At 42.3% G+C, this 144,179-nt stretch overlaps 1 protein-coding gene across 3 annotated transcripts; it reads left to right on the top strand.

The window, feature by feature from the left end:
* The first annotated feature begins 83,294 nt into the window (after nt 1–83,294).
* CPEB4 (cytoplasmic polyadenylation element binding protein 4) lies at nt 83,295–142,610 on the top strand. Of its 3 annotated transcripts, XM_080804081.1 has the most exons (10): nt 83,295–84,978; nt 101,485–101,566; nt 120,669–120,719; nt 131,470–131,643; nt 134,966–135,055; nt 135,423–135,541; nt 137,180–137,294; nt 138,556–138,737; nt 141,183–141,413; nt 142,260–142,610. In XM_080804081.1, exons 1-9 carry the CDS (start codon nt 83,854–83,856, stop codon nt 141,408–141,410), a joined length of 2,166 nt encoding a protein of 721 aa, XP_080660207.1. In that variant the 5' UTR covers nt 83,295–83,853; the 3' UTR covers nt 141,411–141,413; nt 142,260–142,610. The 3 variants fall into 3 exon arrangements, with proteins under 3 accessions (XP_080660207.1, XP_080660206.1, XP_080660208.1); XM_080804080.1 differs by having other exon boundaries at nt 141,183–142,610; XM_080804082.1 differs by lacking the exon at nt 120,669–120,719 and having other exon boundaries at nt 141,183–142,610.
* The last annotated feature ends 1,569 nt before the right edge of the window (nt 142,611–144,179 follow it).

Genomic DNA, 144,179 nt, shown 5'->3' with positions numbered 1-144,179 from the left:
GGGGAGGAGAGGGCAAGGGGGGAGGGGCACAGGAGGAGGAAGGGAATCCATTTTTAACATTTAGCGAGTTTTACCACCAACCTGGCAAGTGACCTGTGCCAAAACTTTTACATACATTTTTTTCAATAATTTAAGGATTTCAGAGACCAGTGAATCCCCTCCTTTCCCATGCCCAATTTTGGGAGCTGAAAATGAGTGAGTTTCTGGCTTTTTGTGTTGTTGTTGTTTGGCCAAGGAAGGGCATTAAAAAACAAATATCCATTCCATTGTTTATTCATTTGACAGATATTTATTGAGAGCTTGCTATGTGCCAAGCATTATTTCAGGTCCTGGAGTAGAGCTGTGAATCAGACAGACAAAGATTCCCGCCGTCCTGGGCAAATTCAGACAATGGACCCAAACAGGAAATAAGTAACAGGTCTGCCGGTGGTAAGTGCTAGGAGGGAGAAACAGGTCAGGGAAGGTGGGAAGGATGGGGCCCAGGGGAGGTGGATTGTATTTTAAAACAGGATGCTCAGGGAAGGGATCCTTGAGAAAGACCCACCTGGTGAGGGAGTGAGACTCAGGTCGGTGGGTGGGTGAAGGATTCAAGGCAGTGGAGGCTGTATGTAGAAACGCCTGTCGCCCTTTCACTTGCCAAATAAAAATGGAGTGAGGATTAAAATCTCAGAATGAAGGCCAATGCTTCTTCCAGGAGTATGACTTGTAACCCATTCTGCTGGTGTATATGTGTTTTTTCCATATCTAGCTGGCTAGCTATCGTGATATAGGTACACATGTACATATCCCTGTGTTCTTTGTCAGGATTTTTCTTATTATGCCATAAAAGGGTAAGAACATGTCTCAAGTCAGTATTTGTCTATAGATTAACTTGTGGTCATGGATGGTTACTGCATTTTACAGGGGAGGCCTCCAAGAGAGGGAGTGGCCTTGCCTACGGTCATAACCACTGGTACCCACCATATCAGTATTCAAACCCGGGTCCAGGTCCTCTGCTCTTTTTTTTTTTTTTAAAGATTTTATTTTTTTATTTGACAGAGAGAGATCATAAGTAGGCAGAGAGGCAGGCAGAGAGAGAGAGGAGGAAGCAGGCTCCCTGCTGAGCAGAGAGTCTGATGCGGGGCTCGATCCCAGGACGCTGGGATCAAGACCTGAGCCGAACGCAGAGGCTTTAACCCACTGAGCCACCCAGGCGCCCCCAGGTCATCTGCTCTTAACCATAAGCTGCCCTGGGCTGCTTTGCTGCCACATCTCTGCCTGACCCCAGCCCCAGGGCTCCCCAGGTACTGAGGCAAAGAACAGCTTAGCCATCTGGTTAAACCTGATTTCCCCTCCTTTTTTGTCTTCCCGGGAGGCTGGGGCAGTGTGAGTGAGAGCAGGCAGGACTGAGGATGGGTGGGTGGGGCCACAGACTTTGCTCCTCTCTGGAGATCAGTGGGCAGCTCCCTGGCGCCGGGCCTGCTGGGGCCTCTGTGCTGGCATTTGCCCCATCAGGAAGCCTATCTCAGCGGGCTGGGTCTGGCCTAGGAGACTGCATTGCTTCAAACCAGTCCATGCCCTCGAGCATGCCCCAGGCAGCTGCCCCGGGCCTGTCTCTGTCCTGGGAACTCTGTGGGTCACTGTGGTAAGATGAACTCTGTCAGCCACCATGAAGGGCAGGCAAGAGGGCTGTCTTCTGTTTGTTCAGTCACTCTTCCCTCCCTCCCACCAGAATTTGCTGAACACCGGATCTTTTCAGAGAATGTGGTCTGAGCTTCCGAGATGTGCCAAGGCTGGGCGCTTGTGTTCTTATTTAAAGAGGTATTAAATTGGCATAGGATGTAGGGAGAGGTGCTTTGGGGTAGGTGGAGGGATTTATTTAGACTAGAGGAGAACTGGAGAAGTTTTGAAAGGAAGTGAGATCTGGGCTGGGCCTTGCAAAGCCAGGGGGCTTGGAAAGTGTAGGGCTGGGAAAGGGCATTTAGGCAGTGGGACAGCCTGCATGAAGGCCGGGCAGTCCAGTAAAAGAGGGTGTGTTTGCGATCCAAGAGCTCTGGAGCAGAGTTTCCCTGCAGGATAGTGGAAAGAGAGGTGGTTAGGTTAGTCAGAGAGGAGGCTGAGAAACAAAGTTTGGCAACTAGTGTCTGAGTGACCCCAGGCCAGTCATCTACATCTCTGACTCTCAGTGTCCCATCCTGTAAATCGGCTTTAAGGAGCCTCGTCCCACCTGTCTCATAGGGAAGTCCAAAGGTCACAGGAACCAGAGACCTGGCTATGTAGAGAGGGTTCACTTACTTCCTTACATTTAGGGGCACTCCTTTATGCTCCCATGGCCCCGTTAAGCCTCTCTCATGGTGAGCCCATAGCATCTGGGTTTCAGTGGTTTCCGTGGGGCTCACCTTCAGCCACAGCCCTCCAGGCTCACGAGGTGCCCCCGGAAGTCAGGGGTGTGATCTGCTCATTTGCATCCCGGGGGGCCCCCCTTGCCCATGGCCTTCGCATGAGGTAGGTCATCTGAGCATAAGCCGTGGGGTTGGCCTCACCCCAGTCTGACTCCCCAGTCAGGGGCAGATCACCCATGTGGCCCCCAGCAAGTCAATTCATCTCTGAGCCTCAGTTTTCTTGTTGATGAAATGGGAATGATAACAGGGTTGTTGTGAGACTTCAGAAACACAATGGGCCGGGGGACCTTCCAGCTTGACCTACTCTCCAGTGCATCCTCCATGATGGGCTGCAGTCACTGGCCCCAGCTGGGGGCCCCTCAGCACCTGTCCCAGGAATCAGGGACCAGCAAGGCCGCTGCTGGTCCAGCTCACAGGATTCTGAGGGCAGGGAGCCCACTGACAGTCACACCCATCGTTCCTTGTTTGCTCACTCACTCATGCCTTCAACAAATGTTTACTGAGCACCACCAAACACCCGGCACAACACTGAGTGCTTTGTTGAGGCAAACTGCTTCAGACCAAGTTTGTAAACCTCGAGAGAGAATATATGAGAGAATTAAAATTAGCAGGTAGTCTGGAACCATGTGCCCCCTGGATGGGGCAGGCCGTGGTCTATTGACTTCAGAGAGAGGAAAAGACCCAGAAATTAGGAGGTAGGGGTGGGATAGGGATATGTGTTAGGGAAGACTTCCAGGAGGCAGTGGCCTGCAGCAGGGTCTGTGGAACTCAGACGGGCAGGGAGGGGAACATTCCAGGTAAAGGGAGCTGCTCCCTGAGCCAAGGTGCAGAGGAAGGAATATGTTTGGCAATCAGACCTGCTTCGCTGGATGGAATGGGTGGCATCTGGCTGTACAGTTGGCTGGGCTTGGGTGGCAGAAGGCTAGAAGGCTGAGCATTTCCTGCAGCCTGGGATTCCAGGCTGTTGATGGGCGAAGCTATGACTCCATTGAACTCACAGGCTTGGAGGAAGAACCTGACAGGTGATGCGGTGGCAGGGTCAGCGAAGGCTCCCCTCCATGACTGCCAGGCTGCCTGCCCCATTGGACAGAACCCAGGGCAGGGAGAGAACTGTGTTCTGCAGTAGACTCTGCCTCCAGGTCCCTATGTGACTTCCGGTAGGTCAATGTGTCTCTTGGAGCCTTGGTTTCCAAAGGTTGGGGTGACCGGTCCAGATCATCTCAATGGCCTTTTTAGCGCTGGATTCTAAATCCCCTCCCTGTTGGTTCCAGGCATGTGTGTCATTGCAAATCCACCCCATCCAGTTTCTTGGCAATCACATTCCCCACCAGCCAGCCACACGGTCGGATGAGGTGATGAGGTGGCTGCCTTTATGCCATGTGACCCCTCTCCCCTGGCTGAACTAATCGGACCAGATTCCAGAATATTCCAGAAAAGATCCAGGCCCTGGATCAATTAGATAGTGTGAGTCTCTAGTTGCAACATTGTAGGAAGGATAACAAATATTTGTTGAACATTTATTCTCCTGTGTACTTTATTTCATTTGTACATGCAGAGTACAGAGTACTCTAGTAGTACATGCAGAGTACTCTAGTAGAGTACTACTACTCTAGTAGTACTCTGCTTCCCCATTTTACAGATGGGGAAGCAGACTTTCAGGGAAGCGTCCTATTTGTCAGCTTATATAGCCTGCTGCTGGTTGAGATACATCCCAATGTTCTAAGAAAAAGAATTAGAAAAAAATTTCCCATCCTCCATATATTGAAAACAACTGTTAAGATATTTGTAGAAGAAACCATATTATTTCACTCATGCAAATACAAAAGACTGTGGACTGGAATTCCAGTAGGAAATTCCAAATAATTTCTACCGATTCTGAAACAGTGCTTCTTGGAGCCAGCACAAAAGATTCAGGGTTTGAGAAAAGACTTGAAGGTGGGTTTTATATAGTGGGAAGGCCCCTTCATTGAGATCATATGTGTGTAGAACTGCCATTAAGCCGATCCATTATTTTAAGTTTTTATGATGGCTGGTCATTGATAACACAGACACATCGGATATATTTATCAGGTCGGGGGGAAGGAGGGATGTGGGTGTAGACTCCGTCTATAATGTCACTCCATCAGCAAATACAATGACAAAGTTCCACAGATAGGCTGTGACTTGGACCTTATCGTTTTGAGGTCCTGCCTCCCCAGCAGGTGGTGGCGAGCTAAAGTGGAGCTCGAAACAGAAACGGAAAACCTGTGGATGTTGTGGGTCTGCAGAGAGAGGGCGGGGCCTGCGATCAGAGACGAGCAGGTGTTGGTTAAGACTGCTCTGCATCTTGATGGCCAGACCTCTTTTACGTGAACTTTTCAGTGTTAAAGTCTGTTCCTAGCAACCGCACAATTCCTGATGAAGACCTCGGTCTTCTGATCAATCAGCCCTCGTGTCCTATGAGTAAATGTCGTCGGGTATGAAGCCCACTCCATAAACGAGCCCGTGCAATCAATAAATGTTCCATTATTTTGTTTCCTCCAATTCTGAGTCTGACCCTCAATTCACATTTATTTCAATATCAGCTGTTAGTGAGGTAAGAGGACCCCTCTTCTTTAGAGCAGAGCCCGCCATCTGGGAGGCTCCCATCTGAAATGGGTCTTCAGCCCAGCCTTCCAGCCATGGGTACTACTGATGTCCTCCTGGTCCCCGGAAGGCAGGCATTACCACCACTGCTATGCTGAGGTCTGGCCTTCCTAAGTTAAATGTGCCACCGAGCCACTCCTGCAGACATTGCCAGCTCCCCCCAGCCCCCTGCCTCGGTGTTGAAGAATCTGCCATCTCACGGCACTCAGAGGAACCTGGCTTTTTCTCTCTTGCCTGCAGCATAAGAACCTCAAGTTCAGGCTTTTAACATAGAAAACCAGGGAGGCAGCCCACGAGGGTCATGTGACCCATTTGCCCTGGAGGAAGGCAGAGTGAGTAGAGGAGCACGGAACCGCAGGGGACGCCCCAATCAGTTTTCCTGACATTTTGCTAATGGTCATGGCACCCACGGCTCCTGGGGACCTCCCTTCTCCAGGAGGACCCAGGGGCCACCTTACTTAGACCATCCACTGACATCTATGTGGGTTTCCGGAATTCCCACCTGCAGACCAAAATGCACTGGCTCTGAGTGGTGAAAGATGGGGAAATGGTCATTGGGTCCCAGTGCCCCCCGCTCCACCTCCTAGAGAAGGGGTGCTTTGGCACTCTTGGTCAGCGTGAGGACCCAGCAGCCTTCCTCAGACACACTTCCCAAAGACACCCTTCCCAGCCTGGGCCACTGCCGTTTCTCCTGGATTCTTCCCCCGAGCAGCTCTGGCTTTATTTATTGGATGTGCAAAAGTCACTCTGTTGGAGCTCTGTGCTGGCTTTCTCATTCCCTTGTTTAAAACCCCAGCCTTGGGAGAAATCCCTCACTCTTCAGTGTGGCTTTCAAGGCCTCGTGCTAGCTGGACCTCACTTGCTTTTCTAGCTTCAGTCCTTGGCCTCACCCTCTTCACATTCACCGTGCTCCGGAACCACATGCGTACTCGCTCTGTCTTCCTGGGCCTTCGGGGGTACTGTGCCCTCTGCCTGGGACAGACATCCCCGAAGCCTCAGGTGCTGACTCTGCAGCTGCCCTTCAGGGTCAGGGAGTGCGGGGAACGATGGTCCTCAAGTGCCAGGGCCTGGGTCCGGATGCCAGCTCCACTCCTGGCTGGATGTATGACCTTTCTCTTCTCTGAGCCTCATGGGTCTCATCTGTAAACTGGGTATCATTAAACCAACTCACGGGGCTGAGGTGATGATTCAGTGAGGACATGGAAATAAGCACAGGATAGCCAGGGAATGTGCCCCCTTGCTATGTGCTTGGGACGGAAGACTTTCATCCTTATGGCTGACAGCCCGTCTTTGCACTCTGCGGCTGTCTGGGTGATAGCAGAGTGTGGCGGACTGAGCTGCAGAGCTGACTGACAGTGAACATCTTGGTCAGGAGTTTGAGGAATAAAGCAAAAAGAATGGGAGCATCAGCCATAATTTATTCACCCTTACCATGAACATGTGCCATGTGGAGTGCTGGAAGACCTTTAGTTCGTTTTTTATTCACCAGTGCCCCATTTCTATTTAGTTATCTGTTTTTACTGGCAACAAAACAGAGGCTCAGAGCGTTGATCCAATGATAAGTGAGTTACTCACTGTCCTACGGCTTATAAATGGCATAGCCCAATTGGAATTGCATCCAGATCTGAGCCCAAAGATCGTGCAATTAAACACACCCACACATGGATACTGATGGGGTTCAGGAGGAACCACCCCAAAATACACTACTTTGGCATATTGATTATTTTGAATTAAAGTTACCTAAGAAACAACCGGTGCAGAAAGGACACAATGAGTCTCCTTTGTCCCCTGGAAAGCAGGAAATAAATTTCCCGTGTGAAGGGTACCCTCCCTGTACCAGAAGAGAGGTTCTTACCACTAGAGATAGGGAATTTAGGGTAAGAAGGCTGTATAAACAAATCTTGTTACTTCTTTATTCACTTACTACCCCAAACCCAAACTTATATGTCTTGTTAATTCTTCGCAAATGTGTTGTTTCTTTGTCTAAACGCTGCCTGCTTTGGTCACGTCTTTGAGTCTCATATTTTTGTGAGCTCCCATACATGTGAAATTAAATTTGTTTTTCTCTTGTTAATCTCTCTTACGTCCATTTAATCATTAATCATTTTATTAATTAATTATTTGTTAGACCAGCCAAAGAACCTAGAAGGGAAGAAAGGAAAATCTTTCCTCCCCTACAGTATACATAGTCACACATATACAAGCTTTCACACCACACCCATACACATATGTACACATGTGCACACACACACATACATTCTATTGTGCCTTTCCTGATACCACTAGGCAGTTAACTCATTCCTCAGTGGACACTGACTGGGGTGTCCTACAATTTAACTCAGTTCATTTTTTTTTTTTAAGATTTTATTTTCTTCTTTGACAGAGATCGTAAGTCGGCAGAGCGGCAGGCAGAGAGAGAGGGGGGCAAGCAGGCTCCCCACTGAGCAGAGAGCCCCATGCAGAGCTCGATCCCAGGACTCCGAGATCATGACCTGAGCTGAAGGCAGAGGCTTAACCCACTGAGCCACCCAGGCACCCCAATTTAACTCAGTTCTGAGTTTCCTACCTGGAGTCACATGGGCTAAGCGCTCAGTCCCACAAGACTGTCTCAGATGTCTCAGATGTCTTCAGATGTCATTTGCGAGTCTAGGTTGCCACTGGGTTTTTTGTGGGCAGGCTATAAATCGGAGGTTTCCTAACCCCCCTCCTCGGGTCTGGTTAATTTTCTGGAGTGGCTCACAGAACTCAGAAGAACTATGTACTTACTAGTGTAAGGGCCTATTTAGCCAGAGCGGCCCCACCCCGGTTGAACTGCCATTTTGTTGTAAAACTTAAATTGACCTTGCCCCCCCCCCCCCGCCCCGGAACTTACTTAAAAGCAAGTCTGGGAAACCAGTCCCAGGTAACAGCCCAAATACAAGGGTGGGTCAGGTCAGGTGGAGACATTCAATCAGTGGGGGCGCATACTGTCTCCTAGCTACTAAGGAGTATGGGCCCTTCCCTTTGGGCACCTTTTGGGTGCCAATTCTGAACAAGGTGATAGGCTGGTTCAAATGTCTACTAGGGTAAATTGTAATTCAGTTGGTCACCTAGCATGACTGTGCAGCTTTCTCTGTGTGTTACAATTTCATTGGCCACCTGTGTGTGGCCAGGCTCAACCACATGGCCTTTGCTCTATGAAAGTTAGTCTGGAAAGCAGGGAGGGGTCGTCCTCTCTGTAAGGGGCGGCCCCGACCGGTCTGTTTGATGGTCGGTCTGATTCTTGATGCTTGGCGTGAAATAAAGCTTTGCTTGACCTTTGCTTTGTATCAGTCTCGCTCCTTTGACCATGGACCCATTATTGGGGGACCCAACACTGGGGACCCAACACTAGGTTACCAGTTCATTGCGAAAGGATCTAACTCAAGAACAACCAGATAGAAGAGATGCACAGGGCAAGGTGTGTGGGAAGGAGTGAGGAGCTTCCGTGCTCCCTGGAGCACAGCAATCTCTCTGGCTCTCCGTGTGTTCACCAGCCTGGAAGCTCTTCGGGGCTCTGACCTTTGGGGTTTTAGGGAGGCTTCCTTACATAGGCACAATGGATTAAATCATGGGCCATTCATGATTGATTCAACCTCCCTCCAATCCTTCTCCCCTCCCAGGAAGCCAGGTATTGGGACTGGAAGTTCCAATCCTATAATCATGGTGAGTTCCCAGATCACCAGGCAGCCAGCTCCCATCCTTAGGGTCTTTCCAGAAGTTACCTCATTAACAAACTTAGGTGTAGCTGAAAGGGACTTGTTATGAATAACAAAAACCTCTATCACTCCTTTCACTTAGGAAATTTCAAACATTTTAGGACCTCTGTGCCAGAAACAGGGGTGAAGATGGGGATATATATTTGTTATTATAAATCACAGTATCATAGACATACGTACTCATAAGCACATATACATCCAGCTACACACACACACACACACACACACGCATGCACATGCATGTGCAAGGAGAGAGCCCAAGGACAGGATGTACAGGAGATTGGACCTATGGCTGGCCTGAAAAGAGGAAGAAGACATGAATATAGCCAAGGGAACAGGTGACATTGTTTGAGTCCCAAGTAGGGAGGGGAGTAGGCTTAATGCAGGAGTCTTGGTCTCTGGGCCAACCTTGATGTGCTGATGCTGTTGCTTTACTGAAACTTAAAGGGCTGTTTTCCCTCCTGAAATACTCTCCCCTTCACAACAGGGCTTGGTAATCAGGGCTTGCCAAGAGCACATATTGCAACCGCAATAGTTAGGGCTCCCTGGGGGGATGGAGAGTCTGGGTCCTTGTCCTGGAACATCCCAAACCCTCCCCGTGTCAGACTTCAGCAGAGTGGACACACTGACAGATCAGGGGACACTTTTCCTGATTTCTCTCTCTACTGGACCTCAGTCTCTACCTTCCTGAAGCTTTGTTGATTGTGCCGACACTTTCATTTCCAAGGACTGCGGTGTACACGTTACTCTTCTAAATTCTGTATTAAATTTTGATTTAAAAAAATAGAGAAAATGAAAAAAAATAACATCTTTAAATGGCTGTCAGCATTTTAGTGTTTCAAACATGTCCTCATTTTAGAAGTGACTAGTCTTGTGCCCAGCGGGCTGGCCCACCTGCAGGGATATTCACTCATTCATTTTAAAATGCTGATGGGGCACTTGCCATAAGCTGGGCTGTTATAGTCACTATGATAACAATCATGAACCCAACAGACAAGATTCCTGTATCCAAGGAGACTGCTGGAGAAAGGTGGCAAGTTAGCAAACCAATAAATAAGCAACAATAAAGAATGTCCTTAAAGCCACTGAAACATACACTGAAAATAGTTAAAATGGTCATTTTTATGTTACCATTTTATGTTAAATTCTGCCAAAGTAAAAAACCAGTGATTTCTTTTTAATCAGGGAAGAGGTGGGCTAATTTCCCTGAGGTGGTTGGGGAAGACCTCTCTGGAGGAAGGACCTCGGATCAGAGAGTGGACAGAGAGGAGAGTGGATGGGATCCAGCCGGCTTGGCTGCACCCAGATCCTGGGCCAGGTGGGCAGGGGGAGGCTAGGGGAGGAAGGGTGAGCAGAGGGAAATGAGGGAAAAACTGTAGCTGTGGGAGTGACCTGATCTGGCTTCCAGGTTGGAAAGACCACTCAGGCTGCCCTGTGGCACAGAGCTGGCCCAGGAGACACAGAGGCAGCCTTGGGAGGCGAAGTGGCATTCCGGGGCGAGAGAGATGGGAGGTCTCTCCCCATAAGCATCAAAGCCCCCTTTCCCTCTTTCCCTGACCGTCCCCGCATCATGGGGCCGGCAGGTCACATGTTGGAAAGGAAGATGAGGAAATCAGTGTTGAAATCTTCTGGTGTCTGTGTCAGTGGCAAGGCTCCACTTCTGGGGATGGGGCGTGGCCTCCGCAGCCCCTCCCCTAGCCTGCTTTACCCACTGGCAGGAGGAGGAGGAGGAGGAGGAGGAGGAGGAGGAGGAGGAGGAGAGGGACAAGGGAGGGAAGGGAGTGGCTTACAAGAGCCTGGGCCTGAGTTTGGCAAGTGAGCTCACCTCCTGGGCCTTGGTTTCCTCATCTGAGAAATCAGGATAATAACAATATTCACACTGCAAGCTCGTTGCAAAGGCTCAATAAGGTAATAGATGTCAAGCTTGCCCCATAGCTTTTAGCACAGGGTAAGCACTCAGTCAAAGCCACCATCACCACTGTTGCTTTGGAAATGTAGCACATTTATTCAGTCTGCTCTGGGTACATTAAGACCACGAGACTTCCCCATCTGAAGGCTTATACATTGAGTTTAAATCCCTTTGATTAATAAGGTTAGCTACTTTTTTATACTCCTTGTGCATCTCAGGGTCAGGGTCTCGAACTTCATCTTTTTTCCCCCTTGGGGTCACAAAGGAGGCTGTGGTATCTATGTCCCTTAACACCCTGATTGTTATATGCTCACAGCACCCAGAGTTAGGTGTTCAGTGTCCGTGTTTCCTGCTAGACATGCTCCATTAAGAAAGGACCACCCCTCCCCCAGGCATCGCTGTGTTAATAGGGCACTGGTTAAGGATCTGGACTTCTTGTATATATCCAAAATAATTGAAAGCAGGATCCTGGGGGCATATTTGCACATTCATGTTCATAGCTACATTAGTTGCAATAGCCAAGAGGTGGAAGCAACCAATGTCCATTAACAGATGAATGGAGAAGTAAAACGTGGTGTATGCAAACAGTGAATATTATTCTGCCTAAAAGGGAAGGAAATTCTGACAGATTGCTACGACATGGATGGACCTTGAAGACATTATGCTAATAAATCAGGTACAGGATAAATACTGTAGGATTCCATTTGAGGTATATGAGGTATCCAAAGTAGTCAAATTCATCGAAACAGAAAGTAGAATGATGGTTGCCACAAGCTCAGGAAAGGGGAAGCGGGGGATTGTTTAATAGGTACAAAGTTTCAGTTTTACAGGATGAAAAAGTTCTGGATTTCTATTGCATAGCCATGTGAATACACTTACCACCACTGAACCTTATACTTGGTTAAGTTTTCTGTTATGTGTTTTTTATCACAATTTAAAAATAAAAAAAAGACTCCAGGCTCCTGGGAGGAGAGAACTAAGTTACCAAGTGGACTCCAACATTAACTGTACCAATCGCTTACTCTGGAAGTGAGCATTGCATGAGATATTGAGATATTCAGGTAAAACTCAGTGTTTGGCACATGGTAGGTGCTTAATAAATGTTATCTTTGCTTTTATTATCATAAGTGCTTGATCAATATCTGCTGGAATGAATGAATGAAGCCAATATTTGAAGACTAAATAATGCTCACTCATCACATGGGGACTTGTGTTTGGAGCTATTGCTGGTCTCCCCTGCCTATTGTTGAAGTTCCCTGCCTAACCTGGGATGGCCTCTCCCATTGTTAAAACCAGTGGTCCCATGTTGAGGGTCAGTGGTGATTGTCATAGTTGTTCATTCTTTTCCTTCCTGGAAACATTTTCTTCACCTGGCTTCAGGGACATAAATTAGTCCCCTTTGCTGGTTTCCTCTTATCTCCCTGACCTCTCAATGCTAATGTACCCAGAACACAGTGGTGGCTTCTCTTCTCTCTTCCATCCCTCCCCTCCCCTCCCCTCCCCACCTTTTCCCTCCCCTCCCTTCCTCCTTTCTCTTCTCCTCTCTTCCTTCCTCTCCTCTCCTCTCCTCTTTTCCTCCCCTCTCCTCTCCTCCTCTCTCCTCCCCTCTCCTCTCCTCCCCCCTCCTCCCCTCTCTTCTCCTCTCCTCTCCTTTTTCTCTTCTCTTATCTCTACATTCACTCTCTAGAGAACCTCAGCCAAACCTGTGGCTTCACATACCATTAACACATCGATGACTCCTAATTTATGTCTCCACTCTGGACCTTTCCCCTGAAATCCAGACTCATATTCCCTCCCTATTCGATGTCTCCATATAGATATCTGAAGCAACAATTTGGTCAACAAGTAGGAGAAGTCCAATTTCATATAATCTAAAATAAACTTCCTACCTCCATAAATGGCAAGTCCACTTCCCATTCTTCAGGCCAAAAACCTTGAAGTCATCCTTAACTTTTCTCTTTCTTTCATGTTTCACATTCAGTCTATCAGTAAATCCCATCTGTTCAGCCTTCAGAATATATCTAAAAACTACCCACTTTCTTCCACTGCTACCATCTTGCTTCTAGCTCCAACACTCCATGCCTGGATTATTGCTATAGCTCGTGAGTTGTCTCCTGGCTTCTATCTTGAGCCCCTCTCTCTCAATAACTTTATCCCAAAACAGCAACCAGAGTGATTTAAAAATGTAAGGAAGAAAATATGAAAAGCCAAAAGTGAATATCATACTCAATGGTAGAAGCCTGAAAGCTTTTCCTCTAAGATCAAGAACAAGGCAAAGATGCCTGCCTTTGCTATCTCTAGAAATGTAGTACTGGAAGCTCTGTCCTGAGTAATTATGCAAGAAGAAGAAATAAAAGATATCTAAATTAGAAAGAAAAATTATCTGCTTGCAAATGATAGAGCTGACATATAAATTATAAAGTTTCCCCCAAAAGAACTGTTAAAACTAATAAATGAATTCGGCAAAGTAGCAGGGCACAAAGTCAACACACAAAAATCAGAAACATTTTTATATGCTAACAATGCTGAAGAAGAAATTACAAACACAACTTCATTTACAGTAGCGTCATATAGAATAGACTACTTGGAATTAATTTAACCAGGGACGTAGAAGACTTGTACAGTAAAAACTACCAGTCATTGCTAAAAGAAATTAAAGAAGACATAAACAAATGGAAACACTTCCCCTTTTTATAGATTAGAAGGCTAAATATTGTTTAAATGTTAATACAGCCAAAAATGATTTACAGATTCAATTCAATTGCTATGAAAATCCCCATGACCCTTTATCTCCCTCCCTTTTTTTCAGAAAGAGAAAAATCCATCCTAAAATTCATATGGAATCTCTAAGGACCCCGAATAGCACACATAATGTTGAAATAGAAGAAAAAAGCTGAAGGTCACACTTACTGATCTCAAAATTTACTACAAAGCTATAGTAATCAAAACAGTGTGGTACTGGCACAAAGACAGACATAGAGACCAATGGACTAGAATAGAGATCTCAGAAATAAACCCTTACCTATATGGTCAAATGACGTTTGACAAGGGTGCCCAGATTATTCAATGGTAAAAGGACAGTCTTTTCAACAAATGGTGCCGGGGAAACTGGATATCCACATGTGAAAGAGTGAAGTTGGATGCTATCCACACCTAACACCATACATAAAATTAACTCAAAATGGAACAAAGACCCAAATGTGAGACTCAAAACAATAAAACTCTGAGAAGAAAGCAGAGGACAAAAGCTTCCCAACATTGGACCCAGCAATAACTTCTTGGCTATGTCACCAAAAGCACAGGTAACACATGGAAAAATGGACAGAGTGAATTTCATGAAAATTTTACAATTGTGTGCATCCAAAAACACTATTAACAGAGTAAAAAGGCAACCCACAGAATAGAACGTCTTTGCAAATCAAACATCTGATAAGGGAGTCCTATCAAAAATACATACAAAACTCCTACAACTTGGCAAAAAACAAAAAATAGCCCGGTTCAAAAATGAGCAACGACTTAAGTAGCCATTTCTCCAACCCAAAGAAGATGTAAAAATGGTCAACGCGCCCATGAAAAGATGCTCAGCCTCACTAACACCACGATCTGAATGGGAGGTCATGAGGCCGAAGTCCCGTGGGTGGGATTAGTGGAGAGAGCGGCTCCTTTGGCCATGTGAGGGCCCAGCGAGAAAACCGCGGCATGGAAAGGAGCCCTCACCACACCAGCGGGCAGCCTGGTGTCTGACTTCCAGCCTCCAGAACGTGAGAAATAAATTCCTGTTTATAAAATGCCCACTCTGAGGTAGTTTCTTACAGCAGCCTGAAGTAACCAAGACACTGATCGTTAGGGAAACGCAAATCAGAAGTACAATTAGATACCACCTCGAGTTCAGTAGGATGACTACTATTTTTAAAAACCCCTCTGAACAAAAAACAAAAACCGCAGAAAACAAGTGTTGGTGAGGAAGTAGAGACATTGGAACCTTTGCACACTGTTGGTGGAAATGTAAAGTGGGACAGCCGCTGTGGAAAACAGTATGGCGGTTCCTCAAAAAATTAAAAATAGAATTACCATATGATCTGACAATTCCACTTCTGGGTACATACCCAGAAGAACTGAAAACAGGGTCTTAAAGAGATATTTGTATACCCATGTTCATAGCGGCATTCTTTACAAAAGCTAAAATGTGGAAGCAATCTAAGGGTTCATCGAGAGATGAATAGATAAACAAAATGTGGTCAATACATACAGTGGAATATGACTCAATTCTAGAAAGGAAGGAAATTCTGTAATGTGCTCTAATGTGGGTGAAACTTGAGGACATTATGCTGAGTGAAATAAGCCAGTCACAGAAAGACAAATACCGTATGATCTCACTTATATGAGGTACTTAAAGTTGTCAAAATTCTGGTGACAGAAAGTAGGAGGCTGGTTGCCCAGGGGTGGGAGGAATAGGGAGTTGTTGATTGTATATAGAGTTTCAGTTTTTATAAATGAAAAGAATTGTGGAGATGGATGGCAGAGATAGTTGTACAACATCAGCAATGCGTTTAATATACTTAAAATGGCTAAGAGGGTAAATTTAAACTAAATTCTATTTTTAATTTAAATTTAATAAATTCTTTTTTTTATGACTTTATTTATTTATTTGAGAGAGAGAGATAGCAAGAAAGAGCACGAGCAGGAGGGTAGAGAGAGCAGCTGGCTCCCAATGTGGGACTCAATCCCAGGACCTCGGGATCACAACCTGAGCCAAAGGCAGATGCCTAACTGACTGAGCAACCCAGGTGCCCCAATAAATTCTATTTTTTTATTATGTTCAATTAGGCAACATATAATACATCATTAGTTTTTGATGTAGTGTTCAATGATTTATTAGTTGCATATAACACCCAGTGCTTATCACGTGTGCCCTCCTTAATACCATCACCCATTTACCCCAGCCCCCCACCCACCTCCCTTCTGCAACCCTCAGTTTAGTTCCTGGATTCCAGAGTGTCTCAAGGTTTGTCTCCATCAATTCTATTCTTAATTTAAATTTAATATTGTGTGCATTTTACCACATTAAACATTTTTGGAAAAAAAAGTACAAGTGAGATCATGTCTCTTCTGTGATCAGAACACCCAACGACCTCTCCTTTCACTCAGGATAAAAGCAAAGTCCTTAGAGAGGCTTTCAGGGCACTGTGATCTCCGTGACCTTAACTCCTACAACCCTCCCACTAGTTCACTCTGCTCCAGCCTCTCTGGGCTTGCTGTAGTTCTTTGAATACACTTAGTGGACCTCTGCTCCAGGACCTTTGCACTTACGCTCTTTCTGCCTGGATCCCTCTTCCTGTTGACATCTCTATGGTGTGCTCCCTCCATTTTCTCAGATCTCTACTCATGGGTCGTCTTATCCACGAGGACTTCCTGCCTCCTTTCCAAGGAGTAACACCCCTCCACCAATTGCCCACATCCCTCTATGCCCTTTATCATGTTATATTTTTCTCCATAGCATCTACCACCATTTGTCATGTTCTATATCTCACTCACTAATCTTGTTCATTGTTAATACTCCCCCTGAAAGTTGAGCTCGATGAAGGCAGGGATCCTACCTGACTCTTGCATTGCTGTCTTCCCAGGGCCCATCTCAAGCACACCCAGGTCTGTAGTAAATATGTGCCCAATGAATGAATAAACGGCTTCTGTGTACGCATCTGTAAAGAGGCAGGGATCTGCAGGGGTTCTTGAGCTGTAGGAGTCTATGAATGGCTGAGATTCGCTGTGCTGTGGCTTTCCTAGAAGAAAGAGCATCACTGTCTTAATCACCTCAAAACCAACCCCTTTGGATGACCTTACTAGGTAGTCCCATGGCCCCAGTCCATACTGGAGAATGAGACTTACTGGATCTTTCCCCCATTGCTGCGTTGACTGACTCAAGTCCCTGTCTCATAGTCAGCCGCTCCAGTTGGTGCCTTTACTAACAAGGATGCTGTTTGCCCCTGGTACCAGGGTGGACTCCTGGATCCTCTGGGAAAAGGTCAGTAGAAATGCAAACACTCATCCCCGGGAGGCTGGCTTTGCTGGTCACACGCAGCAGAACGAACAGCAAATTCTTTCCCAGGTTTGCAGAGCGCAAACCTCCCTACCCCTCCACACTTGGGCTGGGACTCTTCCTTCCTGCGCGCTGTGGCACCGTGGCCCTCACCATGTCATCGGGCAGCATTTCCCTGATTCCCTGGCTTTCTCTCTCCGTTGCCATGGAAATGGGCCCCTGGCACTGCAGAAAGACATACTCCTGTGGTGTTCATTCGCACGTCCAGCCACCCTCACAGAAGCTGAACATACACACTCACACACACACATGCCTACACAGACACTGACCTCCACGCAACTGCGCTCCACCGCCCCGTGACACCACAGGCATGAGAATGACTGTCACATGGCAGGTACTTAAGACTCACGTGGGCTGCTCATGGGGCTCATGTGCCAAGATGAAGGGGATATAACCTCGATTCTCAAGTGTGATAATCTTTTCAAGAATCTTTCCCCCCTCACCCCCTTGACTTCAGCTAAGAGGCACGACCAGGGGGAGGGGCCTTTTGCTTTAAAGCAAATCAAATCATTGTTCTGAGTCTCCTTGGTGGGAAGAAGGAGGACCAACACCTTGCTCTACTTAAGGGCGGCTGTGATCACTTTTCCCTCACAGCGTGCCTGCTACTCTGGTCTTGTGGCTGTAAGAAGTGTGTGTCATGCTTCCCAGGCTGCTGGGGGCCACCCTGGACTAGGGCTCTTTTTGCCTCCCTTGACTTACCAGGGGGCCTTCAAAGTTCTGGAAGGAGTCTTATGAGCAAGCGGAGCCATGGAAAAAACAGATGGTTTGGTACTTAGAGATGAGATCTGTACATGTACATACAGCCCACATACATGCATCACATATATGCACACAAGCCCCTGTATGCACAACCCATGCACGTATCTACAGAGATCATTTCCACATATCACCACATATACATGTATATGTGTGCACATGTCCATATTTATGTGTATATCCATATATGTACATCCCAGCCCCGCAGACAATCTGCAGGCACAAATGGACCCATATACGAGTATCTTCTTCCATGAAACTTACCAAGCACACACCTGTATATGTAGCACGTTTATCTTAACAACATAGCAAAATGGGACCCTTTCTGTGATAATTTTACAGATATTCCAAGAAACTGAAAATAAACAATAGGTGACACATTCCCTATCCATTGCAAAGTAAGGAGCCACTTACCAAGGTGGTGGGGGTGACCCTAGCTTATCAACCCTGAGCCCCACACCATTTGAGGATTTAAAGGTGTCGAGGTGGAAGAGACTTGGGGGAAAGACATCCCTAGGAAAAATTGCTGGAATGCTCTGGCATTTTCTCTTGACCTCACTTTCAGTCAGGAGATGGGAGTGCTTCCTTGTCATCTCAAGCCTTTGGCTTGGGACCTGAGGAGAGCTTGGCCTATCCCTGGAGTTTAGGGGAACCCATGGGGCTGGTGTTTGTCCTCCGTTGGAGCGGTCTACAGTCAAGAGGAGGCTGGGGAGGAAGGTGCTGAGCTGGGAATGGCCAGCACTCCAGGCTTTGCCAGGGCAGAGAGTGCATGAGTATTCTTTGTGGATATGTGGACCATGCAGGAGAGCTGGCTTTATCCAAAAAGGCCACATCAATCACCCCAATGATGAGTGTCCAATGGATGAGGGGGCTGGTAAACCAGCCAGCAAAGATAGTCCCTGCCTTATAGGAATCACAGTTGGGAAGGCCCCCCACCCCAAAGATAAGTGTTTCCAAGAACCTACAGAGTATCCCAGAGAGAATGAGTCAGGTTTAAACCTCTGCCAAAGCCAGAGGAAACCAAAGTCAAGTTCCATGGGTGCCGGGGAGATCAGCTCTCCCCTGCCCCGCTCTCTGTTTCACCTGAAGGAGCAAGAAGAAACCTAGGCAGTGGCCTCCCCATCCCTCAGGAGGCCCTGATTGGGTGAGGAGACATGCCTTCACTTTAAATAAAATTTGGAGTTTCTTCAATTACCCAGACTGGAAATTTTAATTATGGAAATGAGAGTATTCTTGGGACTATAAGTGTCTGGGGAGGATCTGTTATTATGTAAGATAAGTGACCAAAGAAATTATGGCTGAGTTTCTACCCCTCGAAGCTTTCATCCAAAGTGGCAGAGAGAAAGGAGTCAAGCCAGCTTACAAGGGCAGTCATAAGAAAAATTGAGCTTCCTTGGCTGGTGTCTGGAACCTAAGGAATTGTGCTTTTCTACCAAGGGCTATGCTTGCTACAGAGTCAGCCTGATGAGAGGATCCAGTAATGAGCCTTCTCTCCCAACCCACACTCCCATTAAAAAGCATACCATGTCTGTTTGTGACTCTGGGCAATAAACTCATTTGATTTGTTTACCTAAATCACAAACACACACACACACACACACACACACACACACACACACACACACACCCTCACCATTAACACTATGGATTTGCTGCAAGTCGACCATGGCCAAACTAGGAAAGAGGGCTTCAGCAACCCCTACAAAAATACATATTCTTTTTCCTTTTAGATTCATGGATAGCATGTGAAAAAATGGCACCTCTGAGACCCCCGGTGATAGTGTCTTATTTTTCAACATTTTTTAATCTTCGGCTAAAAACATTGTAGTGTGACCCTAGACCATACGTTGCATCACACCATGGAAATTGCAATGACCTACAAAACTATTTCATAGGTTTGGACCTAATACCATATCTTTTTGAGATTCTGAATGTAAAATGAGGATAGTAATTGATACCAAGCAGGACCATTGTGAAGATTAAATGAGGAACAATTACCAGGACCTAACCTGGTAGCCAAATCCACCAGTTACCAGATGTATCTCGACCACAGGTTGGCAGGAATAAGGTATCCTGCTGCCTATTGCTCGTTGCTTGGTTTCCAGGGTGCTACCCTCCCTAGACTCTGGGGGCTGGGGGCACAGCCTTTTGAGCCCCGTGATCCGTTCTCACTTTTCACAAGGGCTGTTTCTTATTCTCTGAACTTCCGTTTTGATAGCCTCAATCTTTGAGATGTAACTCCTCTCTTTCTGAGAAAATCATTACTATTGTTTTTCTTGTTGTTCCTTGGCAAACAATGCTCTGATATCGTCTCTGTCATCCTTGGGTCCCCTCTTTTCTATCTGGTTTATTCCAGAGGCTTGGTTTGCCTGTCTATAGCTTTGGCCGGGTTCCTCTTTAGTAGCTGGAAAGCTTTTTGGTAGCTCACCATTGAGATTTGTTCTTGGTGAGTTTCACTATTATGTAAAGGACTAGTGAGTTGGTTTTTTTCTTAAGCTCATTAGCTTCCCTAGAATGGGGTCCTTCAATCTCCTGGTTGGGGATTATTACCCGGGTCTCCACTACAGATCTCTGGATTCAGTATGGAGACTTTTCGTTTGCTATCCTTGTAAAATAAAGTCTTTTGGCCTATTCTTAGCTGTTTTAGTGTCTCTCCAGCTCCAACCCAAACCAACCCAAAAAAGTATTCAGGCTTTGTTGTGTTAGAGGAGAGACATTTGTCTGGATTTTGAAGTTGAGGGAGAGAGTGGTGGTAGTGATGGTGTTATCGGTGATGACTGTGATGGCGGCTGTGCTGATGTTGATAATGGTTAGGACGTTGGTGCTGGTGGTGATGGAGATGGTGGTGTTGAAGTAATGGCAGTGATGGTGTATTGATGGCTCTTGCTGTCTCCTGCTTCTTCAACCAGCCCTACTATTTTCATCTCTACTCTTCATCCAACTTCCAAACTACCCCATGTCTCCAATTCCTGAGATGTTCTGAGGGCCTCTGGCTTTTCTCTTGTGAGCTTAGGTTAAAGCTTTCTCTAGTTGGCAAAGCCACCCATCTGCTTTCATAAAATTAATTGACATATCTAAGCTTCTATTCTTTTTGTTTTTCTAAGCTTATATTTTGTACACGCCTTTGTCATGTTAGTGGTGTTTGAAAAAGAAGCAAGTATAGAGGGATGTGATCTCCACTGCCTTTTTAAAAACCTAGATTTTGCCTTTTTTCATCTTCTTTTCTGCTTTTTCCCCATTTTTCTTAAATTTTCAACATGAAGAATTGAAAGCACACGGAGCACTTGAAAATAGCTAAGAGCTATGAGCTTATCTCTGTTCCATATAAGCTCAGACACCAGGGGCCCAGATTTCTCAGGGAATAAAAGGGACCTGAACCATTTCCTTTTTTTTTTTTTTTTTTTTTTTTTGGTATTTCTGAACATATTTTTAAAAATGAAGACATACTGAAACAAGAGTTTGGAAAATTGAGATATTTTTAAAAACAATTACATTGATCCAACGCACGGTTTCAACACTGAAAAAAATTACCAAGCAATATAATTATGCCATTCCCAAGATAATTACAGGATTTATTAAAAATACTAATTTATAACACAGAGGCAGAGTGGTAGACTAATGAGATGCAAGCTTAAAGCAGCACGATGAATATCTTCTTTGAATTCTACCTCAACTCGGTTAGAGAGAACATCAGCCTACCATGGGCCCACCATAGGGCCTCCATGGATATGGTGGCTGCGCAGATGCTTCTACTCTCCCTGTGCCCCTGCTTCTGCCCAGAACACACCCTCAGCCCCGTGATGCGATGTACCCCAGAACGCCAACCGTGTAGCTTCCATGGGAGGCAGAGAGCAGAGAGGCAGAGGTGGTCCCGTACAGCGGGCCAGGTGGGCCAGGCATGGGCAGCAACGCCACGTCAAGGCGGACACTTGGCTCCAGGCATTGAGCACAAGCTTAGGACTTTACCCTGAATGTTCCTTGGGCCTGGGTGGGTGACCAGAAAAGGAGGTAAGTGACCAGAATGGCTTGTCTCCCTTTAAGATATTCAGGCTACGGGGACGCAGCTCTAGAAGACCTTGGAACCTGGGTGAATTCTTCTCTTTTCCGCCCACCCTAACAGTTAAACAGATGCATACTGAGCAAGAGAAAAATCATCCACCATCTTACTAGTCACCAGCCAAGCGGATCATCCATTTTCATTTTTCTGTGTTTTCTTCCCATTATCTACCTACACATGGGTCGTTGCACACACACATGCCCACATACCCTGAACACTGGTCTGAAAGTCGGGCAGAGCTGGATCCAAACGCTTTCTCCCCCCTTCACCAAATGCATGGCCTTGGGCGTGTGACTACTTCCCTGAACTCATTTCTCATCTGTACAAATGGAATAACAACAGTATCAACATCACAAGGTTATTTCAGTATAAAATCCCGTGAAATAATAGATGGGAAAGGCCAGTCACAATGCCTGCTACATGTCAGGTGCTCAAAAAACGGAAGCCAGAATTATTGTCATTGATTCTTTAATTCAACAAACATTCATTAAGCATTGACTAAGTGCCAGGCAGCAGGGAGAGCACAGAGAAACTGTCCCCCAAAATTGCATCACCCAGAGCTAGACACGAACACGCAGACAGACAGTGAGCGTCTCTGTGCATGTGTGCAAAGGAGGCGGAAGCCTGAACAGAGCCAGACCGCGGGACCAGGAGGTGGGAAGGAGACACCGTCAGGATTTGGTTAATGCAGTCTATTGGGGGGATGGTGCGTGCTGGCAGGGAGAACCTGCAAAGACACAGGCCAGGGTTCTGCGTTTTTATACCAAACATCAAATCACAAGCACTTTGGATGTTGTGACATAATCTTCCCACCATTTGTCATGATTGCATAATATTACACCACTTCATGGGTACTGTGCTTTCCTTTACCTCTCCCCTCACTTGAGGTTAAGGTCACCAATTTGGAGCTATTAGTGATAGCACCACAATGATGTGCCTTTGACAGTTTTTCCTTTTTGAAATTACTTCCGTGGGATAAATTCAAGGTCGAAGTGTATGAACAATTTTTAATAGCTTCCCCTGCAACTCACTGCCGAGCCGTTGTCAAAGGGTCCACACACTGGATATAGGTGTAATTTCATGCGTTTTGTCAGAATAGACAAGATTGGGGCTTCAACGTTGTTTCAATTTCCACTTCTTTGCTGAGTTTTTAATGGAGGCGATTGAATTAGAATGAATACCTCTTGTAGTTATAAGAGAAGGGGAGTGCCTGGGAACTGTGACTACAGGTCCAGGTTTGGGACTCAGATCTGGGGACTGGGATTTCTGTGAAGGCCCAGCCTTGGGGAGGTGCTGGAGGAATGGGAGGCTTCCCGCTGACACAACTGCATTTCTTAATTGCATTGTTTGTATTTCCCCTCTCCTCCATGGCTGACTAAATGAATAATTAACATCATAATAATCACCACTGAATGTATGCAACAGGGAAAAAATGTGTCACTTCTAATCCTTTTCGGGAGGGTGGTAACTGTTAAAAGGGGACCCCTTATTCTTCTGAGAGCTTTGGAAGGTTTGGAAAAGCAATCGAAACCAGGATCCTCTGTGTGGATCTTCTGTTACTGGTAGGCAAGGTGTTGGGTTGCTGTTGTGGTCTGCCTGGCCCTGTCTATCCCCGGCTCAGGGAAGGGCAAGGTGAAGGTCATCCCACGACAGAGGAGAGGATTAGACTTTCACGAAGAGGTGAGGAAGGGGAGGCCAGTTCCTTGTGATTGTTCTGCCAGGAAGATAGATGGTGGTGGGAGCAAGAGGCCAAAAGGACCCCGTGTCTGGTTTTCCTAGATCAAAGAGGATCCCTAAAAGAGGGTCTGGGGGAGGCATCCAGATAGGACAGAGGATCCTGAGAATATGGGCTGGGCGGGGGAGAAGGGGTGCTTGTGGCATGCTTCCCTGGTCCCTCGGGCTGTGCGGCTGGAGTGGGCACTGTGCAAGTCCATGTCCGACTGTGCAGGGACAACTGTGCAGCCCGTGCAGGCGTGAGTGGCCGGAAAAATTCGCCTGAGGCAGCAGGAGAAGTGCAAAGTTTCTGAGAGTTCCCAGGGTCCTCAGCAAGGAATGCTGAGACACCAAGAAGGGCTAGTGTGGGTGGAATTTGGAATCGGAGGTGAATGGCCAGGACCATGACTTCAGTTCAAGGTAGGCACACAGTGCCCCAAAGGCCAGTGGAAGGCTGTCACCCACACCAGGCCGCGGCCGAGGGAGCAGACTAAACCATCAGACAGCCCGGGCTCCTACAAGAGGATACCACTGACTGGGCGGCTTAAACAGCAAACATTTGTTTTCCCCATTTCTGGAGGCTGACGCATCCAAGATCAGGATGCCAGTGAGGTTGGGGTCTGTTACACGTTTTTCCCCTGGTTTCCTGTCTTCTTGCTGTGTCCTATGGGGGAGAGCAGGGAGAAAGAGCGAGCCAGTTCTCTTCCCCTGCTTGTAACGACACTGATCCCATCATGGGACTCCACCCTCCTGACTGATCCACCGTCCAACCCCACCTGCTAATACCATTCCCTTGGGAGTAAGGGTTTCCACCCATGAATTTGGGGAAGGGGACATAAGCCCACAAGCCATAACAGAAGAGAAGAGACAGCTTGAGAACCAGCAAGGTGTCAGAGGGTTGTGTGCTTTGAGGTGATCCTCCTTCCTTTGACCTTCCAATGTCCCAATATCTACTCACCTAACTTGTAAGTTGAAGTTTTGTGAAAACCAATAACAATGCTCAGTTTCCAGTCCAGGTGGATGTGAAGTGGGCAGGATGCTGGCATGTAGGAGCAGGAGTCCCTAAGGGCCGTGAAGGTGTGGCCACACAGAAATGTCAAAAATGAATGGAGAGGGGCTGTGGGTTTTCAAGCCTGTGACAGGCCCAGTTGCACAGGCTGTGCATAGAACAAGTGCACTTGGCTTCAGCTTCAAGGGCAAATAGGGCTGAAACTCCCAGACAAGCTGCCTTTTCCTAATACGTTTGTGGTCCAGCCCTTAGGGGGCTGGGCAGGGTGGGGGAAACTGGAATATCTGGCCTGTTGCCTCTGGTCTCGATGAGGCTCAACTATTTACCCCCAAGATATCATACAAATGTGATCATTTCCTATGTGTGCTGTGACTCAAAAATCTTTGGGAAGTCCTACTCTAAAGCTGCAGGGCTCATTTTCGTAGAAATGTGTTGTCTAGTACAAATGGAGATGTGCTTTAAGTGTAAAACACATCCCAGATTTCAAAAACTTAAAAACAAAAAACTCACTAATAAGTCGCTTTATATTGATTACGTGCTGCAATGTTAATATTTTGAATATATTGAGATGCTTGGGTGGCTCAGTCAGTTAAGGGTCTGCCTGGGGCTCCATCATGACCCTGGAGTCTTGGGATCGAGTCCCACATCGGGCTCCTTGCTCCGTGGAGAGCCTGCTTCTCCCTCTCCCTCTGCTCTTCCCCCTGTCCCTTTTCTCTCTCTTGCTCACTCTCTCTCAAATAAATAAAATCTTTAAAAATATATTTTGAGTCTATTAAACATGCTGCTAAATAATTTGCATTACTTTCTTTTTACTTTTTCAAAACAGCTACTACAGAATTTAAAAAATGATCCGTATGGCTCCCGCTACATGTATGGACAGTGCTGCCCTAGAAAGAAAGTTAACATTCTGCAGGAAGAGTAAATGGTTTTGTCTGTCTGCAAGGGTAGTGTGTGTGTGTGTGTGTGTGTGTGTGTGTGTCCATGAGTCCATGTGTGTTTACATGTATGTGAGTGAGGGTGAGTGTAGGTGAGTATGCGTGTGTGCCTATCTACGTGTGAGGCAGGAGTGTGAGTGTGAGTATATGCGTGTTTGTGTATACGTGTATCTGTGTGAGGGTGAGTGTCTATGAGTGTGAGAGCCTGAGTGTATGGGTATGTATGTGTGTGTGTCTGAGGAAGTGTGTGTGCACATGTGTTGGTGTATGTGTGCGAGCGTGTCTGTAAGCGTGTGCGTGAGTGCGTGTGTGGGGCTGGGCCACTGAACAGAGGCAGGGGAGGCCCCGCGGTGGGCCCGGAGATGGCAGTTCAGCAGCTGGGCAAGGCCACCTGACCCGATGAGACGGTTCGGGACAGCATCAGGAAGCAGAGTGAAGGCAACACCGGAGCTCTCACGAGTCCCCGGAGCCCCGAGAAGCAGCACAGTGGAACTGAAAAGGAGACGGCCGACAGTTGTGTGGCCCACACTCACACCACGGGTTTCCAGGCACAGGCTAGCCTAGTGGACAAGGGGACGGGCTCTGGAGCCAGACGGCTCAGTTCACATCCTGACTTCCTGGCTAGCTACCCCGTGTGAACTGGAGTAAGCTATTTAACATCGCTGGGTCTCAGTTTATTCATCTGTAAAGAGGGCATCTCTTTAGGATTTGTAACTATGAATTTGGGCACTTAGGAGGTGTGACTGTGTTCGGAGCTGTGAAGTGCTCCAAGCAGTATCTGGTGGGTCGTGCTTGGTCACAAGCTCTTGGCTCCCTTTGCCCGGAGAGTACGGTCGTATGATTAGATTAGCCTGGGTCTCGTGCCCGGCTCAGGTGGACAGGCAGGGAGCTGGGCCTGTTACCCCAATGAAAGGGGAGAGGCAAGGAAGTGTGCCGGCAGCTGCCTGGTCTACCCCACCCTCTTGGCTCTGTGACCTTGGGCAAGCGGCTCCATGAATCCGAAGCCCCGCTTCCGCATCTGCAAAACCCTCCTAGAGAAATCAGAAGGATTACAGCATCTCGGCCCCACTGAAGGTGACCAGCAAATAAATAACTTAAGGCGGTGTTGCTGTCACTGGCAGTAAAGAGGTGACTTTCGGTTTGGGCTAGACCATGACCCAAACTTGGGAGCTGTCCTTCCTGGGGATCATATCACACCTCAAACTCTCAAGTCAGTGTCAACAGAAAGGTCAGCTGGGACTTTGGGGCTGAGATCTGCTGGGTGGGTCTTGGCCTGTGTCTGTTTAATAAACATCCTCTAGCCTCCTGAAAGTCTTCCTTCACTTGCTATGTAGTTTTGGTCCAACCTGTTCTCCTTTCGTAGCTGGGGTTTTGTAAGAGGCCAAATTCCAGGCTGGGGCAGGATAAACAAGATTGCATGGCTAATGATTGGTGAGTTGGCCTGGAATGCAATTTACCACAGGTTCCTGTGGAGGGGAGTTGGCCACCCCCTGGACAGTTTACAGGGAGGTTGTTAAAACAGGAAGCAGAGTCCATGCTCTGCAGGATGGCTGCTTGGCATTTTTCTCTACCCTTTTTTTTTTAAGGAATGGAGACACCTGCTACCGATTGGGAGTTTTCTGCCTCAACCTGATTTACAAAGAAGTGAAAGCCTCTCCATCAGGGACTTACATTTGTCTGACATTTTGTAGCTTCCTCAATTAGACCACCACTCCGGTTTTGCAGGTAGGGAAATTGGAGATCAGAGAGGGGAAGTAATTTGCACAAGAACACACAGCCTGGAAAGAACAGGACCAGAATTCTAAAATTTTCCATAAGCCAAATGAGGCAAAAATAGTGTTTGCGCTCAGTCTTCTGGATCCAAAGCTAACCTTTCCCTCTGGGTAGGCACACTTGAATTGAAAGAAATCTGAGAGTGAGGGGAATGGGATGGTCTAACGTGGCTATCATTAGGATGGGGAAAGATGTTTCTTTTTTCCTCGTTCAGAATTTTAGAAATCTGCTTTCTTGACCTTGCACTGCTCCTCTCTGTTCACATGAAGCCCCAGTCTCTCCAACCCAACTCTGGTACCTGCCCCATGTCTAAAGGGATTGCATGGTGCCCTGGCGGAAGGAAGAGATCCCAGTTTAGTTCCTGCTGCCTGACCTGAGGCAAATCACTCCCTTGCTCTGGACCTCAGTTTTCTTATCTGAAAAAGGGGCATGTAAAGTTGAGATGAGCTCTGGAATCCCACCCATGCTTCTAAAGTTTCATGGCCCCCTGCCTGCAGCTCTGCCACAGAAGAGCCAGGGCCCAGGGCAACGTCTGGCCCTTCCCTGCACCTCAGTGCTCTGTCCTGCTGGGGACACATGCAACTCTCCCTGGGCCTCCATGGATGGCCCCAGCTGCCCTCTCTGGTGAGCTCAGCACGGCATTCGTGAGAACTGATGGTGGAGATAAAGATAGACATGCTGAAATGAGGCACACACTCTCTCTCTCTGCCCCACGCAGCCTTCCTCCCTCAAGGCAGCTGCAGACTGGCCTGGGGGAGGACCGGTTGCCATTCCAGAAGGAGCAAAGCTTGGGGTGGGCAGGTTCCATTAGCTCATTCTTCTAATTGTTCTGGCTGCTTATTGTTTCTCCTGATTTATTTCCAATTAGCACTAGGGAGCCCAGCTTGGGTTTGATTCTGCCCGGTTCCCGGAGCCAGTTCTCAGCTATTTCTGGCTTGGCCAGACCCAAAGCCTTCCTGCTTCCATGCTAGCTGCCACTCGGGGAGGGCCCTCTGAGCACTTAACACCCCGTTGCCGCCCTCACGACAGTACTTGTAAAATTGGTCTTGTCACCATTTTACAAAAGTGGAAACTGAGGCTCAGTGAAGCCGAGGGACCGGCCCAGGTTCCCGCCGGCGGTGTGCGGTGAAGGCGCTTGCTGTCTTACAGATTGCCAAAGGCCGCGCTCTTCATTTATTGCACTGAATGCGCTGACCTGCCATGGCATTTCTTGAACTATTTAGAAACAATTAATCCCCAAATAAACCCCAGGCCTGGTATTCCAATCGGAAAACCCAGATTCTGTGACATTCCAGCCGTTTCTGAGCTAGTCGGGAAATCTCCTAGTCATATTAGGAATAAGCAAAGCCATTTGGGTTTTAATAACAGGGTGAGAAAATGGTGTGACTTTAAAGTCTTTATTAGCCCTGGAATGCATTTTCCAAAGCAGGAATTAGCTGACACAGGCAGAGTGTCAGCTGGAAAAACAAGGTCTGGGTTAGGTGGCCCAGAAAAAAAACCTGCTTTGGTGCCCAGAGCCTCCCATTGATTTGAATTGCTGGTTAGCACAGGCGAGCAGAATAATTGTCCCATCGGTGAATGTGCCATTAGAAATGACCGCACACAGCTAATGGGGGTTTAATACTGGCTTGCTTAGTCCTTGGTATGGTTCCTGTTCTCATTTTTAGTAAGAAAATTACCTGTCTGTCACTCTCTTTAAACTTGGACAGTAATAATTAGCCAGGCCCCAAAGAGAAGCTGGTTGCCCTTGACCTTGGCTGGATGAAGGCTCAGTGACCCATTAAAGTCTGTGAAGTCATTTGACTCCGGCTGGCTAGGGAGGTCATGTAGGAGTTATTTGATAGAAAATGGTTATAATAATGCACATTTGTTCATCATTTCACAGTCTTCAGAGCTCAGGGTAACCTTGGGATCATGGGCAAGAATTCTCACCAAGTGGTCAGCAAACCTTGGCCCACCGGCCAATCCGGCCCACCTCAGATTTTTGCAAATAAAGTGTTATTGGAATGGACACCTCTGTGCCTATTCATTTACATTGTCTGAGGCTGCTTCTGCTTCAGAGACCGTATGGCCTGCAAAGCCTAAAATATTCACTATCTGACCCTTGACAGAAAGAGTTTACTGACCTCTGCTCTAATTCACAAAAGCCAAGTTTGAATCCTGGATCAAGGTCTCACCAGCTGTGTGATCTTGGGCACACTGCTCTATCTCCGCTCTCTCTGCTTCAGTTTCTTTGTCCATTAATTAAAGGTAATAATAGTATCCATGTGGTAGATGCTACCAGCCCTCCCTGACTCCTTCAGTTGCACCCACTCCCTTAAACTTGGGCATGACCAGGAGACTTGCCTGGAGCAATGAGATGCAAGTGTGTCATTTCTAGACAGAACCATTTAAAGTCGGGATGGGCTTCCCAAGCCCTTTCTCTGCCACACTGACGAAGGCGACCATGTGGCCTAGGTTCCTAAGTATAGGATGGTCAGTTGGTTTCTTGAATGATTGAAATGGCTAGACATCCCCTCCCCCACCACTCACAAAGGATGTTTTTTGAGTGAGAAATAAATCCTTGGTGTTTCAACCACTGAGATTTGAACATGGTCACTTCAACAAAACCTAGCTTATGGTGACTGACCCACTTCACAGTGTTTTGTTAAAATTAAATGAATGAGGTGTGTAAGATCTTTAGAAGAGTGGCCGGCATATGGTAAGTACTCAATGAATGTTAGCCGAAATTGCTAATATCATGATGCCAATCATTATTAATAAAAATGTATACTACTTTTCATAAACTATCTCATTTTCAAGCTCACAATGACTATGAGGTAGTGACTATTATCTTCATTTATCTGTCTGGTAGACATCTAATGGGCACCTAGTTTATGGTAGGTAATATGCTAGACTCTAGGGTATAGAAATAAATCAGAGAAGCTTTTGGCTCCTAGAAGGAAGATCTGTCTAACTCAGATTTCAGAGTGGAAGTGATATTGTAAGAAGGCATCACAGAATTGAATCTTGGAAGGTAGGTGGGGGTTTACCAGATGGAGAAGGGAAGGAAAGGCATTCCAGACAGAGGGAACCAACATATGCAATGACATAGAAGCTGAAATTATATGCTCTTTTGGGGAAACATTGAATGGCTTTGGTGTGTTAGACAAAATTTTGATTAAGAATATAGCAGACAATGCTGTTTGGCCACTCAACAGACATTTGCAATCCACCCCTCACTCAACTCTACCACACAGAGAGAAGCACAATATATACTTTACCAGAATTCGCCTTACTAGAGATGACCGTGTAACATTGTCTCACCCAAAAAGATGTCAAGGGAAGTCTCCTGGAGGAGCTTCAGTTTAAAGCAAAGAAGCCAATGAAGAGATTTCCTCACTGTTATGTAGGGGTGTCGTGCCTGGAGCTATGGCAGCCATCTTGTGACAAGAGGAAGGACAGAAGAACTGGAGAGGGATGGACCCAAAATCTGGACCTTGAAGTGCTGCTAAAGCAACCTTGGAAGCATGTACCCGCAGACTTCCTGACAAGTAAACAATTTACGTCTTTGTGATTTCAGCTCATCTGTTATTCAAAGTCCAAAGGGAATTGTGAGAAATGAGGCTGGAAAGGTTAGCAGGGCCTAGATTGGGCAGGATCCCTAAAGGCAATTGGGGCATATGAAGGATTTTGCATAGGGAAAGGAAATTCGGGTTTACAAAGGGTAAGTTACTACTCAGGATCCCACTGTTAGTAGGTGTCAGACCTGGGATTTGCACAAAGATCTTCCAAGATCTTTGAGGCCATAGACCAAGGCTTTTCCCACTGCTGTGTAGGACATTTTACTTCTCAACTTGCTCATGGCTTGTTCTGGCCCATGGGTTATTTCTAAGTGCATGCTGGATGAATTGAGATTTTGCCAAAGCTTCTTCCTAATTTGAGACTAGATCTGTGAATTTCATAAATAATGACACTTTAGGAGGTGGGGGAAGAAATTTCAGAAGATGAGAAGGTGAAGCAACTAAGAGCCAAATTGGCTTGGGGGAAAGGTTCACAAAGACCAGGCCATGGGGGAAACTGGAAACAGGAAGGATGATGCCAATCCTTCTACCATCTTGGTTTCATTGGCCAAGAAGCAAGGTACAGCTACAGCATCCTCTCCTGACTCTCTGTGGTTTGCATCTCCCCAACACAAATTGCTCTGACAAGCATCTATGAGACCCTGAGCTCCTCAGGGCCATGACAGTGCCTGACCCATCTCTGTCTCTCAGAGCTTGGCTTCGTATATGACCCTGAGTGGGCACTTACCGGAATTTGCCCCTTGTAAACTACAACTTAGGATGAGGTGAAATTAGGGGTTCCTCATCTCTAGGGTGGCCCCCTTTTTGAAAGATATTGTCACAGGTCATCCCCATTTCTTCTCCCCCAGTCTCCTGAGTCAGGTGGACCCAATTCACATACCAGATCCCTCCCCCAAACCCCACCAGAATCCAGGACCAAAGACCAGCTGATAGTCAATCTAGTGTAAGAATTAAGAAGGCCAGGGCGCCTGGGGCACCTGGGTGGCTCAGTGGGTTAAGCCTCTGCCTTCGGCTCAGGTCATGATCCCAGGGTCCTGGGATCGAGCCCCGCATCAGGTTCTCTGCTCGGCGGGGAGCCTGCTCCCCCCCACCCCCCGTCTGCCTCTCTGCCTACTTGTGATCTCTCTGTCAAATAAATAAAATCTTTAAAAAAAAAAAAAAGAAGAAGAAGAAGGCCAGGGCGCCTGCATGGCTCAGTCATTAAGCATCTGCCTTCGGCTCAGGTCATGATCCCCGGGTCCGAAGAACGAGCACCGCATTGGGCTCCCTGCTCTGCAGGAAGCTTATTCTCCTTCTCCCACTCCCCCTGCTTGTGTTCTCTCTCTCACTGTGTCTCTCTCTGTCAAAAAAAAATAAAATCTTAAAAAAAAAAAGTTAAGAAGGCCAGTTCCAAGACCCAAATGGCCTGTTCCTGCCACTTATGAGCGTGACTGTGGGCAAATAATTTACCACCTTTAAGTCTCCATTCTCTCATCTGTATTAAGCTAGGATTGATTTTATATAACTGTGAGGATGGAGTGAATTAATACTAGGAAATGCTGACACATGCTAAACACTTGACGCATGTTATTATTGTTATATTGTGATTTTATCAGTTGTTACTGGCATTATGCTTCAAGTCAGCCCTCAGGACACTGACCCTTACTTAGACTTCACTCCAGCTTATGGTACACAAATCAAGTCTTGGCCAGGGTAATCTTAGCTGCTGGCACCGATCCTGCCATTACCAGCTCTGGATTTGATATCAATGCTCTTGCCCCAGGGCTTGGAGACCAGCATTCCCTTCCAGATCCTGGCTTACCCAGCCCCTCAGGCCCAGTGTCCCCTGTTGCCCCTGGTAGGACCAGCCCCAACCCCATTCCTTGTTACCCTGACCACCCTACCCTAGGCTTGTCCCCTCCCACCAGTTCTGCATTCTAATGGGGCGGGGTGGGGGGGCGGGGAGTGCTCCCCAGTGGCCCAGCTACGCTGAGCCTTGTCTGTGTATTCCCACCTTCATGCTTCAGTCGCTGTTGCCCTGACTCATCAGTTAGTTAACAAGCTCCAGAACCATTCCTCTTCCCTGTGGCACCTCATCAAACAGCCCATCTCACCTCCGAGAGTGCGGGCTCTGTGGGGAGAGATCTGTGGGAGAACTTTGCCTGTCTGTTTTTCTAGGCGTCCGTCCTCCCTTTCTCATTGCTCGGAGAGCATCTCAAGGACACAGGCTCTGCCTCTTCTTTCTTTTGCAGTTTGTATGTATGGAGAATTTTGCTTTCCACAGTGGGGAGTCGTGGGCCATCTGGCTGGCTGATCAGGAAGGTTATTAGTTTTAACAATAATAATAGTGGCTCACATTTACTGAGCACTTACTATAAGCCAGGCAGTCTAAAAAGCACTTCATATGAATTAACTTGGAGAATGTTTGCAATAACCTTGGGAGGGCAGATGGGTTTTTTGGTTTTGTGTTTTGTTTTGTTTTTTAATCACTATTTTCCAGATAAACACTCTGCAGCTTAGAGAATTACTTGCCCAAGTCAGGCAACTAGTAAGTGACAAAGGTAGGTTCTGACACCAGTCTACCTGCCTGACTCCAAGCCTGTGTCCTAAATTTGAGCTTCTCAGGCTTTTGGGGGACATACACATCACTTGGAGACCTTGTTAAAGTGCAGATTTGAGTTAGGACTCAAGATTCAGCATTTCTAAGAAGCTTTCACATGACGATACAGCTGATTGGAGCACACGCTTTACTTAATGAAGATCTAGATTGAATTGTATTTTATCCTGCTTTGCTCGGGTTGACTACAGGATGTTCATTTAACTTTTTCCTGGAAGGAATTTCCTGAATAAGTCATGGAAAAGGTTTGTGGCTAAGAGTCCTGGGTGTGAATTCTAGTTGTGACTTCATTATCATGTCCTTGGGCAACTTACACTCAGAAACTCTCTTTACTCGTCTGTTGGATGAGGCTAAGTACCACTTGAAGGATGATTATGAAGGATCAGATGTGATAATGCCCCTGAAAAAAGGGCTCTGTAGACGTCACAGAAAGTATGGGTGTTAAAGTAGCTTGCTATTAAAGTACTAAAAACCAAAAAAATAGTATTACTATCACAACTCCCAAATGAGTGGACCATCATAGTGTCCTATGTCATAGTCACTCAAGTTGTCGCTCATTCCTTAAACTCTGTTTTTTGTTTGTTTGGTTTTTTTTTTTTTTTCAGTCTGACCATCAGGGATGAAGGGATTCAGTGTTTTATTGCACTAATTAGGGAATTTCATTACCTCAGCATGTGAGTCTTACAGAACCTCCTGTGAAGTGTTTTATACCCATAAACCTATCCCCCCCAAGCTCCCCCCATCTTTGGCATTATGGATGAAACAGGAAGAAAAGCCTTCATCCAAAAAAAAAAAATGAGGTCACAAGGAAGGCATGACTGAACAGGAACGTGGAGCAAAGCTGACACCCACCCCTGAACTCCCGGCCATGGAGGTCCAGCATGGAAAGCAATAGATGGCTGCCGTAGGCATTGCTAACGTGACCAACCAATAGATTAGCAGGACGATAGGTATTTCTCATTAGGTCCCTTAACGTGTGCTCTGTAATAAACTAGAGATGGTGGGTTAATGATAGCTACAAATTCTCTGCTGCTTCTCCTATTAAGAGGTGAAATCTAGCTTCTATCGCCTTGAATCTAAGCTGGGCTCGAGACTTGGTTTTTACCAATAGAATGTGACAAAGTGATATTCTGGGGCTTCCAAGGCCTTATAAGGAAAACAGACAGCTTCTGTGTTCTCCCTCTTGGAAGCCATCTGCTTCCAAGAAGCTTAGGCCAGACTACTGAGGGGTGAGGAGCCATGGCATGGGAAGGGGCCTTAAGGGTGAGAGACCATCTTGGGTGTCATGATGGTTCCAACCCTCAGCTCCACCATGTGGAGCAAAAGAACCATCCAGCTGAGCCCAGTTAACCTCTAGAATTGTGAGAAGTAATAGATTATTGTTGTTTTAAGATTTACTTATATTAGAGAGAGAGGGACAGAGAGAGATAGCTCACGAGCAATGGGAGGGGTGGATAGAGAGGGAGAAGGAGACAAGTAGACTCTCTGCTGAGCGTGGAGCCCTGCTCTGGGCTCTCATGATCCTGACATCAGGACCTGAGGCGAAATCAAGAGTCGGTCACTTAGCCAACTGAGCCACCCAGGCGCCCTACTTTATTGTTTTAAACCCCTACATTTGGGGATGACAAGTTACACAATTGATCACTAAAACCATAGACATTTCTTGAATCTATTTTTTTTTCTAATTTTCCTTCAGTTTATTCCTTCAAGTATTTCCCATGTGTGAAGCCAGTAGCCCTTCGTGAGGTCCTTACACCAGCAACACTGCCGTCACTCAGAAACTTGTTAGAAATGCAGATTCTGAGCCCCACCTCAGAACTACTGCCTCAAGAATGCTGAGGTGGGACCCAACAACCTGGATTAGCAAACCCTTTGAGTTATTCTGACACAACACTCAAGTTACAGAACCACTGGGCTAAGCCCATGGTTCTCTACCCTAACTGTGCCTCTGAATCACCTGGGAACTTAATATACCCTGGCTTCCGAGAGTGCCCCGGACCTCCTAAAGGAAGTGACACTCAGAGGTATGTGACCCAAAGAGTTTCAGGCTGGCTCTGCTGCACAACCTTGTCCCATGGAAGAGTTAAAAACATCCCTCATGAAGTTGGGCCCTCTAGACCAGGGCTTAATACATACAGGGCCAAATGATGTACCTCAAGCTTTGGTAAAAAGGCAGATGTTCATTCAGTAGATGTGGGGTTGGGTGTGAGATACTTTTCTCCTCACAAATACCCAGTTGACATGGATGCTAGAGCAGCAAAGCTCTGGGGAGTCATCGTCACTGTCTCCTCCAAAGGGTAAATGGTTTAAAAGTCAGTTTTATGTTATACAACCACACACGGAAACCCACACACACGCTTCTATGAAAGCTTCAGTCCGAAATAGCTCTCCCACTGCTGTGGGGGCAGTCCACCGCACAGACCGCGGGCCCCTGCAGGTGACGCCATTTGAGCTTCACCCCGAAAGATGATGGATGAAAAGGGCTTTGTCCAACAGACCTGGAGAAGAACATTCTTCTTTTTTTCCAATTCTTTTTTTTTATCGTGATAAGTACATATAAGAAAAAATGTAACATCTGAACCATTTCTAAGTGTACAGTTCAGTGTCATTGAATACATTCACAATGTTGTGCAACCATCACACCATTCATCTCCGTAATTCTTTCATTTTTTTAAAGCTGAAACTCTATGCCCATTAAACAATAACTCTCCATTCCTCTATCCGCACTGCCAGGCCCTGGCAACCGCTATTCTGCTTCCTGTGTCTATGATTTTGACTACCCGAAGTACCTCAGAGAGGTACAGTCTATTTCCTCCTGTGAGTGGCTTATCTCACTTACCATAATGTCCTCAAGTTTCCTCCCCATGGTAGCACGTGTCAGAATGTCCTGCTGCTTGGATAACACTCCACCGTGGGTCTACACCACATTCTGTCTATGCATTCATCCGTCGATTGGACACTTGGGGCGCTGCCATGTTTTTGCTGCTGTTAATAATTCTCCTGTGAACATGGTGTACGGGTATCTCTTTGAGACCCTGCTTTGAATTCTTTTGGGTAAATATCCAGAAGTGGAATTGTTGGATCATATGGTAATTCTATTTTTAATTTTTGGAGGAACTTCCACAGCGTTTTCCACAGCAGCTGTCCCATTTTACGATCCCACCAATGGTGCGCAAGGCTTCCAATTTCTTCACATCCTCACCAACACTTGTTATTTTTCTGGTTTTTTGATAGTAGCCATCCTCATGGGCGTGAGGCTGGAGAAGGGCATTCTAAGGCCACAGGAAGAGCCTTGTTAAGGAGGCCCCAAATAACCACTCAGGGTAGCCAGGTAGCATGGGGACAGGGAAATAAAGCCAGCCATGGTTTGTGGCTGGATTATGAATGACCTTGAAAGTTAGGCTGAAAAAGTCTGAATTGTATCCCAGGGGCCATGGGGGAGCCATGGACGTTTCTTTAGCAGGAATGTGACATCTCTGCGATCACAGCCTGGTTCCCACAGAACGTGGAAAGGGCTGCCCTGAATGCCATCACACCTGCGAGATTCGTATGAGAAGACAGGGAGACACCAGTAAGTCTTGAGGGCTTGCTGTCAAATGCAACAGACCAATCTTTGGAAACTGTGGTGGCTTCCCTTCCTTTAAAGGGAACACTTCTCCAGTCAGTTTGAGGAATTGTCTTAAGGGCGAGGAACAGCAAGGTTTCCACTCGCAGAGAGCATAGCTCTGCTCACATGTTCCAGTAAGTAATGTTCTCCTTGCCACGACGAACAGAAAAATGTGCCTGATGGAATGAAAATCCCCACTGCCCGGCTACCCGTGGGCAGCCTCAGTTACTATGGTAAATTCCCGATTAAAGTCAGCAGACGAGTTTCTTAGCTAGCGACTATTATTAATAGGAGCTTCAGCCTTGTTCTGACATTCCAGATGGGGTTCTTTAATATGTCATTTCACAGCCCAGGTGATTAAACCCCTATGTTTTTTAAAAGCGAAGAGAATGCACCCACCTTCGCCAGACTGACTACCCTCTTTAATAACCCACGCGTTCCTGCTCAGTTAGCATGAGAACAAAACTACAACCATGAAATTATTTTAACAAGACCATAAAAAAAACAATTTGCTTGAGTGATGTTTAGGGAGGTGGGGGGGAATCCCACCCTCTCTCTAAACTAATTAAACTGTACTATATGTCCTTGTGTAGTTCCTGACATTTTTCTGGTTCACTCAGTTTGAATGGTTGCACAAGGATCGGCGCCAAGCTCCCAAATGGCTAACTCAAAACAAAAGCAGGGTCTCCAGAGTATTCTTGAGCATCCAGCAAATTGAGGGAAAGTTATTTTGGGTTAATAAATGTACTTCGGTTGCAATCACATCTTGCCTCATAGAAAAGACCGAAACAAAGCGTCACTGTTTGAAGTCCAATTCAGGACGAACTGGAAAGTGACATTGACCTTACTGCATTCATTTTATTTTTTCTATTTTATGTTATGTTATATTTAATTTTCTCTTCTATTCTATTCTGTGCTATGCTATGCTATGCTCTTCTATTCTATGCTCTGCTCTGCTGTGCTATTCTTAAAATCACAACCTTGCTTTGGATGAAACTATTGACAATGGTCCCTCATTTCCTGTCCACCCCCCATGATAATTTATGTCTTTCCCACTCACACTAGTTATTACCGGAAGCCACTGGCAGTTTCCTTGAACATCTTTATAGGCAAGTGGTCTATTCTCAGCCTGGTAGGGACTAGACATTGATTAATGGCTGGGAACTTTGGTTTCTGGCAAGGCAAGCCTCAGTTTAAGCTGGAGAGGCCTTTGGGTGTTGGTCAGGCTCTCGTCAGAGTCAAACTGAAAAGCATAATAACTGGCTTGGATGCAACACAATCGCGCATGTGTTAGATATGAGACCTTCTTCTGCGAAATGAGCCCAAATATCATGCCCTTATGCTCTTTCAAACTGAAGTTTGCCAACCACTCTGGAGTTTAAAGAAAATGTCCCCCTTTGAAAAGCTCTTTGACATTGACAAGGCAATGAAATTTCAGGTTCCTTTAAATTCCAAAGAACCGTGAAGCACAGATAAAACACGTGATTCAATTCATTTCCGGTTAAGCAACATACAGCAAGCACCTGGCATGTGTGAGATACTGATGGGGACTATCCTTTGGGTGAGCAGGATGAAACTGATGGAGATGTTTCCTCACTTCAAGGAAATTAGACTGTCCAAATTTAAGAGGAGAATTGGGATGATAAATGGTAGAGCTGCTCAGTGATAAGCCGTGACATTTCCATAACCCTCTACAATATGCAAAGTACATGCATATATGTGTATGTGTACACCTAGCTATAAGGCTGTTTATCTTCTGGTAGTAGATGCTGATGGTCTCCAACTGCTCTCCTACTGGTTTCTCCGAATCAGGGGAGAAAAAATCAGCGGGAATCACAGGGTCACTCTAGAGGTAAAAATGACCAAGTGATGGGTGAGAGAGTAAGGACATTTGGAGTCCAACAGCGATGTGAGTTCTGGCCGTGCCACTTACCAACTCAGAGCTTGTGTGAGAGACACAATGACCACCTCTCTGAGTTGATGAGAGGCATCCCCAAGACAAAATATCTTAACCCAATGCGTGACACATGGCTGGCTCAGAATGCCTGCCATGTCCCTTCCCCTCTTGCGAGAGTCTTGGTTTTTCAGTCCCCAGTGGGCCTTGGGCAAGGTGATGGGCCATGTTGAAGCTCTTCCATGCTGACCTTTCCCAGGGTCCCCTAATCAGGGCCATTGTACACTCTGTCTTCCGCCCCAGAGTGCCATAAAGGGTGTTGTTTCACCCTGTGGAGTAGCTGCCTCGCCTATTTTTCTGAAGGAGGGGCAGCCGGGAAGGGAAGCTGCCAGGAAGAACAGCAACCCACATCAGGCTACTTCCTGTTTTGAAACCCAAGGACCCGCTTGCAATCAAGGAAGAGTAGTAGAGGCTGGGGACAGACAGTACCAGTACCACAGGCATAAAGGGCTGCCTGTCACCTGGGGCTAGCATGACTGGTAGTGTGCTCTTGAGCCTGCTTCTGGCTTCACCACACACCTTCCTCTATGGCATGCATTTTCTTGGGGATCCAAGATCCAAGAAGGGCGTTACTTGGTGGCCTGACCTGGTGTGAGAAAGATAGCCCACTGTTTGGTTTCTAGATGAATCCGTGGCATGTATGTTACTCGGCCTTTGCTCCTCTGGTACTCTCCTTCCCTGTCCACAGGGATGAGAAGCAGTAGAGCTACTAGTACGGTTGAGAGCCCTCAGTACTCAAGGCCCACAGCTTCCAGAAGCGCAATGCCTAACCCTCGGTTCTACCTCCAAAGGCACCATCCTCTGGTCAACCGCCGTCATCTCTTCTCAGATACCTGCAATGGTCTCCTAATCACCGCTCCCCGGGCTTCCACCCTTGCCTTCTCCAAACCCCTAGTCCACGCAGGAGTCAGTATTAACCCTCAAGTCAGAACTCTGACATAGGCTGGCCAAATGGAGTACAACATACCCCTAGCCAGCGTGCTTAGTTCAGGGATGGGCTGTAATCCCAGCCAATGAGTAATTAAAACTTTCATCTATTAAGCACTCGCTGTGTGCCCAACGTGGGACAAAACCCTTAACCAGGAGCATCTTACTTCTTCACCCTCACAATAATCTTGCGGGGCTCAGAGCTATCATTATTAGAGTGAGTGAGGAACTTGCCAAAAGAACCCGGTGAGGGCACGGCCAAAGAACTGAGCTCAATTCTTCCCAACTCCAGAAGCCACCTTTGCACTTGAGTGTGTGCATGGACACGAAGCACTCTGGATGTTTTCTCCAAACAATAGGATTTGTAATTTTAAAACTCTGTCTTCTAGTGAGGCCAGCATTAGGGAGCAATACAAACAAAATGAAGGAGAATGGGGTCCTGCAGCACAATCTGGCTGCCTGGGCTCTGCCCCTCTCTCCTTCCTACCAGCAATGTGAGGGCAACATGTTTTCCGTCTGATGATATGGGCATTTTATTTTTTCTCTGGATAAAACGCCACCACGTTATAGCAATCTGGTGGATTTTGCTACATCTTGGTGGTTTGATCAGTTTCTCCCTCCGAAACTGATGTGGACATTTTTGTGCATTCATCCCGGGGTGAAATCTCCTGCAAGATTCTTCCTTTTGGGTTCAATATGAAACGAAATTGGTGCTGTGACCGTTACTCACACCGTCTATGCATTTAACAGACTCCCCGGAGAGGAAGAGTCTCGTGCTTCAGGGCTGGAGTCTGAGGTCAGAAGGACCAGAGTTAGGAGCTCTCCGATCTCCAGCAAGGAACAGGAACTAGCTAAACCCATCCGTCGATGGAATGATGATAATCCTCCCGCTCAGGTCTGGTGGAGAACTGAGCTCATTTAGGTACCTGCTTAGCATAGTGCCTGGCATGTAAAAAAGACTCAGTAAATTGTAGCTCTTTTTATTCATTTTTCTACTGAGAGGAAGAGTTGATTTTTTCAATTTAGGATGACTTGATTAATTTATAACCCCAAGTCCAAACACATGTTGCTGAGGCACAAACAGCCCCATCCTTCTTCCTCTTTATGTCTCCCTTTCTTAATCAAAAAATATTTCTCAGGCACCTGGGTGGCTCAGTCAATTAAGCATCCAGCTCTCGATTTCAGCTCGGGTCTTGATCACGGGGTGGTGAGATGGAGCCCTGCGTCAGGCTCCGTGCTGGGTGTGGATCTTGCTTAAGATTCTCTCTCTCCCTCACCCTCCTCCCTAAAACAAAATAAAAAAAAAATAAGTATTTCTCTCATAAAATGATTACTAATACAATTGATGTCTATATTTTTAATTGGAAACATGCACATGACATCACTTACTTGTCTCTCTATAAAAAAAATCCATGTGAGACATTTCTCTCCAAGTTTGTTGCCAAGGAAATTTTTTTCTCCTGAGATATTAGTATAACTCATTTCTTATATAATGCAAATAATGTAGCTGGTCATGTTTTCTTTTTATTCTGGCCACTAGGAAACTCAAAGCCAAATTTGTGGTTCAATTTTGATAAAGGCCTAGAATCCTCTGTTTGCTTGTTTATGTTGTAATTGCCTTCTGGTCTTGATCTATTAAATCTACCTTTCCCTAATCTTGACCTGGTCTCTATTTATAGTATTCTACTATTTACTGTATTATTTTGTTGTATTATATTATCATACATATATAATATTTAATGTATTATTATAAGCTGCCATTAGAACAAGGTCAATTTTGTATAGTCATTGGGATGATAACTTATCAAAATATTAAATATTTTTTTAATCTGCCATAATCCCACAATCTGGCAAACCCAGATGATAACAAAGCAGTTTGTGGGAGGGGAAGGTGCATGTGTGTCTAAGTGTGTGTGTGTTTGCGAGACAAAGAGAAGCTTCAACCCCAGCACTTACAGCTCTAAAGTGGGCTTGAGTCCCTGGTGTGTTTGTCACCTAGGACAGTTGGTGAGCTTTATCTGCTATCTTCTGATAAACCCGGGTGACTCATTTCTGTCTGGTTTGTACACTTGTCCCAGTCCTCTGGCCCCTCCCTAGACTCCAGAACCCGCACATTTAATCCACTTTCTACTGGATCCCTGCATAGTTTTCTTTTTGTTTTTAATGCAGATATGAGCATGTGACTCTCCTTTCAGTATTACCCACAAAGTAAACCTTAAAACTTCCTAATCCAGTGCAATCCCCTTCTCGATGATTTGATAATTAAGAGGAATGAGAGCCAGAGAGGCAAAGGGACTTTCTTAAGGTCACACAGCAAGTGCATAGCAGCATGGGGATGAGAACTGAGGTTTCATTCCTCTGTTCATTCATTCCTATGTGCATGCATCTATTTTTTCAAAAAAAATCTCTGAAGATGAAGAAGCATCAGGCATACCGCAGGCTACAGACACACAGCCGTGGGCGAGACTGACGCAGTGCCTGCTGTCTTCGGGCTCACGTGCGAGAGGGGCAGGTTCGCACAGAAATGGACAGGTTGTGCTAAGTGCTGGACAGACAACGGGTGGGGGACATCAAGCTAGAGAGCGAGTGGGTGGGTGTGGGGAGGTGGCGGAGGCCACACTGGCAAGGGGGTCGGTGAGTGTCGCTTTGGTAGGGACATTTGAGCCAGCAGCCGGCCCTGGGAAGATCTGGCTCTGGGCGTGTGCATGAGGTCCTGGGGAGGACACTGGCTGGGCCGGATGGAAACATGCTCGGCCCAGCTGGACGGAGCGCAGGGAGAGGGCCCAAAGAAGGCGGCTGGAGGATGGGGAAGAGGCTGAAGAGGACTCAGGACCCTGGCATAGGCCTCATGCGGTTCTGCCATCACAGCCCTGGTCTCGGAAGCTCATCACAGGCCCAGATGCGCGTTCAGACTGAAGGCCTTTGACAAATCGCAACGGGGCAGGAGAGGGGCCTTTCCTTCCCTACCCACCCCAACCACAGCTCACCCCTTCTCCCTGGATCAGATTTACACCCGGCGGTATTTTTAGCCTTCTTTCTCGACTCAGTGAACGCACCCCACATGAAAGAGGAGACAAATTTATCTCTGTGGTTGAGAAATACTCACATGTGAGAGGCGCGTGAGAGCAGAAAAGAGCGCGGGCTTTGGAATGAAGGGAAACTGGGTTTGAACCTCAGCTCTGTCAGGAGAGAAGGTGCTGTCCTTCAGCAAGATCCCGTCCCTCCCCAGGGCCTCCCTGTCCCACCTGTGAACAGCATTAGTAAGAACGAGCATTTGCATAACACTTAGGCTGAGCCAGGCATTGTTCCGGGTCCTTTCGAAATCGTGATCTCAATTCAACTTCCTATGAACCCTCTTCTTGCACTGTTATCATCAAGCCCATTACACCAATGGGGAGACAGAGACCCAGAGAGGATGACCCGGTGTTCAAATTCAAGCATTCCTGTGTCTTACATGTGACTGGGAATCATATAAGAGCGAGAGCCCAGCCCAGGGCCTCCCAGTATTTAATCAATTTCTGTTTACCCCAAGGAAGCAGGTGGATAGTGTCACAACTAGATGCTCAATGGTTGCAGATGGGAGGCATGGCATGGAGAGGGGCACAGCTGGCTGGTTGTGTTGCTCACCAGCATCCCGGACCCAACAGCTAAATGCCCAGAATATTCCTTCTGCCTTTCTGCCATGGAAGAATAGATGGGTTTGACCTCTTCCCACTCACCTAGCGGTCCCTCGGCAATGACATTTTCCTCTGGATTACAATATTATTCAAAGAGCACGGGTCCCTGCTCTACGCTCCCACGGCCCCATGTACATCCCATATCAGAGCGCTTATACAACCGCACAGTAATTACCTTACTTGCCCAGGGCAAGTGCACAAGTAGAGGCTCACATATCACATGTCTAAATATTAAAAGTTATAAATCAAGCTAACAAACTGTTAAATAAAATATGTTCTATCCACATACTTTGACACATATACATGCCTAGCAATCTGGAAAGCCAGGATGGAATTAGGGCTCTCAGATGCCTCAGGATTTTGTGACTCAAATCTGGTGACATCAGAAGGCTGTTTCCAGCCCCAGGTCTGGCTCCTACCCCTAGCCTTGGTCTCTGTCTTGTGTTGAGATGGGCCTTGGGCAGGCCAACACCCGAGGCTACTCCAGCCTCACGCTCAATCCCTCTGCCCTCTGACAGCTGCCCTTGGGCTTCCACTAGGTTTCCGGGTTTGCATAAAGGAGGCTAGTGCTCCGCCTTTGGGAGGACGGACCTGGGAAAGGAACCTCTTCAGTTCCCAGAAATAGGCTCTTGGCCGTTGAGCACAACATCCATGGTCCCCACTATGTATGCATGCAGCATGACCCAGAACAGTGTTATCTAACAGAAATACAGCATGAGCCACAAATGCTAGTCGTGTGCGGACTTTCAATCCTACTCTTAGCTCATATCCGAAAACAAAAAAGTAAAAAGAAACAGGTAATATGACTTTTAGCAAGGGAGTCTCCTAATATTTCTCAAAATGCCATCCTTTTAACATACAATCAATTATAAACAATTATTTATGAGAAATCTGACATCATTGTACCATTTTGCTTGGACGGCACATCCCCGTTGGGTCTCGCCGCATTTCAGGAGCTTTGCAGCTACTGACCAACTAGTGGCTGCCTCCTCTTGTCACTCAGATGAGCAGCTCTGCCTTCTCAGTGTCCTCCATGGAGCAGTGGCATCTAGCCCGCCTGTAAAACCACAGTGCTCCCTCCACCTGCCCACGCCCAACCTCCCGCCCACTGCCCCAGACCGAACCAGCATTTTAGCCGGATCCTCAAGTGAAGGAGATGGACATGAAAACTTAGCAGGCTGGCTTCTATAGAAGGCTCCCTGACCTGCTGACTATAACCAGAGAGGGCCAGAGTGGGACTGGGAGCTGTGCAGGGCCCCTTCCTAAGGGTGGTTTTGCCAGACCCTTTCTGTTGATCCACACTGCCTCCCCCAAGTCCCTTCCAGTTGGGCAGAAAGGCAGCACAGTGTGAAAAAGGAAAATGTGGGGGGCTTGAAGAGTAAGAAAAGGACATATAGGAAGTAGGAGGGGAGACATCTGTGTAAAGGAAAAAAGCTGAGAAAGAGCGTGGTCACAGGGGGACAGCAAGAAGGTCTGGGGAAGGATGCTGTAAGGAGACAGTTTCTGCTGGGAGCGAGTGGGAAATAAATAGTCTGTACTGGTGAGCATGATTATAGGGGTGAGAACTAGCATTTGTATGACTTTTAGGCTGAGCCAGGCATTGTTCCAAGTCCTCCCTAAATAGGATCTCAATTCATCTTCCTATGAATCCTTTTCTTGTACTTTTATCATCAAGCCCATTATACTGATAGGGAAATTGAGACCCAGAAGGCATGACCTGATGTTGACTATAGGAGTGTCTATAGGGGTGTCTAGTCAATGAGAGTGGTCCAAGGTCACCACATGGGGAGCTTCCAAAAGGACTTGTATAGGGAAATTTTTTTCTTTTTGAGAGAGAGAGAGAGTGCATGCAGGGGAAGGGGCAGAGGGAGGGAGAGAAAGAGAATCTCAACCAGACTCCCCGTTAAGTGTGGAGCCCGACAGGACATGAGGCTTGATCCCAGGACACTGAGATCATGACCTTAGCCAAAGTCAAGAGTCAGACACTTAACCAACTGAGCCACCCAGGTGCCCCTGTGCAAGGAAATTCTGGATCACAAGCCCTTACACTGTGAAATCAGGGCTATGTCTCAACAGGTTAAAATTGCCAATGGTTTGAATTGACATTTTGTCCTGAAGGTAGAAGCCAGTCCCATCATGTACTTTTCATGGAGGTTTCTCAAACGTGCTGGAAGTGAGAGGTTCCATTAGAAGTTACGTAGTAGAAATTTCATTGTCTTTGCTCTTACCATAATGGATATTTTTTTGAGAAATGCATCCTGGGTGCATTTTCAGACTGTTAGTTCAAGCTGGACCTGTATCAGGTTGGCGTGGGAGGAGAACACGTGGAATGAAAATGAAAGACAATGAAAGAAACGAAAGTCTATCAGCACTATGGCTTTGTTGGCCACATATGGGGTCCTCATGAATGGCCAAATGCTTCTCTCAAGTAAGTGTCATTTTATCTGTTGGGGGTTTTCATAGCAACTAATAGGATATGCAGTTAACAGGGGCTTTAAGAGTTGCTCTCAAGATGTGGTTCACCAGCATCATCAGTGTCACAGGAACTTGCCAGAAATGCACATTCTTGGGCCCACGGCAGACCTACTGAATCAGAAACTCAGGGATAAGGCCAGCAATCTGTGTTTTAATATGGCCTCCATGTGATTCCAATGCATGCTCAAGTTTGGAAAAAAATAGCTTAAGCCATAAGGACATTTATTATTTCTTAATGAAATGTCTGGAAGCAGATGCCACACTGCCAGGACTATGGAGCAGCATTTCTGACATTCTCTTAACCTTTCCCCTCATGGTCACAAAATGGCTGCCATAGCTTTAAGCATCACGTACTGTACTCACCTTGCAGTGTCCCAAACAAGGACAAGGTGATGGCAGAAAGGGGGCTCCTCTTCCTTAACACCTTCTCTTTATCAGGGAGGGAAACACATCTCAGGAACCTCCTTAGCAGACTTCCCTTCTCAATGTGTTACCCAGACCTGGATCTCATGCCTGTCCCCAGGCAAATCATTGACAAACTGGGATAGAGTCTCACAAAGACTTAAACTAGCACAGCTCATCCCTTGAGTTCACTGCTGCTCCTCCAGTGCCTGAATAAAATCATTCTCTATTTTCAAGAATGAATCAGGGGTTGGGGGTAGGGGAATACTGCATGCAGGTAACAGTGTCTGTCACAATTATTGTCCCCATTTTATAGATGTGTAAAAGCTCAGAGAACACCACAAACCTAGGAAATAGTGGAGCTGGGATTCAAACTCACTTTTTTCTGACTCCCCAGGTGTTTCCATTGCCTCGTTCCACATATGGATTTATAATTACCCAGAACTGGTGAGGCAGAAAAGATTGATTCTGTGATTTTCTGCAGTGGCAAACATTCAGATATGGATTATCATTTGGAACACAGGATGTTAGTAGAAGAGAAGTCACAGCTGGACACCTGTGGGCCTGTGTGTTATTTGGCAAGAATTTTTTTTTTAATTTTAAAAATTCACATTCAATATTTAACACTAGGAAAATTCACGTTCAAATTCCAGCTCCTAGGAAGCTCTTGCCACTGACCCAACATCCCCTCGTGGCAAGAATCGGTAGGAGCTGAGTGGCCTAGTTTTTCTCATCCTTCACTATTCTCTACCACCTTGCCCTTGACCCAGTTCACCTATTTGTATCACTGGATGACTTATCCCACTTGGCATTTTGCACGCTCCCCACCCAGGCCTGCCCCCACAGAGCAATGCCTACAACACTGATGGTAGGATCCGACAACATCTCTTTTTCACCAAAGCTCCCAAAATCTGCAGCCAAGAGTCCTTGGGGAAGGGTAGGGATGGGATGCTGGAAGCATTTGGAGGGAAATCTGAGTATTCCCATGGGACCGCCATCACCGGAACTCCATAGGACTTTTCTGTGGTCCCTGCTCTTCGGGCTGAGACATGACCCTGGGAGGGAGACTCTCCCCTACCCCCAGGTGTATGGCATGGGAGTAGACCCCCTAGGCTGCAAGCAGTTTGGGCAAGGGGTCTGAAATCAAGGCAGTAGGGACTAGCTGGACTGCTTTACCTCCCAGAAGCTGGTTTCCACTAAAGCTCCCCAATGTTCCTGTACAATGTCCTACTCCTCAGGGTCACCGATATGTCCTCTAGGACTTGTTTTGGTTGTAAACACTACCTGGGGACTAATTGTTCTCTCGCTTAAACCACTGCCAGAGGAGATTGTATATAAACTTTGGGCCTATTTCTTTATTTTGTTTTTCAATTCTGAAATACTGTTTGTTTGCTTTTTTCTTCAATACACTTAGGGCTTTTTTTGGACAGTGTTGTCCCAGGAGCACTCTGTTACAAAAGGAGAAGCCACAGCAATAATAAAAATGCTGATGATAATAGTGTAGCTAAGAAATGAGGTAATGCATGGGGAAAGCCCTAGCTCAGCTCTGTTCCAGCCCTGAGGACACAAATACTCAGGGAATTCTCCGTCTGTCCAGTGGGAGAGCCAGACGCATAAACAGGCCATTACAATGGAATCTGATCAGGGCGGCTCCGGAAGTAAACAGAGGGTGTTCTCAGATCCGGGAGGATCAGTACCTACCCTGAGATGGGAAAGCTTCTGGAGGAGGCGACAATTGAATCTTAACACAAGAATCAGCCAAGGGAAGAAGAGGAGAAGGATGATCAGGCAAAAGGAAGTGTGGGAGAAAAGGCCTAGAAATACGTAAGAACATGGTGCATTGTGGCACCTGCATGTTCCTGGAACTTACAGGGAAAGGTTAGGAAAGGAGGCGGGGGAGGCTAGTGGAGTCATTAGCAAGTCATGAGGTCCGTGGATTTCTCCCAGGAGACTGGAGATGTCATGAAGGGTCTTAAGTAGAGACATGACCAATCGTGCTTGTTGGAACGGTCGCCCAGGCTTCAGATTTCCTGAGAGTAGAAGACAGAGGGCAGTGGATTTGAACCCAGCAACTGCTGGGTTCTATTTCCCAAAAGAGGGTGTTGGTATTTGCTCTGTATCTCCAAGGTTCTCCATCTCCGTATTCCAGAGGTGTGAAAGTGGAAGTTGCAGATGTCCTAAGGCCCAGCCTTGGGTTCCACAGCTCACTTCTGCTGGTTCTATTCATCAAAGTGAAACACAGACCAACCCAAGTTCTAAATAGACTCTACCTCTTTATGGGAGAAGAGGCAAACATTAGCAGCCATCTTTGTATGCACCATCCCTTACTTGCTTATCCTTTGAAATCATCTGCTATGGAATAGGATGCGAAATATTTGTTACGGATTGATTGATCAACTGGTCAAGTCATTTACTTATTAATTTAGGTGGGAATCACTGACCATAAAATATATCAGTAGTCTTGGAATAAGGGAGAAGGCAGATGTACGAAGAGAGTAGCCAGACCCATGGTCAGACCTTGTTTGTCCCACGACCTCAGGGAAAGTCACTTGTCTTTCTGGAACTCAGTTTGCTCATCAGTGAAATGAGGATAAGTATACCTACAGAGGACTGTCACAGCACCCATCTCACAAGGTATGTCTGGGTTTCATTGGTCATGCATCTTAGCCCTCCTGGTTAGCCTTAAGGTAGTAGGACTGAGTAGAAGAAAAGAGTAGCTGGTCCCTAGAATAACAAATTTTATTTTGAGGAGGAAAAAAATTTCTTGAATTACTTTAGAGCACTTTCATTTGGACTAAATAGTTAGAACACTACCAGCAAAGAAGACATTGACCTTTTGATTTACAAAGATAATTGAAAAAAACCCATAACAGAGGTTGCCTCTGGGAGGACCAAGAATTAGAAATGGAAGGGAAATACATGTTTTACTGTTTACTTTTTGGCATCATCTGAATATTTTTCTCCCATACATGTATTCTTTTTTCTAGGGAAGTAATTCAACTATGAGAAATTCAAACACCATTGAAACAATGTCTTCCCATCACAAGGACTTTGATGAGCACAGAGTTGGTCATTAATGTAATTCACAGCTTTAGAAAGTGTCAATTCCATTTTCCCTATAACGGGAAGTCTTGAAAAGGGCAGGGAAACACTCCCAGGGTCTTTCTTCTTGCTCCCCTGACTCAGTTTCCTTCCGGATGCTCTACCCTTGGAATACTCCTGCATTTGTTCATTAAATGCCTGCTCAGGCTGGAGATGGCTCAGGCGATGTCCTGTCTTCACCGCACGTGACACGCTACACACTCACGGCCTCTTCCTCGCCATGCACCTGCCTCAGCCGCCCCTGCTGCTACTTGGCTTAATCGTTTGATATGTGATTTCCAGGCGGCCTCGTGTCTGTGCTTCTTTTTAAAGCAAGATCATGATATGGGAGCCAGTCAAGGAGGAGAGAGGAAGCCTGAAAGAGGAAGAGACAGAAGAAAGGGAGGAAAGAAGAAAGGGAGGAAGGATGGACGGAAGGAAAGGAGGGAGGGAGAAGTGCTGATTCTTGCAGCTGTGTAGAATGCCTCTCCAAAGCCTTTCTTCCTCCTGACCCGTCCCTACTTGTCCCAAGTTTCTCGTATTCCTCTACTCTGGCCGTCTCCTGCTCTTGTATATTGCAATAGACTAGCACAGATCAATAAATATTACTGTGAAAGACAAAAATAAGGGCTTTTAAGTCTTCCTCCAGTCACTGCACACATACGGACATGCTGAACGCACCTGCGGGAGCTGTCAGGTCTGTGAGAATGGCGATGAGTCCCACCATCCACTTCTCTAAGTCCCTACCACTGCCGTCCTTGTCAGTCCAAATGGGACCATGAATTGATGTGAGCTGCTATGTGAAAATATCACCAGTGGTCATTTAAAAAGAAAGAAGGGAAGTAAGGAAGAAAGGAAGGGAGGAAGAAATGAAAGAAGGGGGGGGGGGCAGGATGACCTGCCCTTCAGTGTTTGCCGCAGCTCTTGATCTTTTCCTTTTATTAGATGTTTTTGCTAAGCCCATCTCCAAGTGGGATCCCTACCAGATGGAACCCCAGACTTCAGTGAGAGCTCTGCTGTTGGTCAACCTGTGTCCCTCCAGAAGATATGTTGAAGTCCTGACCCCTAGGACCTTGGAAAGTGACCTTATTTGGAAATAGGGCTGTTGACAGTGTAATCAGCTGAGGTCAGACTGGAGGTGGGTGGCTCTTGCTCCACTAGGACTCGGTGCCTTACAAGGAGAGGAGACACACAGACACATGGGGTGAACGCCAGGTGCGTACAGAGGCACCTGGAGCCATGGAGCAATGGAGCGGCAAGCCAAGGAAGGCAGAGATTACCGCCGGCCCCCAAAGCTGGGAAGAGGCACAGACAGATCCAACCCAGAGTCTCAGAGGGAACACAGCCCTGCTGACCCTGTGACTTCAGACTTGTGACTTTCAGGACTGGGGGAGAACCCCAATCTGCTGTTTTAAGTACCCAGGGTAAGAGCAGGCTTGGGCTCCCCACAGCTGTCTTTGAATCTTCAGTAGGACAAGGTCTCAAAAGAAACCAGATGACTGATTACAACTGGGTCAACTGGAATAGAATTTTGGAAGTGAAACACACACACTCTCACTGGGTTCTAAAAAAGGCCCTCTCCCTTCTGTTAAAAATGCAGAGACACTTGAAGATACAATGTGGCTCCCTTTTTCTTTTCCCAAACAAACAAACGAACAAACAAGCAAACAAAGGAACAAGTTCTCAGGGTAACAGGGAGTGGGAGGGCAGAATGACAGAGTGGACAGAGGGAGAACATGGACTCTCAGAGCTGCCACTTCATTATCAGCTGTAGGCTGCTGCCCAGGTGGGTCCATTAGGGTCCCGGGGGAAGGCCATGCCCTGCACGTGGTTCTGATGAGGACATCTGCAGGGAAGAGCTACATAGAGAGCGAGGGGACAAACCAGGGATGATGAGACAACAGAGGGGAGCTGGGACCAGCCATCAGGCCCAGGGGACAGAGGGAGGAAACCGTGTTATTGGGAACTGCAGTCATGGAGGATAGACATGTGTCCAAGCAGGTAGGGGTGAGAATGAAAGCCTTCTGTTTGTTTGTTTGTTTGTTTGTTTTTCCCATCCTCCTCTTCTTTCTGAACTTAGTTTTTTGTTTTGTTTTTTTTTCTATACCAAATGGCAACAAGACCACTGACCTGATAGGCTTGTGAGAAGTCAACCTGAATTATAAGGGACCCAGTGCAATGCTTTGGCACAGAGGTGTGTCCTCAATAAACATTTTGTGAGTAAACAATGGCGGACGGAATGAATACTTTTATAAGGCACACACAATAATTTTCTTTTTGCCAAAAAAAAAAAAAGCCTCAAATGATAGACTTGGATAAATTATGCCTCCACTCCATGTCATAAAAGGTACAGAGGGAATTGTAGAGCATATTAGAGATAATTAACTCCAAGTTGAATCAGGGCTGCCTGAATTCAGGAAGGATTCCTCTAGTCAGTCTTGCCCTAAAAAGGCGCCGAGGCACATGCACAGGAAGGAAAATAGAAGCCAATTAATTCAAAACATTTGGTACCTTGTAGCCTCAAGAGGTTTAGTCGGGAGCACTTAGTGACCGTGACTGAAAGAGCAAAGTGCTTGGGCCACATGTCAGGGTGGACCGAGCTGTTTCAGCCGCCATCTGGACCAGTCCACTTCTAGGGATGGTTGACTTGAAGGCAAAAGGCAAGACGGGGTTTCCTTAGGGCCATTGGGTTGGGAAGAGGATTTGAAACCAAAGGAAGCTATGTTCAAGTTTTTCCCCAGTGGCCAGAGAGAAACAAGGGCACTGCTGGGCCCTTCCTGACGTGGTAAGTGGTGGGCTAGAAGGTTCCTGCCCATGGCCTCTGCGGAGCCTCCCAGCACCTGGGACAGGCAGATGAGGAGGCAGACGCAGGGAGGGCAGGGGTCTCGTCCAAGGTCCCATCACCGCTGAGTGGCCCAAAAACGTACGCGAACTTAGGTTGTTTTCACTCTAAACCGTATGTTTCAAACATGTCCACTCTGCTTTTAAGGACAGACAGCAGTGACCCATGAAAGGACCCTGGGCCCTGATGACACGGTTGAGCCCTGCCTTGTCCTCCCCGACGTGAGAGTCCCTTCTATTTGAGAACTCCCAGCTCAGGGAGGACTGAAATGTTCTTATCATCTTAGCCACCTTGCGTTTGGGTTTTCGGTTACTTTTAGCTGAGGTTATCCTACCGTGTGCACACAGCCTTTTATTCTTGCTGACCTTCTCCTCCCAGCTCGTTCCATCTCATCCTCAGGTCCTGCTCTGAGGTCACTCCCAGTCACCTCCCTGCTGGACGTGCCTCCTGCCAGTCCCTCCATTCCACCCTGTTCAATTTCCCGCAGAACCCTCGGGATTCCTTAAACTGCTCTTTTTTAGGGATAGCACGTCCCTCCCCCACTAGGACGTAGGCCTGGAGAGGGCCGTGTCTGTCTTGCTCACCTCATGTTCCCAGGACCTTGCTCAGTGCCTGGCATATAGTAGGCATGCACTGAATCACTGCTGGACAAGTGGGAAGTGTAGAGCTGGCGTTCTAAACTGAACCACCTCCCACCTGGCTGGACCCCACCTTTCAGAACCATTCCCTCACTCTTTTTGGATTCAAGTTCCTGTTTCCCTAGCAGCACAGACCACATGGCCCACAGAGGCACCATCCAGATGATTGGCCTCCCAGGCTTCTCCCCCTAACCATCAGCATTCTCTCTTTGCATTTGAACTCTTAAAAAACAGCCAATTCGCTGAGCCAACAGCACCTCAGAGGCTCAATCCCTTGAACGTCTGCTTTGGTTCAGGTCATGATCCCAGGGTCCTGGGATAGAGTCCCCCATCGGGTTCCCTGCTTCTCCCTCTGCCTGCTGCTCCCCCTGCTTGTGCTCTCTCTCAAATAAATAAATAAAGACTTTAAAAAGAAAAAAAAAAAACAGCAACAACAACGACAACAACAAAACAAAAAAACAGCCAACACACAAGCAGCTTCCTGGTGGGCAGTTCATTTCTCTGCCCAAGACTGACGACTGCGTTCTCTGGGTGGGGATCTCAGGCACAGAATTAGAATGGCCTTCCCATCTCCTGGTCCCCTCCCTGCCTTCTCTGCCATAGCTCCTACCTAACCTGCTGTTGGGGAAAAAGCCATATTAACGATGACATCACAGAGCCCAAGAATTCCTCATTTGATGGAAATTGCAGCTCAGAGCGGGGAAGCAATCTGGTCATAGGCAAGTGTGTGGAAAACATGGCAACAGAACCTAGGTTTCTTTTCTTTCTCCATGTCCCAAGACCTCTTGCATGGTTAGTCACTTCTCTTAGATGGAGTCAGAGAGAACTGAGATCAGATCCCAGAGTTGCCATTACCTCCGGGGTAACCCAGAGCACGTCATTTAAATTCTGGGAGCTGTGGTTTGCCCATCTGCATAGTGGGGTGCTCAACCAGCCTTCTCTAGGGTGTGTGTGTGTTTCAGGGCTGATATAAAGGTTATAAAAAATGTTAAAGCAGCTTGTCCTCTAAGTCCAGGTTTGAGGGACCCCCTAAATTGGGCATTTAAAAATTTGACCTCTTACAAACTTGCAGCCCTGTGCTTAGCGATGCTTAACTCGAAGCATCGTCATTTGGTTGCCTTCTCTGATGGGCCATCTATCCTTGCCCCTGGACACCTGGGGCTTGTGGCTGATCCATTAGCAGCCTCACCTGCCCCCAGAGCCGAGCGATCTCTCCTCTACCACCACCCAGGTCACCATGAAATATTCAAGCATCCCTGAGAGCAGAGAACTTACTTTGGGTCGTAGGTTGGGTTACAGATGAGAAGTCTCACCAACTACAAGAAGTCAGAGGTCTGGAGCTGGGCTGCTTGCCAAATGAGGAATGAACCCTCATACATAAATCACAAGTCAGGATGCTCCTTTTTGAACCCATGCAAACTTGGCAAACTAAAACTTGCTGCAGGCTCCTAAAGAAGTAGCCGGGACCTGAGAACCAATTCCAGACAGTGGATGACAGCAGTCTTCAGAGTCATAAAGATCTAGGTTCAAATCCAACATGGCTGTTTTCTAGCTCTAGTCCTTTGGTAAGTTCCTGAATTGTATTTTGGCTTGGTTTTTCTATACCTAAGTGGAGGAAAAATAAGTCCTGTCTGCCTTGAATATGACAAGGTATTTGGAGGGACCTGGTAGATATCTTCATTATGCCAGTTTCCTCCTCTTTTCCAAGCAGGGGCTTCTTTTTTATCTAGGTCAGCTTTGGGAGTGAGAGACAGCCAGGCATCCTCTGATGGTGCTAAGGTGACTGCATTAAGGGTCATCCGACACCGGAACAAAATTCACTCTATCCTGGCACTTAGAACGTACTCCCCCGTTCCCAGAATTTCTTCACCCTCCACCTCATTCTCCCAAAAAAGGATCTGAGGTTGTTGACTATGAAGTGTGTTTATATGTTCTCCTGCTAATAAAATGGGAGTAGGAATGATAACAGCCAATGTTTACAGAGTGTGTGCTGTATACCAGGTGCTGAGTTCAGTGACTTACCCACGTTAATGTTTTTTTAAAGATACAGTAAAAAAAAGCAACACCCCGGCAAACAGGTGGGAGTGAATCTGCTAAGCCTTGATGGCCCTTTCTGGCTTTAACACCAGCCCAACCCCGAGTTCTGGGTCATAATTGCGAAAGAAATGGTTTCAGTGGGAGCCAAAACAAAAAAAAGTGGGGGGGGGGGCGCTTCGGACTAGAGATCTTTAGAGTCACAATAATAAAAATCTTTTCTCCTACAGGAGTCCCAGTAGTCAAGCTGTTTCTATAGCTGGGAATTCACGCTGTAAAATTTAAATGTCAGTTGCTCTAGGACCCTTGGAGGAAGGGCCATCCCCCTTAGGCCAGCAGCGCTCACTTCAGTGCAAAGCATCTTACATATTTTTTTTTTTTTTTACCTTGTCGATCCTTTTTTCCAGCCAATGATAAAATCTCAAAGCAAATGTGACCCCTTCAGAGCCGTTCACCCATGTCGGTTCCCCCGGGGGACCCTCTGAAGTTGGTAAATAATCCTCTGGGTTAAAGCTGATTTGTATCATGGACACTCACAGTGCAGGAGAACAGCCTGTGGTTGAGGGTCTGAGGTGTCTCTGAGCTCCCTGGCAGCCCCTTCCTGAAGGGAAATTTAGTGAAATCGGGAGGGAACGCTCCTTCCCTAAAGGGAGGAAGCACACATGGTGGGGCCGGGGGTGGGGGGGGATATGGGTGGGGGAGGGGGGGCTGTTGTTTTGGCTTGGTTCCTTGCAAGTGGGATGCCATCTAAGAGGATTTAGTTTGTAAGGTTGCCTCTTGCTTCTCCAGCTGTGGCTTCTGTAGGGTAAATGCAGGGTCTGTCTTTCCCGCTCAGTGCAGAATTCTCATAGGATCCGGCAGGCCCGAGGTTCCCCCCACCTCACCCACAGAACGTGCCAGACTCTCTCTCCATGCATGGATTCCACACACCCCATCTCCACAACCTCCATTCACACATTCCACTGACAACCTTCCTGTGAGGTACACAGTACCACCCTCATTTGACAGCAGAAGAAACAGAGACCCCGAGGGATAAGGTGAGCTGCCTGAGCTCACACAGTCCTCAAGCGGCAGAGCCCCCGCTAGACCACAGGGTTTCTGACTGCAGCTGCAGCTTCGGGGGTGTAAGGATGTGCTTGATCACACACGGTGAGCAGGTCACAGAGCTGGGACTCAAACTCAGAACTCTACACTCCAAGTCCAGTGCTCCCTCTGCAACACTCCACGACCTCCCAGCTTCCAGCCATCCATTTAATAAATAGTTACTGCCCACCTCCCAGGCATCAGGAGCTATTGGATACAGCTGTGAGAAAGACAGACAGGATCTGTGTCCACGTGGGCTCCCCTCGTGGTGGGGGAGACAGACTACTAAGAAGGAAGCCAACAGGTTGACAGAATCATTCTGGTTGAGATGAGTCTCATGGTAGAAATGTTCAGGGGCTGAAGAGGGAAGAAGGGCTGGGGTGTGGGGTCACTGACTTAGACAAGGAGGTCAGGAGAGGCTTCTCTGAGGAGGTGACGTTATCTGAGGGCTAAGTAGGAGGCAGACACAGAAGAAGAACAGACGGGAGCTGTGAAGTTTTTGTGACAGGGACTGATATGGGGGTGTAGTGGGAAGGTCATGGAGGAAGATGCAAAGAGCTTCTGGTGAAGCTGGACAGAGGCTCACCACAGGCCTTGAGGACATGTGGAGGGTTGATATTTTCCTAAGAGCATCACAGAAGCACTGAAAGTTTTAGGCATGGAAGTGACAGGACCCAAATTTGCATTTTAGAAAGATTACTCTTAGCTGTTGTGTGCACGTATGCGTGCGCGTCTGTGTGTGTGTGTGTGTGTCTGTGCGCAAGGGCGCATGCACCCTGGGGGTGGGGGTGGGGTTGTAGTGGGAGTCAGGTAAGCTGGCAAGAAGCTGCTGTGGGGGCCCCAGCAGGCCTGGACCAGGATAGTGGTGATGAGAGTGGAGGAAGGGAGCCGATTTGGGTCCTGTTTAAAAACAAAGTCATCAGGGCCTGTGGATGGCTTGGAAGTGAGCAGTGGTGGGGGTTGGTGTTCAGAATGACTTCCAGGTCCCAGGATCCCTCGAGCATACCAGGACCATCTCTTTGGGGCTGCTGGAACAGGACTGTGAGAGCAAGACCCGGGGGCAAATGGAGGGCCCTGCGACCACCCCTGAATCTCAAGCCCCATCCTGTAGCAGGAGCCCTTCCAGCAGCAAGCAGACCCCTCTGCCTGCAAAGCAGGCAGATAACAATCCCCACTGTGCCCAGAACCTTCCAGGAGCCCCAGCCAGCCAGTCCCCACTGCAGCCAGGGCACTGCACTCTCTAGATTGGGTTCCTGGAAAAACTGTTCAATTATTGATAAGGAACCCTCCTGACATCACTAAAGACGACGAGACTCCCTCGTCGCTTAAGTAATGGCTCTCTGCCCTGCAGATCTGGTCCTCCAGCTCAGCGGCGGGGATACAGGGGAGGTGAAGAAGCGGATGCAACAGTTGGAATGCAGCCATAAGGAAAACACTCAGCACGTAATAATGAAGACGCTAATGCTATAATAATGAACGTTTTCTGAACATTTGCTCTGTGCCAGGCAAGGTTCCCAGGGACCATACCCTTCTTGAGATGTCTAAGAGGGAAGTCCTATAATTATGCCCACTTTACAGGTGAGAAAACTGAGGCAAAAGGAGGTTAAGTTAGTTGCCCCAGGTCATCCAGCTTAGCCATGGCAAAGCCACGTTTAAATGCCAACAGCCTGGCCCCAGACTCCATGGAAACCCAGGCTACTCTGAGCTGTCTCCACATGTTATCGCGGGCAGGGGTATTGGAGCTGGTAGCAGAGGAGGCTGCTTTCCTTTCCCTCATTTGAAGTGAATCAAATCACATAGAACAATGCAGGAAACACTTCACTAAATCCCTGTTAGGGGCTTCTATTTGCTACTTTACTTAGATTTACTAACCCCTTGTGAAATGAGGACTCTGGTCAAGCGTATTTTCCAGATGAGAAAACCAAGGTTAAGAGAGAGAAGACTTTTTTACCTAAGGCTGGGTGGCTAGGGAAGGACAGACCTAGAATGGGAATGTTGGTCATTTAACTCCAAGGGCAATGACCTCTCTAACTGCACTGTGTGTATTCATATATGTAAACCATATGTATGAATTGCTCAAGTTCACTGAAAAGAACATTACCGTTTCAACGTGGAGCACACGTGCTATGCTGTTCGTCCTGATATGACAGAGCGCTGCCACACCCCTAGAACGCCTGGTGAAAGATCCATATGAAGCCAAAATTCCAGCTGCTTCTGTGTTTCTTTCCCTAATCTTGGCCGTGTGCCTTTTTCTTTTCTTTTTTTCATGACCTCAGAAGAAAGGAAGTTAGACCTAGGCTCGTTTCTTTAATCTTCCACCAATTTACCGCTTTGAGACAGTCTTTTGTTTCTCTTTTTTTTTTTGCTGTCTTTGCATTTTTTTCAATATTCCTCCTTCTTCCCCTCCCTCCCTTCCTTCATTCAGGCAACATCTATTGAGCACTTGCTGGCTGCGATGCTGTGGGAAGATCGCCGGTAGTGGGGCAAAACTGGCCAGTGCTCACTGCTCCTGACTGACTAGTCTGGCTTTGGATTAGTTCTTTCGCCCCTCCGGCCTCAGCATCCCCATCTGTAAAATGGGCTAATCCTACAATGTACTCCACATGGGTGGTCACTAGAAAGAAGCAGTCGCAGCTGTGAAAGTGTCTGATAGGGAACTTGGCATGGGATGGGTGCTTGGTACGTGTTGATGGACGCTGAGACTTTGGGTGTGAGAGGAGGCTGAGGACGGGCTGCAGACCTTACCCTTGGAGAGGCCCCTGCCTAGAGAGGGAGATAGGGCAGAGACGACGCAGGCTGTGACAGAGCCAGAGGAAGGGGAAGATAAAGTGTCCTGAGGATTAGCGGGAAGGAGAAAGGCTTGTCATGAAAATGCCTTCGCTCCTACAGAACAGCCTAGAAACACATTCCTCTCTCTTTCTCTATCTCTCTCTGTCTTCCTCTGAGGGGTCAGAATGATGTTTTTCTAGGCCAGATCCGAATCTGCCCTGAATCCTCAGTAAAATAGGGCAGAAGGTAATGAGAAGGAATCGAGGTGATCCTACCTGTGATTGAGGCCAGCGGGCTTAGACACTCGAGAAAGCTCCCTCAGGCTGGTCACGTCCACAGCCAAGAGCCAGAAGTCCAAGTCTGCCCTGCACCTGGCTCTGCCATTCCTAACTGTGTGACTTTGGACAAATGCCCCATCATCCCAAAGCCTCAGGCCCATCACCTACAAAGTATGACAAACAACAATTCCTGTATTTAGGGATGTTATGAAGACAGAGAGAACTATATGCCAATTCAGGGCATATGGAATTTGTATAAGAACCAGCTTTTAACTTTCTTTCTCTTCCTGGTAAGTGGGGGCATGTTGGGGGCTCTTCTGAGACAGGTGGATTTTACTGGTTGATTAGAATTGTGGCAGCTCTACAACACCTAAAGGGTAAGCACTTGGCAATGTTATGTTTTCTATGTTCAACAGAGGAACTCTCAGAAATAGGTGTCTTTTGAATCAACGGGAGCAAGCTACTTAGGAGAGGGTCAGGCTCCTGACTCCAAAAGCCAAGTTTAAGGGCAGCACCCATCTGACTTGCTGTTGAGCTCACCTTGCAGGGTGGGTTTAAGGTAGACATGAAGGGGATGATATCCAGGGGCACTTTTTTGGGCTGCAACCATCAAAATGGGGTGAACCCGGTGTGAAGGCCAGCACCATCGATGATGTTCAGAGCTTCACAAAGCACACACACACACACACACACACACACACACACAGGCTCCACTGGGCTCATTCATGCAGTCAGCTCATGCATATGCATGAAGTAACTGTCCAATGACCAATCGGGAAACATCTTCTGAGCAGGAAAGGAAAGGGTATTCAACCAGGGAAGCCGAACTCTGTTCAAATCCAGGCTCTACCTCTTTCATTTCTCTGAGCCTCAGTTTCCTCATTTGTAAAGATGGGGATAATAGCAAGGGCTGTTTGGGACTATTACGTTAGAGAATTGAGATGAAAATGACCTGACACAGTGCTTGGAAAGTAGGGGCTTAATAAACGCTGGTTAAATTAGAATCTGTCGAGGACTACAGGGACAATCAGACTGAATGAATATTTTTTAGGATTCTAAGGTAGCCTCGTGTCAGGTTCTGGGCATACGGAGATGACTAAAACATGCCATCGTGGGGTTTTTATTTTAGACAATGAGAGGGACATACACAAACATCAGGAAAGAAGTCACAGAAGTAGTCAGATTTATGCCAGTTCTAAAGGACATGAATAGGTTTGCAGTCAGAGATGGTCCTGAACTTGCAAAGTCCTCTTTGGCCATTTCTGACTTGGAAGAGCATAATCATAAAGAAAAATGGAATTCAATACTTTGTTCAGTTTGAATTGGTAGAGACCCCATCCAAGGCGTAAGGGACTGAGGGGGATGTCAAGCTAATGGCTCAGCCTGCACAAGTCTGCCAAGCATGTGAGCACACCAGCCCATATATAATCCCAGAAACAGGCCACCACCACTGCGGTCCCAAACTTCCTCTTTGCCTGCGAATCTCCAGTCCCAGGGAGACAGTGGCCTCTCTATGGCTCCATTTGAGAAGCAGTGTTCCAGAAATCTTCCCTTTGTCCATGCAGTCCCACACTCCATCCTCTTCCACCACGCTCTGTGCCCTGGGAAGGCTGATCTGGGTGGATCGAATCAATGGAGCCCCTTGCCCTCTGGTTCCTGTTTGGGCTCAAACAATGGGAAATCTCAAACAGAGGGAGCCGGCAATGGGAAGGAGGCAGGAGAGCAAGGTTTTTATTTATTTATTCCCCTGCCTCCGTCTTGCTGGGCCACTGTGGGTTGGCTGGGTCCCTCTACCAAAAGGCACAGCTCCTGCCAGGTGGGCCTCTCCATACAGTACTGCCTCAGGGTTCAGGTCATTGCTCTGTCCCCTCTCTCTTCAGGCCTCGGGGAGGTGACAGCACTCAGTTATTACCGGCCCCAGGGAACTGCACTATTCCCATGGTTTCCCCACATCTTTGTAAATAGCTCCTTTATGAAACTCTTCTCGAATCACTAATTTAAGTGTGGCATCTGTTTCCTGCCAGCCGCTTACTGACCCCTCCAGCTTCTCAGCCTGGATAGTGCTTTGCTCTGTGCATATATTTTTCCAGACCAGTGGAAAATAAGGCTGGAAATTTGGCCACAACAAGGTTGTCCTTCCAAATCTTTGCCCATCCTGTTTGCTGCTCGATTTGGGTCAGTCGCAAGAGTCATTTTCCCTCCGAGTTGTAAGAAAAAATGGTTCTTCAGACCTAATCTGAGATCAGGAATGTCAGATGTATACGGGGACAGAATTCACATGAACCACTGAGGCACACTCCCGTACCATACAGGGAACTTCTCAGGATTAATATTCAATTATACATACCAAGCCCTCAGGAGGACCCCGACACACATGGTGCGTACCCTTAACCTTACTTGGTTCTGTCATTGGCTTGATTTTATTCCCTAATGATTCACATAGACAGTGTCCCTAACATCCTCTGTAGTCTTGTCATTTATAGATCTGCAGCGTGGAGAAAGTTCACATTTCTTTGAACTCCTACAGGCTGCCAGGCACTTCGGGGCCTGTGGTAGGGAGTGGGACTGACACAGCCAACGGACATGTTTCCCTACCCACTTGCTGCCTTAACCACTGATCAGCTTCTAACCCTGAGCCAAAGGACCCCACTAATGCTTCAGCCTCCCCATGTGTAAAACCCATGTAATAATTGTCCGTACCTCCTAGAGTTGCTGTGAGGATTAAAATAGTAGATGTATAAAGCACTCACACATGTTTATTATGATTATGGCCATGAGCTCCTCTACTCTTCACGACAACCCTAGAGCGTATGTGATTGTCTCAATGTTGCAGGTCTGTCTGACCTTCTTCTAGCACACTGTGTCCGTGGAGATGAGGTGGGGGAACAGAGATGGGGAAGAGATGTAAGGAATACATTAACAATGGCCGCCAGTGTGTTGGGTCGCTACCATGTGCCAGGAACCCTGCTAAGCTCCTGACAGACCCCAAGACATTATCCCAATTCAAACTTAAACTTAAAATTTAAAATTATGCAAGGAGGAAGCTATTATCAACCTTATTTTACACAAGGAAACCAGGGCATCAAGGGTTAAGTCACATTCGTGACTCTGGCTGGATGGAATTCTGATGCCCCCCCACCTAGACATTCATGTCCGTAACCATGAGGAGAAGACAATGTGCCACACTTTTCAACCGACAAAACTTGGAGATCCCACAGAAACCTGTCTGGGGGAGGGGATCTGCGCCGTGAGCTCCATCCCAGTATAAACCAGGTAGGTGTCCTGGGCTGCAGCAGTGAGAAGCCAGCTTAGCGCTGAGGCTGGCAAACGCAGGATCTGATGTAATCTATTCCATTACTGAGTGCGCAGTAGCTCATGTTTGAAAAAAAAAAAAAAAAAGGAAAAGGAAAGAAAGAAGGAAAATGGCTGTAGAAATGGTCGGAAGGGGGGAGGCCCAGAAGCCGGCCAATTGAAAAGCAGCAGCTGGCAGTACCGAAGCCCATCCCAGCGGCCATCAAACAGGAAGCAGGGGAGGACCCTAACCGTCCAGGTCATCATGATCCCCCACCTGCAGGACAATGAAAGAGATGAGGCCACTTTGACAAGCCCCCCCCCCCTTCCCCCGTTCAGACAGGCTCCCACACAGCCAGGCTCGGTTGTACAAAGCAGTGTCACTGCCTCAGAGGAGACAGTGTGGGGGCACGAGAGCCCCAGGATAGAGTTCCTCCTCGGGGTGTGCTGTCCTCTCCAGCTCTGCCTCTGCTTGCCGCCTGCATGAGCGCAGGGGGAGACTGCCCAATTTCCCCACGACAGGCATTCACTCAGGCAGGAGAAAGAAGAACAAAAAGCAATGGGGAAATAAGATCCGGCTTCGTCCACCACAAAAAGGGGTGGGATAAGGGACAATGTGTGTCAAACTTGCCATGACAGAGATTGAGGACGAGGCTGATGAGGTGGGGACTCTCCTGAGAGAGACGGTCAGTGGGACCTAACAGTCGACAGTTGTCACTATGTAGGGCTGAAACCTTGCTAGAACTAGCTCAACGGTAGGTTGAAATCTGGCTCAGCTCAGATGGCCTCACAGACAGGGAGCCCTGGATTCCACACCTAGCTCAGTCTCCTCTCTGGGCTTCCAGCCACCAGCCTGTACTCTGTGGCCCCGCCTCCGGACACGTTTGATTGGGCCAAGGGAAGAGGTCAGCTGACCCCCCAGATAGACCAATCAGAATCTCACAAGAAGGGGACCCCCTCCTTCTTCCCCTCCCCCTCCCCCGGTTTGTTTTGATGTGTTTTGTTTCTTTTTTCCCCCTATTTTGTGCACTGCTATATCCCAAATGCCTACGATAATGCCTGGCCATGTAGTAGGTACTGCGTGTATATTTAACTGAAACTGCCTCCTCACTTCGAATCAGGATTCGGCCGACTGGTCTCTGCAGAGCTGGCACTGAGGTGCCTGTCCTAACTTGGGATCTGAGGCAGCCTAATTCTGCAAAATGGATTGAAGAATGTGCAGAGGGAAAGGAGGAGTAAGAAGCAGAAACCAGGGGGATGGAGGCAGGGAGAGTCCGGACGGGCGACAGGAACATGGGCCTGTATCTTCTTGATGTTTCCTTTTCGCCCTAAGCTAGCTTGAGTGGGTCTTGATATTTAAAACCAAATCATTCTAACCAAAACAGCATGTCTCCTTGGAGTCCCTCCCTAAAGGAATTGCTGAGAATTCCTATGCACTCTTGAAGTATTTTTAGCGAGTGCACTTGGAGGCATGAAGGACAACTCTAACCATTCACCAAATACCTTGTCTGATCTGCCTACTGAGACGGTGAGGTGGGAAGGTGGTAGGGTAATTCTAGAGCACGACTACCTGGCTCCCAGTACTGGCTCCCTCCCATCCTGCAACCTATGGCAGGTGATCTAACTTTTCTGAGCCTTGGTTTCCTCCTTTGCAAAATGGACATATTAATAGCATTTACCTCCATGGGTTATTAAAAAAAAAATCTAAAGTGCTTTGTATGATGCTTAGCACATGGTTAGTGCTAGATAAGTAATAATAATTCATCCAATACATTGGACAAGCAGGATTCCTATAAAAGCAATTTTATTTTGGCCTATCATTTCCCTTTATACCTATTCATTGTGTGCAATCTGTTCCTTGCTCTGGAATGAGAATATGGTCAATCCCATGAGTTTCCTAACCACTGTTAGGTAATAAAAGGTCCTGTGGTCACTTTAACTCATGGACACTGCACGAGTTCAGTACTTACATCTTCTCCTCTCTTCCCCATAGGGCCTGCTGGCAGCATTTCTGCTCCCCCACTAGCTTGCTAACCTATATTCTGGATCCTCCAAGGATCCTGTGGGGCTAGAGAAGGAAGGTAATGGGGATAGGGAAGTTCTCAATTGTTTGTATACTGTCAAAGGCAGCCTTTGCCCTTTCTAAGTGTGACAGATGTTTTAGGTTGACAGTTTCACACAGATTTTCTGGAGATGTCCCTGCCTGACCACCTATGATGACAGCCTGTCACCTACCCATCGTAGGGTCATGTCACTACCTTCCCTCCTCTGCCGCCATCAGCCACTGTGGCTTCCCCAAGCATGCATCCCACCCAGGCCCACCACATCCCTCACTGCAAAACAAGCTCTCTGAGCGTCCCTGAATGACGAAGGAGGAAGACTGAAGCACAAACTCTTTTTCCAAAGAAATTTTCACAAAACCTTCCCTAAATCTCAACCCCCCAACCCCATTCTATCCTCCAAAGTGGTGAAGAGCTTCGAGGAGTGAAGCACTGGTTTGGGGATTTTTCTTTTGTAAATTCTTTACTTGGCAGTCCCTGCCCTGCCTACAGAATGCAGCAGTGTTGTACCTCGGTGCTTCTGTTAAAAGTCCTATTTGTATCGCTTGTGAATAATAAACCCACGTGTGCATTTAACCTTTCCGTTCACAAAACGTGATTAGGGGCATCGTCTCAGTTCCTCAGAGCAACTCTGTCAGGGTGACAATTCTGCTCTCCCCATTTTATGGATAAGGACCTGGGAGGCACAGAGAGGTGGAAAAGCCTAACCAAGATCACACAGCAGAAGATCTGGAAGCAGATGTGCGCCGTCTGCCTGACTCCTTTCCATAACAGCTTGTAGCTTCCCGAATGAGGAAGGCATGGAAGGGCTCTGTGCCCTTGCTCTGGGCTGCCTGGCGCTTAAGCTGTGAGCCTTCCATGGCCCAAGGCACTCCTGACTCACACACGGGATGCCCTAGAGGCCAGCTCGGCTAGGCAGCAGCCTCCTCAGTACAGAACTCAAACACAGACCGAGACTTCCTTGATGCGGATGGACGCAGCCAGCCCTGTGACTGGCAGCTGGGTTCAGAGAACCAGCCAAAGAAAAGCCTTGCTTCCTTTGCACATAAAGCGCCCATTCTCAGCCACAAACACTGGCACAGGCACTCACAGACCAGAGCCTCAAAGGGCTGGACAATAAAACAGACACAGGCGAGAGCAAGAGATTTTTTTTTTTCTTTCCAAATGCAAAACCCAGATAATACTCAACACTTATATACAATTTGCATATGAGCTGAAATTTTTATAGGAAAGGCAGAGATTTCTTGTGCCAGAGTTTTGGGGGCAGATGGCTGGGGGAGGTGTCTATAAAGACAGCTTTATAGCCTGTGGCCACTTCCTCGTGGTGATCAGCACGTGGGCCCAAAATATACCAACTCCCCACCCCCTGTTGCTCGTCTTCTACCCATCTTCCCTTCTCCTAGGCCCTCTCTCTCTCTCTCTTTCCATTATTGATACCTTCCTTGTGGGAGCCCTGGGCTAGCTACAAAGATGAGTGATATTCCCACCTGCCCTCTAGGGCCTTGCACTCAGAGAGGCAGGAAAGGAAAAACCAACAATGAAAATCCAGGATAATAAAGACAGAGATACATGCAGAGCGCTGTGGGACCACAGAGTACGGAGGAGGGAGGAGGGATCCAGGGGATTTTTGAGATATTTTATGGCTGGTACAGACAGACAAGGCTGAGTGGTTGCCTAATGTGTCAGAACACATCCCAGCCTTTACACAGGACTGAGAGAATGTCAGCCTGTGGTGGACTGAGAGAGAGCTTCTTGGAGGAGGAGATGCTTGAGCTGAGTTGTGAGAGCACGTTGTTTAGGCAGACTGCGAGAGGGGGAACTCTAGGCCCAAGAAACATTCAAGGCAGAGAGGCAGAAGAGAGAGAGTCTGGTGTGTGATTTCAGTACAACAAAGTTTCTAAACCCAAGCCTCTATTTCCCTGGAGGCTCAGTCAAAGAAATAGTGATCTGGTCCAACGATGGAAACTGAACAATTTTATCGTATGACGCACATCGGATGGGCAAGTCAAGGAATTTTCGGGGGCGGTTTACAATATGCAATGCACTAGACGTTGTGGAATTGTGCAGTTTTGCTGGGTACAGTCTCCCAGGCTAGAAATGGTTCAGGTGGTCTTCAGGTTAAAGGCCTGTAGCCTGGTGGTCATCCTTATGCCCCTTTGACCTTGGAGTGTTTGGAACCTTCTGATTCTCAGTGGCCCAAATACCTAGACTTTGTCCAAAACCCAGTACTCATTTTCCCACATGTAGGAACACAATGAAAACCTAATAGACCCCACTGTGGTCTTGGGATGCTAGCTTCTGATTCTCAACTGTCTCCCAGTCTTTGTGTAATGAACCTCTTGACCCCAGAAATGAAGGCTCCATAACAGAATTGAAAAGGTCTTCTCCAGGACAAGAAGGAACTTCAGAGCTGAGACCTTTTCTCTTTACTATCCGAATGTCAAGACTCTGTCGAATATATCAGCCATCATTTGGATCCATAATTCTGAAGTGACCCAGCCTGCCAGGCAGCAAATAACATCCAAATTTTACCCTAGGCAGTGAGAAAGAAAGAAAAATAAAATCAGGCTACTTCATCATTTTTCTCTCACGAAGGCATCTTATGAATATTTTGCTTTAAAAGACTAATGTGCTGAGGACTCCGGAAAACGTATTTGTGTGCATTCATTAAGTCTCCCAACTCAGAAACACATTCTGGGACTAATTATTTTTTAACTAACTAATCAGCATGTTTCATTCATAAATTGGGATTTATCAGTATAGCACATGAAAGGAGAGAACATATTATTATTTTAATTTGGTTAATATGCAAAAACGCGCTGTGTTTGTAATGACCTGCTTTCACTGAATAGAAGCAGCCTGGAAACAGTAGTGGCTTCCTCTAATGAGGGTGCTGGCTCCTGGCCCCTGCTGCTCGCCACTAGACACTCTGTTTGCTCCCTGACCTATCGTGCTTCTGTCTCTCCTGCCAAGAGGCAGGAGCGATTTCCTCGCAAGGGGAAAAACTGAACGCTGGTGTGTTTGCTCTGCTGATAGAACCAGTTACACCCGCTTTGTTAGTGGGAAGAAAAAAGCCTGGAGCATGAGGGTGGGGGGTGGTGGGAAAGAGTGTTCACTTTTGTTGGCTATAAAACACACACACACACACACACACACACACACACGCATGTACCCCCTGAACCTGTCAAGAATAGGGCCCAAACCCACTAATAAGAGATTCCACTGTAATCTAGTGATTCTCGTCTCCTCTCACCCTATTGTGCCTGCCCTCCCGTGTGCTGTTTGTCTGTCATGCAAATAAATCCTGTTCTGAAGTCCCCTGATAAAGGGATTTATTTATCAGCCCGACCTGAGTATCCCATTTGTTCCTGCAAATGAGCGGCTCCTCCTTGCTCCCACGCACCCTGATTTAGAGCCACGGAACCAGGGCTGCAGGATCACCCAGTTTATCAGGAGCCTGGATTAACTCCCTGCCCCCTCCAACTGTCAGGTCCTGCTTTGAACCAGAATAGTCTAGTCCCTCTGGCCTGCAGAGTCACCCTGGCCTCACACAGAAGCGCAGTGTGGGGACGGGTGGGGGCAGAAGTCATCGCTGGCCTTTCTGGGACATACTGGAGCAAGGTCCAGCTGCATTCTTTCTGGCCAGCCCTGGTGCCAGTCTGCCTCGGTCTCCGCCCGGGGGCATCCTGATGTGGCACATTCTAGAGCCGGGCGTTGCTTTTGTGTTTTAAAGGACATTTCCTCTTCCGTTTTTGTTTTTGTTTTTGGTTGTTGGGGTTTTTTTTTTTTAATTTTTACTCTAGGAGCTATTTTTAAATTATGAAAGAAATACACGTGTTCGTTGTAGAAAATTTAGGTAAAGCAGAAAATGGACCATTAAAAAAGTCTATAATCCCACTACCAACAGACAACCAGCACGTACACTCCCATTTGGGGTGTTTCCTTGTGCCCCTTTGTGCCTGTGGCAGACCGGGCCCTCTCGGTGACTGAGAGCAGTCTGGGCTTCCTCTATTTGTGAGGCAATAATGTAAAGCAGGATGGGGAAAAAAATGTGCTGTATTTTAAATGTTTACATACAACAATCAGAGTCACATGATTGTTACATGGCAAGAGTATGTGTAACTATAACTATATGTGACTATGTATAACTATTCAGAGTGCCCCTGTGATTATTTATAAAACTGCATTTAGAGATGCCAAAAGGGTAAGTTTGAGACCTTAAGGAAACTTGAGACCCCATCCAATTGTTCTCCTGGGTCCCCCATCCCACCCCACTGGGTCTTGTATATGTGTGTTTGTGCTTATAGTATATTAGCAATCATACTATTTTCACATTTTTCTATTCTGACTTAATCATACTTTGTGAACACTTTTACAAGTCAAAGAAAAATTCTTCTGCAACCAAGTTTTGATGGCTTCCCAACAGTCCATATACAAACTTACCACCTAAGCTTTTACCCATTATTGAACAGTTCAGAGGATTCCTCACCTCCCTCCCCGCCATGATAAGTAATAATGCATTGAACATCTTTATAGGAAAGCCTCTGTGACTCCATGGGGTGACTTCCTCTGGATGGATTTCTGAAAGGAAAATGATGGAGTCACAGGGTAGGAACATTGTAGTGTCTTGTTTCGTGTTGCTCAGTTTTTTCCCAAATCAGAGGTACTGATTAACTGTGAAAGTTAGAACATTTCATTGTTTTAATTAATCTTTAATTGCAGAAGTAATTCACAGAATGCAGGCTCCCTGTAAAGAAATTTAAAAGTTAAGGCCATATTCTCTTCCAACTACCTCCTCTGATCTCTGAAGCCCTCAGAGTTAGCCACGATTTGCAGTTGGCAAATGTCCTCTGGTAATGCATTTAATTGATTATCTGAGTACTTATATGAAATGTGTACCTATGAACTAATAAAACCTTGTATATCTCTGCAACTATAGAAGACATGATATTTTTTTGTGTCTGCAACATGTAAAGATCACTTTTTACACAAATGATATCATATTTTATGTGGGTTACTTGATTTCCTCCCCCCCTTTGGCTGTCTTGGAATCTTTACTGGATACATATAAATCTACCTCATTCTAACTTTCCATGTAGTTTTGGCAACCATTCATCTACGCACAAATATTTCAGGGGATTCCATTTTTTTTTTTTCATTTTTACAACTAGTGCTGCCCTTTTACACAAGCAAGTTATATTTGAACAAGTCTTTTTTCTCTATAGCAGAAACCAAGAACTAGAATTTCTGGGTCATGGTCTAAGCAATTTTGGATAGACGCTGCCAAATGATAGAGGGCATTTTAAATTACTTTTATTATGGATATTCTAGAACACCTTGGGCTTAGGCTTTATTATCGGGATGTAGATCTGAAATGTTCCATTAGGTGGGGTGTCACCCAAGATCTGTTCATGTATTCATTCATTAGCCCACCCATCTCTAGCTTCTGAGTACCCAGCATGGCCCTTTAATACAGAGTACACAGTCATCAATAAATGTGGGTTAGGTGCTCTCCTCTTCACCAGCCACACCCTTGAGGGGGCCCCAACCCGACACCCAATTCCTTTCCACACCTGCCAACTCCTAGCTCATCTTTCCAGACAGTACTCAAATTTCCCCTCTTCTTGGAAGCCCTCCCTGGAGCCCAGGCTGAGTAAGGCAACCTCTCTCCCATGTCCCCACGGCACCCTTATTTACTGACTTGTCATGCTTACTGCAATTTGGAATTTAGTCATCTCTCCCCTGTTGCACTGGAGAGTCTCGGGATCTCGATGGTACCTGGCTTTGGGGCATCACCTGATACATGTGTGTGGACTAAAGGCTGAACCACAAGCATGTATTCATGGCAGTGTGTCAGTTTCCAAAGGGAACGGGCCAAGTGTATGCAGCATTTTTCATATAGACCTTCACAGGAAAAGGTCGTAAACAAGTAGATGGCTAATAGTTGACCCTTGATGGTGATCATGATGTTGATAAAAATGATGAACGATTGGTAAGTACAGTATATCATGAACTCTCTCACACACACAAATTTCAAACCGTGTCATTCACCTCTCTGGAAAGTGTTCATAACACTCCTCACTTCAATATTTCTCCATGAAATCGAGAAGTTTCTTAGGCAATTTATCTTTTAAAATGCATCGCAGGGATGACAAATGGCAGCAGAAAACCTGCTCAGTTAGTTGGAGTGTGGCAGCTTCCTGTCATCAATCTCTGGGTAGGGTCTCAACTATGAAAAGAAATGGATGAAAAAAGACTGGAAATAAAGATATCGAAATGTGAGTAATGGTGGCATTAGAGGAGTTAGGGCGACGTGTGAGGTTCTTTTTGCCTTTTTAAACCTTTTGGATTATTTTGCCAAATACAAAAATTCATTTTAAATCAGAAAAATAGAAATCAGCAAAAGAAAAAAGAGTTTAGCAATTAATGGCATTTTATTTTATTTTTTGAAGAATTTATTTATTTATTTGACAGAGAGAGGGAGTGCACAAGCAGGGGGGAACAGCAGAGGGAGAAGCAGGCTCCTCATTGAGCAGAGAGCTCAATGTGGGGCTCGATCCCAGGACTCTGAGATCATGACCTGAGGCTAAGGCAGACACTTAACCAACTGAGCCACGGAGGTGTCCCAATTAATGGCATTTAAAGAGAAAATTTTATATAATTGGGATGTGTGTACATCCATGACAGAAGAAAATAATTCCAGCAGGACTAACCTGAGATATAAGCTCTCAGCTTACCTAGTCACTCATTCAAAATTCACTGGGGACAGGGAGGACTGTGCTAGGGGCAGAGTGGGGGATGCCACCCTCGCAACGCTCACATCTAGTGGGAGCCACAAACTCAAGTACTAATGGGGGTCAGGCAGCAAAGAGAAAGAAGTGAAATCCAGCCACTGACCCACTCCTAATATTTGCTAACATTTGGAGGCATAGGGAAAGAGTGTAAATGGACGTCCATCTCCCATATGTCTAAATACTTGTGTTATAAATAGAATTAACAAACTGAAGTATGGTCTAGTCTACCTGGATGGATACAACTTTACAATGACCTGGAAGGCCAAGTTCAAAGTTAGAATTCTCAGACTTCCTTACCTGAAGATGATAATAGGGTCCCTGGCCCATGGTGCTCCCCTGCAACATACCATCCAGTCTTCTGTTCCTCCCTTGCCTGACTCCAGCTCACACAGCAAAGGACTGTGTGTAAGTGGATGGGTACCTTGGCCTGCACATCAAGCTTCATTCCCTTCCCTCCCCACGAGAACACCCCAGCTTTCTCTTGGCCACCCCTAAGGCCCAGGGTATGTATCCTAGCAGTGCTAGTCACGTTGGGAAGAGCTGAGAAAGAGGTCTCTACAGGCTCTGGAAGCAGGCACAGGTCACATGGGCAGGTATCTCCAGGGTCCCTTGGCACCAGCGGTATTGTCTAAAAGACGCAGCGCAGGCATCCCTTGGCTCCTTGAACTCCTGGGGAAGGGCATCTTTGGAGAGGGGGCAGAGAAATACCTCTAAGGCCAAAGGAAGGGCCCCACTTGCCTGGTTCCTAAGGCAACACCATCAGCTGGATGGGTAGGGACTATGGTGAGCTCAATGATGAACACCCCATCTTATGAGATCAGCAACTATTTAACTCCAGCCCCTAATCACCATATGTGGGAATCCAGATGGCCACATCTTCCATTTTTTAAAAAAAGATACAAATCTGGGTTTTCTTATAAAATTGCATAATTTCTACATGTTAGCAAGTAATAACTCGAAAAAAAAGTAAATTTTTCTGCAGGCCCAATCTAAAGTATCTGTGAACCCCCTGCCTGTGACCTCGACGGAAGGAAAGAAAATTAGAATTCCATTTACATGTTGCTTGACCACTTATTTGGCTTTGACAATGATATTCACCAATTCATTAGTGTCACCTAAGCCCATAAGTAAATGATGATATGTCTCCATTGCTGTATATGTGTTTGGATGTCAGGCATCATCTGTTCTCCAGCAGAAATCCAATTTACTTGGTACCTTTCAGTACAGACGAATGTTCCCGTAACCCCGCAGGAAAGGCCTGATGCATGGATTTGCACCTTTTGCTTTCGTGATGCTGGCTTTCCTCATGTTCTCCTCTGGACTGCCGTAATAACGTGAGCACCTTCCTCTCACTGCATTTCCCATACACTGCTGTCATTAGCTCATTATGGGTGTCCCTTCGAGACTTATCTCCATGCCTGCAAGGCCTACCATGGAGCCTGTCACATGGTAGACACTTAATCTATTTTGTTTGTTCTGAACTGAATTTGTTGGTGGTTGGTGCGCTGTAATCACCCACGTCTCCTCAGTCACAAATTAATAATAATCATAGCTGACATTTCTTGGACATCTGCTATTGTTTAGGTGCTGTGCCAAGACATTTACCTGTACTGCCTCATAGTATCCTCTCAACCAACTGCTTAATAATTTTTATTCCCATTTTCCAGATGCAGAAACTGAGGCTCAGAGAGACAAACAGACCCGCTCATGAGTCACTTGGCAAATGGCTAATGGCACTCTGGTAAATGGCAAAGATGGGATTTGAACCAATCCTGCCTGATTTAGAACATGTGTGTTCTTAACCAGAAAGTGAGTATTTCCCTAAAAGGGCCACTGACAGTCCTTGAGACTCTTCCAGGTGGCACACAGAGGAGCTCTGAATCACTAGGCATTTGTTTTGCATATGTATTTATTTCAGTGTGTGTTAGGAAAAAAATAAATGGCAGCATCTGTTTATGACATGACATTGATTTTTCTGCTCATATTAGTGATATAAAATTTTCTTTGTAAACTTATTTAGTTAAGTTCTAAAAAATTCAGTCCATTTACAAATAACATTGGGTGAATAGTAAGATAGGTAATTTAATAACACAGCAAAAAACATGTGTGTGGGTATATAAAAAAGACTAAAAAACTCTGAACTAGAAAACTAGAAAAACTCTGCTCCATAAACCATCACATACGGATTCAAAAGAAACACAGACACATGCACACGTGCACACACAGACACACACACACACCCCACCGAAACAAATGTTTAAACTCTCACCATGCACTTACAAGTTTATAAAATGTTGCTTAGAAAATACATCCCAGGCCTTGTGTAACGAGGGTTCCAAACCAGCCTCTAAACTTCTAAATTTGAAGCATGTTTATTTCTTTTTCCTTTTTCTATTTTTGGAACTTAAATGGCCGAATGGATTAAAAAAATTGCCTCTAAATAAAAAATGAGCTAGGGGCCTGGAGCTCTCCTCTGCCTCATTTCGACTCCGAGCAAATGGTGAATTACAACACCCCTGGACATAGTGGTTTCTAACTACCAAGCTGCCAGGCTTTTAAATAACAGCCGCCCAGAAGTGTGGCCATAATGCTACCTATTTCCCTTGCTACATTATTTATGCATTTATTTTATTTTACATGGGCTGTTGAACCTGAAGGTACTTCTGTGGGGGCCAGGTCATTTCAAGAAACCCATTATTGAGAATCAACTCAGCTACATTAGAAACTGGCACATGCAAGTGTATACGATACTGTTCATCAATATTATATAATTACAGCCCCTGCAGTTGTTTTGGGTGGTGATAACTTTACGTGTATGCATGTGTGTGTGTGTGTGTTTGTATGCTTGCACTCTCCAGTGGCTTCGAGGCAATCTACTTCATTAGGAAGCTGTTTAACATTGAGGGTATATCAATACAGACCAGCTTAATGCAATCGTGGAACTGTACCTAAACGGACTCGGCCAAAATGAAGCTATTACTGTGTATAATGTGTTTTACACAAGACTGAAGTGGTTTACTAAGTTTATAAACCACTCTCCAGGATTTGCAGTGACTGGTTGGCCAGAAGATCAGCAGTGTGGTAGAAGTGTTATGCTGATAGTAATTTGATGTTACTAATAGGAGATTGCTGTATTCTTCATAGAACGACACAAAAGACCAACAGCAAGATCTAGAGTGTTCTTTGTAAGATTTTCCAAAGTACGCTTATCGTTAAATCCAACCTAACATTTCTCACTTTGGGTTTGCTTGTGACTTGTATATGTGAAGGGAAAGAAAATGGGTTAATTCAACAAGCATTCAGTAAAAGCCTACTGTGTGCTGGCATAATGCGGGGCCCAGAGGATATGAAGAAAAACAAGTATCGGACCCAGAAGAACAAGTCTAGTGAGCGGGATCTAAATGGTCATTTACGTAAAAGTCAGTTATATGGCTAAGTGTCTCTGCCAACTTAGGAGAAGACACCTGCCTTTGCTGGCAGGTCAAAGAAGACCAATGAGGGTGCTTGAGTTGGAGCCCCCCTGGTAAACAAAGTAGGTGTTCTTGGCAAACAGACCTGTATGAAAAGGCCTAAGGAAGTTGTGTGGTGAGCAAAGGACACACTCTTTGCCTTCTCTAAAGACTCTCCCTTTACCTTTGCCAGCAGAATCCTGATTCCGGGTTATGTTTCATGTTGGGGGTTCTTTAGTCTCAAGGAAGGTGGGCCCAGGTCTGATCTAGAATGCGGCATGACCCAGTTCTGACCCAAAAGATGTAACAGGAAGTGTGCTGAAAGGCCCTTGGGAAAGAGCTACTCTTGATCAGAAGAAAGCTCGTGACTAGAAAGAAACTCAACTCTTTGAAGCCCTTGGTTTCTTGCCTCTGAAAGCCACAGTGTGATGACCAGATCTGTGGCAGACATCTTAAGGCGCTGAAGGAAAGGCCAAGAACATCTAGAGATTCCAACCCACAGTCCTGACATCATTGACCAGCCAGTATGAGCAGCCACCCACCTCTAGACTCCTTGATGTATATGAAAAATAACCTCTTATTGGCTAGGTCATTCTCACTCTTGCCTTCTATTACTTATAGCAAATAGTATTCATGACTGATGGCAAGTTCACGGAACCTCAAGTTTTTCAGGATGCTTGAAACAATGTTCTAGGAGAGTTGCGCAAAATGATGCTGAAAAGTCATCCAGTTTGTCAGGTGCATGGGATGACATGTTAAGGAGTCTGGCAGTGTTTTTCAGACAGTAGGTCCTTTTCCAGTGGGGTACATGAGATGAGTAAAGGTGGCACCCAGAGAAGGCACTGCATACTCTTTAATTGCTCAAAGAAAAATTTAGTTCCCTTTCCATTCTCTGTCAGTCCCTCTAACTATGTAAAGAAGACCTTTCAAGATTGGGCTAGTAAGTTTTTAGGACCTTCCTAACCTGATTAATCTTCCTTTTTAACAAAAAGGAAGAAGCCCTTAACATTAGAGCCTTTGAAAGGCATACAGGAGCTAGGGGAAATTCATACCGTTGTTTTGTTTTCAATATTTAAACATGACAATTACTTCTGGGTTATAGTAAGTGATAACTGTTTTTCATTTCGAGCGGTAAATCACATTACCTTAAACAAGCTTTTAAGTTCTGTTAGAAGTTAAGCCAATTTACAGAAACATTAAATGTGTGCCAGTGCAGGAACTACACCCAGTATGGCAAAAATTGTGGTGCTGGAACGAAAATCACTGAAGTTTGAAAAATATAGTTGAAGGGCTCCTGGGTGGCACAGTAGGTTAAGAGATTAACTCTTGGTTTTGGCTCAGGTAGTGACCTCAGGGTCCTGAGATCAAGCCCCATGTTGGGCCCACCATAGTGTCTGCTTGGGTTTCTCTCTCCTTCTCTCTCTGCCCTTCCCTCCTCAAATAAATCAATAAATCTTTTTTTTTTTTTTAAAAGGGGGAGGGACTTTTTTTTTTTTAAAGATTTTATTTTTATTTATTTGACACAGAGAAAGAGAGATCACAAGTAGACAGAGAGGCAGGCAGAGAGAGAGGGGGAAGCAGGCTCCCCGCTGAGCTGAGAGCCTGATGCAGGGCTCGATCCCAGGACCCTGGGATCATGACCTGAGCCGAAGGCAGAGGCCTTAACCCACTGAGCCACCCAGGCGCCCCATAAATCAATAAATCTTAAAAAAAAAAAAAAAGTCCAATTGAATATACCAGGAAGCCACGGAAGATGTTTGAACAATGAAGTAATTGTTAAGTAGAATCCCCATTTAGAAAGCTTCAGTGAGCAAGGCCAGGTATTAAGCCTGAAGACAGCACCTGCAAAAAAATCCAGGTGAGAAATGACCAGACTTGAACCAAAGCAGGAGATGGAGAGAAGGAGGAAGAGAGAAATGAAGAAAACCTGGGGACCAACTATAAGAGAATGGAGGAGGAGAAGGAGGAATTTAGGGTGACTCCTACGTTTGGCTTAGTCAACTGCGATGAATCATGGCACTATTGAGTAAACCAGAGAAAAGGGAAGGAGGAGTAAGGTTGGCCACAGTCAACTGAAGGCCCTTCTTAATCCCAGGTGGGGATGTTCTGTGGATCACAGGTTCTCAAAGCATGTTCATCAAACCAGCGGCATTAGCATCTGAAAACTTGTTGGGAAAACAGATTCTTGGCTCTACCCCATACGTATTCAATCAGAAATTCTAGTTTGTTTTAACTCGTCCTCCTGGTAATTCTGAAGCATGCTAAAATTTGAGGACCACTGGGTAGAGGAAGAGTTCTGAGTCAAGATACCTGGGCAAAATAACTGAATTATTTTAGACAAGATCCTTCCCTGGACCTGTTTCTTTAACTGCAAAATGAGGGCATTGACTTGGCTATAAGACTCAGGTCAGTCACAAAACTTCTCTAGGCCAAAGTGCCTCACCCATCAGTACCCATCTCCCCTTTTCTTCATTGGTAATAGAATGTCACTTTTTAACTAGGTACATGAGTGTGAAATAAAGGCCATACTTCCCAACCTCTTTTGGGAAGTATGTTGTATCCTTATGGCCAAATTCCTGCCAGTGGGAGGAGAATGGAAAGATGTGTATGTCTTCTGAAAAGTTTCCTCTAAGAGAAGGGTTGTGTCCTTCTTCATCTTTCTCCTTCTTCTTTCAATCTAAAACACAGGTATGATGGTTGGAGCTTAACCAACTATCTTGGATCATAGGCAGAAGTTCCATTTTGAGGAGGGAAGCAATGGGATGGCTTCTGATGACTTCTTGAAACCACCCCACAAGCCCTATATTGACTCTCCCAAACCCTTTTTATGTGAGAAAGGAACTTTTTTGTTTTAGCCATTCTCATTTTGGTTTTTCTATGCTATTATATTATTTTGAGAGACTCTCTTGAAGTTTAGAATTTTATGAGAGGGGAGCCTATGTGGCTCAGTTGGTCAAGCATCTACCTTCAGGTCAGATCATGATCCTGGGGTCCTGGGATCAAGCCCCATGTTGGGCTCCCTTCTCAGCCAGGAGCCTGTTTTTTCCTCTCCCTCTCCTTCCTCTACTTGTGCTCTCCTGCTCTCTCTCTGTATCAAATAAATAATCTTCAAAAAAATTTATGAGAAAATAGTATGAGAAAACTTGATCAGAATATCTTGGGGGGGGTCTGGATATGTGCATTTGATGGGCTCCTATGGGGACGGATGCACACTGAAGTGTGGGGTTGGATACTTATGAATCAACTCTTACAACTGTTCTTTAGGAATATATATGCCCCAAGAATAGGGGACCAGGAAATTTGGACATAAAAGAAAAGGAACATCTTTAGTAATTTTTTTTAATAGATGCCTTCCTTTGAACGTTCATTGCTTACGGGTTCCAAAGCGAAACTGTTTAGGTAGTAAAAACTCTGGCGGAAAGGAAATCATCAGGCAAATTGAAACAGTGTCTATGAGTTTATGGCTATGTTGGGGCTAGAATTTTGGTCTCTGATTCCTAGCTCTCTGACCTCTGGCCCCTGAAGCTTCCCTGAAAACTCTGAAAAGCTATTCTTTTTCCAGTATCACAGGTGAAGAAAATCCTCCAGCCTATCCACAGGGTGTGAGATGGCAGCTGTTCAACAGCACGGCTGGCTGGGGGTGGGTTCAGGGAAGCGAAGTGTGTCCAATCAAAACAGCAAGGGGTAATCTAGGTCAGCAGCCCATCCACATAGGTGGCTGAGGCCATGAAAGAATCCAAGTCATCCCATGTGATGCATGTCACAGTCTGGAAGGTCAACCTCCTGTTCCTGCTCACCTAAATCTTTGCCAGGATAAGGCAATTTCAAGTGAAGCATGTCTGTGTCTTGGACCTTTCCAAGCCGTTTATTCAGTAACAATGCATTGGAGGAACTGGTTTCACCACCCCCACCCAAAATGGCTTGTTAACTATGGACCCTACGTGAATGATAATACCTTAAATGGGAAAGCAGGAGGAAAACAGTGTTTAAAATGCAGAGGGTTTGTGCAGATTATAAAACAACAAACAAGAAGGGAAAATATAACCCAGCAATTAACTGTAAAAGAAAACACAAAACACAGTGGTGTTTTCTAAGTAAATGTGCACACTTTTCAATAACAAAACAGAGTGAAGACCAGAGGTGGGGTTTAATAAAACCTGCTTTCAGGACTTGGCTTTGTTTCTGTCCAGCTTGCCTTTTGGGAGTGAGCATCCAGATACTTTTGGAAAAGAAGATATTCTGAAGGTAATTCCACTCTACTCTCTTCCTCTAACTTCATAGGACCAGCCTTTAAATATTATTGTTATATTTTTTAAATTTCAGCAAAATATATAGTCCACTACTACATGAGAAGGCTTATTAACAAAGCTAAGCAAAGTAACTGCTGGGTATTAGTCTCTTAGGGGACAGGACCATGGACCTGCCCAGACTTGTCTTCTCGCTACAGCTTACTACTCAACAACACCAAGGACAGTGTGTCCTTCAATTCCATCACAGAAAGCTCCTGGGCCACCAACTCTAAAATATAAATGGACAAACTGTTTTAAATATTTCTGCATGCAATGAGCATGTGCTCATGTAATTTATGCTAGTATCTAGTTGCTTTCTTGTACAGGTGTCATATTTCCATAAGGTGCCTCTGTTTCACTCAGATGAACTGAAGCAGGGCTGCCACATTGTACAACTCTAGGGGGTGGCATTCACATAATAGTCTGAGGTGCCCTATGGAGTTGTGCAGTGCACAACATGAGCGGCCTTGGGTGGCAACCCTGGTTACTAAAGTCACCAGGCAGGCCCCTGGGGAGCTGAGTGTGTGCTCTTGGGAGAAGGCTGACAAATGCTTCAAGGACAGTGGTGAAGGACCTCGGAATTGGAAGGGGGCAGAGTTCATCCTGTGTGATTATAAGGTGAGATTTATATCACCTCCCAGACTTTAAAAGAGGCTGGTGAAGGAGATATTAGGACCATGCTTCCTGGGAGACTTGGGTTTGGGGGTGTGGTTGACCTCAAACCCCAGAGGGGGCTGGGCAGTATCCAACAGGGTACATGCATTCACTAGTCTACAAGTTATCTGAAGGTGTGTCAACCCTTTGCTGGACAGGGAGGGAAGTTTTGTTTTGTTTTGTTTTTAGCTGTTGTTTTTATCTGGTAGCAACTTAATGTTTGGACAGAGTTTGTTTTCTCTTAAAGGTCTTAGTGAACATGCTTCATGGAGGAGCTCTCTTTTGCCAGCAGAGTGTTCAAGCCAGCACTTATCTGCGACTGTAGATCCCTTTGGAGATCCTAAATGGAGCTGCTGAATTGTTGTCATGGTTACCTCGGCCGGTTTCTGAGGCCAGAATATTTTTAAGGAGGGCAGCCCTGAGCTGGGTATCCTGGGTTTCTGAGCAGACAATTGACCCAAAAGAATTGTTTCCCCCCTTTCCTCTCCCATGCTCCTAACCAGGAGCCTGACGTCTATGGTGATCATCTTAGTTTCAGTCCAGCCCAAACCTACTGCCCCCATTTGATTTCTTAAAAGATTTCTTAAAAGATCAGGCTGACCTAGTAGCATGCTGACTGTGGCTCGGGTGTGCCTCCTTGTCTACAAACCAACACAAGTTTCATGGATTCAGTCATGCACACAGCTGCTTCTAGACAAAAGACACTTGTGAAGTAAAAGTTCTCTAAACTTCATGTGTTAATAAGGAACTAATTTTTTTTTAAAACCTCGGCCCAGCACTTCACATATAGCTCATGTCATTCAGCAACTTGGTGAGAGAGGAAATATCATTCACATTTTTCCCATGAGGAACTAGGGCCTGGTTGAGGTAAAGCCCAGGGCAGTACAACTAGGAAGTAGCAGAGGTAGGATTCAAATTACAATGTTGGGTTCCAAAGACAGTCCTTTTTCTTTCAAGTCCTGGCTGCCATTTTAGCCACTGAGAACTGGTAGCTGCAAAAGACTCACCCATCTACTGGGTATTGAGCTTTCATTCATTCATTCACTCAATGATTTTCTGAGTCTGCTTTGTGCCAGACACTATGCCGGCCACTAGGGATACAAAGTTAAGTCAGATAAAAACCTCTGCCCTTGGAAAACAGCCCACTGACAATTAGCAGTAATTTAAAGAGAGGAATCTGCAAGATTTTAGAGAGAGGGGTGGTGAGGGAAATCATTCTGGAGGAAATGACACCTAACTGAAGCAGCAAGTCTCGAGGTATGTCCAGTTGTGGGGAATAAACAGCAGAGGAAGACCCAGTCCCTATGCTCAAAGAACTCGGAGTAGAAGGAAGACTCATAGTCATGATATAAGGAAGGACAGTAAAAATCACTTCTTAAGGCTCTAAACAGGTATTCTACATGGAAGTGTTGGCAGATTGAGAAACGGAGATAGCAGAAACTAGGGCCATTCATGGAGGGCCATAGAAATGAAATGGAAGCCACCTTTGTTCATAAGATTCTTTTTAAAAGTCTTTGATCTTTCTTTGTTTTCCTACTTTTCTGGCTCTACTGTTATTCCTTCTCTTCATTTTTCATTTCACATTTCCTACTAAAGGAAAACACTTACTCAAAGTCTTTAGAGCATGTGCTGAGAGCAAGGCATTACCCTAGTCCTTGATGGTCATGGTAAGTGGGAATGCACAGTGATTAACAAGAGCAGCTAATGAAAACCCTAAACGATGAAAGTTTGAGAGATGTGAACTCCAAATCAAACAGCAGAAGTAATGAAATAATTCAGACTTGGAAAAGGGACTGTCATTCACCGTAGATGGTTTGTTGACTCGTTTTTTCCAGCATTCATTCAGCAATGCTTTCAGTCCACAAGATTCTCTCCTCACGAGCCCACAGTGGAGCCCAGGTCTGGCAGACATAAGCGGCCATTACGACAGTGTGATAAACGAGCATGAGAGACATACACAGGACTTACAAGCCATGTATGCTCGCAGGAGAGAATTCAGAAGGCAGAGCTGGTAGCTTTCGAACGGATTGCTAAAATGAAACAGGAGTCTACCAAGTGGAGAAGAAGGAAAGGACATGTTAGAAGGCACCGATAGCAGCTTGGTATGTTTGGAGCAGGTTGGTGTGGGGCACTTGTTCGGAGATGAGGCGTTAAGGTGCACTGCCCACAGAGCGGAAAGGCCTTGAATACTAGAGTAACGATTTTGGCCTTTTTCATGGAAAGAGATCTGAACAGGTGAGGACCACGATTTTCGTGTTGGAAATGTTCCTCTGGTACAGCCTATTCCGCAGACTAGAATAGGATGGAGAAGAGGGCTCAACTACGTACGCTTACAGCAGCTGTATCTTTGTGCCTGAGAGACTACACCAGACGGGTAACTAAGCCAAGCTGGGGAGTGGGGGTGGGGGAGTGGAAGGTGAAGGGAGAGTCCCCCTTGAAGGCTACAGGCAGGGTAAGGACGTACGCAGTTCTAGGCACGGCCCAGCGGCCGGGGGAGATCCGCCTCCCCTTCCAGATCCCTCTGGGGCGGAGCTCGGGCCAAAGCACGTGACGCCTGGGGACCCACCTTTACTGTGGGCAGACCTCCCGGTCATCCGCGTCGTCCCTTGGATCCCCAAGACTCCGACTCTTTTTCTTAGTGCTCGAGGGATCCGTTCTCTTCCGTGCATCCCAGTATGCTACTCCTGCAAAGCGTGGTGAGGGGAGAGAAACAGCGAAGGAGACCTTTGCCCACACTAAAGATGGCAACCTGCTGCGCTCTCTCTGGGTGGGGGAGCGGGTTCCAGGCGCCAGGCCTAACTGGGCGAGGCGCAGACGGAAGAGGCGTCTCTCGAGGTATGTTTTCGACCTTCCTAGGAGGGGACCTGAACCAGGGGCGTGGCCTCGTCTCAATTCTAACAGCTGATTGGTACTTCGACAGGTGGGCGGGGTGCCCTCGGTACCCCACCCCTCCCTCTTCGAACCGGAAGTGTCTCTCGGTCTTTCCAGCTGGTTGTCATTTCACTCGGCTCGGTCCTGAGGAGAAGGACTCAGCCGCGGCTGCGGGACCCGGGCACCGGGAGGCGGTGGCGGCGGCGGCGGCGGCGGCGGCGGCGGCATCGGCGACAGCAGAGGAAGAAGAGGAGGAAGAAGGAGAGAAACAGCAGAGCCAGGCGGAGTCCGCAACAACGACAGCGGGGACTGCGGGACCGGGGTAAAGCGACGGCGGCGGCGGCGGCGACGGCCCAGCAACCGTGAGGAGAAACAAAAGCCTTCTAAATTATAGATTTTTTTAAAATCTGGGGGAAAAAGAGAGAGAGAGCACAAAGGGGGGAGGCCCTTCTCTTTTAGGATAACTACACTAGTGGGTTTTCCCTTTTTTTCCTCTTTTTTTCCCCCCTGCGGAGAATCGAACTGAGAGAACTGAACAAACCGCCCCTGGGTCCCATGAGGGAAAAAAACCCCGGAGCCGCAGAGAGGGGAAGAGGCCGAAACCGCAGGACCTTCCAGGTCGCCCCGTTGGTCCCCGCACCCCCGGGCCGCCAGCTCACCCTCCTCGAGTCTCGCTAATCCTTCCTGATCGCGATCCCCTCAAGAGGGAGAAACGGGTGTTTTCAACCCATTTCATGGGGGAGAGGAGGCCGGGGGGAGCCCAGGAACAGCGACCTCAGCAAGATCTGCACCCAAAGCCTCAGGAACAGCCCCAGAGGCCAAAACTGCACCCCGTGAAAGAGCAGAAACAGGACCAGGAACAGCAGAAACCTCCCTGCAATCATCTTTCCATTAGTCAATGCTGATTTCCTCTCCCGCAACCAGGAATTCACCTCTCACCCCAGATAACCTAATATAATCTATATATATAAATATATAATATATAATGTTCTTAAATTATTCCTGATTTTTTTTTTAACCAAGCTGCCAAGAAAGAACGTATTCTCCTCTTAGCCCTATTCTAATTTTTATGTGAGTGAATCTAAACTGCTGAGGAAGACCATATGTGATTGTTAAATTATATATATATATATTTTTACTCCGCGCAATGCTTATTCTTCTACATCCATAGATGCTTGAGAAGCTGTGTTTTTGTCATTCATGTACATTTTCCTTTGGAAAAAGAAAGCGCCTATTTTACTAACCAAAGACTTGATTTTTACCCTCTTCGTTTTTATTCCCTCCTAGAAATAAGCCCAGTTGGGTTCATGTCAATGTTTTAAGAGATTTTTTTTTTAGCTTTTTTTTTTTCCTTTCAGAGACCAGAATTCCAAATCAGAACTATTTCAAGTGATAAGCTGCGATCTTTGAGCTAGCTATAAATAAGACATTTCAAACAAACAACTTAAATTTTGGGTAGAGGCTACAAAGACGTGAGACATTAGGTTGTCATTTTTTATCGTAAGAATCTGATCCTAAAAATAATAAATGGGGGATTACGGGTTTGGAGTGCTAGTGCAAAGCAATACTGGGAATAAATCTGCTTTTCCAGTCAGATTCCATCCACATCTGCAGCCTCCACACCATCACCAAAATGCCACCCCCAGCCCTGCTGCTTTTATAAATAATAACACAGCTGCCAATGGCAGCAGTGCCGGGTCAGCTTGGCTCTTTCCTGCTCCCGCTACCCATAACATTCAGGATGAGATCTTGGGGTCGGAAAAAGCAAAAAGTCAGCAACAGGAACAGCAAGACCCCTTAGAAAAGCAGCAGCTCTCACCCAGTCCAGGTCAGGAAGCTGGAATACTGCCCGAACCTGAGAAGGCAAAATCAGAAGAAAATCAAGGGGACAATTCTTCAGAAAATGGCAATGGCAAGGAGAAAATAAGAATCGAGTCACCAGTGTTGACAGGGTTTGATTATCAAGAAGCCACGGGGCTAGGTACTTCCACCCAACCCTTGACGTCTAGTGCTTCGTCTCTTACTGGTTTCAGTAACTGGTCAGCAGCGATAGCACCTTCTTCCTCTACAATCATCAATGAAGATGCAAGTTTCTTTCACCAGGGAGGGGTCCCAGCTGCTTCGGCTAATAACGGTGCTCTGTTGTTTCAAAATTTTCCCCATCATGTCAGCCCTGGCTTTGGAGGCAGCTTCTCCCCTCAGATCGGGCCTCTCTCACAGCACCACCCTCATCACCCTCATTTCCAGCATCATCACAGCCAGCATCAGCAGCAGAGGAGGTCTCCTGCCAGTCCCCATCCCCCACCTTTCACACATAGAAATGCTGCTTTTAACCAGCTGCCTCATTTGGCAAATAATCTTAACAAACCCCCCTCTCCATGGAGCAGCTACCAGAGTCCCTCTCCTACACCATCTTCTTCGTGGAGCCCGGGAGGTGGTGGATATGGGGGCTGGGGAGGTTCCCAAGGCCGAGATCACCGCAGAGGGCTGAATGGAGGAATAACGCCCCTGAATTCCATCTCGCCTCTGAAGAAAAATTTTGCAAGCAATCATATTCAGCTGCAGAAGTACGCTCGCCCCAGCTCTGCCTTTGCTCCTAAATCCTGGATGGAAGATAGCTTGAACAGGGCTGACAACATTTTTCCTTTTCCGGTAAGATTATGTTCCATTAATAGATTAAGATGAACAAGGAAATTGCATGGTGTAATATCTGTTTAACTAAGAGAGTTTGAATGGTCCATATACATAGCAGAACTCTTCTTAGAAAAATGAATTAATTATCAGATGCTATTTTGGCAGGACAGGAGTATGATTTAGAATAAAATATTCAGCTGTTTCTTTGATAAATTTCTAATTGTAATCTTCCCCACAGATAATAGTGTGAATTGGCATAATTATGAATACCAGGTAGCTAGAGATGTTGTAATTATTAACTATAATAGCTTTCTAGCCTGACAGGATCATCAGGGTTGGTTTTTCCCTACTTTTTTAGGTGAGAATAAATAATATATAGATATAAGTATACTTCATTGTGGAAACTGATGATCATTTTCTGCCCAGATGAAGTAACTGTATAGCCAAAAAACTCATTTTTTTTCCTCCACTGTAGGCTAGTGATTCACTGAAAGCCAACTATTGAATTATAGTCTTCTCACTGGTTGCACTTTAAACCTGGAACCTCTCTGAACGTTGCAGTCTGAACAGTCTGAATTCATCAATTCAGCAATTCCACTTAAACCTCTTTGCAAATTCCGGCCTGCCCTGTGTCAGAAAGGACTGGTACAGAAATGATCTAAATGTTTTCTTCATCCCCTTTTATTTTCAAATACCATGGAACCGTTGATCTCAGAGTGACTCTTTTATGATGCCTTTCATCCATTTGTTTATTTTCCAGTGTTAACACTAGGGGTGTAGATAAGCCATTCCTAAAAATAGATCCAGGCAAAGATCACTTGTCTTTCTTGCCACCAGTGTTTCCTTATTCTGCAAGAGTCACATGGTTTGGTGTTTTTGAATTAATGAGCAGCCAGTCTAGTTGATAGAAATGAGATAAAGGGAATTTCATAGTTAATTGAACATCAGATGCCCCACTGAGCTTGTATATTTGAGGGTATGATTGTTTATATGTGTTTGGGAGATTTATATGGGATAATAAGCTAACATTGAATCAGTCCTCACAGTGACCCTTCAAGGTAAGTTCTGTTATTATCCCCATTCTGTGGATGACAAAATTGAGTATCAGAAAGCTATAACTTGCCCAAAAGTGCACAGCTAATAAGAGTACAAACCCTAGGTTGAAAAAACAAGGATTAAAATATCTATCTGTATGCACATATGCATGTGTATACATGTGTATACAAATACACACGTACCACAGATAGAGGGTTATTTTAGAGATGTTTCTGCAAGGGCTAAGACACATTACAAAACAGTTGCAATGTCCCCAGATATGATGTCAGCACAAAGCAGAACTATCTGTTTTGATTAATAATTTGCTTAGTGGGAGGGCAAGTTTGCTAAGAGAATCCTATGTCATTCCAAGGAATTAAATGTCCCTTCTCTCAAGGTTTTAGGTGGAATAGTTAGGATGTATCATAAAATATTTGATTAAGTTTAGTTTTAGATATTTAAAAATAATTTTTTGCCTGAGTATTAAAAAGCTGTTGGCTTTTTCTTTTAAAAAGGGTCCTTACTCAAACTGAAGAGCAATTATCTTGCATTAGTGGCTAGGTAAAAGGCTTTTAGACATTGGTGATTTCATGAAGTCTATTTTTTAAAAAGTTGCTTTTAATATTCTTTGAACATAAATGTAAAGAAAATTTAGTGCAAAGGTGACTTTTTTGAATTATTCATATGTTGCTAATTTTTAAATCTAAGGTGGCATTCTGTACATTTTAACTGGATTAAGATTGGCTTAGAATTGAATACACTTTTTTTATTTTGTTAGAGTACACTGACAGAACGAACTTATAGGACTGAACTTATATGACCTCATGGTTTATTTTCTGTTGTCAGTTTACCAACTTTTGATGAAAGTTTGCTTTGGGAAAAATAAAAATTTCAGGAAATGAATTAACTATATACATGCATATCATCAATATTTTGGGGGACTAATGAAATCTTTTGGATCAGTTGGAGATTAAGCTGGTTTATGAAATAATAAAATTAACCAAGCTTGACACTAAAAAATCGCGTTAGAAACTAAACTCTTCCCTTAGAATTGTTGTTTATCATGCTGAGGATGGAAAAGGATGAGTCCATATACCTGGCTGAAATATGGTAGGATGAGGAAGTAAATGGCTGATTTCTGCTCATCACTCCCTACCATTTTTAGGAACAGGAGGATGGTTCGGGGGCCAGGAACAAATGTGGGGGTGATTTGAAAGTCACAGTAGCGTTTGGGTTTTGAAAAAAAAAACACAAGAAGTTAGTAAACTGAGTACTGGATGCTTACTTAAATGAATGTAGTTCTCTGTGTATGCGTGTGTTTGTGCGTTTTAACAGTTCTCTTTTGAACTGGTTTTTGGCAAAAAGAAAAATTACAATTTTGGATTGGTATGAATTACTTGGTTAAATTTGATATGAAAAACTTGAAGGAATATTTATTTGACTGGAAGCCTGGAGACGTAGGTGTGCTCTTGGCCCTATCAGTTTAGCATTTGGGGACCTCAGTTTCTCCATAAAATGTGGGGGGTGGGGGGTGACAGAGGTGATGTCTAAGTTCCTATGGTCCTGAGGTGAGCTGTTGTGGAATTGAAATTGCTGCAACCACAACCATACTCTTTCCGAACTGCTGCCATCTTATTTAAATGTATTACCCTAAGCACTATTAATTTTAGGAAAGAAATTTTACAGATATTAGTAATTCAGTTTTAATGGCTATTGTTAAGAATTCCTTAGGTGTTATAGAGAGCTCTGGAAATATATCACCGAAATGACAGAATCCAGCTTACATGATTACATTATAATCTTAGTATTATCGAAAGGAAAGAATTTACCTGATATGTAACTAATATTGGACAATGTTTGTTTTATTTTAAAATTAATCAGAATGGTTTTTACATTTGTTTAATGCAGATTTGGGTACATATAGTGAATTAAAATTAATGTTAACATTTTTAGTTTGTCTTTTGTCCAGTCTTAACATTCTCTTTTATCTATGCTTGTGGAGCAAAAACAGATTTCAAATATGTGACTAATCCTCTAAATAATTGATATGGCAAGGCAATGTATTTTGGAAATATTTTTTATACTAAAAAAAGGTATTTTTCTAGTTTTTTTTTCTTTTTTTTTGCTTGCTTAAAGCTTTCATTATATGAACTCAAATGACATGCCTCAAATCCTGTCTTCAGATACAACTAAATGAATATACATTGACTAATAACTAAGATGTTTGTGGTTTCTAAATGTTTTACATTTATTAACTCATTTAATTTATCCAACAATCCTATGAGGTAAAAGTTATTATTACTATTCATATGCAAGTCTTGGCTTTTAACCAATATACTACAGTGCCTTTTCACATAAACATAGTACAGGTGTGTAGGGGGGGAGGAGGGAACACCTCCCAGAAAAAAGATGAGAGGAAAAATTTTATGATTTGATTGGTTGATGCATGATAATCAAAAGATGATTATAGATTTGAAAATGGAAAAGAATAGAAAACAATAGAATATACCTATCAACTTTAAAATGCTAAACTTAGATAATATTCAAGCCAAAAAAATTTTTTTTGTATTTTTAGTATATACCAGGCACTGAACTAGGTACTTTCACATGTTATCTTACTTCCTATGAGGTTCGATTTTATTGTCCCAATTTCAAAATGAAGAAACAAGGTCGATATTCATGTGACTAAAGGCATGATTTGACCCTTATATTAAGGAGAAAAAAATCCTCCATGTCCTGCCAAACACATCCTGGAATTCCAATGTCCAAACCAAATAATACATTGGAGCACTTGCCAGTAATTTTATTTGACGACAGCACCTCTTTGGAGGCGTGCCTAGATCCTCTGTCCTTACAGGAAAGTAAAGGAGAAATGTGTAGCATGTATTCTGATAGTCTCTTATCTTCAGCTCAGCTATGCTCACACCTCCATTAGGTAAAAACCAGGAAGTAGGCAAAAAAATAAAAAATGAAAAATGAAAAGGAGGAGAGTGGACAGAATCTTTCACAAAGACCATCCTAAAACTTAATAAGGAGACATTTTAGGATTTAGAGCCCATTTGCTCTTGCTTTAGACACAGTCACCGGTGATTTGTTAAGTTGCCTTAACCAGGCAAATAATTCATGTCACTTTAATAACTCTGCTTATGTTGTCAGTTTATTGATCCTTAAAATTATATATGGCATCTTGTATTTGAAAACCGTTACTGCATTGCTTCAGTTCTGGAAGTCATGGTGAATTATTACAATTGTTTTAAGTATAACCTTGGTACACTTTTTGTTTTTTAATAATAGTCCCAGGAGGGATCTTTGTATGGGAAACGTTGTCTTTGACTTTGTATTTATTTATATTAGAAGAACGGAGATTAATTTCTTCACGATAAAGTATTGGTTGGATGGTTTTGGCTCCAGCAGAACTGGGATATTGGAAAAACTTTGGGAAAGCGTACCAGATACAATTTTATGCTTTTTTGTAGAAAGACTTTGAACTAGGTTTAATTGCTTTTCTGATGGAATCAAAACTTGGGTGGGGTGGAGTTTTTTGATTACTTTTTGTTGTCTTCACAGAAGCCATGGAATATGATCAACACATTGTTCCACATCTTTCAGGAAAAACCTATTTATAGCAAGCTTAGTGAGCGTGGTTGTTGCTAGTTGCAGCTAGAAAGATGCTCTTAGTTCATGGGTTTATGCTTTTGAGAATAATCCTTGTTGTATTCATGAGAAAGAAGTGGAAAAGTAATCTTAAAGTTAATGTATGCCTAGTTTAAATTTTATAGCCTATATTTATTTTTTTATGACTTTATCTTGCTATAGGGAAAATTAGCTTGAAGATCCATTATCACATTTTCTCACCACTACATTGTATCTCAGTTTTTGGTCCCATCACAAATAAGATAATTTGTATAATGCATTTCTCTTTAAGGCAGGGAGCCCATAACATGAGTATTTGTTTTAATATTTTCTTTTTTTTTTAAGATTTTATTTATTTATTTGACAGACAGAGATCACAAGTAGGAAGAGAGGCAGGCAGAGAGAGAGAGAGAGAGAGGAGGAAGCAGGCTCCCCACTAAGCAGAGATCTTGATGCAGGGCTCTATTCCAGGACCCTGGGATCATGACCTGAGCTGAAGGCAGAGGCTTTAACCCACTGAGCCACCCAGGCGCCCCTGTTTTAATATTTTCTGACAAATTCATTTTATATTTAATTGTACAAAGAAAATTACTCTTGCAGAAATTAAAGTGTATTTTTACCATGATAAATTTATGGCAATATGTAATTTTTTTTTACTTCAAATTTAGTATAGTTTCTCATCACATTTTATATTATTGAAACAAAAGGAGTTCTACTTTTAGGTTTTCAGAAACTTCTTAGTAGGTAGAATAGTAAAAGTGTTATTTTTAATCAGTTTCTGAAGGTGAGACTTGAATAATTACTGAGATAGGCTATTTTATGAGGCCAGACATGTAGTAGAGTGAAGCATAACCTCTGGATCCAAGTAGACTTGAGTTTGACTCTGCACTCTAATTAGCTGTGTGACCTTGAACAAATTGCTTAAATTCAGGAAGAAAACCTCATCAAGGTTTTAATACCCAGTAGTGAAGGGTTTTTGTGAGTACCTTAAGTGGCCATAGTAGATAGCTTAAATTTTTTTTTTTTAATTTAAAGTATGGCTCTCTAAAATTTGTAAAATAATGAAATTAATTACAAATAGAGTATCTATTTTTGAACAGTCCTTTGTATTGCTTATCTTATTATACATGCTTTACTTCTTAGAGTACTCCTTTTGAATAAACTAGATGCAACTTAGGACAGATAAAACATTTAGCTGAATTACCGGTTTTCTTGAGAAGTTTTATAATTGTATGTATCTAAACTTTCATTAGTATTGGCAGACCACATCTTTCAGTATTTTGAAAGATTTTGCCTACGGTTATTTTAAGAAATTTAGAACATTTGATTTAGAACATTTGCTTGTTTTTGCATTCACCTTACATTAAAGGAGACTTTTTCAAAGGAGAATTTGTGATTTTTTTTTTTTTTTGGATAAGAGATAAGAAAGGGTACCATATATTTGAATTGAGTATATTTTTTCTTTTATCCTGGATTTCAGTTTTGTTTTTTATATTTTAATTAACTTATTTAGTACATTATTTATTAAACACCTCCTATGTTATGGACTAGGGACAAGGCTAGATATCTCATAAAACTTGTTTTGGTTTGATTTGTAATGTATTTCTGACATGTGCTAATCCCTGAATGATACTAAACATACTTTTTTTCCTCATTATAAACAAATTAGCAACTGTTAGTTTCGTGTCATTTTAATCCATGACCTGTTAACAAACTTTAAGGCAAATTAACAGATCCCACTTTAGGTATAACAAAAACAATGTGGTATTTTCAAATACTTTATTAATGGTCACATTTATAAATGTATTACTTGTATACTTATGTGCAGCACGTGCTTATTTAAGTTTTGTGGCAAAATGGTAACACAAAAGGCAAACTTTAACCTATGGGAGTGGAGTTCAGGTCTCATTACATGTCAAGGAAGAAACTCCATCAGCCACTCACAGGTCCTCTCTCATGTTTGCAAACTGAATTATTGAAGTTCAAAGTCTTAAGCTGTACAAGTACTTTTCATATCATAGAGTATTTAGGTTGGGCAATTTTTCTTTGCTGAGTATTTACCAGAAATATCCTAATCATTATTTTTTATACATCTAAACTAAATTATAGTTAATCCCCCAGGATTATACATTCTAAAGCCATATTTATATTTAAATATTATATAACATACTTTTAATAGTAGTCCTTCCAGGTGTTTTTGAGGAATGCATCTAGTGCTAGTCAGTGAAATAGTTGTTGTCATCTTAATCTGTAAGAACCTTAAAAAAAAAATAAGTCAGCATAAGAATGTTGCTATTTAGAAAAATCTCCTAATTATAGTATGGAAGTCAGATCTGGGTTCCAAATATGGGTCCTCCACTTACTAACTATAAGACCTGGGGCAAGCTACTTAACCTTCCTGATCCTTTGTTTTCTCCTTTGTTTTGACTGGTTATCAAATAGAAATATTAATTAAAAATCTTGAAAATAGCACATACTCTTAAAATAGGAAATGTGAAATATGGTATAACTTGTGTGTGTTAATTTGAGCTTAATTTTAAAGAAGAATTTCATAAACCAAACTATGATTCCTTAAAATAAATTCACTGTACGTAATTAATAGCGGGAATCAAGCTAGATGATGTCCTTATTTTCTTGAACACTGCCAAAAAAATTTAGTGACCAACCTTTTTTTTTTTTTCTTTTTTCTTTATATTCCCTGTCTCTATTTTGGTAAAGTGTTTAACCTCATGTCTTTTACATTTTTTATTAGGGAAAAATTTAAGCATATTCAATAATAGACAAAATAGTATAACAGCTACCCATGTGCATGTCATCTGGCTTCAGCAATGACGGACTCCTGGACAAATTCCTCTATCTTCTTCCTAACCCTCTCCCCTTGCATGTTATTTTCAAGCAGTTCCCAGATACTGTATCATTGCAATGTAAGTGCTTTAGTATGTGTCTCTAAAAGATTAGGAGTCTTCCCCCCCGACCCCCCACCCCCTGGAAAAACAACTACAAAGAAATTTCCTATTGGTTTTTAAGAAAAGATAGTGAGAAACTGAAGCAAGGCCCACATTTCTGTTGCACCTGCTCAGTTTGTTTCCCCACTCAAGCTGGTACTAATCTCTAAGGAAATCGATGCTGGCCTCATCTCCTCCCTTCTGGGCAGAGAAGTATGCTGGTGGTCACATGGCCATAAAAAAATAAGGAAGGGGTGAGAGATCCATCAAAAGTGACTAAACATCAATTGGTGGCTGAAAATTTGGGAGGAGAGTCTCCAGTTTTCCTTTCTCCAGCTTATTCTTACCTTTTTAGCCCAGATTCGGACTCCCATGGACTTGTGGGAAGGTTTTCTGAAAGGAGAGTGATTAAGACAGGACTGGGAGCTCTTTGATTGTGTTTTTGTTTGTTTGTCTGCTTTTATTTTTAAAGAAGAATTTAGAGGTTTGGGGCCTTTTGCTGGGCTTTGGACTACATCATATTTTTTCACCTCTTGCTCTCTTTCAACCTACAAATGTTTGATACTTGCAATGGGCCATATGCTGGCAACACATGACCAAGGCAAGCATGCTCCTTCTCCTTGTGACGTGTATAGTCTGGTGACCTCTTTGTACCTGAGTGTTTAGAAGTGCCTTCTACTCAGGGAAACTCTGGAGAGCTAAGGATGTGGGGGTGGGAATTGTGAGAGCCCAGAAAGGCTGACACTGCCTATAGGCTGCTTTTTGACGTTGCTCTCAGGCTTGCAAGAGAGATTTCATTGATTACAGGACACAAGCAAGCCTCAGTTTAGAAATAAAGATTGTGCTTTTGGGTGCCCATTTTCTTTGCTGATTCTCAACCCTGATCAGGCCCAGCAGACATGGAGCAGAGGAACTCTAAAAGCCAGTAAGCAGCCGAAGATGGAGGAAGGGTCAGAAGGGTCTAAATGACTTCATTCCTTAGGGTTGAGTGTTAGTAATATTTAAGTATTTTCCTGAAACTAGTGACTTCTTGGCCCTGAGTAGCTTATTAATATTTTTTCTATTTCATTTTCTTATGAAAACGGGCTACAGGAAATAGCACAGACAGCTGAATTATTCAGATACAATAATATCTAATTTAATATGTTAATTTCAGGCTCTTTTGCCATTTCACCAGAGAGAAGGGGCAGAAGGAATGTTTATTGAATGGGTCTGCTAACTGCTGCACATTTTGTGCAATCTGTCAGATACCTTATCTCATTTCTCCTCACCAGCTTTATAAGGTCTCCTCATTTTGTTGATGAAACCAAGGTTCAGAGATGCTGTGGTATCAAGATCACTTGTCTAGTAAGTGGTGATTTAAACTCAGGTCTTGGAATAAAATAGTTTTTTTATTGTTGTTTTGTTTTGTTTTGTTTTTTTTTGTTTTGTTTTTGTTTTTTTTAGAGAGAGAGCATGAGAGTCCATGTTGGGGAGGACAGAGGGAGAGGGTTTTATTCATTTATTCTAGTGGGTATAAGAGCTTGATGTGGGGCTTGATCTCATGACTGTGAGATCATAACCTGAGCTGTTATCAAGAATTGGATGCATAACCAACTGAGCCACCCAGGTGTCTTTTGGAATAGAATAGATTTTAATTATTTCTTTCTGCCAGGCAAGGTGAGAATCCACACACAGTCAAGAGAAGAAGCAGTCTGTTGATCCAGGAACTGACTGATCAAGTCTGGAATGGCAGTTTGTTTTTTAAATTCAGTTAAGTGGTGATAAGAAATGTTTACCATTTTAAGGATTTCTCATGCTCAAAATGAGTATGGTTTATTTAATGAATGTGGAACTAAAGAAAGTTTCCTCAGAGGCTTTCTGAAGAGATCTGATTTATCAGTTCACATGGGAGCAAATGGACCTGTTGCTCCAATTCAGGGTAATACACCAAAGACATTAATTTTTTAGTTATATATTTTTATAGGGAGCATTTGGTAGCCTGTAAGATTCTGCCTTCACTATTAAGCCATCATAATGAGAAAGTACTGACCGAAGATGATTAGTGTAGATGATTACCTCTTTGACTTTAACCTCTGACCCTTGTTCTCAACATTCAGGTTCTCTGCATAGTGAAGGATGTCATACCTGCCAGGTGTTTGTTTATACATTGACATTTCTAGGTCATGATGAGGCTTATGAAATGAGCCACTTTTCTGAGCTTGTGCTCTGAGATCAGACTCCTCCATTTACTATATGACTTTGAGAGTTATTAGTTAACTTCTCCTAGCATTATTTGCCTAAAATGGGGATGATACTTATATACAGTTTATGTGATGGTTGTGAGGGATGAATGTATGTAAATCATACATAATTCATATAAGATGCCCAACACGGAACCAGGAAAAACATGTTAGCCACTCTTTAATAATGGTGATGTTGATGATGATGGACTACAGCATGCTACACCTATGCTATAGTCTGTGGCTATGGAGAGATGATGTGTGTGGTCCTCACAGCCTGCCGGGGGGATAGCTATAAGGGAACCTGTCAACATCATATGGAATGGCATTATGCTAATGGGGTGGGGGAAAAGGGACTTGGGCCTGCACCGGGATGTAAGGGTCATCTGGAAGTGAAATCATGAAGGTTGACTATGCAGTCAGTTTTTGATGCCTGTGGGCTTAAATGTTTAATCCAGGAAGAACACTTATATTTTGGCAAATCTCAGATTAAAACTCCCATAGTACCTTTGATTAATTATGGGCTCACTGGCGTTTCAAACTTCCTGTTTATTTTGGCAGCTGACATACTGGCATATACTTTCCTTTCAAACCAAAATATTTTCTTTTCCCTTCTTCACTAGGGAAACTTTAAGCCAAGAAGAGAAACCTCATCGGCTGATACAGATACGTAGTTGTCTGGGAAGTGACAATCACAGTAGTGTCTGTCTGTATAGGGAGAGAGTGAGTAAAGGGAGTAGCTGACTTTTGGCTTTGGTTCTTAATAACGTGGTTACATTCAGTTAAGTACTTTTTGTGTTTTAGACCCAGTCTAGTGATGCGAAAACATACTAACTCAAATATAAAAAGACAAGACCAGTAATAGAGTGGTCATGGTGGTTGATCTGTTAAAATTGAACTTGATTGTAATCTTTTTCCAAGTTAGGCATCTCAGAGCTTGGAGAAGGCTTTTTTTGGGGTCTGAGAGCAAAGGCTGCCTCTTCATGCAGAAACCTTAAAATGGTTCATGTAGAATATTTAAACTGGACTGTATCATGGCCAGTCCGCTACAAGTCACAATGCAACGTATCTAAGGAAATTAACCGGTTGAATATAATTGCTTAACTCAGTGCTTCTCAAATTGTGGTCCCTGGCATCACTTAGAAACTTAATAGAAGTGTGAATTCTTGGACTCTACCCAGACCTACCGATTGAGACACTTTATGGGTAATCTGTGATTTGACAAGATCTCCAGATGATTCTGATATGCTCCCAAGTATGAGAAACACTGGCTTAGAGTAGCCATCTGAGTGTCTTAAAAAAAAAAAAAAAAAGCCACGAATGATGATTTTGGTTTGTGGTATAATTGCAATGTAGTTGTTCTTCCTGTTGGTAATAGACCAACAGGTTCACGTGTTTATTTTGGCTACTTCTGGAATGTTATGCAAAGTCATGTCATCAGTTATTTGCTGATGTAAGTCTTCCTATTTTGCCATGGCAGTCAGGATTACTCAGGTGCAAATTAAAAGGAAGGGTCCTGATTTTTGAAATACTAATTTGTTTTATAAGAACATTATTTTTTTTCCAACTTTGATTTTTATATTGACTTGTATGGTTTTTCCTTTGGAAATTGTCCTGTAGAGATGACAGAAACCAAAGCCAACCAGTTACTAACACACAAGTCAATATATTAAATACAACAATTAAGATTACAAAATAAAATGAGGTCTAAGTATGGTAATCAAGTTTGCTTTGCTGAGCCTTGAAGATAATTGGTGCTCTTCTATTTTCATTCATGATTAATAAGCTCACATGTTGTAGAGTCAGAAGGCCTAGGTTCAAATTCTGCCTTTCCACTTACTTTGCATTGATAGAGTTGTCTAATCACTCTCAACCTCCATTTCTTCATCTGTGAAATGGGATAATTGCTGAACATACCTAATTGTGTAGGATTTTTGTGAAGAATTAATAAGATCTCACATGGAAAGCATTAGATCTTGATAAGGGTCAGCTGCTGTTATTATTGATGATTATTACTGTTTCTACCACTTGTACTTCTGTGGTTGGCAGTAGATAACCTAGAGGGGCATCTGTGGTAGCTTTCTAATTTGCGCACCACGTCTCTTTGTCACCTCAATGGGAAGAAGGAAGATAAAGCTTCTTATATTTTTAGTACCTCTGATATTATTTCTGTATTATTCTTATATGTATATTTTGTTCTTCTTTTGATTTATTGAGAAATACTTGAGTGCCTCCTGTTTGTTGGGCACTTGCCAGCGTGTTCCTGCTCCCGGAACCTTTACAGCAGAATGTCTTATTCATTCAAATGTATGCCTTAATTAGTGTGGTCCTTTACTCCCATGACCATTACCTTACCCAAGGAATTATCGCCTGCTTTGGAGGGAGACTTAGGCTTGAATCCTGACTAAGCTGCTGAACTATGCAGTAACCTGTCTGTGCAGTAATTACAGAATTTTTCTTGGTCTTAGTTTTAATCATTAAAGCAGGAATAATGCCATCTAACTTATAAAGAGGTATTAAGACAGTATTAATAAAGTACCTAAAATAATGTCAGATTCTTAGTAGATGCTCAATAAAAGGTAGTTCTGTTTTTCTACCTTTTCTCCCCTTAGGCTGCCAAGAGAAACTGGCTGGTGGTGGGTTGAAGCAAATTTGGTTGCTGGTGTTTTTTGTTTCATGATAGATTCTTTGCCCTATTATCTTAAATCAGGACATCCCACATCAACCAATTGTTTTAGGTAAATTTTTTTTTTATTAAAAATCTTGTTATTTTGCATTGTGTATAGCATAAGAAGATGCAGCAACTGTCCTAAGTCACTAAGCATTCATTTTCTTATTAACATTATTGGCCCTCACCTGTTTGTGGGCACAAAGGGCACAAAGTGATGAGTTTTCATTAGCCATTCTCCTTTACACTTTGCTTCCTGCCATACTCATCACCATAATTTAAACCAAATCTTGGGAAAGCACAAGCAAAGGATGTCAGAAAGCTAGAATACAAATATATTTTGGACTTAGGAAAAGGACATTAGCGGTCTAATAAAACTCTTTCCTTTTTCAGATCAGTAGAGAGGTCTAGAAGATGAAAGGGCTCAAGCTCACATGACACACCAGTGGTGGAGTTGGGGCTTCCTAGTGTCTAATGCTCATTCTTCTGATTTATGCTGATATTCATATTTTAGTTATCAGCTCACAATCAAGAAGAGTTGTCACTTAGCAAGGTTTCTGTTTTATAGTTAGTTTACTTTCTGGGAAATGGATCCCAGAAAATAGATAAGTGGTTATGATATTTGGCCCAATTAGCAATCAAAAGGGTAAAATCAAAGAATGAAATATGGAAACCAAAGCCCTCTACATTTTAGATTTTTTTTTTTTTTAACTAGGGGTTAAAAGTAAATGGAGAAGATCAGTGAGAGGGAGTAAATCAAGAAGGATAACTTTAGACCCTCTCTGAGAATAGAATGTTTACTTGACAAAATATGTGGCTTTTGAACTCTTTGAATTGCGAAAGCATCATAAGAAGTAAAATGTTATACAATTGTAGTCATTTATAATACTTATAATAAGATTGGACTGTGGGGAAAGAATACATATTAGGCAGGGGTTGGCAAGAATGTGGTAACTGTGCCATTGGGTCCTGTACCTTGCACTTAAATCATTAGCAATCTGTCTAGACACTGTTCCCTTCTGAATCCATACCGAGCCTGAAAATCCTTCCCAACACATTGCATCTGAGGGGCGATACCAGTTGATGAGAGTTTGTATATTGGTGTTTGTCACTCTTGTATTAAATCATGACAAAGTGTAAAAAGGATAGAGGGTTTGTTTTTAATCACATAAAGCATTACTTGAAAATTTAAAAATTTCATCAAGGATTTTAATTTTAATGTATTCCACCAATTAGAAGTCAGGAGTTATCTTAACAAAAGTCTTCTGTTTCAGGCAATATGTGGTAGCTGGGGAGGAGGTAACGAAGTTGCTTTGCTAAAATTCCAGTACCACATTTAGAAATGTACAGGTAAAAAAGTAACTTCTTTATTTAGTGGACACAGCTGTCATAAACCAAAACATACTGTGTAATATTCTTTATCAGCTGCTTCTCTTCAATGTTCTTGTTATTTAGTGATTGGCAAAATGTAAGTTCTGGAAATTCACAAGGTTGCTTAATGCTTTAGTTGCATTAAAAAAAAAAAAAAAAAGCTGAGTACCCCCTACCCCACTACCCATTATAGTTATTTTGGCAAAAGAAAACCTACAACTCTACGGTAGGAAAGGGAAAATGTAAAAACAAACCTTAAGGAAGCAGAAGGAAAGAAATGTTTTAAACATTTAAAAATTACTTGAAGGAATTCATTTATTCATTGCTTTAGCAAACACGTGTGCCTTCTACCTGTCAGGTCCTGCGTGAGGCACAGTGTTACAGAAATGTAGGACAAGGCTTCTCAACCTGTATCACCTCATGGCACACCTAGAAAACATAATACTGAAGCAGAAATCATCTGCTAGAGAGTTCCTGCCCTAGCTGCCAGTCTTGTGGGTTTAGGAAGTGGTATCTTGGCATATTGTCACCCTTGGGATTTGTATACATTGAGAACATTTGATGTAAGACATAACTTCCTACTCTTGGGAAACTGGCTGAAGATATAAGCAAGTTACTAGATACTGAGAATTATTGCCTCCAAGATTGGTTTTGTACTGGAGATAATAGAGACAGTGGCTGCCGGGGTTATGGGTGTGGTTCATAGATTTCAGAACAGAGGACAAATCTAGTAACTGTAGAATGAGATAGTGGAATTTTAAATTAACTTCTTTCTCAGATTTTGCCTCAAATCCACTTTGCTTCCAAAAGAATACGCAGTACAAGTTTTGAGTTAATTCAGTGCATAAGATGAAGAAGGATAAGAAAAACAGAACAGCGTTTTCCTATTTGTGAACACTAACCTTTAAAAATTCTGATTCTGACCATGTGTCCTCCTGCTTCTCTATTGACCATGTCGAGTAGATGAAGATGATGAGGAAAGAATCAAGAAAAAAAATGGGAAAGATGTTCTGGAGGGAGTCATATCAGTTCAGAGCAGAATAGCACGTTAAGGCACCTGCTCCCCATCCCCATCTTCATCCTCTCCATACCACCTCCGCCCCAGGAAAAATCCTGTAATACTCTCTTTTAATTATTGGATTATATCCAAATATAACTATCTTTGGACTCCTAAAGTTGCAGAGGTGAAAAAAAAAAACTGGTATCCTGTAACAATTCATTCAATGAACACTCTGATTATCTACACGGTGGGGTGGGGTTGGGAGACGTGATCCCTGTTTCATGGGATAAGACAAATGGTGTTATGGAAGGACAGAATAGAAATGTCAGGTTGATCACAAAATGCTCTCCAGTGGAGAGCGTGCTCTATCAGCCTTAAGGCTCTAGAGATTAGCTAGGAAAAAGGGAATGTGAGATTCAACAAGTTTAAAAAAAGGGGTGGGGAATAAAATCAGGTGAACTTTTTTAAAAAGCCAGGGCTTTGAGTTAAAAAATAATATAAAAGAAAACTGAAAAGAAGGTTATAGAATTCTGCTTATCCAGTTCCTGTGGAAGCCCCTTTTCTTTCATATTCTTGCGATTGTATCCATGTGTGTACCAGTTTTATTCTTCAGGTGGGTCAGAAATCTGTATTACTGCTTCCTTTCAGAGTTTAGTTTTATTTTTTTAATTTTTTTTTCAGAGTTTAATTTTAAAATGTTTTCATCTACTTCTCACTTATCAGGCCACACTTTAATTTTAGTTATTACTGGTACTTTTCCTCCGGAAGAATGCCAGAGTGGTTGGGTCGTTGTATATTTTAAGATTCCTCACCCACTCTTGAAATGCATTTCGTTAAGCCAGGGTTTAGATCAACGTGTTGACACTCTGTCTTCCCTTTAATTTTAATGGCCACAAAATCAAGACTACTTTGCCACTTAGTCGTCTTACAGACCTTGGATAACTATTTTCACACTTTGGTTTATGAGAAAATACAGCTATTTTGAATAACTGTTCTGAATATTGCCATTTGGTAGCAGTATCTGCTGAACCCCAGCACAGTTCATAACTGCTGTAACAAGTTTGGAAAGTTTTGCCATGTTACTGCAATCTTAAGTGGCAGACAAAGGTTATGAATTTTATTTTACATTTGTTTCATGTTGTTGACTATATGGAAATTGGTTTTAGTTGCTTCTGCTTTGTTAGTAAAAATAATGCTTTTATTGAAATAATTATTAGAAATCAGATCACTCTTTGCTGAGCCCTGGTTACTTTTGTGGTTTTGATGTTTTGTAAGTGTTAAAAACTAAAATGCAAGAATAAATGAAACAAGACTGGATCAGGAGGGAGACAAACCATAAGAGACTCTTAATCTCATAAAACAAACTGAGGGTTGCGGGGAGAGGTGGGTAGGGCGAGGGAGGTGTGGTTATGGACACTGGGGAAGGTATGTGCTATGGTGAGTGCTGTGAAGTGTGTAAACCTGGCGATTCACAGACCTGTACCCCTGGGGCTAATAATACATTACATATAATGTAATAAAATAAAAAATAAAAATAGCAGGGAGTAAAATTGCCCCTTTTTGATCTGTGTCCCATCGAATGCAGCTTATTGTCTCCTTTTGTAATTAAAAGCTATTTTAAAAGTGACTTGTGGCTGTTTGTGTTTACAGGATCGCCCCAGAACGTTTGATATGCACTCACTGGAGAGTTCACTCATTGACATTATGAGAGCTGAAAATGATTCCATTAAAGGTAATTTTAAAAATCTATTTGATTTTTAGTGAAGTAGATAAAATTTTGTATTATTTATATACTCTCATGAGCAGTATGGCAAATATTTTGGATTCATATTTTGTATGTAGTCAGTTCCATCAATTTTATACATGTACCTCTCATTAAAAACTCAGACATATTTGATGGGCATTACTGTATGCCCATCACAATACCAATTAAGAGAACTACAAGAGTACTGATTGCTAAGGGTGGGCAGTTAATGGGAAAAACATGAACCATATACCTCATTTTTTTAATATCTGAGGCAAAAAAGAATGTTCAGTGCCTCAAACCTCTATGTCTCTCCACCCATGACAGTGACTATACACTCATCAGAGTTCAAATGTTGATAGAGTTTTGGTCTAGTTTCACATTTTAAAAAATGGCCCGTAGTTTCAAAGTTGAGATGAATTTGTGTTCTTGAAATATTTTCTGTGGATCATGTTAAGAAAAAAATAGTGCTATTTCTACTTGGATTCTGGTCTCAATTCTAATACTAGCTAGCTGTGTTATCTTGAATAAGACATTTCATTTTGACTAGGCCTCAATTTCTTTCCTCTGTCTCTCTCTCTCTTTTTTTTTTTTTTTTTAAAGATTTTACTTATTTATTTTGAGTGAGAGAGAGAGTACAGGTGAACACAAGCGCAGGGAGGGGCAGACAGAGAGGGAAAAGCAGACTCCATGCTGAGATCCCAGGACCCTGAGGTCACGACCTGAGCGGAAGGCAGACGCTTAACCTACTGAGCCACCCAGGCCCCAAGGCCTCAGTTTCTGATCTTTATAATAAGGGACTTAGAATCACTGGTGCAGTAAGGGACTTATAATGGGGAGCTTTGAAAGTAAAATATAGAGGGGCACCTTGGTGGCTCAGTGGGTTAAGCCTCTGCCTTGGGCTCAGGTCATGATCTCGGGGTCCTAGGATCGAGCCCCGAATCTGGCTCTTTGCTCAGCAGGAAGCCTGTTTCACCCTCTCTCTCTGCCTGCCTCTCTGCCTACTTGTGATCTCTGTCTGTCAAATAAATAAATAAAATCTTTAAAAAATAAATAAATAAAATATAGATGCGTGGGCCACATTCCAGGTGTGGGGTAGGGCTTGGCATGTTTGTTTTTAACGTCTCATGTGCTTGGGTAACCAGGATTGAGAATTACCAGAGGAGGTATTCTCTAAGGGCCTTTCCGGCTCTGATTTTGTGAAAACTACCCCACAGAATAAAATATTTTTCTGCACAAAAATCTTTTAATTAGAAAGGAGGTTTCTTTTTTCTTTGCTTGTTTTTGTAAAGAAATTTGGAATGTTTGGTGTATTTGGTCATCCCACTTGTTTATTTGTTCATTCATTTGTTTGTTCATTCATTCATTCGGTGTTTATGATCCTGCTTTGTGCCAGACATAGCTTTGCACTGGGGTCAAAGGTAGCAAAACAGCCTGTACTTTAAATGGTGACCAGCCTGGCCTGGTTTTCCTTTGAGTTTGGTTTATTACATTACTAATGGAGTGAAGCTTTTAAGTGTTTTTCAACAGACCAACAATGGTAAATTTTTTAAGGAGGGGAGCTGTTTGAAGTTTGGAGAGATGAAAAATAATATGTGATAAAAGTATGCATCCAGCTGTTGAGATAACTTTGAAATAAAAATATTTTGAAGATCCTTACTGAATTCCTTATGGAATTCTGATGGGTGACTTTATTCCGAATACACAATCTGTTTCTGAGGAGAGATGACCTCTCATTCAGAGTGGGCTTTATTTTTGCCATTTCTTAGTACTCTGACTTTGAGTAGTATTTCAGCCTCTTTGACCCTTCTTTTTGTTTTTTCATCAGAAAAGTGAGGAGAGTGTAAGGCCCTTTCTAGCACCGGAAAAACCGTACACTCTTGAAAAGTAGCTAAAGGAGAAATTTGAATATGGTCTGTGCATTGATTGTACCAGTGTCAGTTTCCTGGTTTGTACTATAGTTACGTAAGATGTCACCACTTGAAGACACTGGGGTAAGCGGTATATAGGATCTCTCTGTACTGTTTTTTTGCAGCTTGCATTGAACCTGCAATTAATTCGAAATTAAAAGCTAAGTACAGAAAAAATAGTTAAAGGTAAAGGACATTTGTTTATTAATGTATTAGATGCCTTCAGCAACTAACTTTCTTTCTTTTTTCTTTTCTTTCTTTCTTGGAGAGCCTCTTATGTACTTGATACTAGGGATAATAAATAATTAGAACTCATTTTCATGATAAGTGCCTATTTCTTTTTATTTCATGATATTTTATTTATTTCATGATAAGGGCCTTTCAGAGAAAACAGTTTACAAGCAGTAGCAGATATAAACTATTTATTATGTATTGCTTCTAAGAAGCAAGCCTCTACCTAGTACTTAGGTTAGATGTAAGAGTTGCACACATTATTCTAATAAAACTAACTGTAGCATTTCCTTGATTTATCAGATATAGCCAGGACGTATCTCAGGTTTATTTCTGTTTCTTCTCGTAGTTTGCTAAATCATTATGTAAAGTTCTGCTTTTGTTCTATATTCCCTTTTTAATTTCTTCTACCAACTTTTACTTAAATTAAGTTTCTTTAAGCTGATTCAGTAAGGATAATGAAAAGTTAAGTCTGATGACAGAAAACATTAAATCTGATTGGCCTAGTCTGGGAACATAAAAGTTTTGTAAAATATTTATAAAAGGAAGTGTGGCAGAGTGGAAAGGCCATGGGTTTTGAAGTCAGATAGATCTGGTTTTAAATTGCCATTCTACCACTCCAGTTTGTGGTGGTTGTGAGGATTAAAGGTATGATGTATTTGTGAAATGCAGCATACTGCGCAGTTCATAGAAAACACTCAGTAAATGGTATGGATTATTACTAAGTATCTATTAAGTCTATTTTTATGCTTATCAAATGAGAAAGTCAGTTTCGATGTAAGCTTAAGTGCCATAGTGACTTAAGTATATTAACCGGCTGAGCCTCTCAGGCACCCAAAAGTAACTTAAGTATATTAAATGAACTCTGTCCCTTTTTTCTCCAAAGAGCAGTAAAGAATTCATAGGTGAGTTCATGATTCTAAAATGCTAAATTATAATTATGCATATTTTTTTTTGTAAACCACAGTGATGAACTTTATATCACTGTAGGCTGTCACTACCAAAATGTAGTTTGGCATAAGGGAATACTTCATTTCTGGTCAAATTCTTCTTTTGATTGAGATAGCTATAGAAAGGCTGTGCTTGATTTTAACAGTGATTCTATTGTGAGATATTGTTTAAAGGTGATAACAAAAGCTGAATATCTTAAAAACAACTTGTTATCCTTTTAAAATAAGTATATAAAACCTGCCAATCCATTTTGAAAATAAAAACCCCTCCATATGCTCTGCTACCTTAGAAATGGAGGAAATAGAAAATGGACATTTTTTCTGTGAGCCTAGTAGAATATAATATGCCTCTCACAAAAAAACTGTAAGAATTCAATTAAAAGAATTAATATTAGAACTATTTTTTAAAACCCATCATAGAGAGGCAAATTTTATATTTGGGTTTATTTTATCTTAAAAATAATTTCATAAAGTATATTACAAATGACCTCATTTACTTTTATCCTTCATTTGCAGTTCCTTATAGAAATGTGATTTGTTATATGTGTTCAAATAATAAAGCCAAGAGTTGATACAGGAACTACATGTCTAATGGATTGATACGGCTGTATTATTTATTTAGGTTTAAAAATACAAACCGAAAACTGAATTTTGATCTTCCTTATGGGCAAAAAAAAAAAAAAAATTAAAAAACACTGCCTTGGGGCGCCTGGGTGGCTCAGTGGGTTAGGGCCTCTGCCTTTGGCTCAGGTCATGATCCCAGGGTCCTGGGATCGAGCCCCGCATCGGGCTCTCTGCTCAGCAGGGAGCCTGCTTCCCTTCCTCTCTCTCTCTGCCTACTTGTGATCTCTGTCTAATAAATAAATAAAATCTTTAAAAAAAAAAAACACTCCCTTCATGCAGTGCAGTTTAAAATTTTATTTTTGCAGTCAACAGACAAAATGCTTAATATGCCTAGGGACCCTCAAATATAGCTTTTGAGTTTCTTTATGAATGTGTTATTGATTCCAGCTGGCTTTGAAAACCTTTCATTTTTTTTTTTTTAACATTTTAATCAATGTGCAAAAGGAGTACCTGGGTTTCATTTCATGATTTATATTACTATTGCTTACTGTTTAAATAGTTTCTCTAAGAATTTTAAGGCTACTATAATTTTCTCCATAAACAGGGGGATTAGCTCTTTGGGAGGAAAAGTATCCTCCCCCTACCTTATCTTCATGTCCTTTCTCTGATCAGCTGGCATGTCTGTATGTTATTTTTATCCCCGAAATTGTATATTGCCTTCTCCATAACCAATGCTGGTAACAATCCACAGAAGCTCTTCCCCCGAGACTGATTTCATTTCTTTACTGGGTGTGCAGTAAGCAGTAAGCTAAGAGCCTAAGCTACAGACGGAGTTGGAATTTTGATATGCCAGGTGACAGCTTGCTCATTGCTGCAAAATTATTAGGCTTATCAAGTATTTTCTTTACCTGGACAGAAGAATCTTCTACTACTATAGGTATACCTACTATTACAGGTAGTCAGCTGATCATTTGGGGTATATTGTATCTTACAATTCTTTGTGCCTTTGCTTGCCTGTGAAATTGGTACTTACTGTTTAGAAATGGAGGAGCATGAAATAATGTGAAAACCACATGCGAGTACATCTGTTTTCAGCCTTCTGAAGCATAGGTTGGACACAGTGAAATAAAGATTCATGAAATGGTATCATATTCAGTGTATAGGAGGAAAGACCTCAGAAAATTAAGGAGCCTTTTTTTTTTTTTCTTTTCTGTGTGGGAAGGAAATAAAAGACTATAGACATAAACCAAGAAGTAGCACTTATGGAGTTGAAGCAGCGGGAGACCACACTGGAATAAAGAGGGAAAAAAACCAGTTCTTGAAAATTATCAGATGTCCGATGGAGTAGAACAATCCGGGATTTCATCATGGTTGGGTTGGGTATTTTAAATCCTACATATGAAAATCCTACATATGAAAAAAATTTCGTATCCAGTTTGCTTCATTTCACTAGAACGCCAAATGAGACAGCAAAATTGAGAGAAAAAAAAAGCCATTTGTAAATTGTCAAAACATTATAATTGTTCTTCAGATATTAATTTACTAAATTATGAGTCAGAATGTCATCTTATTTTTCCTCAGAATATTGTGAAATTGGAATCTTTTTCTCTTCATATTGTAATAGGATGTATCTTGCTTTCATTTTTTGGAAGAGGGAATTCAACATATCTACCCAATCCCCTTGAGTTTCAGGCATTTAAATACTTGATTTGAGTGTAAGCAATAATGATTGCATTCAGAAATGCAAGTTGTTTCAAGTGCCAGTCTTTTGCATATCCCATGGTGCCCAAGAAACCTATTGCATATGGAGAGTAAGTAGTGGGAGTATGTTGTACAGTTAGACATTACTGCCACAGTTGTTTCATGCATTCATTTAATACAAATTTATTTTAAGAGCTGGATCTACTCCAAAGATACTATGTATTTAATTTCTGACTGCTGAAGGTATTGTGACCTTGCGTTTTAAAATATTTTTGATATACATTTTTCCTTTTTTACTACGTATTAAATTTGGGGGCCCTTCCCCCACTAGTTTTCATTGCTGTGGATTTGTTTGAAACAAATGCTTAAATGAGTAGGCAAGCGATGATTCCATCTGTGCCTCTTTTCTTTGTTGCTAAGCAAAAGAATTTATAATGATCTCTCTAGAAGAAAATCATGAAACTCTGTTGAAAGTTTAGTACACAAAGCCTGTTTCATTTATTCTGTATAAGATTTTTTTTTTTTTTATGTCACTATAAGAGAATGACCGTTGGGATAATTTAAATTCTTTATCTTTACAGTAGGGTGAGGAGAAAGTTCTACTTCAAAAAAGATAAGGTAAAAAATAACCAGGAAACCTTAAATTTTCCTTTGAGGAACAATTTTTTAAATATTTCTATATTCCAGATTGCAGGCACGCAATTCTCTGTTTTAAAGAGCAGATGTTGCAGACTGATACAGATGTTTTAGAACATTTATCGCATACCGACTTTATGTAGACCAAGATAGCTCCAAAAACTTTCTTTCTTTCTTTCTTTTTTTAAAGATTTTGTTTATTTATTTGAGAGAGAATGAGTGAGAGAGAGCATGAGAGAGGAGAAGGTCAGAGGGAGAAGCAGACTCCCCAAGGAGCTGGGAGCCCGATGAGGGACTCGATCCTGAAAGTCCGGGATCATGACCTGAGCCGAAGGCAGTCGCTCAACCAACTGAGCCACCCAGGTGCCCTCCAAAAACTTTCTATGAGAGTTGCTGAAAATAGGACTAACTTTAATATCATTGTCATAGATTTGAATTTTGGAGTAAATAAAAATATAAAAACAAAAGGAGCTCTTACTAAAAGAAGTTTCATTGCTGTAATATTAAAATGATTTATTTCAATTGGTGGTGAGGGTTATCATTTCTTACAGTATTTAACCTTTTCCTAGTTGAATCAATTTGCCTCTGGCAATTTGAGAAAAGACTGCTATGCACTACTCTGCACCCCAGTCCTCCATCACCTTTGTACAGGACCAGATGGACATTTTCCTTTAAGGGACATGTAATGGAGCAGGATAAAAAGTATCATAAAGAAGAAATGGGTAATGCAAACCAGCTAATTCTACTTGTGATTCTTTTTTTTTTTTAAGATTTCATTTATTTATTTGACAGAGAGAGAGATCACAAGTAGGCAGAGAGGCAGGCAGAGAGGGGGAAGCAAGCTTTCTGGTGAGCAGAGAGCCTGGTGTGGGGCTTGATCCTAGGACCTTGAGATCCTAGGACCCGAAGGCAGAGGCTTAACCCACTGAGCCACCCAGGCACCCCTTACTTGTGATTCTTAATCAAATTCCACCTTCCAAGTAAATTACCATTACTTGAGGTCAGATGTCTTCTGGTGAATTGGAGGATCTTTAAACATTACCCTTCCTGAGAATCCGCCAGGCTCTGAAAGCCCTGCTGGAGCCTTCCTGAACTCGGCTGGTTCGTTCTAGCTCTGTTTGGATGATACCAAGTAACTCAAAGCAGCATAGCAGGGGAGTGGGAGAGGCCTCCGGAGAGTAAACAATTGCCTTACTTCTAGAAGCTTCATGAGTAATAGAGTAAGGTACATAACCAAGAAGACAGTTTAAACTCGGCTACAGTGAACTTCTTGTGTGGCTGTTTAGAAATGAAGCGATTTCTACTCCTTTAGCACTCTCCCTTTTATGACTGCTGAAATGGAACATCCTAAACAGTCTTTCTCTTTTGCTTGGCTTAGTTGTGCGGCAGGATGGGACCTGGGCTTCTGTGTTGAGGTAATTCTTTTGTGAGCAAGGAGAGGACAAAGTAGTGGGGCATGGTTTTCTTTGTATTACGGATGCAGGGTGTATTCTTAATTTTGAATCACCGTCTCCTTTCTGGTTTCCTACTGGTCAGGATTTGTTGGATTCCTCACAACTCTGCGTAGGCATAGCTTACAAAGGTGCGGCTTTTGAATAATGTGATTACACTTTTTCGGATTGGGGATTGCGGTTGTTTTTGGTTTTGTTGTTTTGTTTTGTTTTAAGTGGGGGAGGGGAGTGCCTGGGAGAACAATATATGATATGTGTGTGAACACTGATGTGCTTGTAGCATTGGACTGAAGTCCTCACTCTGGCCTCCGAACTGAAAACAGCTCATTTTATACTAAACACTCCTTGTGCGGTGTCCAGGTCCTTCTCTGCCCAAGTTATTGACTTAACATGTACTGGTAAGTAGAAAGTAGTGATCCTTTGCCCTCTCTCCTCCCAACATTTCTGACAGAATATTGACCCTTGTTTTTATTTGTTCTGAAAGTCATATAAGCAGTTGTCACAAAGGGAGAGTTTGTCTTATGTCATCCATGATGTGGGTCCATAATTACTAAAGCAGTCCTCTTAATCCTGAACATGGAGCACAAAGAATCTCGTTTTGAGTCCATGAAAATTGAGTGGTCCTTTTAAAACATTGTTAATCTCTGATTTTACCTGGGTGAGAGGTGAGGGTAAAGGGGGTGCTGGGTGGGGGTGGTAAGTGGGAGAGTGAACTTTTTATGATACTAGAAGGTTCAAGATCCTAAACATTTCTCCTTAAAAGAGGCTTTTAACTTAATGATTTGTTTTTTCCTTTACAAACTGTGTTAAGGCTCACATGGTTTATGGCTGTTGTGACTTAATTTTGTTGGATACACATTCAGGACAGGGACTGGTAAAGGAATCAACTACATGTGGTAACACTTAGAAATAAGAAGAAAATAATAACTTAGAAAGCAAGCAATAGTCAGGTAACAAATTGGCAAGTGCTTTTCCATAATGTTTTACCCTTGCACAGTGTTGTGTACAACTTAATAAGTAAACGTATTACAGTATGGATAGAAATTAATACTATTTTCCATTCAGAAATGAAATCAGGATGACATTTCAGTAGTAAGGTTTTCAGACTTTGTTAGGAGTTTGTCAGTGTTAAATATTTGTGCCCTCCCTACACCATAAAATTCGTGGAAAGAGGCCCAGAGTATTTACAGAGGTCCCTTTTGCTTCTCCCTGCATCCGATTTAATAATAGTATATGTGCACCTTTTGGTACTGTCACTTATTTTTCTGTTTTCCCCTTCTGTATTATAAAATTCTATGGAGAGGTGACTTGCTCTCTTATTTTGTGACAGGTACTAAACCAGACCTGTATACTATTATCTACATAATGAAAGCTCTTTTGATAATGGAGTAATACAATAGTGAGCTGTCTGTGAAGGTCTTAAGACTTTCCTTGATCCTGTTATATAATCTTTGATTGTTATTTGCTGACTTTGAGGGAGGGAAGCAGTGCCACCTGATTCATAGCTGTCATAAAAATAACCAAGATTCTCTTTGCATTCAGTTTAATAACAGGAAGGACAGAACCATTGCACAATTGTGGCACAAAATTATTTCTTCCTTTATATGCCTGGAATTTCTACCTGAATATTCTATGCAGTTGATTCATTTATCACCTGTGTGTGCCTCATACAGTGAATTTCTCTACCCCAGCGTTTGTTATTTTCTCCCCCCTCATGTTACCACTGTCCTTGCTACTAAAGTTAAAAGATGGAAAAGAGCTAAAACTCAGTGAATTTGTTGTTGTTCAGCAGTAAAAATATGCAAAAGGAATACTTTTTAACTAATTTGAACTAGTTACTACTTTCTGCAGTCAGGTATTGAGATGGCCAGGCTGCCTCTGGGCTTTGTTATTTTGTCTAATTGGCTGATTCTGAATTCAGTCCCATGCCAGTGCACTCTGTTCTAAAAGCAAGGCTTTGTTTTATTCCGGGTATTACCTGGTAACCAGTCAATTAGGAACATTAGTAGAACTCTGAAGGGAAAGCAGTTCTATAATCTCTTTGGAATCTAGTTGGGCTGGTGCCAGTTGCTGTACATTGGGAAAGAGGAAGAATCAACCAATTAGAGGACCCTTTTTTAATTCTCAAGAAACCAACAATAAGTGCAAATCAGAATTCTGAGGAGCAGCCATGATTAATTGAAGTATAAAGAACTTAAAAAAAAAATCTAACTTCTACTGGCTCTAATATTCCAAATAATAAATGCCTGGTATGGTTAATTAAATACAGATATTTAAATTAGCCACACAGCCTCTTTGTTGTAAGTGATCAGTAGTTGTTAGCTTATAACAGACTTTCCCAAATTGTAAGAGGTGAAAAGAAGCATTTAGGATTGTGTCTGAACCTGGCTCTGCCATTAGCGGTTAAATGGTCTTGGGTCCATCACTTCTCTCTAGATCTTGGTTTCCTCACCTGGGAATGGAAGGACTGAACTTGTAAATTACTATTAGCAATTCTATACAGTCTCTTGACATGGTATTCCTGAGTGACAGAATTGAAGGCTTTTGTATTTTAATGACAAAAAGTAGTGTATGAACTTCATTTGAGTTTGGGTGTGGCAGTATTTAATATTGAGTAGTTATAGAAAGGATATACCAGAAATCAGTCAAATGTAGTCAGTTGAATGAAAGTTTTGTTTTTAGACAGCGTCTTTTCCTTTTGAGATAGGCCTAAAAATATGTTTAAGAAGCAGTTGTTTAAACTTGGCCTCATGGAATGTTTTTGCTCTCAGTCTGTGGACCACAGGCCTCTTCATCCATGGGAATGATTTGATGGGGCCTGTGAATCCATTCTGAGGAAGCATTCCCGTTAGGTGATAGGTATGTCATTTACATATGCAGGATTGTCTTTCAAAACCATGTGGATGCTGACATAATGCAATTAAAATACGTTTAAAAGTGTTGCTAAATTCACAGAAGCCTTGTATTAAGGTTGTTTGTCGTTGTTTTACTTGTAGTATTCACTGGAGTGGGGGTTTGGGGACCTCAGTTTTAGCATGGTGGGGAGGCTGTCTGAAATATGTTGATTCAAGTTCATCTTAGTAATTACAGAAGTTTATGAAATTGCCCTAGAGAACTTATCTAATTGTTCTGCTTTAAACTGCCAGTACAATGTACCCCCCCCCCCCACGCCATTACCAACAAGAACATAGCGTAAGAAGGAATTTAGTAGAGGAAATGGTGAGGATGAAGACAGGGGAGAAGAGGTCACTTACCCTATCTCCACCAAATAGTGTTTTGGAACTTTGTCTCTGACATCTGGAACAGTCTATTTGCCCTATGAGGCGGGGCTAGGAGTGTAGGCTGTTTAGGCTGTATCTGGCACGATGCTGGGGCACAGGGAGAGCCATATGACCAGAGGAATGCACCTTGGAGTTGGCTGTTAGGGACAGACAGTGTTCTTGAAGTCACATGGTTTGGAAGTATGTTACGTTTTAGCTTCTGCTTATATTCCAGTTCCACAAATATTTGAGCACACTCTGTGTGCCAGGTAGTAGTAGATCAAAGGACATGTTTGGTGCCAGTCTACATTTTTCTTTTTTGAGATAGACCTGGACATTCTGAATAGGAAGCAGTGTTAACAACCACTTCCAAGTGAAAGAGCACTTACTTCTGATACTATTTCTCTGAGTTTTACTTTGCGCCCCTTCTGAGATTTATATAACTTAAATCCACAATAATCTTTTTTGTGAGTTTTGTGATCTCCATCCTACAGCTGGAGAAATTGAAGTTCAGAGAGATACAACAGCTTCTGTAGTCACTCAACTAACGGGTAGCTAGAGGATCAAGATAGGAACACACAGCTTCTGACTCCTGGTTCATTCACTTGGATGTTTATTGGGTAGCATTAAAGAACTAAAAGATTTTTTTTTTTTTTTTTTTTTTTTTTTTTAGTATGCTTTAGACAGAGAGTAGGCATTCAAGTTTCCTAATTTCTACTTAGGAGACTGGGTATAGAATTTAAGATCTGTGTATTATCATAGTCTGTAAAAGATTCAGCTCTCTCTCACATCTGCTGGTTTCTTATTGAAGGGTACATTATTGGGGGTGGAGGTCAAAAGAGAATCCCTGATTCTGATTCACCAGGTCTGTCATGAGACTTAAGCATGGGTATTCTCCAAGTGACTCAAATACACTGTTCTTCTGCCCCACCCTCATCTTCACTCCCTTTGTGAACCACTTTGATATAAAGCCATGGGAGGCCATTCATACAGCAAATACATACCAAGAATCAACCACGTGCCAGGCACTAGTTTAGGCTGTTGGGATATATCAGGAAATAAAAACAAAGACTCCTGGCCTCATGCACCTTATCCTTCAAATAATTAGCATGTATCTTTGAATGGCTTGTTTATTATTTAGTTTTGAAGGCTAATAAATAAGAGGAAGACTCTGTGCCTCGGATATAGACAGGAGAAAATAGAAACTAGGCCTTCTGAGAAATAACAAAAGGTGAAATTACAACAGGTATGAAATTCAAGCATATGCTTCATTAAGGTTCAGTAAAGTCACCAGAATTTATCTTAAATAAGTGATTAGAGTTGATGATAGGTATGTATGCAGAAAGCCAACTAGTGACTTTACCGATTGCTTTTTGGGGGTTGGACTTCAGTAACCAGTTTTAAGAGCAGTTTATCACTCTCTCTCAAGTTCTCAATCTTTTGCAAGCGTCTTGGCTTAGGTGCCTAGAGATTTTGTAAGTTTGTCTTGATCTTTTATGTTCATGTCAGTACAGAGAGCCATTTCTCAAAATCATTTTTACCTTGGGGCCAGATCTACAACTCTTTCTTTATGTTTATTCACTGGTTCTTTTCAGATGTGTCTCTTGTAACACATGCCTTTTTTTATCAACCTTTTTTGCAAGGTAGGAGAATTTTAACTTACTGCCTTGACTTTTTTCTAGATTACTTAAAAGTTTTCTACTACCCGTTGGTCTGTTTTCCCACTTTTCTTTCCATTATATTACCCCCCCCCTTTTTTTTTTAACTGGCTTTTGTTAATTTAAATTTGGACAGAAACTATGCCTCATTTTTTAAGCTTAAAAAATCGCCATTAATCACTGGTATCATCACATCCTCTTAAGGCAAGTTATCTTGTTGCTCTGTCCTCTAAATGTAGCACCCAGAGTCAGAGGGCCTCTGGCAGGGATAAAAATAGCCTTCCTGCTTGCTGGCTTGTTGTTGGTTTACTGGCAGTAGGAAATCTTTTGAATTCCTTAATTGGGTCAGCTCTTTGCTGGTTTCTCTGTAGACATTCCCTTCTGCCTAAAATTCTTGGATGCTTTGAATCTTGCAACTTTGTACCTGCCCTGAGTTACAGTCAAAGCCATCCTTCTGTAATCTATAGAAACTTACCCATTGACTTTCCTTATCTTATGGATAAATGTTATTTATTTATTTATTTATTTTGCCACTATTATAGTTTCTTATCACAATTGAAAAAGCAAATTTGAGCCATTGGTACAAAAGGAAGACCTCCTTAGTTGTTTTTGTTTGTTTGTTTGTTTTAAGGAACATTTTTCAGTTGAATTTTCAGTTTTCATTTCCTAAAATACTTTTGCTACTTTGCCAGTTTGGCTATTATAAAAGTAAGGAGTTCGATTTTTTTTTTCTCTTGCTTCCCCCAAAGAAGAATTACGTGCATTTGTAAAGAACAGTAGCAAACTCTGGTTTTTCTGAAGCTGAAAAATCCCCCAGATGGCCACTCCCTTCTCCCAAGTTTTTAGTTTGGATCTTATTTGGCTAAAATGAATCCTTCCTCTTTCTTTCACAAGTGGAAAATCGTTGGTTATCTCTGGCTTATATTCTGAGAGGAGAAAAGCTTTAATATTAATAACACACCTCTTCTATGCCAGGGGAATTTTCTGAGCATTCTGCAAAAATGGTCTCATGAATTTCTCAACAGCCTTGGGAAGTAAATAGAAATACTTGTTTTACTGAGGTTCATAGAAATTAAGTAATTTGACCTGGCTCACAAGATGGGATTGTCTGACTCTACCCTTTCCATGGCAGAGAGACCACCAGTTGCTGGCTTTGCTTCATTTATTCATTCAACAGCTATTTATTGAGCATCTTTGCTCCAAGCTCTGGGACGCAAAGCCCAAAATTTATCCTTAAAGATTTTGTTGCCTTAGAAAAAGAGAGAGTTTAGAAATAGATAATTTAAATATAGTGTAGTAGGTGTAAAAGGTGTTCTGTGGAGTGCATGAGGTCATCTGAACCAGAGAATAGGTGGTTTGAGGCTGGGAGGACTTTCCATAGGATGTGAGGCGAGAGATAGATGGTACCTGGGCAAAAGGATGGTGGCCTGAGTGGTGAAACATTGGGAACAGAGAGAGGAGGGCATTCCAGACAGAGGGAGGAACCCAGAAGTAAAAATTAATGGACAAGTAGTTCTGAATGTCTGGAGTACCTAATATGGGAAGGGAAATGGCGGTGTGGAGAGATGAACCTGGAGAGATAGGCAAGCGGAGTCAATAATTTTTAATAAGCCCTGGCTTTTAAAAAACTGAAAGCCAAGCTTTCTGAGAGAGTGGTTTTATTTAGCTTAAAATGTATATGTCTTTGTGATTTAAATGGCCCTTTGAGTGGGTGAGAGGCAAGATTCTCCAGCTGATGTCAGTCCCAGCCAGCTCCTCCTTTGTTTGTGATTTTGCATGGAAACATCTTTACTGGAAGTTGGTTGTATCACAGATAGGTAAAGTAAGGTACTGATTTTAATTTGGGGAGTTATTTTTAGGCCAATAGAATAAATTATTAAAACTAATTATCTTTATATCATTAAGTGATAGAATATATTGAACATATTTTATTAGTTCATATTGATATGTGTTCTGCATCTGTAGAAGTATAAACCTGGTGTTCAGAAACTGAATTTATTACACATTTCTTGAGCCTTGCTCTGCATCGTCCGGGTCCCCACAGCGCCATCTTGCTGCAAGTCTCAGGCAGTGTTGGTAAAAACAGCAGATGGAGAAAGGCCGGTGGAACAGCACCTCCTTTAAACAATTATTTGTGGCGGTATAGGTTCGACATACTTAAATGCGAACTAAGGAAAATAAGCAGGAGCAGAAACAGGAGGAACATTCTAGCTAAGCAAAAACAAATGTGTGTGTATGCTTACATATGTATTTGTGTGGTGTGTGTAAATCTTGGCTCTACCTTAAAAATGGACCTAAGCCCATACTTCTCTGTTAGAAATTTTTAATGGTGTCCACTGAAAACCCTTCCCTTTTCTTTGGAGTATCCAGGTTTTTATAGTGTAAGTCAATCAAAAAAACTAACTTAGAATTTCACATTACTTGTCACTTTATAGGACTGCATGCTGTATTTTGGGTAACTTTGCAGTTATTCTGTATTATTATTCCCTAGCCTACACATATCACCAACAATGCTAGTATGACCGAAAAAGAGAAGGTCATACCATGAAATCTAATAGCTCTGTAGAACATTTGATATTTTTTGGTTTTTGTATATTTGAAATAGCATTTATTATATCAATTCCTGCTGAATCATCAGTAGCCATAATATCTGGGTTACATTTTAGAAAATAACTTTTTCCTCTAATTTTGACAAGAATACATACATTTATATACTCTAATGTATCAGAATATTTCCTTCTGGTCCTTTCTCCTTTTATCTCATTGACTAAGTTACTTTAGTTTCAGTCTTTAGAGAATTAGGATAGTACATAGTGTTCTTTTGGGCACTTACTCACCTGAGCAGTTCTTAGTCTGGTTGGTTAAATATTGGTTCTCCAACTTGCAGATGCCTGGTATAGAATTGCCTAGTTGAAGTGCGGATCTTTTCTGGACTGTAGAACTACCCCAGAGTGTAGTTCCCCAGAGTCCCACTGTATCAGTTGCCTATATTTGGCTAGGTTGAGTCATATCACCAAATATAGCCTATGCCTTCTGCATGATGTATGCCAGGCTTCTGGCTCCAAATGCCACCGCTGGCCTCCAGAGACTCCTACTTTCCTGTCATAAGATTAGGACTGCTGACCAGGCAGTGTTTCTTCATATTTATAACACAATCAATACCAAGAGCCTTCAAAGGTTGAATTTTATCCTCCAAATAGGGTTCACTAGCCTGAAATCCCAAAGCCGTCCTTCTCCCTTGAGAAATTCAGTTCTGGATGTACCAAAACCCGGGTTATATTTATAGATAGTTGAGTTATCAAAAAAACAAACAAAACCCACAAACACTGGATTATATTCAGCTTCAGATAGTTGTTTATTTTTATTTTACTTCATTTTATTCATTTGTGAAATGCTGGTATTTTAAGTTCAGTGGAATGAACTCATTGGGTGCTTACCTAGTACTTAAGCAGGAAACTCAAGGTACCTAGGTAAAGAAATTAGAAAGCTCTAATTCTTAAAGGGGGCTATTATGGTAGAAGAGAGAAAAAATTAATAACTATAATGATTTACCTAAGAAGGTTGACTCTTGCAACATAGCTAGAAAGAAAAGTTGGTGAATTAATCTAAAAAGGGGGTTGCCTTTTTGGGAAAGTTGCCCTGGAAAGAGATGAATCTCAAGGGGGGGGGGCGGGGGAAGATTTGAAAAATACCCTCCACTGGGAACAAAGGAAGAAGCTCACTGTCTCAGACAAGAGAGGGGACTGTCAGTGATCTAGCTGTGGGATAGAAGATGCAGAAATGCCTGTATAAACTGGCATCTGTAGAACAGAGAGGATCTTAGAGCAGAAATGAAGGGTGTACAAGCAGAATGAAAAGGTGTACAGGAGAATGAAAGGAAAGCTTGAAAGTCCCATGACGCTTATGAGAGTTTACGGAAGATTTCCAGAAAGGAAGTGATACGGGTTATCCATAATAGATGTTATGAATGGATGACTCGGGATATTTTAATTGTAGAGAAAAATTTACAGAAAGAACTGGCAGGTTAAGAAAGCATTATGAAGTTAAAAGTTTCTTTAAAAATGTAATTGCTTATATTTTAAAAATTGAAATAGAAAGTATTACTGATCGGTCAACAAAATGTCACAGGTGTATTTGTTACTCAGAAGCCAAAATTGATTTCAGCCTGACAGGACTCAAATAACAAGACGAGGGTAGAAAATTAAAAACAAGTATCACTTTCAGAGTTAAACTATGAACTTTGCCAGCGATTCTTCAGTGCCCTGTTGTCTTACCTGAAGGGTAGAATTACTGCATTCAGAAGCCTCAAGAGCAGAAAAAGTATCAAAGGTCACCTACCTTGGCAATAGAGGGTGGGCTTTTAAGGAGCTGTGCATTGAGGCAAATTCTGAGAACTGAGTGAAGGGACATTTTTGTGCCTGTCAAGTTGAAATATTCTTCTTATCTCTCTCTCCTTAAAACAGATAACCCAAAAGGTGAGTTTCTGATAAGGTGGAATTTGGTTTGTTTAAACTGGGCCAGCCAGTTTGGTAATTTGTCTTTTGTATTCTCATTGTTGATTATCCCTTCTTGGCATCAAAAGAGAAACATTTAGTTCATATGGAACAGTTCTGGTTTCAGTTGAAATGTTAGCATTAAAGAAATTTGAATATCTTCTTTGAAATAAAATATTTCCTCTTGAACTTTGTTTAATACAGTTAAATATTTTTGTTTGTGTGTTGACCTATATCAACTTAAAAAAATGTTTTATGGTAAATAAAAATAGTATGTGTGATGCTTTTGTTAGTTTATTTACTAGAGGGTTTTTACAGCTATAAAATGTACACGTGTTCCGTTCCAGAAAATCAGCTGCTGCTTTGAGTTAACTGATTCGGAAACACTACTCACCCCCTCCTAACTTTTGTTAACAGTTGAGGTCATATTCTTTTTCCAGTATCTCCAGTCTGTTCTTTTAAGAAAAAAATGTGCTTGTGACAGGTCATATGCTCCAGATTTATAGTTAAAAGCAGTTTCAGATGGACTTCACTGGATTGGATACTTGGCTTTGTATATTAGCCTTCAGTAACTGAGCCAATTTTTAGGAAGGAATTGAAATATCAAAATTAATTTTTGCCACCTCCTTCCCCATCTCCACCTGATCTTCAGTCTAAATAGGAACAAGCTGAAATTGAAGTAAACTATTTAACAACTTAATAACCCTTGTATTTGATTTTAAATTGTAGGAAAATTATTAAGTTCAGATTTTATTTCATATTAGACTCCCAAGCTTTGGATATGGGTTAATTAAAGCTATTAGCAATAGAGGACAAGTTTTTTCCTTGATGGTATGAGTTCATTCCTTTAGAGACCATTTCAAAGAAACAGAATTTTGAGAAGTTGAAGGATAGTTAAGGCCTAAACTTCCTTTCTTAAAGGGTTGGAAATATATGTCTGGTGGATTGATAGGACCACGTATTAGTTCTGCTTCCCATAGTGTTGTTCAGTGAAACTAGATAGAACCTTCCTGGCCTCTTGGAAGGCTTGCCTCAGCCTTAAGGCTGCTTCCCCACTTTCTCCATAGCTTGGAGAGTCTGCTTTGATTCTGTGGGATTAGAGTTTAGGCTCCTATTTTCCTAGTGGAATGTTTGTAATTATGAATCAATTCTAAATTCCCATAATACCTGATTTATAGAGTGCTGACTTTGGTAGATAATTAACAATCACATTCTCCTATTCATTCTCTAAATGAGCAAGACTTGTAGAGGGTTTTCCATCATTTTTATGAAGGTGGATGTAGATGTAGAATATGGAGACTCAAAAATGTTGCCCTAATGATTTTTTTTATAACTTACAGCATAGAACTAGGCATATGATATGCTACTCAGAAGTAGGTGTATGGTGTATGGTCTGGATACCTCAGCTTAGTATGTAGAAACTCTTCCAGAACAGAAATGTAATTCCTGTTAAAGGGAGAGATCCCAGTGCAATTTCCCCCCTTTATTTGAGGCTACCAATTTGGAAAGATGTTGCATCTTCCAAAAATTTTAGTACTGTCACAGATTCTTTTTTGATGGACATCTTGGGTGTCCATTTTAGGTTCAAAACTAGATTTTGAACCACTTCAAAATTAGAAGGAAACTAACCCAGCATTTTGTGAGTACCTACTGTGCTCTGGGCGCTGTGCTATGTGCTTTGATATTTTCTGTCACATGTAAGTACAATAATATGTTTTTCTTTACTCTCTGTACTCTTCCTCCAAAGTGAGAATTTAAACCCATTAGTGTGTCTGTACATGTAGGCATAAGTCTGGCACTTTTGTTATGAATTATATAGAGAAATCTTCCTGCTGATTATGTACTTTTAAAAAACAAAGAAACTACACACATGAAAACATTTTCACATTTATGGGGCAAAAAAAAAAAACTATTATTATGAGTTTCTATTAGAATATAACGTTATAAAGAAAATTACTTTGTATGGGAATTTGGAAATTAGAGACCAAATAGTTAAATATGAGGGATATTTTATTTTCCCACTTTCAAACTTACCCTTTTTGGATGTTTGTGAACATGCTGATTGATATGTCCTCTGACTCGTTGTGTTCATCAGCACAGCAAAGTTTTATCCCATAATAAAGCTTTTAAAAAATACCTTACCTTAATTAAAGCTATTAACTCAGCTTTGTTACTGAATACATTTAAACCATCTATGAAAAAAATAAATTTAGTAACGGCCTTCTTTTACCTTCAGGTCGTCTAAACTATTCATATCCAGGATCCGATAGCTCTCTGCTTATTAATGGTAAGTGATAATTGATTTACCCTAGTGAAGTGCACAGAAATGAAACAAGTTAGTTCTAGATGAGAAAATATAATAGGTATGCTTTGACAAGTGGAAAAATGACATTAGTTTGTTCTGTAATGATAATTGTAAATTGCTATTAATTTATTAGCTGTATAATGAATAATTATTTTCCTCCAAATTGTGGCAGTAACTTTTTTAAACATTGAGAACTAACTTATTCTCTGTCTTGAAATTGATGACAGAATAAATGAGAATCCCATAATGATACATAAAGAATGGTTTAATCTACCATTAGATTCTGTAGAGTGACCTTTGAAATGTCAACATGAAAACCATTTCCATGTAGTTAGAAAAATGTTCCAGGAGAAAGGGAGGGTAATCAGAGATCTGAAACCAGAAAATGCGGCCTGAGACCACAGGGCTTGACACTGTAGAGGACAAGGTCATTCACTATTTGCTGTCTAATGAGAACAAGAAAAATGAAGTTTTATTGACCTTTACAGTGTCCTTGGTAAATTCTCCTTTCTGGTTCTAAATATTGCCAGTGGGCTGTTGAGTTCTCTTTTATGTGCATATGCTGCAGCAGATTAAATTTAACAAGGGGCATCTCCTCCTAGAAGGAATTGAGTCAAAAAGTGTCTGTTTTGTACTACTGTAGTTTAATTAGGTGAAATACCAAAGTCTTATTTACTTCTTTTCTACTCATTCACTATTGAATATGGATTTTAAATTGTGCTCACAATGCCTTCCATCTGTCAAAGCTCATTGTAAGTCCCACCATCTCGAAGACATGTTCTTGGCTAAATAGCTCAAATATTCTCATTATTCCAAAGATAAAACAAAACCAAAAAAACAAAAAACAAAACCCCAAAACAAAAAAACAACAACAAATTTTGTACTCCTTGTCTATGGTATATTGTGAATGGAGGATTAAAAATTATTTTTAGGAAAAAAATTATTTTTATGACTGGATCTACTTTTGGTTAATATTTGACATCAGTATTCTATAGAACATAAGATTATTGAGCCAGTAAAAGTTAAAAGGAAATTTGACATATGAGAGTTGCCATGGGTGCATTAGATCCTCTGAAGACTGTATGATTTATAAAAGTCTCACTTATTCATCAGCTTTGACAAGTGGCCTTTGGCCTTTTCATGCTACAGCTACCAGAAATAATACCAAAATATAATATTTCAGTGTAAGTGTGGGTAGACCGAAAACCAAACCCAGTGGTGATAATGGCATCAAGATAAGCGGGAATAATATAAGGGTTGCCATTCTAGCAAGACTTTAGCTTTTCCTGTGGAACGAGTTTCTGAGTCTGCATGCTGGAAATGGCAGTGAACCCAGGATTTTAGATTCTGATGTGCGATCATGGGCAAAGTGGTCAGCTCTTCTTTGTCTCATTTCCTCATGCAGTTGCTAAATTAGATCCGTTCCCTCTGGAGTCCATCTTTGTTGAGGTGAGACTCTCTCAACTCTCTAATGGGTTTTCCTGAAAGCTAAATTCACTTCATTTTTGGAGAGTCTATTATTGTGAGATTGCCTCTTCTGCCCCTGCCATTAATATCCTTTCTTTTATGAATAGATTATTTTTTGTGACCCTTTCTTGGCAAAGAAAAATAAAGGTAAAAAATAATTACTTTTTGAAGTTTTATTAGTCCATAGACTCTAGAAAGGGACTGGGTGGTTTTTGCTGTTGCGTACATGGAAACTGTGTTTATTAGAAAGGTATATCGGCTGAGTTTAAAAATTGTCTCAAACTGAAAGATAGGAAGATAAAGAACAAAGAGTCGTCAAAGAGGGAGAACTTGCTGATTCCTTAAATATAATCCTAGCGGGATTATGACTGCCATGGTCTCAGATCTAGTGTTCATCTCAGAAGGTCCTAGAACTTGATTTTATCAGATTTGTTCAAGTGTTAGTTCTTAATAACCAACCAACTAGGACCAGATGCCAGTTTATACATTTTTAATAAGGAATAAAACTAGGTAGACCAGATGCTGTAGGTGACTGACAGAGTTGTTCTTTCTCCAATAGCAAAGTGCAGATTATAGCAGATTACTTTAAAATCATAAAATTAAAGCAAGGTGGGGGCGGAGGGATGTTGAGACAATTTTTAATCACTTTGGTGTGGGTGTAGGCATTGCCCATTCTCTTCAGTCAGATTTATGAAACCTCTTCTATGGTGGATTGCTTCTATAGATAAATTAATCTCATTTGTGTGTTGATGTTTTAGTAACTTTGCTGACAATTTAGTTCATGTTTTAGAGATACCCATCTTATAAATCTAGAGTAAAGCGCTATTTGTATTTAACGAAGATAAACTTTGGACTCATAAATACTACCCATTTCACACAATTGTGATGAAGATGAAATGCATGTAAATCATTTAGCATAGAGCTGCTATGTAGTTAAAATAATAGAATGGTTAGGAATATTTGTGGCTAGGAATATTAGTGCTAATATACACATACATATTTTGGTTAGGAATATTAGCGCTAAAAATTTATAAGGAAAAAACAAAACGGGATTAAGATAAGTGTAAAAATCATCTATTGTTGAACATGCTTTTTTTGGCTGATTATTAAAATAGCTAACATAAAAATTACTGTATTCATTTTTAAATGCAGTCCTTTTGTATCTCTTATCCATGCAGTCTTTCCTTAAAGCTGAAAATAAAAGCCTAGTACATTGTGTTGATTTACATTCATTATTCAACTTTAAGACTTTAAGGAACTGTAAGGAGCTGTTCTTCCCTGTCCACCATAAATTATCTATTCAGGCTTAAGAACCTTTAGAAAGGTGATTATTTATATAGCTACTCTACTTTGTCTCAACTGTAACTTTCAGAGCTTTTTCTTCCAGGCTGCCGTTGAGTTGAAAGCCATTTCTTTTTTGTTTAGATAAAAAGCGTGTGAGAACTGTTTACTCTCTTCACTTGAACATCTGAATTTTGACTATGATTTTCATTGTATAACTTGTTTTGAATTTTTCAAGTAATCTCAATGCTTTTTGGAAAAGAAGTGGGGTTTAAATTCTGAATAAATAAAAAGACAAAAAGATTCAGAGTAGTCTACCAGCTTCAGCAGTTTATATTGGAGTAACGTTGGGATTTGCATGTACAAAGATAAAAAGAGCTTACTCATCTAGTGGATCAAATTACTTTTCTTCCCCCTTGGCCATGCTCAATCGTCAGTTTTTATACTATGCAGTGACCTTCATATACCACTCATGACTTTTAAAAGACACTGCCACCATAATGCAACAAATAATAATTGATAACTGTGCTAAGAATGTTGTGGTGCACATTCTGGGAAAATTATTCAATCAATCTCTGTTACTAGTTGTAGAGATTTTTTTTTTTTTTTTTTTTTTTAGAGGACATTCTTGGGCAAAATCCTTGGATGTTAAGTATATTAAAAAACCAAACTTCGTAGCTACTTTCTGGAGACTGTATTAGTTTGCTAGAGCTGCCTTAACAAGTACCACAGACTGGTGGCTTAATCAGAAATTTATTTCCTCAGAGCTTCTGGTCCTAGAGGTTACAAGCTTAAAATCAAAGTACCAGCAAGGTTGATTTCTTCTGAGGCCTCCTTGGTTTGTAGATGGCTGTCTTCTCTCTGTGTTCACATGATTTTCCCTCTGTGCATGAATGATGTCCTAATCTCTTCTTTTAAGGACATCAGTCATACTGGATTTGGGCCTACCTCAATGACCTCATTTAACCTTAATTACCTCTTTAAAGGCCCTGTTGCCAAATACAGACCTACTCTGAGTTTCTGGAGGTTAGGACTTTAGCATATGAATTTTTAGGAGGGAACACAATTTATCCCAGAACAGATACCTTTTTGAAGTAAATTTTATGTAATAGGAATATAGTTAGAACATCCATTTTATAGTTAAAAGCAAGTAAAAGTAAAAGCAAGCCTGAAACTGACTCAGTTTCTCAGCCGAGTCAGAAAGGAGTTCTAAGCTTGGGCCAGACTTACCTCACATTCCTGTGGTCTGTCTTGGTGTAGCTTTGATACAGACACCAGATTGGAAGGTTAATTTTCCTTTTACCCATCTTGAAAACTTTTTTGCCTGAGACAACAAACATGCAGTCGCAACCACCTCTTTATGAAAGTGCTCGTGCTTGGTGCTTTTTTTCTCCAACCTTCCATTCCATTGCATTAGTCCATAGGATTAACTGCTTCAGAAATGAAACTCTGGCAGGGAGAGTTAAAGAACAACAGCAAAATATATTAGATTTTAATAAATTCATGTATGTATTTCCTTTTCTTTGTGGATTTCTTTCACTTGGCAGCATCCACTAAAATATTTGCTTGTCCCAGAGGAGGAGATTAGTTAAGAGATCTTTTTAAAAAAGGTTAGCATAGAACAACTCTTAATTATAGTTCTTTGGAATGAAAGGAGGAAGATTGTTTGCTTAAGGGGGGTGTAGTACACAGAAATCTATGAAAGTGGGGAGGGTATAATTTAGCCACGAGAAATGTAGATTATAGTTACTTACTGAAAATGTATATAATGTGGTTCTAGTTGCTACAATAAGAAGAATGTTGAAAGATGCCTTTGTGAGAAAATATATTGTAAATTCTAAAGTGCTCTGCAATTGTTAGCCTTAGAATAGTAATGAAAAGCTCAGAGTAATTATTGAAGACAACTTCAGAATATAGACACAGTTTATTTTTGCGGAAAGGAAAAAATTACTACTTACTGAAGATCATGACTGTGTGGTCATCATGTATATATAGGGTATCTTTTGTTATTCTCTCTTCAGCTCTCCATTTTTGTAGAAAACTGAGGGTTAGGGATGTAGAGAAACTAGAGTGCCATTCTCTACCCTTTTCTAAGATAGCTCTTTACAAATAATATCTTTGTCTCTTTATTGTATCGTATCAGCCTTCTTTGACTATTGTACGAACAAGTTAGTATAAACACAAGCCAATGTGACATGTGAAATTCCAACTACTAGGCATATATTTAAAATAATTTTGTGACAGGGAGTCAGTCCATTACATTAGGGGTTGATTAATAAGATCATTTAAGATAATTCTTTGCATCTTTGTTGGATTGTATGCCCTGGTCTTTATGATGATTGTCTGCTTTTTGGTTCTATCAACTTTATTCTTTTGTGAACAGATTAATTCCTTTTAGCTTCCAGCCTTTGACTTTTATCTTTTTTAAATGATTTACTAACTTAACTAATTTCCCTACATACTTTTTTTTTCAGTCCTACTAAAAAAATCAGTTATATAACATCTTTGAATCTGAGTCCTCTCCCCCTGTTTTTTCCGAATAGAATTGCTATCTGTTTCTCAACTTGGGTGCAATGAGAGATAGATGGAAAGCCTAAGGTGGGCCAGATTAGCCTGAGTATGAGCAGTCTTTCATTGCCTACTAAAATCTAGTAATATTTTATCCTTCATCTTCTTTACAAAAATGTTTAGGTCTTCTCATGGAGGAAAGGATATTTTTCTTTAATATAGAATTTGTTTGTTTTTAACATAAGTACCAAGAAGAAAACAAAAAAGGGGTCTGTCAACAAGTGTAGTAACATAGTTAATAAATGTAAATAGTACAGAAATGGATAAATCAAGAAGTGAAATCCTTCTTTCCTTCCCTGTGCCAGTTCTTCTCTCTAAGGGTTCTTGTGGTTGTTTTTAGAAAGAAGATTTCATCATATTTCCACATACCTGCTTATGTTTTCTTTATTTTTACATGTACACAATAAGAATTGTGCAGTACACATGTAGGAAACTCATGGAAACTACATCTTAGAGAGCTTTAGATATCAGCACATGAATATGTGCCACTCTGAAAATGGCTGCATGCTAAAGGCTTTCTGTACCTTCTTTGCAAATCTAGTATCCCAGAGTAGTAAAATGTTTTGCTTGAGGGAATTTAATGATGAATATAGGGCATTCGTAAGCAATCCTATAAAGATATTTTGGAAATAAAGTGCTTTTCAATAGATCTAATAACAACATGCATCCAGAAATTATAAAATTTATAGCTAGAATGTTTCTAGCCCATTTAGAACATTCTTGAATCATATTAGTACTGATCATGAAGTTATTGAGAACTTTATAAGTAAAAACCAAGAAATAAAAATAAAAATAGATAAGTGTATAAATAGTAGTCATTTTAAACCCTGTGGGTACTAGAAGATTTGTATTCAATAACAGCATGCATTTTTAAAAAATCTTTTTAACAGTATACTCTTTGGTAATTAAAGGAAAAATATTGGCAGGGTTTATTTCAGCAACTTAGCTAGAAGTTTTCCAAAATGTAGATTTCTTAAAACATATTTAAAGGGAATTATTTTTTTTAACTTGCTACTTCTTTGGATGTTTGAGAACTGTCATATAAGAATGTGACAGTTGATAATCATGAGATTGGAAATCTGTCTGACATCTTCCTCAGTAAAGTGGTAAAGATCTGTGTTAAAGGTACAGCATCGTAATAATCTTAAGCCAACTATAATTTGAAACAGTTGGGGAAAAGGTGCTTAGTACATTTTTCACGTGTAGGATGAAGGGGCACCATTTACCATTTTGTTACTGTCTGGGTTCTGGTTACATAGGCGGGTTCATGTTATCGGAAATTCATTGAATTCTGTACTTAACGGTTTGTGTACTTTTCTGTATACATGTCATGTCAAAATCTACATTAAAAATAATGCATAATTATTAACAGCATTATAATAAGTAGAAGTAAAAAAAAATTAAACACTCCTTTCTGTGTTCCAGAATATTACTGTTTTTATTTTTTGGTAATAATTTATATTAATTTCCCTTTCTTTTCCTTTTTTTTTTTTGTTTTTTTTTTTTAAGATTTTATTTATTTGACAGAGATCACAAGTAGGCAGAGAGGCAGGCAGAGAGAGAGGAATGGAAGCAGGCTCCGTGCTGAGCAGAGAGCCCGATGTGGGGCTCAATCCCAGGACCCTGGGATCATGACCTGAGCTGAAGGCAGAGGCTTTAACCCACTGAGCCACCCCAGCGCCCCTAATTTCCCTTTCTGATATGGCAGTTTTTATGGTTGTAAGCATTGTACACCTGTAACTTATTTTCTCTTAATGTGGGAAAACATTTTTAGGTAGTTTTCAGAATTTAACCATGAATTCTTTTATATTAACCAGCTTAATTTTGTGGTACAAGATCAAAGATTGAAAGTACACATTTAAAGATTTTGAGATTTATTTGATTTTTGCCTTTAATCTGTAGCACTTACTCTTCCTGAAACTATATTTATTTTTGATAAATGGAAGCTATGAGCATTTTATGTTAATTTTGTAGCTTTTAGAAGTCTGCTCTCGTCAAATATCTGTTTTCTTGGAAATCTAAGCAGCATTAATCAACTTTTTAAGATTGACAGAACCAAGATTTTCAAATCATTAATTTTCCCAAACTCCCTTATCATTGAAGCAGTCATAGGAATAGAATGTTCTTAAGCATCTGCTTTTATGATATCTTTGTCTTTTTAGCCTATGTCAGGTTGACTGAGAAAATACCTTCCCCCAACCCCAAATTTAAGACCTCTAGCAAAGTGAAATCCTAGCTGAAGGAAATTTTGTGTGGTTTTAATCCATTTGTTCAAGTACTTTGGTGAAATCCAATGTATCTAGTAATGGGAGAAATGTATTTTGGTATGAGACAATTTCATTTTGGAAAATACCCATATGGTACTTCTAAGTTATAATTCAGTTGTAACTGAATTACACACATTGAGCATTTATCTAGTGGGCTAAGAATTAAAACCCTGAGCAGTCTGTATAATGACTTCTTAAAGGCGCTACACCTTCTAACTCAGGAATCTATCCCAGCTTCCTGTTAGAACACTCCTTGCTGGCCAAGCCCTCTCTTGTCCCATGTGCTTCTGTTCTAGGCATCTTTCCCTGAACATTACAGCACCCCGATTTGCTACATTGCCAGGCCTACAGTGCCCTTTCCTCTGGTTTTTCCTTTAAGTCTTAAATGCCATCTGATCTCCTCCTCAAATGCCACACCCCCCTCTCTGATTCTTTTATCTGAGCCAGTTTCTTTTCCTCTGTTCTTGTTGCACCTAACACGTAACTACAATAGCAGTAGGTATGCTGCATTGTCATTGTTTGCTTATGTGGCTGTCTGGCATTTCAGGTTGCTAGTTCCGTGTAGTCAGGGCCATGTGCTGTTCATCCATAGTCCCTAGCAAGATCAGGCATTTAAGCAGTGTTTATTGAATAGGGTCAAGGTAATTGGACAAGCTGGGCTTTTAAGTGCCAGTTTGTTTCGGGGAAGACATTTTCTCAAAAGTCTCTTGATTTAAAGTTTGTGCTGCCACTTGTCAAGTATTGAGGGGAATACATATAAGTACATTATATACTTCTCTTCTTAGCTATAACCTACTTGGCAATAAAATGCCAAACTTTTACTTTTCAGCATTTGGGATGTGGTGGAAAATTTGGCAAGGGATAAGAAACTTTCTTTGGCTAAAAGGAAATTGATAAATTGCCTAAACATTTCATTTGTTACGATTTCTTTTATTAGGTATTAATCATAAAGCCATGGTGTAAAATTGCTGTTTATCTTGTAGTGTTGAAAGCGTCATGAATTAAATATTGAAATATTTACTGAAATGCTAGTTGGCAGGGAATTCTGGGAGCATCTAAGATCGGTATGATAGGAATTGGTTTAGATCATGTTACATATTACCTTAGTGTCATACCAGTCTGGATCCTGGGTGACAGTTACAGGCAACTACTTCTCTTACCACAAGTAAAATTCAATACAGCTTTACAGTGTCCTTGAAGAACTTAAAAAAAAAAAAGTACATTAAATTGACCTCTCACCATCCAAATTCCTTGTTTTTGAGACATTTACTAGGAAATGAGGAATATAGTCAATTATTTTTTTTCAGTTTCAAAAACTGGTAGATGAAAGATCACAGTTGATTCTTCTGACAATGTTTGAAAGGTTGTTTTTTTTTTTTTTTTTTCTCATTTGACATGCAGCAAGGACATATGGGCGAAGGAGAGGTAACATTACTGTTTCTAACTTTTGAATGTACCAGTTGTATTTGGAGAGGACCCAAGATTGCTCAATTTCTTACCCTTGTGGGGAAGAAGGGGAGGGGGAAATGCAATATAGCTTTGATCCATACATACTTTATATGTCATAATTAAGATTATAGACTTTCTAAGTTGAAGGAGTCAGAGTGGTAGGATTTGGATTTGAATTGATAATGTCCCTGTATTATAAACTCAAACTCAACTTACTTATATCTGAAGATTTATTTCACCTTTTTCTTTCTGAAAGGAATTTCTTGGAAGAAAAAAAAATTAAGGATCTTTGAAAAGGAAAATAGGGTGTGACTAGTCTCAAATACTTGATTATTTTGGAAGCTCAATTATACTTGGATACCTTATGTCTATTTTTTCTACTAAGTCAGAATAATACATTTGGTTTAAAATGAGATTAGCTAAACAAATGACTACTCCTATAAATTTCAAACACTGGGGGGAAAAGCTCTAGAAATTTTAGAGAATTTTAAAGAATCATTTTCTAGAGGTGCCTGAATAAACCTGATTTTTACCACCTGTGATAGCTTTGCCTTTTTTACAGGCAAGTCAGTTAGATAGTGAAATAGCTTAACTTTCAAATGCAAGTGACTTTTAAACATTATTTAAGGAATAACTTCTAATTTTATAGGTATTTTTATCTTCCTTTTATAACTCTTGAGTATAGTTTTATATGATAAATTCATAACAAATATATTGTTATTATTTGTGTTTAGTTAGGAAAGTTGAAAGTGTGGCAACAAAGGACATTGGAGTATTTCAGTAAAGGAAGAGCACTGAAGCTATATTTCTATAGGAGCCATTAACAAACTCCTTATGTAGTACCTAGAAGTAAATTGGCCATCTGAAAAGTGACAAAACAGTGCTTGAGAAATTCTAGTTATTTGTAGCTCAGTGTTTTGCTTATGATTTCCAAAGCTCATGTTTTATTGTCAGGTAAATACAGGAATAATATGAACCACATTGGCATCTCTGGTCTTTTTTGCTTATATATTTTGTATGATAGGATTTTCAAACAGCAAACTTAATGTTTCGTTTTTAGAATTAGATAGCACCAGTGGCAGCTGTTAATTACTCAGCTTAAAGAAAATACATCTTTGCCATGCCTAAAAATCTTAAATTCTAAAAGACTAGATTGTGAAGTTGGATAACAGCGTTAAATGCGTTTTGATTATATCCCATTAAGGTAGACCAAGATGAGTGCTCACTTTAAAAATCGACTTGTTTATTTTAAGGACAGTCTTAGAGTAAATTGGGTAGGCTATATTATTTTGTATTTTAAAAAAATTTAAGTGATCTAACATCTGATCGTCGAATTTAATGCTTAGTGTACATGTCTAGGTTGCCCCTTGGCCATGGGGCCCTGCCAAGGCAATGGAGTCTCCTGCCAGCTGCTTTCCAGAGAGTGCTCCCTCCTCCTGTACTTCCATTTCACCTCACTGAAGTGTCTGGATCCCAGGGGGATAGTTGAGCAGCCTTCTATTTAACCATGTACTTTCTCTCTGACTCCACGGAGACTTTAAAGTGATGGGAATTCAAGAGCATATCTAAGTGATTTGTTATTCAGTGAGAAAAATAAAAGCGATCTTATTGAATCTGCCGTTTTCCTTGTTTCTTGTGTCTGCTCAGCAGTGGCAAGGAACATTTGCTGTTAGCTTTTTTTTTTCTGCTTTCTATTCCAGGTCAGTCTTCACTGTTTCCAATGGAAGATGGATTCTTGGATGATGGCCGTGGGGATCAACCTCTTCATAGTGGCCTGGGTTCACCTCACTGCTTCACTCACCAGAATGGAGAAAGAGTGGAACGATATTCTCGAAAGGTGTTTGTGGGTGGATTACCTCCTGACATCGATGAAGGTATATTTACAAAGACCCAATAATTGCATAACGCCTGGACTGTGGCACACAGTCCTAACTCATAGATGGTGGTTGCTGTTAAAATAGCAATCTTATCTGACTCCAAGTATCCAGTTTTGATGGCATTGTTAGCTTGTCTTATCTTTCTATCCTGGCAGGTAAGATTAGTTTACAGAGGATGGGGCGCAGGATTTGGGGATTTGGGGATTTGGGGAACCTGCTGTAGCCAGTGATTGGACTAAATGAAAAGAGTAACTGTCCTTGGGAAACCGTCTCAAGGGACCTGTTGTGGGCAAACACATAGTGCTTACTGTGTTTTTGTCTGTGTGTGCTGCTTTGGCCAGATTCAGTATGTTTTCTTGTTTGTTTCCTACCTGCTCCAGAAATGTAGTTAATTGAATTTTGAAATCTTAGATTAAGGGTGAACTTTGGAAAAATAAACCCCAAAGTTGTACCACAAAAAAGGGAATCTTAAGAGTTTTATCATTTTCTGAGTATGTTTTCACTTGTCAAATATTTACAGGCTTTTAAAAAGTCACACACTGTTCTTAGGCTTGTTTACAGTATAACCAAGATAGAAAGTATTTGTGTGCATAGACTTTCAGTTCTAGTAGGGGAAGGCAGATAAAAAGTATGTAATCATGCAAGAAAATATCAGAGAGTAAGTATTGAAAAGAAAACAGCGTGATATTGCACTATTTTGTGATAAAACAAATATAACGATTCAGGGTATCTTCTCAGATAAGGTGGTTAAGGAAAGCCTCTATTTTTTTTTTTTTTTTAAGTAGGCTTCATGCCAAGTATGGAGCCCAATGTGGGGCTTGAGGTCATTACCCTGAAATCAGGACCTGAGCTGATACCAAGAGTTGGACGCCTAACTGAGCCACCCAGGTGTCCCAAGGATATCCTCTTTAAGGAAGTAGTATTCGAGCTGAGACCTGCATTAGGAGCCAGCCAAAGGTTTAGAGGATTAGTTGTTCAGCAATATTTTCGTCGTCTGTGGGTCTAAGTGACCCCAGTTCAAGTTCAGACTAAAATTCAAGTAGCAGACCATATAGGAACCATATATCCTTAATGGTGGTGGTGGTGGTGGTTTTCCTAATCTTTTCTGCCTTGGTTTCCTAAATGGAAATGGCAATAAACCAGTTAATGTTACAGAGAATAGAATAGTTTTCTCTAAAAATCTGTAAGGTTTAATAATAATGTTTAATAAGCTCCAGTTTAGATTGAGATTAAATGTATGAGTCACTTCATTTTCCTTAAGAGGGTCAATCTTTTGGAAGGTTGATCCAAAAAAAGTTTTCAAAAAGCCAAAGATTGAACTAAACACAGTTCTCTTTTGTTTAATCTATGAAAAATTGTCTTGGGTGGAAGTTGTATTGGGATTTCAGGCTAGACTGAATCAGTCTTCATCCTGTTCTCAGAAGATCTAGCTTTCCGAAGTGTTTATGCGGGGCTGACCATGTGATCACAGTATTGGCCTCTCTAATAAGCTCCTGTGTGTGGCCTGTTCTTTTCTTTGCCTGGAATCCTCATTTTCCTTAGTGCTATGGATTCTTGGGTTTTTGACCCTTGAAAGTCAAATCTTTAGCACAGATGGTGTTTAGTGAATGAATTATATGCTTACATACAAAAAGAGAGCAAAGACTGAATTTTATCTGACCTTGCCTGGAGTAAAGTCCTTCTCTGGCCCAGATAGTCTGTATCTTTTTGGAAAATTACTGAGCAATCTTAAATGTGCAATTTCTAAAATTTTTAGAAGCACAGGTAAATATGACTAGTCTGGCAAAGAAGATAGTTCAAACTGAGCAAAATTAATGGGAATTATGATAATCATCAAGCATATTGATAAGTCAGTAGCAATTTAAGTAGAAAGATCTTTCTACTATAATGTGCAAGATGTATTCCTGGAGAATATTGTGTTCTGAAGAATTATACACTAAAGATTATAAGGTTTCTGGAGAAATAGGGTAGGAAGCAAATAATTCAGAACCCAATGACCTTTGTATTGGAAACATTAACAAAAAGAGAATTAATACCTTGGAAATAACTTGGACAATTTAGGCAAGTGGCTCAATGTGGTTAGAAGCTGCCTTAAGGAGTACTGAAAATATACAAAACCAACAGAGCAGAAATGCTGGCTTGCAGGCTTGGAGGCAGTGTAGATATAACCGGACCTCGGAACACCTGAGGAAGTGCACGCTCCCAGGAGATGAGAGCCCTGCACAGCTGGGATTGTGCCTCTCTAGAGTGGGAGCCCTGGTTGTTGTGCTCATTTTTCATTTCCTTTTAAGAGAGTAGGAGGGCTCCTGCCTGCATATCAGACAAGCCTAGGGGCTTTTTCTTTTCCTGATGAATGTTACAATTCTACTCCCACTATGCTAGTTCACCTTCCCCAGGAACAGTGATTTGCAAATCAGTACAACTTCCAGATTATGGTGATTTCTTTCCACTATTTACCAGTCTCTCTTACGTGAGCCAAATGATATTACAGAAATGGGTAGCAGAGCAGAGCAGACTGTACTGTGTCACAATCTGGAGGAGAGACAAACAGTTCTACCAGCTTGGGACTTGAGCACATTACCATCTCTTCTTTTCCTCTGCCTCCCCTCCTCCCAGATCCTATCTATACATGCTTACCTACTCTTTCCAGAAGTTCTTCGGAAATTTATTTTTCCTATAGCCTACTCATGAGTCTGGTCATGAGGAAATGGTACAGGCTGGGAGTCATCCTACAGAATGAATGGTCTCTATACTTTTAGGACTGTCAAAGATACAAAAGATAGGAAAGAATGAGAAGCTGTTCCAAAACCGAAGAATACGGATACCCTAGGTACAGAACATCTAAGGGTATCGTGTGTTCTGGGTAGGATTCTGATTCAGAAAGGGGAAAGAGATACTATTGGGATAGTTTGAAATTTGGATGGAGTCTGTGAATTGGGAGGTAATAGTGTATGAATACTGGTTTCCTGATTGGGAGGGTTACATGATAGTGTATGAGGAAGCGACCTTGCTTTGAGCAGGTGCCAGTGGTTGTATTTCTGGATTATAGAGCATCATGTTAGAAAAAAATGATAGGTAGGTAGGTAGGTTGATTCATGCATGCGTAGAGATAGAAGGGCAAGAAAGCAGGAAGATGGGGAAGGCCAGTGTATAAAATAGTAACAGTTGGGGGATCTCGGTGAAAGGGATGCGGGAGTTCTTTATATTACTCTTGTAAAAAGTGGTTTTGAAACTGTTTTTTCTAAATTACTTTCCAAAATGATTATAAAAGTATTTAAATTTATTTATTTATTTTTTGCTTTGCTTTGTTGTTCATTAGATGAGATCACCGCTAGTTTTCGTCGCTTTGGCCCTTTGATTGTGGACTGGCCTCATAAAGCAGAGAGCAAATCCTATTTTCCTCCTAAAGGTAATCCTCATGATTCAATATACATGTACAGTGTATCCTGATATTGTTTAGTGTTTAGCCTTTTCATAAATGTTTACTTTCGCTGTAAGATTTTCCGTAGTTAAATTTATATTTTCCCAAATGTGCCCTTAAAATTTATACCTAATACATACTTTCAGTTCAAATTTAATTTTACTTCAAAAGATGTTCCAAGATACCAAACTGAACTTAATGTTGATCCTATCAGACTTCGGGTAGGAAGATGTAAGTTTTCTTAACTTTTTTTTACTCTTTCCCCTTCCTTAGTTTCAGCTTATATACTTCCTTTCTGTTGAAGAATTAAAAAAAAATTAGGGAACAAATAAGCCTTTTTTTCCCTTTTTATCAGGCTATGCATTCCTGCTCTTTCAAGATGAAAGCTCTGTTCAGGCTCTGATTGATGCATGTATTGAAGAAGATGGAAAACTCTACCTGTGTGTGTCAAGTCCCACTATCAAAGATAAGCCAGTGAGTGCTGTCTAACATGAAAATAGCTTCTTGTTTTTGCCGTCATCTCTGCTTTGTTTGAAAACCCACAGACATCTTGATGTATCTGTTAATTGACACGTTCATAACCTACTTACAAACTGCTATTGTTGTCAACCTAACGTTGACATTCTATGTTATTTACACGCATTATCTTACATTGAATTTTTTGGTTAATTAAGATATTGGTAAGTCTTTACCATTAAAAAATTTAACTTGATAATGCATTTGATAAAGATGAAATAGCTGAATTTCCTTGAATAATAGAACCCAAAAATCACAAATAGATATTTGTCTGTCTCCTTCCTCTCTTTGATCAAGATCTTACCTGATAACTATCCTTAACTTTTTGTACATGGTACTCTCCCAAAATAAAATGAATTATGCATATACAGAAATGTACATGGCATACTCTTTTTTCTTCTTGAAAAAGTTGTTTTTGTTTTTTTTTAAGATTTTATTTATTTGATAGACAGAGATCACAAGTAGGCAGAGAGGCAGGCAGAGAGAGAGAGGAGGAAGCAGGCTCCCTGCTGAGCAGAGAGCCCGATGCCAGGCTCGATCCCAGGACCCTGGGATCATGACCTGAGCCAAAGGCAGAGGCTTTAACCCACTGAGCCACCCAGGCAGCCCGAAAATGTTTTTCTTTATCATAAAATTTAGTCTTTAGGAATAGTAGCAACCGGCCTGTTTTTTTGAATCTGGCATATCAACAATTTATTATCACTCAGCCAGATCTAGTAATGGGGTACAGTTCAGAATGGAGGTGCCTGTGGCTTCAGTTCACGCAATAATTAATGGAGTTCCTCTTGGTGTCTTGGGATTGTCTAAGTCTGGAATGCTTTTCCCAGAGTTCCCATGGCCTAGATGGTATTATACTTGACCTGTTTATGTTCCCTTGCAGTCGCCATAGGTATTTGAGTGTGGGACCTCTGGCTCAGGACTTTGTTGATGTGCATATTGAGAATATCCTACTACGAGCCCATCTGTAGCCTTTGGTTTGGGCATTTGTAACAGTATATGCAAACAATTAAAATAAGGTACACGATTCTTGGTTGACTAAAGCAGTGGACACATTGAAGTGTTTTATCATAAGTTTAGTGCAGATATCAACATTTTTACTTTGAAATGCTTTTTGAAATAATGCAACAGATTTGTTAGTATCAGTAGTAGTTTGCACTTGTAGGATTAGGCACATAATCCTGGTTTACTTAGCACCGTATTCTGATTAGCATTAAATACGGTGATAACTTCCATTATGTGGATATTGGAGGATTGGGTAGGATAGAAGCCCAAATAATTTGAGAAACAGCTAATTAACTTACTAGTAATTAAGGACATGTTAGTGATTTAGCTTATAATAGATAACAAAAATTGAATTTTCCACTTTGGTTCACTTAAAAATGGTTCACTTAAAAAATCACTTGGTTTACTCTTAAAAATGAGATGAAGGGTTAGGCTATGCTATATGTAAGTCTTCTAATTTTACAGCTTTATTGATTTATAATGATGTGGATTATTGTTGCTCTTAAAATAAAATACTCTGCAATAATTTTTAACTTATTTCCTCATAAACTGTCTGCATTAAGAATGAGACATTCCGGTTTATCTGCTCCCTAGGTACAGATTCGGCCTTGGAATCTCAGTGACAGTGACTTTGTGATGGACGGTTCACAGCCTCTTGACCCACGAAAAACTATATTTGTCGGTGGTGTTCCTCGACCATTACGAGCTGGTATGAAACAAACAGAACTACCCTCTTTACCCTTTAGCATAAGAAATACCTTATAAAGGTTTTTAAGAAAAATTCTCCACAAGCATTTGAGTTAATGTCCAAGAGCGAGAGTTCTAGAATCAAAGTATCTGGGTTTGAATTCATGTGCTCTGCTCCCAGTTAAAAGTTGAGTGATGTTGGACAAATTATTTCCCCTAATTTTCAATTTCCTCATCAGTCAAATGGAGTAGTAAGTGTATCTGCTTCATATAGAGTTGTTCTGAGGATTAAGTGGGGAAAAGTGGTGCCAAGTGCTTTGTGTGGTGTTAGAGAGCATCGCTCTCATCATCATCTGGAAAAACCCTTCAAGAGTAGATTTTATGTCAAGAATATTAGGGTTTGTTTCCCATGACCTCATTTGCTTACCAGCTCTTTACTGAGCTCCGGAATATAGTAGGGTTCTCTAGCAGCAGTGTATCGTGTTTTTAAGAGTAGTATTTACAGGTGAAATTTCATCCCTAACTTAAAGTAAAATGAGGTTTATTGGTATAAGTGAGAAAAAACATAAGATGAACAAGAATGCAGTTTAAAATGGTAACATTTCATGGAGAACATGATACGTTCATTATTTCAGGTTTTAACATAAAAAATTGATGAATAGCTAGACTGTAGGGAAAGGTAACAAGGATTTGATGGAAATCATCTAGAAGGACCTCCAGACAAGGTCTTTCAATCCATTTTCTAGTATTCACATGATTGTTTAATTAAGTAATACATTATTAACTGTAAATATATGGTGGCAACATGGTATAAAGCAGACAGACCAGGGTGCCAAGCCCAGCACTATCACTTAACCATCTGTGGCTCGATTTCCCCAGGAAATTACTACCTACTTCCTAGGGTTGTTGTGAAAATTAAAAGAGAACATATGTGAGGGTTGCTGGAGGGGAGGGAGGGTGGGACGGATGGGGTGCGTGGGTGATGGACACTGGGGAGGGTGTGTGCTATGGTGAGCGCTGGGAATTGTATAAGACTGATAAATCACAGACCTGTACCCTGGAAACAAATAATACATCATATGTTAATAAAAAAAATGTAAAAAAAGAACATACGTGAAGCACCCAGTAGAGCCCCTGCCCTTACTTAAAAGATTAATGATTGATTTATTAATTATTATAAGGACGTGAGCTCAGAATACAGATGAACTGCTTTAGATGAAACCTTTGGTGAACTAGATGGATTTTCCTGATTTCAATAACCTCTTTGCTCCTGTCTCATTTAGTGGAGCTTGCCATGATAATGGATCGTCTGTATGGAGGTGTGTGCTATGCTGGGATTGATACCGACCCTGAGTTGAAATACCCAAAAGGAGCTGGGCGAGTCGCATTCTCTAATCAACAGAGTTACATAGCTGCTATCAGTGCCCGCTTTGTTCAGCTGCAGCATGGAGAGATAGATAAACGGGTAAGTCCTAGATTATATTTTGGAGAGTTCTAGGAATGGCCCTCAGTGTGTCATTACCAAGATTGGAATGGGGGGATTTTATATGACAGTAAAATTAGCAGCTGACACTACGCCTCTACGACCAATTAGGTGTGTGCTTTGTAATACATCTAAGGATTCCTACAAATTTTTTCTGTCCCTTAGTATTTTCTGTACCCTAACACAACACTGTATCAATTTACTCGGGGCAATTTAATCTCCTAAACTAGCACCTCTATTCATTAATTTATTCGGTTAGTGAATCATTCAGTAAATATCATTATATCAAGTACAAACATCAATGCCCTTGAGATCTCCTGACCTTTTTTTTAAAAATCATGAATACCTCAAGAAGCCCTATTTTTCCAGTGCACTAGGTAACAAATCACTCAATAAATTCACTTGTAGGGCTGCATATCTTTGAAATATTTCATTATAACAGTTTAAGTAGAAGAAATCATCTTTTTATTTGTAGTGTATTCTACCACCTGAAATTAGGTAGTAATTAGCATTATTTTTAGCACTTTTAAATTCCTCTTTGTTGGTTAAGCTTCTGAATTAAAAAGCTGGAGAAAACCTCAGAGATAGTATCCTCCTCTGTTTTCTAAGGTACTGTATTTGAAACTCTGTATTCCATTATACATCTTAATTTCTTTGCATTCATAGATTTATTTCTTATCTTCATGTTTCATGCATTCAGCAAATGTTTTAGCCCCTAGGACAAGAAGTCCCTGTCCTCTGTTTATGTTCTGATAGATATAACTGTATCCTGTACCAAAACTACTCAAAGTGTGGCTGGGGTATTGACTGCCAGCAGCAAATGGTTACTAGCTTGTGGTGAGATAGGAATTTGCACCAGAATGTGAATCAGCTACATTAGTAAGCATAATGTTTAGTTCAGCTGACACTTTTTTTTTCCCCTCCCCATAGAAAGACCCTCTTGATGAAAGAAGCAATACATTAATTTATATTCTGGTGTCAGCTCCTTATTTCATGGAAGACTGGCACTTTCATTAGGACTGACTTGATATCAACACTCTGAGGCATTGAGCTCAAAAAAGTCTTTTTTGATTGATTATATTGTGCTGTTCTCAATTCATTATGTAGGAACTATCAAGTCAATAGTGGTTTACATTTATTGCTTATGTTTCATTTCATGTGTATTCTACTTCAGTGTCAGTGTAAAATATAAGAAGACAGTGGATATCATAGTATATTGTGAATCTTTAAAAAGAAAAGTCTAGATTCTATCATAAACACAAAGGAAGAGGTCAAGACAAGTTGCAGGATGCATTAACAAGCCCACTTGTTTTTTGTTCACACTAAAAAATATCTACATCCGCGTATGCAGTGTCTTCTGCCTCACTGCTTCATCCCAACAAAGGTGTCAGAAGTGTAAGGTTAGTCATTGGAAATGCAGACTTCATTTGTATTCCTCTGCGATCAGATCTTTGACCAGTGTTCTTGCACTCCTTCGATGTTAGGGAATGGCCTCAGGGCCAGAAGGCTGATGCTCTAGTTTCGTCTGCTCTTCCTGTCTTCATGTCACTCGTCTTCTTTAGTTCATGGCTAACCTTTGTCAGGATTCCTTGTCAAGAGCTGGATGGCACCAGAGGTAGTGATGACCTGGTATAAGGGAATTTAACCATGAGTCTCTCCAAGCCTAAAAATAGCCAATTCTTTTCTCACTGGTGAATTAATAGCCAGGTTATTTTTAATGCTTGAGAGACTCCAGTGACAGGTTGGCCTACTGAACACTGGAACAGACCCAGTTTTATAAATCCACCTCTGACTTTTAGATGAAAGTCAACCATTCTCACTGACAAACAACCAAGCAGGGTTTTAGATTGTGAATACTATGGCTGCATCTTGTTTTCTCAGAGTTTTGAGTTTGTGATTATAAGATGTGTACACTGTAAATAGAAACCCTGACCCAGGCTTTATTACAACTTAGAAGTTTCTGACGCAGAAGCCAGAGATCTTCCCTCTGATGTGAATATTGAAGTGCTGTTTTGTGGAACTGGGAAGCTCGTAGTTGGTTTGTTTAAATTATATTTCCACGTATGACAGAAATCCAGATCCACTAGTTAAAGTGACAGTTTGTGTCTATAAATAATCACATGTGGGTTTAATCTCATAATGTTCTAAACAGTTGGCTTCTCTTTTTTATTTCTGGTAGAATCCCACTGTCCTTTGAAAAATGGCTGTTTAATTAGACAGAAATGTAAAATGATGGGCGTGAAAGCCTTGCCAGGTTCTTAGAAGATGGATTATCTTAATTTCAATAAAAGAATTATTGACTCTTGTTTTGCAGCACCCTGGCATACATTCACTCAGACAGTGGATGGAAATGTACACACCGTAGTCAGAGTTGCCTAGGCCATTCACTAAAAAATGTAAACTTGTTTCTTTTCTTTTTGATTGCAGGTGGAAGTTAAGCCATATGTCTTGGATGATCAGCTGTGTGATGAATGTCAGGGGGCCCGTTGTGGGGGAAAATTTGCTCCATTTTTCTGTGCTAATGTTACCTGTCTGCAGTATTACTGTGAATATTGCTGGGCTGCTATTCATTCTCGTGCTGGCAGGGAATTCCACAAGCCCCTGGTGAAGGAAGGCGGTGACCGTCCGCGACATATTTCATTCCGCTGGAACTAAAGGGTAACTACAGTGCTCATTTTCAGGCCTCAGAATAAGTGCACTCTTCTGTTAATTCTGACCCCTTCCTCAACCTCTTCACGCTGGCATGTCCTTTTGTAGCAGCCCGTAATTTAACAATAGTATAATGAAAAGAATGACCTATAATATAGGTGTTTTGTAGATTCTTGTGTCACTGAAAACAATATGTAAGAACTCCTTTTTCATATTGCCATCGTGTTGCATGGAAGTTTTGTTCTCTTGTTTTGCTGGAGACCAAGAGGATCCAAACTTCCTGTAACATTTTCTTAGAGGAGAAAGAGAAATATTAAAAGAGAAATGAAACAATAGAGTATTTTGGGTTTTTAATTAAATTATTGTTAATAATATAACATATAAGAATACTTTTATTAAAATTAACCATGCACCAATAACACTATCAGTCTGTCCTGACAGTTTTTCCCCCAGAGAAGTGCTTTTGCCCTTCCCTTCCTCCCTCCCACCCTTCCTTCCTTCCTTCCTTCCTTCTTTCCTTCCTTTCCTCTCTTTTTTCCATCCCCCCTTTTTTATTCATTTAACAGCAGTGGAGGAAGTTAACAATTATTAACAGGAAAGAGCATGTTAAAGCAAACACAAATGCATGAGCAAGATTGAAGCAGCATTAGAACAAATTGTAAGGGTTTAGAGGCCGAATAGAATTTCATGACGCCTCAGAGTTACTACCGCATCAGAAGAAAAATAGTAAAGTAGGCAGAGCTAGGTTTATTTTCTTTTCAACCATTGTTAAAACTTTAGAATGTAAAAATTGGGTAAATTTACTACTGAGGGGAGTGCACTTACTTATTTTTAAACTTCTTTATCTGGTCACAGCCCCAGGAAACCTACCAAAGCTAGAATTAACGACAACTGGTGGGAAAACTAGCATTTCCTCTCCTGAAGAACAAATGTATAAATTTTATTTTTGATGTTATATATAAACTCTATATCCTAATTTACTAACACTCATCAGGTGTCAGCCTTTGCTCTCCATTTTGACGTTAAAAAACAAGACAAAAAAGAACAGATCTAGAGATACCTCAAGGATATCATTTTTGATTTTGTGTTAGAGTACAATTGTAGCCAAAACTGGAAAATGAAAACCAATATACAAATTGGCTGTTGATTGGCTTACTTTTAGATTTAAAGTTACTTTGGGTATCCTGTAATTTAGTTGTAACATAGAAAATGAAAAAAAAAAGTTAAAAAAAAAAGTTAAGTAGTTGCAAAGTGTTTTGCACTGTTGAACTAAGTAACTGTGTAAATCTGTGCAAAGGTACGTATGTTTATCTTACTCTTCCTATAAAATAAAATAACATTACCGTTTCAGAACTTAGCATGGGACATAGTCAGTGTTTGAAGTGCCAACTTCATCAAGTAATGCATGCTTTATTATAAATAAAATTCTAGCTTTGAAAGGCGTTATTATGTGTTGAACAGTATGCTTCAGGGGTAAATTTAAAATAGTCTCTTGAAGCCCTGGTCATGGAAGTAACTTTTATTTTAATCAACATTCTCTTATCAAATGCCCTACCCACCATTAAAAGGATTATTACCAGTGTGCAAAACGTTAAAAACACAAAAATCAAAATCTAATGTCAATCTTGCTAGTTGTGCTACCTAACAGTACCATCTTGGATCCTTCAAAACCAAAGACTTGCCCCAGCACCACGGTGGAACCACCTAGCTGATGACCCCTACCGATTATCGTTAGGAAAAGCAGTCCTTTATTTTTAATACAGGCTTTAATGAAGTATATACCTGTTAAGTTCCAAAGGTCAAAATGGAGGCATATGCTGTCTAATGGTCAAACATAGAAAGGGAGCTGCTTTTAAAGAATTCCCTGCAAATATTGAAAGCAGTCATGCGAATGGAGGGTGCTCTTGTGTAGCTGGTCAGGGACTTTTTTTCTTTTCTCCTGAACTACATAATTCTAATCGAAATGTTCATTTGCCTCTTTTTATTCTTTTAAATGCTTGTAGGTGGCTTGGGGTGTGCTATTGTGCTGTTCCTACTCAGTAAACAGGTGTGATGAGTTAACAAGAAATAACACTGTTTGAGAACTAGCTTTGAATAATAATTTTTCCCTTTGTACATGACCTGCTGAATTTCGGTACAGTGTTTTTGTAGCTAACTTATTTTGTCATGCACATAATGTATATTTGTTATGCACTACTTTTGTATATCTTGTTTTTCCAACAGTGAACATTTTTAGGCACACTTTTCACTGACGGGATATCTCTTTATGCAATACCTCAATTTTTCATATTGCAAAGAGTAGCTTTTTGTACTTTTATTACTGAGAGATCTTCATATACTTCATTTTTTAATATAAATAATTTTAATAAATTTTATTTTCTTATATTCTGCTTTTTATACATTTCAGTGCTCTGCATACATTTTAAATTATGAATGTTGTGCACTGGCAATGCTATTTTAGAGTCTGCAGAGAAGAGAAAGCATGTTGCTTAAACATCCTTCCCCAGCACCAGCTATTGGTGTACCTATAATTTAAGAAATAGTTTATGTAAAGTCACAAATTAATGAAAAAAATTCGCATGAAAATGACAGATAACACTGTAGTTCCTAAAAAGAAAAAAAAGAAATTAAATGCATAAGCATAGGGTAGAAATTTAAAATAACAAAATTGTCTACAGCTTCTTACTAAGTTTTTCAAATTATTCATAACGCAGACATTCTTGGTGAATGTTTAGCCATTTTTAATATTAATAAATTGATGTTAAGTGTTTGATT

The sequence above is a fragment of the Martes martes genome (assembly GCF_963455335.1).
Source record: "Martes martes genome assembly, chromosome: 5".
In the NCBI taxonomy this organism is placed as follows: domain Eukaryota; kingdom Metazoa; phylum Chordata; class Mammalia; order Carnivora; family Mustelidae; genus Martes; species Martes martes.
This window is presented reverse-complemented; position numbering and strand designations above follow the sequence as displayed.

Bases quoted from the DNA above. Each gene is read 5' to 3' on its own strand.
- CPEB4 (XM_080804081.1), top strand. From the start codon at position 83,854: ATGGGGGATTACGGGTTTGGAGTGCTAGTGCAAAGCAATACTGGGAAT. The intron at 135,056-135,422 runs GTAATCCTCATG...CCTTTTTATCAG, and splicing joins ATCCTATTTTCCTCCTAAAG to GCTATGCATTCCTGCTCTTT. The intron at 138,738-141,182 runs GTAAGTCCTAGA...TTTTGATTGCAG, and splicing joins ATGGAGAGATAGATAAACGG to GTGGAAGTTAAGCCATATGT.